This window comes from Psittacula echo, assembly GCF_963264785.1.
Source record: "Psittacula echo genome assembly, chromosome: 3".
Lineage (NCBI taxonomy): Eukaryota > Metazoa > Chordata > Aves > Psittaciformes > Psittacidae > Psittacula > Psittacula echo.
In genome coordinates, this window is record NC_137736.1 from 113,933,927 (window position 1) to 114,068,895 (window position 134,969).

A 134,969-nucleotide genomic window follows, 5' to 3' on the forward strand; every position below is an offset into this window, starting at 1 on the left:
ATAAGTCAAAACTTGGAAATGAAAATAGTGTGTCTTTATTGATAGTCTGCCACAAATTATTGTATAAACTTAAGAGTTAGCCCAAAAATGTATCTGCTACGTGGGAAGATCCTGAACATTGCAAGCATTATCTGCAAAAAGCGGATGCTTTCTTACAGTAGGTAATGGATGTTTTGTTCCCAGCTCTCACTTTAGTGCCATATGCAAGGATTGTTTCACACAAGCTGCACGAGGCTCAGCAGAGTCACTGTCTCTTCATTATTGCAAACACAGAGATGTATACTTTAGTGTTAAGCCTTCACTGACTTCAGCGGCTCCCTTGTCTCTTAGGTGAGCTTGGGCACAGTGTTTGCAGGTCTGGAGTGTGACTAAAAAGCAGCGACAAGGGGGACAAGAACAGACGTACTACAATAGGAATTCCAACAATTCAATGCATGCATCTCACTGAAGGAAGGAAGTATCTTTACATACTACTGAATGTTAAAAACAAACAAAGATGTTTAAGCACAAAGTATATATTTATACCAAATAAAACAACTGAAAAAGTATTACATAAAGAAAAATAATGTAACAGGAACATACTAAGTACCTAACTTACAGTCATGCTCATATCTAAAAGTAACATTGGTAACTAATATATATAATTTTTGACAAGGGTGCATTTAAGAGTTCTCTAACATATAACATTCTAAATGTGGCGAGTATTTTTTCCAAGATACAGAACACACATTATTTTACACAGGCACACCTGTTAATTTGTATAAAAAACATGCTTGTAAGTGAAAAGGTCACTTTAGTACTAATTTACCACCTGTGTGAAAGCTATGTAGTGTTAATCATGTTGAAACCATCTCTTCTCCGTTTGCATTGGTGAGCGCCAACACTGAATGGTACAATATTTGATCCGTGTAGTTTACTGTCATTGCAACCTGTTGCCAAGCAGTAGCCCTGCCCAGGTGTTGAACAGCACAGTATTGTACAGCCGCATCTGTCTGCATATAGTGTATTTATAACTAATAGCTATTACAATTATTACAATGATTTCTGTTTCAATATATACATCAGTATAAAATACTACCCCAAACACTTTTGCATTTCAAACGATTTTAACCACTTCATCAAACAATGCATTTGCAGAATTAAAAAAAAAAAAAAAATCCAAATTAGTGTTGATTGCCAACAGTACAGCATCTCTATGGTATGTTTTCTAATAAATGAGAGAACGGAAATGTATTAAAATCAATTAAAATAAGTATCACAAAACATAATTCATGTTAGAGCAGTTCAAGGATTCCCAGTTTGTCAGTATCTACCCTAAGCAGTGCTACCCAAATACAGTATAAGCTGTTTAGTGTTTCTACAATGAGAAGAAAACATTCAAATATTAAAGCTGTGACAAACACACAAAAGCAAGGAAAGAAAACTTGTTCTGTACTCCCTGCTATTGTAGCAAGGTACAGCATGTCAGGAGTTTGCACTCAGTGCATCGTATGTGCTATTGTACCTGGACACAACTGTGGAAGACAACTAAAATGGAATCAACTCTGAATTTCCTTGCTGTTGCGGTTTTATGTCAGACCATTCAAGTTACAACAACTTAGTGTCTTTTTTTTTCCTGAAGGGAAGAAGAAAGAAGAATTCGTAATGAAACTGTAAAAATACTACTAAAACCCCTATCTTGGACACAATATACTGCTTCAGGAGCTACTGTGTCATTGCACAACATAAGTGGCCTATTAATCACTGAATTATTGGTGTAGCAGAATATATTTGTCATTGTGGATGTGTTTGGAAAATTGGTATTTTAAAACCTGCCTGTATCCCATAACAAGCCGCAAACAATTTTGTGTATTTCAAACACTAAAATCCTTACATAAAGTAGTAAATGTACATTTATAGCGGCAAATTTAAAATCTCTCTGCCTCTGCTGCTTCAGTTTTTAAAATGAGACTTGATTCAGAGTTTTCGTTCTTTGCATTATCCTAAATCAGGACTATTCCTGAAGCATTAAAAATCCAAATGATAATAACAATATGGGGGTTTGTTTTGTTTTGCTGACTCATTCCTCAAAAAATAATCAATGTCTTTAAAAAAATGCAAAACAATGAACCCCCCAAAATCTCTCCCCAGAAGTCCCTGCTAGCTGAGATTTTTTTCAAAACCAAGTTTTGTAAGTACAGTATATCTATAGTCAAGTTAAACACCCTTGAAAATAAAGGCTCATATTGAGGATGGGGACAAGCCCTTAGTTATAGAGGTGTTAACTGGTGACATTGTTTTTCATCAGAAAAATACCCTAAAACCCCGCAATACTTCATAGCTTATACTGAAAGTTTGATTCATGCTCATTGTGTTCATTTAAAAATACTCTTTGGAAACTGTGTCAACTCCTGCAAACAACTTAGTGATACATCTTTTCCTGTTAAAATAAAGATAATTCATATTCACCTCTACCCCACACTAAACTCTACCACTAATATACACTTCATTACCTGCTCATGTCACCATCTAACACATATCTTTACATTCGTCTACATATAGTGTCCAGGGCTTATTTTTCACCAAACAGAATTTGATATCTATTACATTTACGATTTTTCTTGAGGATTTGTTTTTTGGTGTTCTAGCCTTTTCATTGCAACTTAAGAGTGGTATTAATAGTTCACACTTTTTCCATGCTAATTTATGAGAAACTTTTCATAGCTTTTTCCCATTAAGGATTTGAAAATCTAAACTCAGTTAGATATCAAAACTGAAAACCAGAAGGGAGATTAGATGCATCTGTCATTTTAAAATGGTTTCTGCTACTTTACAGTATGTACAAGAATTGTACATATGACAGTTAGGATTCTAACTTTTATATTGCTGCAATCAGATTCTAATTAAAAATCTTGCAAATAAACATGAAAAATAAGCCACTGGTCATGAATTCTACTGATTACATTCAAAGCTAGCCTTTAAAACAATAAAAAAGTTACAGGCAAAACATACTGGTTTATGTACTCACTAGCTTACCAGGCTACAATATGCATGTTTTAAGTATAAAAAAAGCAGACAATTCAGATTTAAATAAGACTATGTGAAATCAGAAAAAACCTTAGATTTCACTAATAAAAAAAAAAAAAGGAACACCTAGAATTACTTCCCATCCTACAGCTACAGTTAAACCAACTAACAAAAATAATCAAACTATTTCTGACAAACAAAAGTTAGGCTAGAATATGCGGCAACAATCAAAGTTCATATATGTTTCTATGTAAAATGAGTCATGATTTACTATAACATAAAATATGAACAAGAGCACTTTATGACTAATGAAAGAGCTACTAGTAGAAACACTTAATGCCAAACAGTCTTCAGCCCTCCTTTAAGTCATTTCTCCAAATCAGTATTGACTTCTTTTGACCAGATACATCATTTTTGGCTTGTCACCCCAGTATGTCATGTTTTACCAACTTGCCACAGGCAGCAGGAGACAACTAGCTGAGCAAACTACAAGCAGTGACATGCAGAAATTAACTCTCAATCTGAGTACTTAGATAAAATGATATGCAAGTGCACACTAGGACAAAAGGAATGGCACTCGTCATCCAAATAGGCTCATCGTCCCTCCCCACCCCCCTTGAACAGTAGTTGCAACAGCAATAGAAAAAGATCAAGAAGATGTCTGTTCTTCAGAGTCAACTGTGGAAAAAAGTCAGCAATATATAACAGCAGCGATGGACAAGGAAGAGCAAAACAAAAGAATCTTGTTGAGTATTTGTTCATTTACTTTTTCTGAACACAAGCCCAAGTGTGTCACACTGGCTTGTTTTGAGCTTCAGATACAGATGTCCTAATCTCCTTAGATCCTTCACAGATTCAGAATTCAGTCTCCCTGAGGCCTCTATAACCAAGTAAGAAAACTCTCTTTATCCAGCTTGGTGGCTGCCAAGACAGATTCCATGTCATTAAGGATGTCAGAGCTCAAAGCCTCTTGCAGACTTGGCATCAGTTCTTCACCTTCTATATTCATCCCATCTCCTTCCAGTGTCCCAAGGTCCACATTTGTCCCTGGAATGGCTTCAAGGTAGTCTGGGAAACGGTTCTGATGGGACGGTATGTTACTTTGGCTAATACTGTCACCTGGTTATAACACAAAGCAAGACAGGTATTAAATATACTGGAAGTGCCCAATCCACAATATTATCAGGACAACTGCATCTCTTGCATTATACAGCAATGTGATTCACAGAAATCCATCAGAAAAAACAAAGATGACTTGACTGCACACAGATGTACAAAGTACATGCCCTTTGTTTCAACCTTTTCACCTACTGACCAAAGTCTTTACATATCTTTGATGTCATTTATCTTGTTTTAATTTTTATGCTTAAAGGAAGAAGACAATACTGAGTCAAATATTGTTTTAGAGCAGTATTAGCAACACCGGATGAGATACTACTCTGAACAAGCAATATTACTTAGAAAAGCAAATGGACACTCAAACTCCTTATAACAGGAGTGATACTATTTACAAGCATTCACCCACTCTCCCAACAGAGCTAGTTACAAGTATATGTCTCGCAAATCTATCCATAATATTTCTATTACAGAACTAGAAGGTGGCAGTAAAACAATGCAGAAAGCATCACAGGTTCTGGGAGTTGCCTGATTTCATTGCAAATGGATGCAAGTGTATTCGTAAAACATGCATTAAGTATGTACACAAAACCAGACCTGTATCCATCTCATCCACACTGTTCAGGAAGTCATCAGGGGTTCTGGGTACACTGTAACTGCTCATGCTAAGTCCACTGTCTGTGCTTTCATCTCTGGAGTGATATGTTCCACTGTAACAGAAGAAAGGGAGCAACAAATTAGGGAAGTGTACCTAATAAATGCTTGGTTTTAGAACCAATCCAAGGGCTCTGAAAACACTGCTGTCATGAGAAACGCTCTATTCCAATCAAAAACTGAAGCCTTTGCCTGTGTGAGACATCTGAATTTTGTTTTATACAGGCCTTTTCCAACTAAACCATATTATTTAGATTCAATTCAACTCTATGAGAGCATACTTAAGTAGCTTTAAAAAACTGCCTGTGTTCTGCAGTTTTAAGGTTTTCACACCCACCCACAGATTAAAACCATTGGAAGTGTATCACAGACATTCCCAAATTATTTTAGAAGTAAAAATAACAATGGCACACCCTTTCACACTTCTATAAAGATAAAAATGATTTCTAACTACTAATGTCCCCATGTTTAATCAACCACTGCAGTGTATTTTTAGGTCGCTGCTGTTATAAATAGGAGATATAGTTGGAACTCCTTTAGTGATTCTTCAATTGCTTCCCACAGTTGCATTACTACCAGTTCAGTCATACATGTCATGGCAAGAGAGTGCCCTAACATAAACCAAAGACTGGTACGGAGCCATCCTGCAAACAGACCTTGTTCAGAACAATCTTGCTGACAGAACAGTTAACAAAACAGTGATGGCATGGCGCCTTACATGCATTCACTTTCTCATTGCCATCTTCTTGCCAAAGGAGACAGCAAGATCAAGAAAACTGCAATGGCAAATTTGAGATGGGGCAGGGAAGTATGCCAGTGTATTGAGTTTACATAGCAAGGTTTTTATAGCAGGTGGGCTGCAGCGGTGGCCTCTGTGAGAAGACATCAGGAGCTGAACCCACGTCAGACATAGCTGCTTCCAGCTGTCTCCAAAATGATCCTGTTGCTGGCCCAAAGCTGAGACCATCAGTGACAGTGATGGTACCTTTGTGATAATAATAATGTATTTAAAGGGTGAAAACATTGTGCAGCAGCATCTGGGAGAGAGGAGTGCGAAAATCTGAGAGAAACAGCCCTGCAGACACCAAGGGGAAGGAGGGGAGGAGGTGCTCCAGGCACTGGAGCAGAGATTCCCCTGCAGCCCATGGTGCAGCCCATAGTGACGCAGGCTGTGCCCCTGCAGCCCACAGAGAAGCCCACACCAGAGTAGGTGGATGTGCCCTGAAGGAAGCTGCGGCCCATTGAGAGCCTGTGCTGCAGCAGGTTCTTAGAAGGACCTGTGACCTGTGGGCAAGGAGCCCAGGCAGAAGCAGTGAAAACACTACTGTACGCTTACTCAAACTGCTCCAATGTAACAATTCTGTTCAGAATTTTTTTTGATGTCCTGATTATTTAGGCAGTATAAAATAATTCAACTATCTACGCTTTGGATATCTAACTTTGGTCCCTAAAGTTAGGAGGACTGTCTCACCAAGAACTTCATATATACCCTATAAAGACAGAAAGAAGCATTTCTCTGATTCTGAACTATATGAATGACAACAGATTCCACTGGCAAGACGGAAGGTATGTTCTTGCACCAACTCCACTAAACTTTACTAATTTTGAGAATTACAGTGAGGACAGAGAGTATGAAAAATGACAAAGAAATCTCCTGGAAAAGGCAGAAAATGAAATGAACTGAAACTAAACTGATGAATATCAATACCTGGAAAAGTTACATGCAATGACAGTACATCTTTACAGATGCAGAACCTGAGTGTGCAATATCAGCAACATTGAGTTATTCAAAAGAATATGAGAAAGTATTTAGAATTGCAGCAAAGGTTTATAAATATTTTAATAGTTTTCAGTATCTAAAATTATGGCAGATATTTAAGCTTGTCCTACTGTTAAAATCAGTCCAGTTCTAACATGATATGGATTTCTTACCTTCTGAGCAGGTTTTAAACTGTATTGATGTCAAAAACCATGGAAGTACATTGAAAGAACCAAGATTAATTTTATGGGGCTTTCCACAAGTATAGTAATGTACCATCAAAGAGAAGCACGCTGTTACACTTCATGAGCACATATAATAAGCATCCTAAAGTTCAGCTTACATTTCCAGGTAATGTAGAAAAGTAGGATGAATTCTCACATGATTTTCCTCTTTTATGACAGGGGATACTGAGTTGGTATCAGTTCAGAATGCTGACGAAATACAGTCCAATGAAGAACTACAAAAGTAACTACTCCAACTTAACAGCAACTACTTGATACTGCTGAAATGTTTGTAGATTCTTACTCTATTAATTACAAGTTTATGTGGCTTGGAGATTTAACTCTTTTACTATTTTCACCTTTTTTTTCCAGCATGCTAAGCAAAAAATACAGATACGACTTATCTCAAGCTGCAGCAGTTTCTTCAAAGTTGCAATGGCTAGTATGAAGCACTTGCAAGCTGTAATTAGAACCGTATTTCCAATAAAACAAACACTCCGCCTCAGAAGGAATAAGAAGAAAGTTAAATGAAAAAGATAAGTCTATATTGTAAAATTCTAAATCTTGAATTAAAAGACCCACGTCAAAATAATACAGCATTTAAACTGAAACATGCCACTATTTGCAGACCTAACATTAACAGAGTAAAAATACTGCTAAATTAAATAACTGAAGTGGAGGGGAGAATAGAGAAACCTTAAAATGAACCTCAAGGTGTAGTCCTAAATGTGCCTCACAGTTCATTTGATCTCATAGCAAGCTATTCACAAATTTTTTTGAGTCAGTAATTTGAAATGACTGTTAGTCAACAGATTATGCAGAGGCAAACATGTTATGACTTTGAATAAAAAACCTTCCTACAAGTCTGAACAGACTACTTCCTCCCACAGGAGACAGCTTTTAATCCTCAACTTTTACTAGACTTGCCATTTAAGGAAAGATTCATTTACAGCTGTGGCTTCTGGCACACACAGATGTTCAAAATAAACTATTACATGTACCAAACAGAATTTTAAATCATTTTTTCCCCCCCTTCTAGTAGCGACTCCTACAAACCTGTTAAGAAAGGGATCAGAACTATTTGTAGTCATTGTTCTCAGTTCCTGAGACATTCCAGGAGATGACACAGGATTTTGAGATCCACCGTCTTGTTCCATTGTTGGAAGCTGGCTACGGAGAGCCAATTCCTAGAACAGCAGGAGTGGGAGAAAGAAAGACCATGTTAGGCATTTGAAGGCATTTTTCAGATACAAAACCATGAAATTATAGGTAATTGATGCTTTTACTGTTTCCAGCTACAAGACTTGAATGAAATTATGTTTCTGAAGACAAGGCAAGAATTTTTACTGCCTTCAATGTTAATGGAAGTTCCACCAGTTAAGCCCAGTATTAGAGAGACTTCACTGTACCTGTATTTATAGATTTAGAGATCTTTTCTAGTTCACTTTAATAACTTTTGCTAACTCTATTCTTCAGATAAAAAAAAAAACCTGTTAAAATTTTCTGACCCCGAAGATATGTCTGTCAAGCTCTGCTGACTAGCACTTTTTCCCCTGTTTCTTTCCTCCTGTTCTGATTTACTCCCTGGTTTCCTTTTTACCTTGCTCGTTTTATTCAGCAATGTTTAGAGTCCGTCCCTGCAAGTTCCCATTCACTCCTGTTTGAGGCATGCATTTTGAAATTCCTGATTGATCAAACCAGTGATTTGTCCCATATGCACATATTAGAGCTCCCCAAATCCCTTGAAGTTTCTTAGTAAAACCAAGACACTGCACTTCAGAAATTACAAACCTAGACTACATATGCATTTTTACGCATCTGACCGTGCACCAACTTGAATCAATCCTTCCATAAAGCTTGCTTAATGAAAGTAAGTTTTAACATAAAATACACAAATTTAAAGGTGGGTGGTGATAAGCAGCATTTTATGTCATTTCCAGTGTTCCCCTCACCCACTTTTAAACAGGTAATCCATGAGTTACACATGTGAAAAATACAGTCATTTCCTTCAAGCAACTCTCCTATAGCATCATTAATGGCTCTCAAAGTCTGTGCTTTGTTAATTTAGAGACTGGCAAAGAAATCTATTCACTATGTTGTTACCATTATTAAGTGATTTCCAGGCTGTGCCTGGGAAGCTAATATCAAGCAAAATCCATCTTGTCAGTCTTGACAATACTCAATATTTCTCACTTGTAAAATGAGAAGTCTTCATCTATTCTTAGTTATGACCCTAAGGACTACCATAGACTTCTAATATATAAAAATAATCCTTCTCCAATTCTTGTTCAAAGTTGATTAAAAAAAAAAAAGTCTAAAGTTAATTTTATTTTTCACTAGATTGTGCCAAATATCGAATGCTTCCCTACCACCTGCTTTTGTTTTCCCTTTTCTAATCTGCATATGCTTCACTCCCATTCCTGTGTATTATTATTCTACAATTCCTTTAATTCCAAGTTTCATGTCCTGTATTAGAAAGTTTTCTAAACCCAGAAGTTTTAGACCTTTGTAGAAAGTGCACAAACATACTGCTGGCTTTTGTGTTTGTCACACCCAATTGGCTGCTCCAAGTAAATCCAGTACTCTGCTCATCCCCACTTACTTGGCCACTGTTCTAATAAACAATAACAATACTCCTCATTTCCAGATCATGGGATGGTAGGCACCTTTTAATCATTTCTATAGGCTTATCCATGTAATTTTGGTTTGCCATTTGCTTAATGTGATAAACCCATTGTTTTACTGGAGAAAAGAAATCCCCTTTCCAAGAGCTCCTGGCAGCAGGAAAGAAAAAACCCACGATTTTCTCTTCTGTACCTGAATCAAAAAAAAAAGTCAGTACAGAGGAAGAAGCAACTTGGAAAAATGGGAAAGTTACCTTTGTATTTTCTAAATCCTTATAGGCCTAAGAGAGAGACTCAAGTTCCATCAATGTATGAACTCAAGTAACATTGTAGAAGTAAATATAGGTCAGATACTAGCCAGCTTAAAAAAATAAATAAAAATCACACTTCACTGAAGCCCCAGTACAAAGAGCTTTACTAAACCAGGAGAGAGAACTGTATTTTGCCTCTTCGCTGGCACATACAATGAAGTAAAATATGCCTCTTTAATATTAGTACTACTTTTAGCCTTGTTTCAACAACAACATTGCTAAAAGTACAAAACTACAACTATTTTTAGCTATTAATAAGTAGCATTACTGCTACTTCTTCAGGAAGTTCAGGAGGCAGAACTACAGCACTCCCCAATAGAATGTTATTCCATTACTCATTCAAGTAATAAATTTATGTCAATCTGGGAGTCTGAAAGAGAAAGGAATTACCAAAAAAGACGAGCTATTCAGAAACAGAACAATTTTTAATCATACTCTAAGATAAGCAAAGTTTTCTACAAGACTAAAGAATGTATTAAGACTATTTTTCCTAAAAGGTGCATGTGATGGAAGCTAAACTTGTATTACTTTAAGAATGGTCTTTCAATTTCTTCATCCTTATAAAACTGATTGTTTCCTATACTTAAACAAAGTATGTATGGGAGTGTACAAGCCTCTCCCAGCTCCAAACAGAGTAATGTGAACTCTAGGCTTTTAGTTCATGCTTTAAAATACATCCTTTATTAGAAGTATTTAAAGTCTGGAGGCAAAAATAAAACCATGACAAAATCCTGGCTTAGATTTCTATTACTTGATCTCATCCTATTTCTGTAAGTATTTCAAAACTTTTTTTAAGTACCTCTGGGAAAATAAAAGCTTAGCATTCCTATTGTTAACACAAAAGCTGAATTTTAGTTATTACATAAAGATCAAAATGATCTGTCATCTCCTTTAGCAAAGTAATTTTAAAAATAAGGTCAGCATTGTGTAATTTATCTGGCTGACCTTACCTTTTTCTTCATAACTGCATACAGATTTAGTTTTACATGAAGTTCCAGGTCATTCATACCATGTCCAAATTAGCTTTATAAAGTTGCTCTCTTCAGAGCATTTTTATCTTCACTGTGCATTTGAGGAAAGGTAAAAGGCTTCCCTGAGCAACTCATATATCGTAGTCTCGCTGTATTGAACATATGATGTGCTACTCTAATTGATATACTTTTTTATGATCTTAAGGTCCTTTCCAACCCTAACTATTCTATGATTTATTTAGTTTAAAAGGGTGAATTGCAACATTTCTGCCCCTAAACATTGCTCAACTATTCAATGATCCACAGGATTCACTGGGATGGGAGAGAAGTGTTGGGTGAAAGACCATGGCACTTATGGACAAGACTTACAGTACCAGTTATTTCTTCAGACTAAGTATTTACGCTCTTGTTTGAGGCCCACAAAGTTTCAGCATGTGTACAAAAGGAACATTCCATGTTCACATGAACACATGGATAGATGAAGACGAATTCAGCAATGAAGAGTTGTGCCATTAGTGAAGAGTATGGGGAAAATATAAATCTTTCAGTATCGCAATCATGAAAACCAGCAAAATTAATTTAGGAGGCTGATAGAGTGATTATTAATTGCATTGTATATTGGCAAAGAACTCAATGCTACGCAGAGCATTGCAGGCACAAGTAAGGCAGCATAAAATGCAACAGGCATTTGTAAAGAAAGTCTGGTTTCTTGTCTGCCTTTGCAGTCCTTTGCTGCGTCACTGCTTCATGCTCCTCTTGCTATCCATCTGCCCATGGCTCCACAGTGCACCTGCCCAGCCAGAAGCAGCAGCAAGGCAGGTACGAGTCAGGAGGAGTCAGCACTCAATGGAGCCCACGTAGAGCTGGATGGCCTCCCTTTGCCCAGTTGTGTTTCCTTCTAGCAAAAGCTGTTATTTCACAGCTATCTCATACTCAAGGTCAACATGACTCATATCTTCTGCTAACCAACTGCTTTAGCAGTACTTCTGTGATTCAGTTTTGCAACTGCGATCAGCACCAGCAAACCCATGAAATCCACTGCAGTGAGCTACAGCTCTTATACAGACACAAAACGCGTCCTGAAGCAATTAGAGGCATAAAAACCAGACAAAGGGAATGAACATAGTTCTGATTTACTCTACTGACTTTTAGGCATGTTATTTATCCATAAAGACCCACATTCACAAGCAAGCAATAAGATGATTTTGCTAATCCATAAAGTTCAGGTGCAAGTGGAATCAGAGCTTCTGACTTTTTGAGTTACACATATAATACAAGCATTTTTCCTACTGTTCAACTTCTAGCTACTAAGACTCAGCATTTCCCACTCAGAACAACAGAGTGTGAAACTCAAATTTTACAACTCCTGCCACACAAACTAATGAAGTTTTGCTTAGATCTATGGTTCTCAATGATGAATGAAGCTATATTATTTCAGAAGCCAAAGAACATTCTAAGCACCTAGTTCCCAAGCTGGCTGAGTAACAGCAATGCTGCTTTTGCAGTAAAACTGAGTTCCACATTTTGTGTATTTTGATGGCAGCCAACATACCCCCCAAACACAGGACTCCCATTCATTAGCACTTTCTTATTAATGTCCAAACATACTTGCATTTTCTAGGCAGTATTTAAAAGAGTACCTTAGTGTACTGCTCATCAGAAATACCAAAGACTTATTATTTCATTAGGTCAAGGAGTATCTTCCTAATTTCTACAGGACATCCAACTCCAAGCTGAAATTCCAGACAGCTTGACAAAACTTTCTGTTATATTTAATAGTGTTCACAAGTTTAGTTTGTTACTTAGGTCAGAAGAAGATGTGTGCCTTGATCTCTTAATCATTGTGCTCACAATCCAGGGCCAATTCCAAAGTGGCTTTTACTGATAGTTACAGATGACCTTTGACTGCATATTCTTCCCCCAGCTTCAGCTGGAACTAGCATCTCTACGGCCATATGCTTGAGTCAGACAACCGACCTAGCTGAAAAATGGTCAGATCAGGTGTCTGATCTATCCTGCAGTGTAGCCACACCAACGCTTCAACTAAGAGATTATGAAAATACATTAGACACATCCTGTTATGCTGCCTTATTATTAAGGCAATCTCTGGCAGACAGCTGAATTGAATGACTTAAACTGCTGCAGTCCCTTTTGTCAGAGCATGTCTACCAGACCTCAGTCAGAAGGTTCTTTATTAAGAAGTAAATATTTTGCTTAAAAAACACCACACAAATCCCCAGCTGCGGTCTTCACCCTGGTTTAGGATGGCTCTAGACAGCTGGTTAAGTCTTCTTCTGAATTAATTTCTAAAGTCCTGGCACTGCATAGGCGTGCTGCCTTATGTGCAAGCCTCACGGTATTCTGACAAAGCTCTGTGCAACCATTGCAGAGTGACAGGTACTTGACATTACCTGTACTGATCTTCAGCTACCTAAAATACAAGTGCTTTCCTAGAAACAGATGTGTATATAGAGACAACATGCTAAGGTTTTTATTACATGATGAACTTAGTGCCACAGATTGAAGTCAGTTCATTAATTACAAAGATTTTTGGAAAGTAGTGCAGTGAATAACAATGTCTCATTACCTAATGAAGTTAAAATATACCTAACAGTAAAATATCAACAGTTAAATGAAAATTGAGATAAACACATACAAACTTGATTTTTGCCTACTTGGAACCTTCAAGTTACTTATGGTATCATACATGCTGCTCAGGTCCTTTACATGTGTGATGGTTCTCCATGATATCCTGTTACTGATTTTAGACAGTAAGAAATCTGTAACAATTCCTGTTCACTGTGCAAAAGAAAAATCTAATAGGAACTTCAACCACAAGGGACAAAGAAAAACTTAATACTAGTAAAAAGAGCTATCAAGTGAGTAAAATACAAGCGGGGAGACATTTACTTCCACTAAATTAAGAAGTTTCAGTTATTATTTTTGACTATTGGTTTAAAAAAGTTCAATTGGAAGCAAAAATTTTAAATGGGAAACAAACTTTGTTGGGAAGGCTCCTCACTGTGTCTTAGCTAACCCTCCTCAAAACTTCTCACATAACGGACCTCTTCAAAGTAAGACTTATTTTCCTCTATCAAATACCAAGCAATAAGGCAAATTAAAAACATGGGACATAAAAAACAGCTGTGAATTTCCTGCAACTGACTTGTTATTTTCTTCCTGCCTCTTGTAAATGTAATTTTTGAAAACGTTTCTGAATACCAGTGGCCATGTCTTCACTGGTCAAAAAAGCCATGTTCAAAGACCAAATGGCTGGCTTCAGTGCCTTATCTCCATAAAAGAAAAAACAAAATCCAAGCTCACAACAAAACTGCCCATTAAAAAAACCCTAACCAAACCCCAACCTCAAATGCCCCCAACAAGAATACATTGATGAAATCAAGACAAATCATTTACCTTGTTAATCTAGGTCAGCTTCAGATAACAGAGGGATAAGGGAGATTCAAGCGATAACACTGTTTGGGATTCACTAAGAATCCAAAATAACTGTTGCCCACCATTTCCACTAAGATTTGAACACAAGCTATCTTGTTATTGAAAGACATTACAAGGAAAAGATAAAAAAACCCCAAAACAAAACAAAAATTCCCCCAAACCAAGTCCTCAGTGTAACTTCCACCTTCTCTAACATCATGGAAGTTCAAGAGTACAGAATTCAAGACTATACTTGTTTTTAATGATGCCTTTCTTACTTTCTAGAAAATGGCCCACATCTGACAGCAACACTACTTTGTATTGGTATATACGCAAAGTGACTTAAAAAAAAATCTTTTACTGAAAAATAGCAATAGTGTCCTAAGAAATGAATACTTTCCTGGAATGGATTCTTTGCAGATTCTTCACTGAGTAGGGGAATTTCCAAAATGTCATTCAAAAGTTGATAAGCAATAAGTCTTGATGGTCGAATTCAAGATCCTCGGGACAGTGAGAAGAGCGTGCAGCAAGCTCACTGCCCTGGACTTCAAGAGAGCAGACTTGGGCCTCTTCAGGAGCCGGCTTAGTAAGGTTCCACGGGATACAGCCCTAGAGGGCAGGGGGGCCCAAGACTGTTGGTTGTTATTCAAGGATCACCTGCTCCAAGCTCAGGAGTGTTGCATCCCAACTAGAATGAAGTGCAGCAGGAGGGCCAGGAGACCTCCTTGGATGGATAAGGAGCTGCTCAGGAAAATTCAAAGGAAAAAAGAGGCTTACAGAAGGTGGAAGCAGGGACAGGCAGCCTGGGAAGAATACAGGGATGCTGTCCGGGAAGCTAGGGACCAGGTGAGGGAGGCTAAGGCCCAGTTAGAATTGAACTTGGCTAGGGATGTTAAGGATAATTGGAAGGGATTCTATAGGTACGTAGTGAGTAAAAGACAGACTAGGGACAACGTAGGCCCCCTTCGGAAGATATCGGGAGAACTGGCTACCCGGGATTTGAAGAAGGCTGAGGTTCTTAATGACTTCTTTGCCTCGGTCTTCACTGGCAAAGTCTCTGACCGCACCACCCAAGTCTTGGAAGGCGAATGCAAGGATTGTGAGAATGAAGACCCCAGGCCCACTGTAGGAGAGGATCTGGCTCGAGACCATCTTGAAATGAAGCTGGCGAATGAAGTTGCTAAGCCACTGGCCATCATATCTGAAAAATCATGGCAGTCAGGTGAAGTTCCCAACGACTGGAAAAAGGGAAATATAACCCCCATTTTCAAGAAGGGGAAAATGGATGACCCGGGGAATTACAGACCAGTCAGTCTCACCTCTGTGCCTGGCAAACTCTTGGAGTAGATTCTCCTGGAAGGCATGCTAAGGCACATGAAAAACAAGGAGGTGGTTGGTGACAGCCAGCATGGCTTCACTAAGGGGAAATCCTGCCTGACCAATTTGGTGGCCTTCTATGATGGGGCTACGAAACTGATGGACAGGGGCAGAGCAGTTGGCATCATCTACCTGGACTTGTGCAAAGCATTTGACACTGTCCCACATGACATCCTTGCCTCTGAATTGGAGAGACATCAATTTGATGGGTGGACCACTCAGTGGGTAAAGAACTGGCTGGATGGCCACACGCAAAGAGTTGTGGTCAATGGCTCGATGTCCAGCTGGAGACCAGTAACGGGTGGTGTCCCTCAGCGATCGGTGTTGGGACCGGTCTTGTTCAACATCTTTGTCAGTGACATGGACAGTGAGATTGAGTGCACCCTCAGCAAGTTTGCCGATGACACCAAGCTGTGTGGTTCGGTTGATACACCGGAGGGAAGGGATGCCATCCAGAGGGACCTCGACAGGCTTGTGAGATGGGCTGATGCCAACCTTATGAAGTTTAACCATGCCAAGTGCAAGGTCCTACACCTGGGTCGGAGCAATCCCAGGCATGGCTACAGGTTGGGCAGAGAAGAGATTCAGAGCAGCCCTGCGGAGAAGGATTTGGGGGTGTTGTTTGATGAGAAAATGAACATGAGCCAGCAGTGTGCGCTCACAGCCCAGAAAGCCAACCGTATCCTGGGGTGCATCAAAAGGAGCGTGACCAGCAGGTCGAAGGAGGTGATCCTGCCCCTCTACTCTGCTCTCGTGAGACCTCACTTGGAGTATTGTGTGCACTTCTGGTGTCCTCAACATAAAAAGGACATGGAACTGTTGGAACAAGTCCAGAGGAGGGCCATGAGGATGATCAGGGGACTGGAGCACCTCCCATATGGAGACAGGCTGAGGAAGTTGGGGCTGTGCAGCCTGGAGAAGAGAAGGCTGCATGGAGACCTCATAGCAGCCTTCCAGTATCTGAAGGGGGCCTACAAGGATGCTGGGGAGGGACTATTCATCAGGGACTGTAGTGACAGGACAAGGGGTAATGGGTTCAAACTTAAACAGGGGAAGTTTAGACTGGATATAAGGAAGAAATTCTTTCCTGAGAGGGTGGTGAGGCACTGGAATGGGTTGCCCAGGGAGGTTGTGAATGCTCCATCCCTGGCAGTGTTCAAGGCCAGGTTGGATGAGGCCTTGGGTGACATGGTTTAGTGTGGGGTGTCCCTGCCCATGGCAGGGGGGTTGGAACTAGATGATCTTAAGGTCCTTTCCAACCCTAACTATTCTATGATTGTATAATTCTATGATTCTAAGTCTGGGGCAACAGGACAGAGAATATGAGAGGCAGTTCATAAAATATAAAGGACAAAAGAATGAAGACAACAAACAGAGAGCACATTTCAGGTATGCAGAACTACAACAAAAGCAGCACAGCGACAACAGAAAAGTAGTTGGAAAGCACAACTGAGCTGAGAAGAAAGGAAGCTGGGCTGTATCTAGTTCTCAGACAGGTATCTTCATTTAATGCTAGAAACAAGCAGTACATATGGAATGACCAAGCATATACAGAGGAACTTATCACATAAACGGCTGTGTAGTATGCTGATCTTACTAGCAAGTACCCTAATAGTAGTGGCAGACAAGTGATCCTCCAATCTCAACACAAGAAAGTAGTCTGCACACAACATCCAAGAATAATACCATCAGTACCTCAACATTTTTTGCCTCTATCTCAGCCATTGTATACTGGAAGGGAAGAAATCTGTTACCTAACATCTAGCCGATTTTATGATTTATACAAAAGTTGACTGACATCTGCTTTAGGTGAGACACTGTTGACAACTGGATGCCAACTGCAGGAAAATGGAAGGAAAGCTTGTGGGGATGGAAAAATAGTCAAGTCACTCAATCCTTAACTAAGAGAGGTAGGCATCTTTAAGATGTTCATAGGTAACTGATGATGATGAGCATAAGTAACTGGACAGATGTCCCTGGATGTACCAATAGCTCCTGTTTATATACAATAAATATGTAAGTTATAATTTTTGCTTTAAATACCTTTGACTTGGCCATTTTTAGAAACATAGTAAAATACATCCTCATTTAAACAAGATAAATAATTGCAACAAAAGAAGAAGCTGAGCAATTGTTTAATCTTTCCAGGAGGTATTTAAGTGCTAAGGCCTCCACACATAACACCTGGAGTGTTATTGTCACTACAGGATACTACAGTATCATGGCAGACAGATAAAAACTGGCAAGGTACTTCAGTACCCAAGAAAAACTGGCCAAAGATATCAATACAACGATGGCACTGCATCCAGGTTACATAGGCAAAAATGTGAAGAATGAAGAGGAGGTTGGTCTGGATGTAGGATGTTGGACTGAAGGACCTTCACCAATCCCTTCCAGCCTATTTGATTCTAGAAGTAAGGAAAGCTCAGAGATTGGATTGAAAGTTAAGAAACATTTCTCAGGTTTTTTATTTCAAATAAAAGAGACATTTCATTAGAGCCAAGCTTCAAGGATGCTGGTATCGTAACATTTCTTTACAAACAGAACACCTCTAAAATAGACTTAGTCTTCCCAGAATTAAGAGCACTGAAGATATGTAAACTTTATGTTCAGTATTCCTTGAGAAAACATCTAAAATCTAGCAAGAGAAGTTATCATTCCTCCCCAGAGCACAACTTCATCATCACAAAAGCAGATAACTTCTCTATAAACTTTTTTTTTCCACAAAGGAAAGAAATGATCTGTCAAAACAGATGAAGTTGAGCAAAGAAAAGTTAGTTCTTTCCAGAGATTTTTCACAGATTTACAAGGTTGGATATGACCTTATAGGATGCACAGACTGGGACTTCAGTAATGGCATCACTGATGCAGACAGATGACATTTGCCTAGTACAAGGCCTCAAGAAGCATTTAGAGAACAATTTCCAGAATCAGTTCCACATGTGGCTGCTCACTACATGATTGAAGTGATGCGTGAAAACACAAAAAATACATGTAGATGATACAACACAAATAATCTAGCATTATAGAGATTTTAAATTGACATGATTGCCTACTTTTCTATCCACCGGATCACTCAAATGCAGCTTGACTCATAAAACTGATCCCAGGCAGGTGAGTATACAGGTAAGCCTGGTGTGCAGCCTGCTTATATGTAACTGGAATCCTGATTTTTGCAGTTCCCATCACAAGGAAAGTAGAGTGACTACTATACGTACATTTACTGAATTACCAATAAGGTCCCTTTGAGTTTTTGCAGCTTTTTAGTATTTTAAGCCAAAATTTCAAGAAGTTCTGCTTTTACTAAGTATGCAACTGATCGCAAAGTTCTCAATCAGCTGCATATTTCTGAGTCAGCAACGGGAATGAGTTACTGTGGAAAAGCAAACAGTTGTATGACAGGGCTTCAGGCATACAAGAAAACATAGAATACTCTTTTGATGCTCAGTAAAGTGTCCCGTCTGACCTAACTATGGTTAGAAGATTAGGTGTTTCCAACTGGCGTGGAGGAATGTGCTTTTCTGTTTATTCCCTTGTATACCAACAATTCCTAGGAAATTTTTTTCTCCTCCGTAATAGGATCTAATATTGATTGGTAAGATCATTATGTGGTCAATGCTCTGTAAGTGAATCAAATTATTACATCTCAATTAAAATGCTTCCGTTTTAGAGCTGCACTGATATTACTGAACAGAAAGTACTTCCATGGTGTCAGAACTGTTTCTAAGGTCTGAGGTTCCTATTCTGAAGATGGTCTTCTCAAGAGGACTATTAATGTACAAATTTTGCAGTACTCTTAAGAATGCAATAGTACACCAGTACTCATGACTTCCAAACACAGGATACTTTCTTTTATTCTGCTTTTCTTGCCTAGTGTGTAGAGTGTTTTTTCTTAGAAAAACAATCTGCAGTACGAGCCAATATAAATATTGTCCTAAGAACCAGCAGATTAGGAATGTTAGCAATAGCAAGCAAGAAGCTCTCTGAATATATCCATAAATCCACTTTCAGAGATTCATTCCATATTCAACTTCTTAAAAGCCTAAACAAAGTCTACATTAAACTTCATTATCCTTCACATTTTGACCAGTTTTCTTTTGCTCTGAGCTTGGGAGGCTTCTGAGAACTATCATTTCCTACACAGAAAATAGATCTATGCAGGAGCCTGTCAAACCGGAATAATTACATATTACATCCCCATAGCAATTATTTTCCTAATGTAATCTCTTAAATAATTTTGTTACACTATGCACGCTTAAAAATCATAAATATTTCAAGTGACTTTTTATCAACTGATTACAGCTATCCGTCTTAAGATCATACCTGTTTAAATGAACTGATAAGAACATTCATACGAACAGTACTTAAAAGTCACAAACTACTACCTTAGATATAATGGGAGGTTTGCTTTAAATACACATCTTGATGACATCAGGACTGGAACCAGCAGTATTCTCAAGAATGCTAAACAAGAAGGTTGTTTTCAAAGCAGAAAAATGTGCAATGAATTCCTCATTTGCCTTTAAGTATTGATATAAAGTTGTGGTAGTGCAGCACTCTTCAAAACTATGTTAGGGTCATGGCCAGAAATGGTCCAAAAATGTGTACAGCAGAGCTAGTAGGGTTTTTTGTTCATTTGCCTCTTTTAGAATGCCTTCATGTAGCAAAAGGTTACCCTGCTAGCCTAATTTAATGCTTCCATTTTTCTAATTATGCTGAAACATCAGTTAAGAGCCTACCTGATGTTTTGGAGAATTTGCTGTGCTGGGATTGATATTCCGCAATGCCTAAGAGTAAAAATAAGATGGATAAAAATTACTTTAGCTGCATGGTTTGCCTATGCAGGCCGTCTTTATAAACACCATCTTGTAGTATCAAGCCCCCAAACAGGCCAGATGAGACAGAATGAGGGAGTCAAGAAACTATGAAAATCACAACACATTGAAACAGAACTCAGAAATTTACTGACCAGGGAGAACAACATGAAGGGAACTGGCTGTCACTTGGTCCAAAGTTAGTCAGGCTCTCAATGACAACTGAGGCAAGAAGACAATTAGAAGGCCTACCTAGAGGCATGCTAGCACAGGGTAGAATGTCTGTTGGTGGATTAGTTGCAAAGCAGGAACAGCAGAAGCCCAGATGCTTAAGCAGAGAGAAAGTCCTGATGCCATCTTTGCAATGTATTCTTACCTACAGTACTATAAAAAGTTAATGGCTGTAAAGATGACCCATCTTACACCAAGAGATGCTGCAGATTCCTACAAAACAGAACTTGACTACAAAGGGGATAATGGGAGTCAGATTTCAGGACAGAATACTGCAGGTGATGAAGAATGAGAAAAGCTGTCTTTGAGGACATTAAGATATCATCCTCTCCTGAAAGAAGGCCCATCACCCAAAGTGAAAAGGGAAGAGGATAAGACTTAAGGTTTTCTTCAAAGAAAAATTAGTGCTTTCTCTACCAGCATCAAAACCCCCAAAGAATATCCTAAGTATCTAGCACAGACGATATTAACTCTTGAAACATTCAGATGGGAAAACTGAAGCAGAAGGCTTAAAGTCATGCCTGAATCCAAAATCCAGAGATTCCAGTGTCCAGTCCTACACTTTAACATTTGCTACAGCTATATTCATATAGTAGAAAAATATGGAAAGGAATAGCTGAAAGCTTCATTATCAAGTTTGAAATACTTCAGCATAAGAAAACCACAAGTTCAAAATGCAGCACAAGTAATTCACTTGTTTCATGCTCCACTCCACTGTTTAACAGGTAAGATTTTATCAACAAGGTGTCTTCTCAATGCATCTTGCATAAACTGTAAAAGCACTTTGAAAACTTACAGACTGACAGGTTCTAAAAGTGAAAGATTTTCTCCCACTTAGGGAGAACTAAAGGAGCTGTGGGAACCAACTTCTTGCTTTTTGCATGACTCAGAACTCAATGAAGATGAAATATAATCTCAGGAGGAATATCCAATCAGATCAACAGTCCATGATGTCATCCTAACAGTAAAAAAGCCTGTTCTTGGAGAGTTTTGTTAGGGCAATGAGGGAGGAAAGCAAAATCCTTCAGTCTGCTAAGTCAGATGCTTCCACTACCAAGCTGACACCAGTAACAGAATGAATTCAGACCTTTTTAGATCTCAAAGCTTTTTGTATAGTCATTGATATTTAGGACTTACTGAAACAACAACTTAGAGAAAACAAAACATAACATACAAAAGAAATAGTGGAAGTAGGTGTCTAACCTGTGGCCTCACCTGCCGAAGCAGTTCTTGATGCTTCAGTCTCAGCCTTTCCTTCTCCATCTGTAGCTGCTGAAGTCTCATCTGTTGTTGCTGGTTGGAGCTACTTCCACCCATCACACCACCCTGGGGACTCTGAGGGGCCAAAGGAGGTGGCTGTTTCACTGGAGCACTTTGGCTGATTCGCTGATTCATGGCTAAGGAATCAAAACAATAAACATTTAAAAATGAAATATAGACACGTAAGGAAAGTATTATCCTTAGAAGGCATAAATTAAAAACTTCATAAAATTACAAGCCAGTACAAAACATGCAGCTATTCTGATGTTCAGAATGTGAAATGTTTGCTCATATGTGTTATTCCTGTAAACTCAATGTAAGAGTCTCATGCTTAAGAATACACACGTGCTCCAAAAGCTTCTGAAAACAGTCAAATGTATAAGTTGGTGAAAAATTCAAAGTAGCAGTAAAATATTTCAAGTTTAATGAGAAGGATCTATCTTCTTCCTACTAAACTATTCTCAATTTAGACACAAATAATACAAAATTACTTTTCTTATTCATAAGAAATTTTAGAATCATTAACCTTCAGAACACACAGAATGACAAAACATCTCACTTATATTAAACTACACTTGATTAAAAGCTACCATTCTTCTCAATGTGGTGCAAGTCATAGAATCATAGAATAGTTAGGGTTGGAAAGGACCTCAAGATCATCTAGTTCCAACTCCCTTGCCACTGGCAAGGACAACTTCCACTAGACCATGATGCCCAAACACTAGACCATGTCACCCAAGGTCATGCAACAATCATTCACATCCTTGTCACATCAACTTTTGAGTGTTACAGGCTCCACTGAGGGCATCCTGTCATGCAAAATTAGAGCTGATACAGAAACAGCTATATCATCAGAAACAGCTGAATTACACAGCCAAAATACCACCATCAATACAGGAAACATTTTGCTGATGCTTCATTTTCTTTTACCCCACAGAAGTACACAATGCATCTTTTCTGGGGTGTGGAGAAGAAAAATTGTCATCTTGTATGCCTAATGCACAATAAGAACTCATCTTCCCTTCCCCCAGAAGGGAGTTATTTATAAATAATTATAAATAATTATTTATAAAATAATGTATGACTGGGATGCATCTACTTGACAGCCCTTGATTTTTCGCCACTCAAGACCTGTATGTTTAAAGTCAACAGAGGCACTGGAGTTCCCACAGTGAAACAGAGGGCTAGGAAAGGCTGAGGGCTAGGAAACAGAGGCCTAGGAAAGGCTGTATTACAAGGGTACTGTTTTCAGGGGCTTTCAGTTTTGGAATTAGTTCTCTACCTTGTTGTCCAGAACAGCCTGAATCTGTTAACATTCACAGTATGCTGCAGAACGCATTTGTTGAAGCAGTGATGGCAGAGTGGTATGGATTTTTTTTTTCCTTTCTTTGGGAATGAGGATTATGGTTTATGGGAACTCGGAAAAAAAAGGGAATGAGCTTCTTTTAGGGTGACAGGCTGATTCGGTACAAAGAAAGCCATCTGTTGTGTAGGTCTCAATCAATGTTTTCATCATATATAGAAGATTCCTGGAACATTAACACTTCTAACTATCAGAATAAAGGAGAGTTCTCATAAAGAATCTGTATCATTTTTTTCTCTGAAAAGCCCTTCAGTCTCCCCTGTCTTATGAGTGTTTAACTTAAGTTAGTTACAATAGTGTTTTTCTTCTGTTCAACAAAAGCCTAAATATATTTATCTCAAAATAACAGTAAAACCGGCTGCTGATTCACAGCCTTGCTCCTTTTTCCTTCTTCCACAGCTCATCCTTCCATTGGGAGGTAGCATACAAAGAAGAAATGCCATATGCTCACTGGGGTGAGGACGGAAAAGTAAAAAAACAGTTATTCATCTCTCTAGTCTACCTTTTCAACTATTCTATAGGTCCAGCACAGAATCAAAAGTCTAATGGAGAGATGGGTCACATTTTCATGAGTCAAGTCAAAATAAAATCAAGCGTCAGATAGCTTGAAGCAATTTGAAATAGTCTTGTGCACTTACTTGCAAGACAGCTTCATACATATGACCATGATAAAACTTCCAACAGGTAGAGTGAATAGGTAAAGTAGGAACAGAAACTGAATCTCAGTACCAAGTAGAAACAACAGAGTGTATACAAAGCGTTAGACGTTCACCTCCAAGCTGGAAGTCCTATCCTGTCCCGGGGGGGAAACGAAAATAGAGGGAAGATAACGCTACTGTGGATGAAAGCTTAAAATCGAGCAGTTGATCTTAAAAGACATCCAGTACCACTTCACCATCAAAACTGAACTTCAGGAAGAGGTGACCAGGATGAGCCAATCAACCAGATTTGTGACATGAGCTGTGGCACCTAGGCCAGCAGCAGGACAGGTTGTTGCTCTGCTGAACAGATACAGAAGGTTCACATTCCCCAAGACACCAGAAACTGCAGAAGTTTCAACAGTACTAATAGCTGTCCTGCAAGGATCTGAGCAGTGAACTATTAATTACTTGCCCTCCACTGGTCAATCTCTGCTGGAAGACTGACAGCAACAGGAATAGCTACATTTACCAAATTAGGCTGAAGTTAAAGCTAGAAAGCCCACCTAGCAGCTTTAGACAAGATGGATACCACTGGAGTGGGGAGTATCTCCTCCTTTCTCTCTTACCAAGAAACCTATCAAGTCTCGAACAAGGACCATGCCTTTTGGTTTTCATATCATAACCTGTTTCACCTTAAACGCAGACAAGGAAAGGGTTAGTATGGGACAATAGAAAACAGCCTTCTCTTGCTGTTAGCTAATTCTGCAACTCAAGCAGAAGTCTGTGCTACATTTCAGAAGTTCCAGGATTCAAACCCTGCTATTAAACAAGATGGAAGGTCAACTACAGTGGAAAGTAAAGAGGGACAAAAGTTAGAAAATTACAATCACCTGAAAGCACATCTAAGCTAAAAGCAAACTACCTAGCTTGTAAAAATTAAGTACCCAGAGCTGAAGAATGTAAATTTTCTTTTACTTAAAAAGGCCACCTTTATGGCCTTGTCTCCAACTTATATAATCATGGTTTCGGAGCCCCTGCCTCATGCAGTTCACAGCCAAGTCATGTTACAGATAACCTCATACAAATTTAACAGTTTCTAACCTTAATTAAACACTTAAATGCAGTATCACTAACATCCCTTCAACATGTTATGAATTTGCTTTTCCTGCATGTACCATACTAGTATTACTCTGGAACTAACCTCCTTCTCATGCCAAATTCTTAGTATTTTATGTACTGTTATCTTTCTGACAGCTGCTTGTATTATTCTGGTTCTCTCTGATCACAGTTGGCTTCATTCTTCTTAACTACTGACATTTCAATTAAAACTGTAAGAAGCAAATCACATTTGACTGATGTTTTTCAATGTATTCCCTCATCCTAGATCCCTGAAATGTCTCCTAATGTGCATTTTCAAAGTAATGTTTCTAAACTAAAAGTGTATCTAAACCACAAATACCATAATAAGATACTGAGACTTCAATGTATATTTAATATTCATCAATAAATATTTTGGGAAAATTATTATATGGTTTTGTAACTCTTCAGAAACTGAATCTAAAAATATAGTTTCTAGACCTCATTTAGGTACCCATTAAAAAGATTTTTCTGAGCATTTTATTATTTCAAAAATGCAACTGCAAAAGACTTCAAATTGACAAGATCTTAAACTGTCCTCAGAATAGACCAGGGAGATGTTGTTCATACAATGGAACTATTTTGACTGTGAAATTAAACTTAAAAGTTTGGACATTTAAAAAAGATACTGCTAACTGAATTTTACTGACTTAACAACACACCCAAGTGAAGAATCAGGGGGAAAAAAACCACCACTAATAACACTGAATGATATTCAGCCATCTTGGCTTATTACACAAGTATCTTCAAGGCAAACAGGAAAGAAGAATGTAATTCTCTATAGTTTCCAACACAATATTTAAAGAAAATAGGGAAAATACACTTCATTTACATTTCATTTTCCAGGAAAAAAAAGAGGGGTTAAAGTTTTTATTACTGTTGGGCTTAGGGTTTTGTTTGTTTTGGTTTTGGGTTGTTTTGTGGTTCAGGTTTTTTTTTTAATTCTCAACTCTTCATTACTTACTGAGGACACAACTGTACAAATCTGCACTCTAAAGAATATGTTTATCAACATCATAAGCACATTTTATGTGCTTTATTCACACCTTACGGGTTTGTGAGGATCCTGACATGCACAGCTCTTTTTAAGAAACTTGAATTCAAAGGCAAAGGGCTTCATTTATCTATTAGTTAGGACATAACCAGTTTTCTAATGCATCCTGTTCCTTACCTTCCATGGCTATGGAAAACATTTAAATAAGGGGCTTTGCACCCACACAGGTCTGCAAAGACCTCACAGGCAGAGAAGGAACAAACAAGTCTTTGTTTCTGGAAGAGGGGGATTTGAGGGAGGAGGAGGGGCAGACAAGCTAAAAACCATGGGCAACTTAAGACAATAAAGATCTTGCTGTCCTAGAATATGGCTTAGCTTCACTATCTGCAGAATACAGCCAATCGGAATACCTGCAATATTCTGTTGAGAACAGAGAATTAGCGGTCTTCAAATGTTACACAGTAAAAATTCTATTGGCCAAACTCAACAGCAAAATGCCCATTCTGTACTTCAGCAGATAATATTTGACAGTTACTGAAACAAGTTTAGACTCCTGTCTACATCCTGGGGGGGGGGGGGAGGGCACAGAGGGGAACCAAAACCAAATCAAAAGCAGGAAACAATTACCAGCCATCAGAGTTGGAGAGAAAAGGCCAGCAGATTGTTAACAACTCAAAACATAAAAGGCTAATTCTCTCCCAAGATCTTATGCCAATTAAAATCACACATCCCATGGCACAGTTAGTTTTCAGTAACACAGCACCTCAGCACCTTTCTCCTATGCAGAATTTCCGAAGACTGTTGTAGAGCACCCATAATGATTAACAGACACAGCTGAATGTTTGATGAGTTTTCTTTTGTATTTATCATTTCATCCTTCAAAACTAAACCTAATCTTAATCTGCAAATTTAAAGACATTAGTTATTCAAACAACAACAAAGCTCAGGGTTTGAGCATACTATAACTTACTGTTCTTAATAATAAGAATCAGTGTTTCCATTGAAGGAACTGAAAGAGAGCACTTGTCCCCTTCAACTTCATTTGGAAACCAGACAGCTTTTTTGTCCATCATTTTTTGGCTATGGTCAGGTTTATGAATGGTGCTAGTTTGCGGCACTGCAACAAAGGCAGAAAAATCCTCTTTGATTAAATTGAAAAGAGCCGTGAAGAAAAAAAAATTACCAGCAGGATTTGAAAGAATGAGTCTCGGAAGTAATAAAAACTTGTTCCAAGTGGCCTTTTTTAGAGAGACTTGGTACAACAATTTGTTGTTTAATCAGGATACAAGTCATGTTTCTGGACTGCACTCTTTATCATGCATTGCTATATTACTTTAAGGAAATTCCAGTTTCAGTTTCATAATGCTGCTGTTATAAAACCACCTAAAAATTATCACAATAAAATATTGTATTGTTTTCAGTCTACAGTTAATCTGAGAATTCTGGAGTTTACAGGAAGGGGGAATCCTGACTGATATTCTCCAGATCATTTTGCTGTCTTAAGTGTACAAACAAATCCTAGTGTATTAGGTAAAAATAAATATTCACACACTCCTGAGCTGGACTCCTAATTAAAGCAAGATATATCTAATGAAAATACCACCTATTACAGAAGCATGCCCGAACTACAGAAGTTATGAAATCCAGTGAAAAATACTCTAATTAAAAAAAAAAATAAAATCAACAGTTTGCTGTCAAAAACCCAAGCAAAAAGGTTTTCTGTATATAAGAAACAAATCATGTTTCAACATGACTGAATTCAAGGAAAAAAGCTGACGCTTCTTTGAATTTTAGATTATATATGATTAGATAGTATATAATTATTGTGTGTATATATATATTGAGATTACAGATAATGAATGATGTGTTCAAAACGATCCACCTTCCGTTTTTAATGTAATGGTATGCTCATTAACAGAGACGTGCAACTGCAGCAGTAGAAAGATATGGTGGAAAAAATGCCCCCCTATTAAGAGGGCAGTTTTCTTTCATGGTCACAGCTGTTCTAGCCCAGCACCGAAGGTATGCATTATCTTTACTAGCATAAAGACATCATTACCAACAAATCTCCTTTCTCAAACAGGATTAAATTATTCTGAAAACAAAACAAAACCCCAAACAAGTATAAACTTACATAAATGTACTGCCCTGACAAATCCCTAAAAAGTGAGGGTTTTTTTCCTTTTTTATTAGTATATAAATCTCCACAAAGTAGGTTAACTGCAACCTTACACAGTACTTGTGGACAGGTTTAACAATTTCTTCAGTGAACTATGTTCAGTGGAGATAGATACCTAAATATATCCTGCTTTTGAAGAAACAAGATTTCACTTTCTGCTGAACAACTAATAAACTTTTATTGTCACTACCACAACGGCAGCATCCCCTATTACAAAGAGATGCTTACCAGTGAAATTTCATCTGCCTCTGCAGATTCACAAGCAGCTCACTTTGACACAAGTCACTGGTTCACTGAAAACTGCTGCTGCTCCACCTGACCACATTCCCTGACACACACACCAATATAGAGAAACCTTTTCCCTATTCTAAGCAGTCTCCTGAAATTGCTCATCTGGAAGAGAGAGACAGGGAAGTGAAAAATCTAATACCACTATACCTTTCAGATGAGTCAAATCCACTATTTTTTTTAGAGAGCATGTAAACAAGAATATGCCATTGCATTTGCAGATCAAAACCATATTTGACTCATGCTCTGCTTTTGTGCAGAAATGGAAGGCAGATCTGGAACTTAAAAAACCTGGAATGCCACTGTGACCAGACATAGAAAAAAATGCTTCCAGTCTAGGGTTCTAGTTCTGTCTTGCCCACACATATGCCTCTGGCAAGGCTCCTACAAGCTAACTTTAAGATACACATATTAAAGTGCTAGACAGGTAAAGGATAAGAAAGCAACAGTATGGAATACTTCCATTTAATTTCTGATATTTGAAAATTAGCAGATGCTCTGGATCTTAAGCACATTTCAGATCTGGTGTGTGGTTTATTTTTTGGGTTTTATTAATGGAAATGATAAAAACATGTTTCGATGAAATCTACAGGCACATTTTACTTCAGTATTTCTGAACAAGCCCTTTTCATTGTTTCAAAGGTTCTTGCACTACAAAAAAGGAAGCAGAAAATTCTGATGTGCGTTCTCTATATTCCAATTCTTATCACTTTTATTCCTTTTCTTACTCATGTATATCAAGCAGCTACTGTACACAGAGCCTCTATGGCCCTTTGCATAATGATATTAAACACTGTCTTCCCTTGCCTTCCCCCTCATCCAGAATTCATACAGAACTTAAAAAAAACCCATTAAGATAATCTTTAAGTGGGAGTGATAAAAATAAAGTTGTGGCAATTATTTCAATCTGAGGTCACGTCTTTTGCTTTATTCCCCATATGGCAGCTCTGACACGTGAAAGAACAGAAGGAAAAGGACTGGGCATGTGTAGCACTGGTATGATCACTAGTAACAAGCCTATAAAACTGAAGTCTGGAATAAAATAACAAGAAAACTGAAACAGTATCTTGTTTTACTCCAATTGCTGCAGACAGACTTGTCTGACTTCTCTAATGGAGTACTACTGTTTAAACACAAGACTTACACCAACCGACTAGACATGCAGAAATAAACTGCCAGTTTCTGGTATTTTCCCACTTCATGACCCATCTTTGAATGTAAAAAGTTTCCTCAAAAGGCAAATTACTTTAGAGTTGCATTTCAAAAATAAGCCCTATCATCTGCAAACTTAAATAACAGTTTAAAATCACATTAATGGTATTTGATACAAAAACTAATTCTTGGAAACTTGTAGCAATAAAATTGAACGATTCCAAACTTCAACTGGTTCTAGGAAATTTAATTTTATAGAAAAAACAGATGTTCTACTTCACCAACTTCAGCCACTCAGAATGCACAGCTGACCTGCTTCCTACCCTCACGTTCTTTTACTATCAAGGTAACTTATTAACTTATTTGGAAGGCTTAAAAAGAAAAATCAGTAGGATCTGTGAAGTATGACCAATAAACAATAGTAGAAGGTAGTGAAAGCCAAACCAGTCCAAAACACAAACTCAACCTGACAGTCCAACTACCTTAAACAAATAACCTTCTAAATAAATAAATGTATAAATAAAAGTAATTTGAAGCCTCTTACTATGCAGCCTTTAAAGGCACTGAGAAGGTAGGACAGCATGTTTGTACCAGATGCTCCACTAAACAAGAATCCTGCTGACATAAGCCTAAGGACCCCCCTTCCATCCCCATTCCTTTGATCTCATTTCATCTTTTATGACTGACTGTGCTTGGCATGAGAAGACCCTTCTCTCATACTTAGCTCTTTTCTAGATTTTAAAGTTTGTGAATTCTCCTAATCTAAAACTGTTCTAAAGTCAAATACATGGCCTTGGACGATTAACATCTGAGCTACAAGACTTCACTGCTGCTTAAGTGGTATAACTGAAGACCTCAAGCCCACTTCAAAGATTTTAGTTGAGTCTTGGAACAAAGTCCTTATCTTCAACTTTGAGCACTAAGGTTTTAGATCCAGCCTACTCTACAGCAGGTATTCGGACTGGGACTCTTATCTGATAGGTCAGTCTTAAAAGCCTGCTCCAAGAAAGAATCCATATTAACTACATCCTTTTATTTCCTGTCTGAAAGCATGAATGCAATACCCAAATTCCCCTTACCAAGTCAGTAAGTAGGTGTGACCGCCTAAAACAATTTCTTCAAACTGATCCTTCTTCCTCTCTCTTTTCTAGCTATGTTAATGGAAAATTATCAGCACTAGTTCTTTGAAAAAAGAAAAAGGAGGGGAAAAAAAGAGGTATATGCACACCTACTGGAGAAAATAAAGATGAATGTAAAGCTTCCATCCAATGAGGAACATACAAAGACATAAGGGCTATCTCCCTGGAAGCCGGGAATTCAGAAGCATAAGGGCAAAGACTCTTCAAACCTTCTGAGTACTGGAGCAGAAGAGTATGTTTGCACATACCATTCAACAGCTTGATTGTTTTCAATGGTTCTTCAGATTCGTAAAAGTTGCATTATCAAGGAAGAAATGAATTTCTCCTACTGTTTCAATCAACATTAGTATCACTGTACTAATCAAAAGCTTCAACATGACAGAGATGAATTCACTTAGGATTGCTTCTGAAAGTGTTAGTAGTCAAAAAAATAGTGAAATCTAAGCTCATATATTCAAACACAGTGATAGAAAAGAGAATTATAATCCTCAGGAGGAAAAAACTCATCAACAGGGTTTTCAACCTATATTAAGCACAGAAAGGTAAACTTCTGAGTCATTCACATGCCATTTAGGGTCACAGCACATATTTGTTGAGGATCTCCACACGATAAATAAATGCAAGGCTCAGTAAACTCGCTCTGTCAAACAGATTTTTTTCTTCTTTACTGGAGTGACTTAAGGAGGTCACAAGTAAGAAAGGAAGATGAATAAAATTTTTTATTTTCTTGGCTCAAATGATAAAAATATAAACCACAATACAACACATACAACTTAAGATTTCAAGGAAAACTTCTTCAAGCTCAACAGCAGCTAGCAGCTTGTCTCTATTTGCCGTCACTCTAGATCAGAAGAGCCCACATGCTTTTTTTTCCCTTTCCTGCCCCTTTCAGTTAAACTTGAGCTCTTTGACTGAAAAGGTCTGGAACAGATTAAAAGTCCGACCACAAAATAAAGAGCTTTGGCGTGTACTCAAGCTTGTCTGGGATACACATACGCAGTGGGCCCAAAAAGGGAAGCTATGCAGCAAGAAACCCTCATGCAGTCTTTTGGACATTACTAACTTCTTTCAGTTTAAGTGCACAGCCCTAACATTTGATGGAGTTTCAGTAAGCACAAGACAAGTAGCTTTTGCCCTTAACAGTTAAACCATAGTATTTATGGGAGTACAAGATAGTTCTGAGAAACAAGATTCATCTCACTCACTACCTCTGTCAATTAAAGCCTTTTCCACATTCCTTTTTAATTCAAGCTCATCACTGGAAACTATAAAGTAATACAAAGAAGAGAAAAATACATACCCTGCAAGATTACTTAAGTAAATATAATTGACCTGCCTCTTTTAACTGCAAAAGGCAACACTGATTTTCAAGATGACTGCTTCCTTTTCAGCCTTATTCACATATTAAGTAATTGTGAAGTTGCAAATTATCCACACACTCCCCTTACAACACACAAACAGGTCTGCAACTCTGGCTGGTGTTAAAGCCAGCAGGGACATTTGCCAAAGCTGACAACCTTCAATACAAGCCCCACCTTTGGGCTCAAGTTGCACAGTGGTTCAACCTGTCTACAAGCTGGTGAGCAGTTTATAAACAAAGTGTGACAACCTGGTGTTCTCCAGAAGAGCAAACGGATGTTTAAAGTAAGCACAAGCCTACAGAACAAAAACGCTGAAATTTCTAACAGCCATTTCAGAAAAACAGAACAGTGACTGTGAGTTTTGCAGCTCTGTGTTTATATGGCATTCATGGAGTTAATGCCTCTCCCAAAAGGGGCCCACAGTTGTTGTTAGGTCAACCCCTGTAAAGCTTCAAAGGCTTTGTATCCCCTCAGCCTGACCTACTCAGTGATCTGCACACTGTTTTCATTTAGTTGCATCAAGTCCAAAACTAAAGCCTGGAAACCACAATGATCTCTTCATTTTTATTTTTATTTTTTTTTTATTTTTTACCCCTACTGTTTTTTCTATGGCTCTGGAAAAATAACTAAAATCCAAAGGAGCTGAAAATAGTAAGTTATTGGGAAAACAAATCAAGGGCAATTTAATACAACTAATAAAGCTTACATACACTAGTCATGGCTTTATATGAAAACTGAAGTTGTAATATCACCTTAAATGCATCAGAGCAACCACTTGGACAATCTAAGGAATTAGTTTAGAGTCTGTTAATATTATATGTATTGCTATTCATAATCATCAGTGCCAATGTTTTATTGAAACATCTGCAGCTCTGCACTTCATATAGATCAAAAAACATAAAAAAGAGATAATCAATTCTATTTCATTACATTTTACCTTGTGATCCCTAATTTATTATTTCTATTTCCAGTATTATATAGTCTTTACCCCATAAGAAGATTATTAAAGTAGTAGCAACAAACCCCACCATTTATCTCCATATTGTTTTAAAACAAAGTTTTGTCATCATCATCACTATGACAAGCTGGAATTATAAGCTGGTATGTGTTTCAAGCGTATTTAAACAGCTTAAATTATTATTTGATAATGCCGCCTTCTTGAAGACAGCACAAAGGAACGTAAGTATTTGTTTGGAAATTAAAAGATTCCTCCATGGTAAAGTTTTGCAATTTTATAAGAAAGAGTGAGCTTGGCTGAAACTGTCTCTAGATAGGTAATTTCTGAATGCCACCGATTTTGGGAACTGTATGGATCAGCAAAATACCAGCCCCTAGCATTAGAAACTTTGGTGACATATACTTCTAAAGGAATTATGCTAATCCATTTAGTATTTTTTAAATAATGATTTAAATAAGGTCTCTATAATTCAAATGAAAAATTGCACTATAAGAAGTTTTCAAAATATGCCTGAAATATTAAAGTTGAATGAACTGAAGCAAATCAGAAATTCTGAAGCGATATGAACTTTTACCAAAGCGTGGGTCAAGCCTTGGGTCTAGCCAAGATGTGGTCTTGTTCTTATGGTTTATGTAGTAAATTTCTCCATCCTGGGTCATAGCTTGTTCCCATCCATCGGGGAGTGGGCCTGCAATATAGAAGGAAGGAGTTGATGGCGAGCTCTTGTTTGCTCCAGCTGAAATTGATCTAAAAGAAATTCCAACATTTTACATATATAACAGTACATGAAACAGAAGAGTTCCAAGCTCATGTCTAACACCGCTGGGATAAGTGCAAAGACGTGGTGGGTGGGAAATCAAAGAACAGAAAACACTTCTATCACTTTGATTTAGGATTTGGAGTTTAATTTTATAACTTGTTTGCATCCTTTCATATGCTTTTGACACTCCCTGTTGCTACAGCATTACAGTGCAAAACCAGCAATAAGTCAAGCCTGCCAGAATGAAACCAGCGCAAGCACCAGAAAAAAAGAAAGCACAGAGAGATTCTGCCCCTCATGTGAAAGTTAATGTGATGATTAAGGCCCACCAACAGCAACAAGGTAACACTGATGAGGTCCTGAAATAATTCTCTGTATTTCACAAACAATTAAAGTGTCAAAACTAATTTTCCCTTTACCTCATACTCTTAACTTTCTGTGAAAGTGTCAGAGGCTTAAGCAAGCAGAACACAAACCTGAAGAACAGGAAGCAAACAAGCAAAGAGTACACCAGGAGCAAAGAGACACAGTGTTACGCCTCTACAAGCAGGAAGGCACAGGCAGGGAAGGCAACAATTAGGAAATGGTAAAAGGGAGGTAGGTGATGGTGTTCTGGAGTCCATTGAAAATGTCTGAATACAGAGTCTTGAGGCATGTTTCCCTTAAGTTCCAAAGAGCAGCTTTTAAGAAACCACCTTTCGTCGCTATACCATTCATAAGCCACTTATTCCTATCTCTATATGAATGTGCACCTCTATGTACATTGCTTAGACTGAAAACTCTTCTCAAAGTTACGTTCATCTCATTTCATCCTGTGCTATACAGATACATGTTTTTCAATTCTTATTCTCACATAGATAGGGACTTCTGAAAATATCTAAATTGGATCCAGGAAGATATTTAGATTTAAGTACAAACCTAAGATGATACAGCAAAAGATACACTACAAACGTTAAAAATGTAAAAGAAATTAGAACAAGACTTGCTGCAGAAAGCCATCATATTTCAACCTTAGATTCAGATATACACACAAAATGATGTGTATCTGATAAATGCCTGAATACCTACTGTATCCATGTTCAAATTACAATCTGTCATTTTGTCCTAAAGTCAAAGCTCCTGTTGAAGATCTCATTGTCTAAAGCTGGTAGGGGAAAGGGGAGGATAGACTTGTTTGCTTAATCTCAAAAGCTGTTCTTGGAGAAATGTCAAAAAGAGTAATCATTCACTGCATTCCAGTAATATCCCAAGGAGTAACCAGGCCAAGAACTTCGTTATGGTCTTTGAAGAACCCCTGAAAACTGCATTTCTAATTTAAACCCTATTTTGTCTCAGAAAACTATACCTTTCTCTAGCAGCCTCACTACTCCACCGCTAGATCTTTCATGTGAGGAAAACAAGTGATCTAACCATTGGACATTTCCTTCCCATACTTAACGCTCACAAGCTTTAAATGCCGTATAAAATTAACGAGAGTACTTCAGCTTTGATCAGTAGCTAGTGAAAAGAACAGGCAAGAAAGGGTGACAACACTGCAAAATATTCATAAATCCTGACATATTCATAGTATATCAGGACTCTGATGCAGAATTGAAAGCTCAAGTACAAAGAACCCTGTGTTTTGTTACCATACCCAAAGAGTTGCCACCTAAATCAGTAAGATGCTGTTGTACAAAACTGGGGCACAGGAGCACAGCACCGTGTCCCACATCATCCAAGTGTAGAAGCCAATGAAGAACCAAAAATGTTCCTTGACTGTTAAGCCAATATGCCAGCCATGAGGGCAGACCTTCTTGTTACCAGTCTTCTCAGAGGCCTTGTAAGCCACACATCCCTCGAAGATGAAACTCAGCAAGAAATTCTCTTTTGAACTGCAAAGCAAAAAAAACCCAGCTGGCTCTAGGAAAAACAAAACCAGCCTTGGGGTGTCAGTCCTGCTGAACACTGAGTAAAGTATATACTTGTCCAGCATGTTCCTTTGTAGTAAGAACAAAATGCCTTTGAAGCAGGATGCCAGGAACTGATCAGTCCACCTACCTGGTAGAACAATACCGCTTATGAGATTCAGTGAGCTGATGAGTACTAGCTTACTAGAGACAAACCTGGGCAAGGTTCTCTTCCTAAATAAAATGCACAGCTGTGGTCAGGACAGGAAAGGTCTGTCTGCTCACCTGGCTGTCCTAGTAGCAAATCTTCCTTGCTAAGTGCCATCAACAACTGCAGACAGAACTTTTCTCTCTAGAAACTTTTGGCATTAACTGCAATGTTGCTTTCTTCCTCAGCCAGTAAACTACCTCATACTTCTCTTGTCATCTTTACATGTTGAAATGGTAGTTCAAAAATGGATTAGTCCTGTTTTCTAGAATTTCTATTTGGTTTTGTGAGCAGTTGTGAAACCAGAATACTGTCAAGTCTGATTTTGTAACTGACCGACTGACTGACAAATGCTGTATTAGAGGCAAGTAATGGAGGAAAAATGGAAAACCATGGTGAAGAACAGCAGACACATTTACTCAGAGCATCAAGGAAAACGCCTGCGCAATTACATGCCCTTCCCCCCCCACAGGCTCAATAGGAACAAAATTCCCAGCATCATCTTACGTTTTTAAGTGTCTTAAGTTATATATGCTCTATGTTGCTGCTCTTCAGACCTTATCACCACTATTTCCATAGCTACAGTAGCTCATGTTCTACAAAAGCATCCATGCTGGGTTTAACCAAAAGTCTGCTTAGCCCAGGCATCCAGTCTGGGATAACAGACAGGTCTTGTTGCTGAATGCAGCTTGTTTAGTGACTGTCACACTGTATAAACTTTTACGTAGAGCACTGAATACACACAGACCCAAAAAGTGTAGTGGCTACTAACAGTTACTTGGACTCCAAGTATCTCAGGTGATATCTTGAGCCAGATTCTGTCTACTTACTAGGTGCCAAAGGATCTCTTTCAAGTATTTTCCAGTCTCCCCTTGAACCTTTGTAAATATTTAGAACCAACAATATCCTTGCAGCCTGATCTCCTACTAGTTCTGTTTGGTGCCTTGTAGGTCAGCTGCACACAATCACAACCATAAGCTTACAAATCTATGAAATTATTTGCACAGGGAGAGACAACGCTCCTAAGGAACTCTCAATTTACTATGGTACTTTTAAAGACAAGGTTATTAAAAAAAATTAGATTCCAATTTCCAAATATAAGCTATCCTTACAAAACTACTGATAAGGCACACCTCTGTAACAAAATATATAATGGCGTCACTTTTTCATATGCCATAAAACACAGAATCTTAAACATAAAGCAGAGCTCACTGCTGGCAGATAGAAAGCAACAGGAAGAGGAACAAAAGCAAAAATGTACTAGAGATTCCAGCTATGCTGGGATACAAAGTAAATCTTGCAAGCCCCAGAGTCTCTGATATTTATTTGTAAAATAAATGCAAATAAAGCTGTATTTTATCAAGAGGCTAATGCATATAAGGGCACCTGTATCTAGATATTAAATATTTATGGACAACCCAGAACTGGAACAGCTACATTCAACAGCAGGAATCACCTGCACCTAATGCAAACACTGATCTCTAAGAACCTTCCTAATCTTTGTGATTATAAAACTTTTTAAGATTATATCAAATTCTACAACATTTTCCTGAAGACCTTCATTCTGTCAAATCAGTTAAAACTTACAAAAAGACACTATCAAAAAGGGGCATTTTCTGCAGATGAAGAAAGAAATGAGCATTACTGTCACGCAGATACTTAGAAACTCCAGTTTCACAACAGATCATATGCAGTGTTGACTGTACACAAAGCAGAATTTGTAGTATGACTGGTTACATAGAGGAGAAACCAGCAACTGAAGCAAGCAAGAGTCTTAGAGAAGAGGTAGCATATATATTAAGTTACTGGCATGTTCCTCCCTACCAAGAAAAACCCTCAGGAGTTATGAATGAGTGTTCATTTTCCTACCAACCTTTAATATGGCACTACGGTCTTACCCTAAGAGGCAATGGAATTACACTAGGTCTACAAACCTTCACCAGGAAGCCAAATCCAGAGCTGCAGTATAAGCGTGAAGACAAAAGAGGACAAAGACAGGTCATTTGCTCCAAAGCTCATTACCTAATGTCTACACGCAAGCGGAAGAGGCTGAAGTAAGCCATGCTGTCAAGCATGATTCAAGAAGTAAAAGTACCTGAAGAATGGAAGTCTGTAAATACAATCACTATCCCATCTCTGTTATATCAACTCTAACTGTACAAGAAACATTATTTACTTACAAATTCATAATTTTACCTCAGTAAGAAATGTATAGGAGAGGCTCCTTAGAAGAACAACAAACTGTTATTATTATTTCACTATTTATTGTTTTTTCTTTTTTAAATCAAGATGGAACATAGTTTCGCCTGTAACACCTTTAAGGAAAAAATTGTTAGAAACACATACACAAAAAATCTTAACAGTCAAGACTAAATTTTACACATAAGTAGCACACTTAGAAGTAACAGGCTTCTTTTCCTTCCATTACTGATGTGAAGATGCAACCACATTTCACAGATTAGCCAACAAATGCCATCTGAAAGAGCACTGTTTCTCTGCGTACATAGTGCTTAAACCATTTTAGTTGATTTTATGAAGTTCAGCAAGACTGAGAGCAAAAAACAAAATTAAAACAAAATGAGGGGAAACCCTCCCCACCTCGTCACTTTTCACATATCAATGCCCTCCTGTAAAAGTTTTATGCTAACACTCATGAAACAGTTAATTCACAGAATCTTGATAGGATCAGATGAAGCTGGTTCAGATGCCTATTCATTTCCTTAAAGAAACATAACTTGCAGCAAGCTACTTGGATTCTCATATAGTCTTAAGCTGCCTCAAGAGGTGGGATTTCTTAAGAAAAACAACCTAAAAATCCCAACCTTATGCAAAATGACACCTTCCCTGTTTTTATTTTAAACACTCTTTTGACTTGCCTTCACCCATACCACACCTTCCAGTTTTCCTTTCTTACCATTTTCCCTCACCTCCACTTATACTAATTAACCAGAAAAGACAACAGGTTTACATTCAATATGCAGACAGCTGCTTTCCAGGTTCTGTTCTCTCTCGCTCTTCTGTTTGTTTTCCTGTTCTTAATTCTAGCGAATGCCTAGAATTGTAATTCTGGCTAAATGGCTAAAGCTTCTAATGGCCTTCAAGACAGCTCCTAAAAATCTTCTCTCAACATTTCACCAGAGCAACTTAACTCTCAAGCTCCTATGGCAGTCTGTATAAATATAAATAATAGTATAAATATACTAACGCTTGGGACAATAACTTCTGATTAAGGGCTACAATTAATGAGTTTTTCACAGTATCTTTCATGAAAGGCTCTCAAAGCACCAGGGCATGTTTCATTGCCAGCAATAATTCATAGCAGGAAACTTCTGTCTTAAAGGTCTCAGCTTTACTTCCCAGTTCTTGATGAATATCCAAGTTGGAACATTAAGTAATCTTGTATTTTTAACAGTAGAACTCAGATTTAAGTTCTAATGTGCTGAATTGGTCAACAGTTACTTGATTTTTCCGTTTCTCTCAAAGATTCTTTACCACCAAGGCCACCAAGGAAGCATAAGTTACCATGAACTCAACAGCAAAAAGTAACAGAGCCAGATATAATAGACTTTAGTAAAACAAATATACAGTCATAATTTAAAGTTAGTACACAAAGATTTGCCAAATCAGGTACTAGAAACAGGATCATATCCATTAAATGCAGGTTCAGTACTATTTAATTCAAACCAGACACTGCATTTTTGTTAAATGCAAGTAAGTGCAGGTGCATCCAAGGAGCCAGTTCCAAGTCATACTACCTCTGATTTAAGCCTTAAAAAACCAATGCCATGTAAACACATAACTCAATATAACCAGAAGTTCTGATTTCTTCATGCATTTTACAAATTCAGAGCACCAGGGGGGAAAAAACCCCAACTTTACAAGATTTTCAGTTCATAATCAATATGGTATAATTTGTGAAATTTAAAATAAATTCAATGAACTTGTATTCAGATAACTGCTTTCTCAAGTCACAAGACAACCTACTTGAACATCTTAACACTTTTTTATTGCATGAGCAACAATATCTATGCAGAATCACTTGTTCACGTACTTACATCAGTCAATTTTATGTAAGTTATTGATTTTCTCTTAAAAATTAATCCTTCTGTAACAATTGCTATATTCTCTTTTAGATTTTTACCCCTCACAACTAACCACTTTATTTTTTTGCTAAAGACCCTTTCATTTGATGTTAAATACATAAAAAGAATCCTACTTCACTATCAAGATTTTTTCCTGGTAATTCTTGGTAAAACAGAAGGTTCAAGGAGTTATCTTAAAACACAAAATTTATGTCAATATTCAAAGAGCAAACATCTAGTTTTAGCACAAAAAAGATAAGCCAAAGGCAAGACAGACTGAGAGAACTGTCCCTCTCTCCTATTTTCTGTTCTTCTGAACTGTTCCTGCAAAAACATGTCATCTCTATTGCTGCAGGTTTCCTGGGATATTTCCAGAAAACATAATCACATATATTACATTTTCACACCAGAGCCTGAGACCTTAATTGCTCTGAATCACGACTTCCTGCACTTGAACAGGACTCTCATTTGTTTCAGGATAATTCAACCTCCTGGCCTAGGCAGCACAAAGTTTGATTAGCTTCCCCTCTAACACTCAGTCATGAACAGTACAGTTTGGTCATGCCTGTTAATCTTTTGGCATTGTCTGCAGCATATGAATTGCAGCATGAAACAAAGCTGTCTGAATGGACAACAAAAAGCAGCACCAGAGAATAACCTTTGTGAAGCACAGGAACAGCAGACATACACAAAATACAATCAGACTGTGAGAAAGTAAATAAAACATGAACCTCAGCAACAGACAAAAGGTGACAAAGCATAGGGAAGACTGAAGCAGCCAAACTAGCACAGCACCAATTTTATCTGCTTGCTCAGGACAACAGAGCTCTGAAAACATACAGCAGATTCTGTAGCAAGAACAAGCACACTTCTTTACTGCTGTCTAGTAATAGCCTGCCCCGACTACCTGAAAACCAATTCTATATTCCAGGAAAAGATATCAGGCTTCCTCAGCTACAGGAATAACCATCATGATACAGGATTTTGGATATTATAGGAAAATAAGAGGAAAACCAAAAAATCAAGATTTTCCAGGTGTCTGCTTTATTCATTTAGGGAAGACAGGGGGTGGAGGGGAGAGATTTCCTAACAAATGTAGGAAATGTAAATGAATGGGAGTATACCAAGTCTTGGTAAGTGAGCAAGGGGAGGCAGAAGACACTGCAGAAGCACAGTAGCTTTAATATAAATTGGCACTAATTTCATGAAAATTTTGGACTTCATCAATTTAACAGTATTTCCAGTCAGAAGCAAGTAGACAAGACTTCTGCTTCTTTAAAATACCTGAATTATCCATTTGAAAAAAATAAAACCACAAACCAAAGAATTACAAGATTCTTTCTGCTGACATCATATATAACATACAAAATTCTCTTACCTCAAGTATCAGCCTCTTGCTTGATGCATCAAGCATTAATAAAGTTTAAAACCAGGATAATTAGAAGGACAGTTGAGAGATCTGGACTCCACCTCAATTAAAATAGCTAGCGGTATTATCATTTATATGATCTTTATCATAAACACAAATTTGGCTTACCTGATGCTGAGTTCATGATGTTCTGCTGCACAGAGGGACTGGTGGGAGCTGTAACATTCATCTGGGAAAGCATGGCCTTCCTAGGATCTTGCCATGTTGTTGTTTGATCAATGTGACTACGACAAAACAAAGCTAGAGTTAGGACAGTCACGCATTCACAGCAATGTCCTGCTAGCACAGATAGTTTAAGAACCAAAGACTAAGCATGCCAACAACAGCCACATTCAAAACCAAGTAAGAACTGTTTGGATTCTTTCTATCACCCTATATCAGATTCCTCAATCCCTACTCTGGCCATCACCACTTCCCCAACAAACAGGTGTAGCAATCAGAGCTAGAGTGATGGTGAGATAAGGCTCAACATGAATATCATAATCTAGATTGTTGTATCATAATTAGATGTTTTAACCTTGAACCAACTATTCTTTTCCTTTTCTCATTGATTAGGTACTTGTTGTTCCTAACTGTGACTACAGAGTCTTTCAAACCAAGCCAAGCACATCTGGCATCTCAAGCACAGTCCAGTAACTTGGCATGATGAGTTCATACTCAAGTGTCTAGGGAGTTGTAACGAACTGGCTAGTGAGTAATCATTACCCTCCCCAAACTTTCTGTGCATAGACCACATCCTCAGATTATCTGCTGGACTACTCCCCTCATCATTGCCAACTGAACAATCTCTGCAGTAATTTAAGTAACCAATCACTCTACAGCAGTAATATGAAAGTGATGCGCAGCTGCCTTTCAACCGCATGTGAAAAGACGAGGACAGCTGAACTGCCAAGTAACAACAGCAAACCCTCTGTACAACCCAATTACTCAACTTTCGGAGCTAAGATTTATGTGTTTTGGGAAAACTGGAAACTACATTCAGCACTGTCATTCACAGAAGTACTCAATACAATGAAAATACAAAAGTGTAGTGAGTGATTATGTCACCTTTTGAGTGTGTGATTAGCATGTTTTGCTAATGAATAAGTAATGCAGCCTATTCATAACAAGCATCAACACTATCTTGATGCCATTAAGCAACACTGCTCCCAAAAGTATACTGGAACAAAAATTAAAACTATTAATACACAATGAACACTGACAAAAAAGTTTGTTATTGATTCATTTAGAACTGGTATCAATTAAAACTATTCAAATAGTACTGTTATCAATCAGAATCCAACACATCATTAACTTGGTACTATTCTTTCTTTATATTAATAACCCCTACAGTTACTTTTTTTTTTCTGGATTACATGGAATGCCCATTTTCATTCACTTCAGCAAAAATGCAACATTTAAATCTGAAATAAATTCTATTGGTGATCTGAGTTCAAAACTAGGTACTCCAACTCATATCTCTGCTTTGTACCCATGTCTTGTGTTGTGATTTGTACGTATCTTGGTGGATCAACGTGTATTTGTACTGAACTATCAATCAGGCTGTAGATTTTCCATCATTTTGTTTGGATTAAATAATAATTGTGTAGCAACTGTTCCCAATTCACAGTTTCTCATATTTTAAAGCATATTCAAGTTTAGGAGCTGCTACTGTATTATTTTAGACATTCTAAAGGCATAAATAATTCAGATTTGTCACCTCACCACTAGCATCTCTGTGAATATGACATCTGACTTTTGTTACCTTGCTTTCCACCAAAGAGAAAGGAACCTACACAAGGTGAACGTACTGAAGGTGAATCAGGCTTGTTTCCTCCTTCAAGAAGAGAACCTGAATTAACTAGGTCAAATACAGTAACATCAGAAGAGATGAATCTCAAACTTTGTTTATGTATTTGCATGACCACAATATCCAAATGCTGCGGTCATAAATTAAGACCTCATCACGTCTGGATGAACAAAACTATATTATTTTCTTCCTGCCCTAAGCAACTAATTGCTATGCCTAGAAACTTGCTAACAAAAACCTTGACTCCAATTAATAAAAGTTCTCCACTGAATTAGTAAATGTTTTAACATGATCTTTGATATTCTAAAAGTTGGTACTTTCCACGAAAATACTAAATTTTGCAACTAATTCATCATTCCAAACAAGTGACACAAGCTCAGAAGATAATAAAATGGAGCAGTTGTCACCAAAATAACTACTTATGTAGAATTATCTATCACATTCTAATCACTGAAGGGACTTTCTGTTATAAGGTAGAAGGTATCACAAAGTAGCTTCTAAAAAAGTTTTAAAGATATGCATATTTTACCCTTCTGAAACACGCACACAAAAAATTCCAGGTCAGAATGTTATGGACACACTGTAGGCAGGGTCACAAAACAGGCAGAAATTATACTTGTACAAAAATATAATAGCAAACAAAGTTCTAATTTGTCTGCACGTGGCAACTACTGACAGTTTTCCCTCATGTACTGAAAAACCCCCATTACTACAGCGTTACTTAAAATGGTGTCACTGCCATGCTGGTTTCCACAATACAACTCATTTACTACAGGTACTATTAAATACACTGCATCTTTGGTTGCATATGTTTTCCAGCGTTCAGCTCCACTAAGAAACATGCCACATGCAGCAATTATTTCCTTTTTAGCTTAGTTATTTATAAAAATCCCTATTTATTTATAAATTTGCATTTATTTATTATATTGAACTGGACTACACATAAACCTTCATACTGGAGAATATTTTTTTCACTTTTCTGCAAGTTAATTTGACAAAGCAATGAAAGCTGGTAAAGATAATACAGATGTAAAAACACTGCCCAGTAATGCTTCACAGACTCTGTGTTTAAATTACAGTACCAGCATGTGCTACTCCTCCTCTCTATTTATGTTATACTTTTTCAACTCAGTTCTGGGAACAGTGGAAAATGGGAAAACACCACTGCAGCCATGATAACACATTCCTTTATTTCCATTTAAATAGGACAAAAATCCATGTAATGCTACGAGCTTATAAAATGTCTAAGGTGTATATTTTATAGCCTTGTTTTTATATGCTACTTGAGTGCAGAGTAAGAAACAAAAGGAAAGAGTTGTCTCACTGCATTACAGAACCATTTTTGCAGTTAACTGTAAGAACACACTGAAACAATATTCACCAGTTTTTCCAAAAGTAGCTGGATATAGGATAGATGGACTGTGGAAGAAGCAATTTTGAGAGCAAGGACAGTATTAATGATTCCTCAAGACTCTTTAAGCATACCACACAAAGTACAGTTAATGTTCCTATGGAGCTGTTAACATGGAGAGCCATTTTAGGCAGCAGCACCTTCCAACTTTTCGCTAGCTGAGTATCTCTCCGGAAAAGCTGGCAAGTCCTTACTTGACCAACTGAGCTCCAACCAGTAGTCTTAGAGCAAAGAGAGACAGATGAAAACTCTCAAAGTAAACAAATTGATTACATTAAAATCATACTAATGATTGTTCAATAAGGCAAACTCTTTGTTCTCTCCCATTCAGCTCTGCACCTTGACTACACATCTATTTCCCCTCTACCTTGCCTCAAAACCTTTCTCTTCAACCTCCATCTAACCACAGTCCTAACACGTATCTTATCTCCATATCCTGAGTTTTTAATGCTATATACTAAGAAACCACATAAAATACATTGAAACAGATGAGTCCTTTTCCACAACTTCCAAGTCGCACTCATCAAATTACGCGATATAAAGCAGGCAAACCTCCACTTACATGGATGAAATGTTCAAATAAATCCTAGTACTACAGGAAGGAATATAGGTCTTCATTTTGTTCATATCTGCAGCATGTGCAGCATGGCAAGTTACTATGAGCACTGTGTATTTCTCAAAGTTACATTAAGTATGGAAACAGGACATTCTCCACAGGGAAAGATCTTTCCCTCTGTTTTGAACAGCAGTGCAGAAAAAGTCTAAATGGACATAACAAGAACACTGACACAAACATATCTTTCCCTACATTAACGTCCTGTGTCAGCTGGGATAGAGTTAATTTTCTTCCCAGTAGCTGATGCAGTGCTGTGTTTTTGGATTTAGCCTGAGAACAATGCTGATAACACACTTATGTTTTAGTTGTTGCTAAGTAGCGCTTACCCTGATCAAGGACTTTCCAATTTCTCATGCTCTGCCAGTGAGAAGCAACACAAAAAGCCAGGAGGGAGCAGAGACAGGACACCTGACCCAAACTAGCCAAAAGGGTATTTCATACCACAGCACATCATGCCCAGTATATAAACTGGGGAGAGTTACCCAGAAGGGCACGATTGCTCTTTGGGTCGGGCTGGATTACCAGTCAGCAGGTGGTAAGCAATTGTATTGTGCATCACTTGTGGTTATTGGATTTTATTTCTCCCTCTCTTTTTATTTACCTTTTTTGTTAATAATATTATATTTTACTTTTTAATTATTAAAGTGTTTTCTTAATTACTAAACAGTTTTCAATTATTAAACTGTTTTTTATCTCAACCCATGGCTTTTACCTTTTTCCAATTCTCTGAATCCCAGTGGGGGAGGTGAGCGAGCGGCTGCCTGGTGCTTAGTTGCTGGCTGGGTTTAAACTACGGTGTTCAAACAGATTCCCCTCCCTATCCCCTCTCCCAGTAGCTGTGTTACATGACAATTGCCCCAGTCCTTACATTCAGTATCTTCTATTTTACATGACCCTGAGCTGTACCTGGATCAAGTGCTACTATCAACCTCAAAATTTTTAAGAATTATTAGCAAATTATATCAAATCAATGAAACCTATAATCCAGCCATTACACTTCGTACTGCATTATCAAATTAAATGCTACCTACTCATGAACTAGAGTCACAGCTCTGCATTGTGTGCACAGAACAAAATGGGTAAATATTCTCAGAATTAAAATCAACATTTCTGGGGCAACCAAGGAATGCAAGACATGTTACTTCATAAAATAAATGCACAAATCCAATATCTGACACTGTATTATCGCTCATTTATGTCTAGGAGAAACAAATCCTTGTTAAATGAGACAAATGTTGAATAAACTAAGGAAATCAACTTAGAATGTACCATAAATATAGATCTAGGGTAACAGGCCTCAGAAAAACAAAGTGAAAACACCCAAAACATGCTAAACGTTTGTCAGCAAAATCATGTCAATTCTGGTATCAAGAGTGACTGCCCCAAGGCACACCATCCCCCATGCACACGAAAAGCACTTTCAGAAGTGCTACGCATTATGAAGAGAAACAAATGGCCTCTCCCCACCCATCTCCAAGTTTTACAGTCCTATACGAAGTACTTACACATTGATAAGAACAACTTTAAAGAAAAATGTTCTCATTTTATGCACGCAAGGACCATTTCTGCAGTTACTAAGAATCAGAATTTCTAATTGAAAGAAATGTTTATTGGCATTAAACACTATCACATGCCTGAAGATTTGTCAGATTATTTCTAACCTAATTTTAAAGAGTTCTTCTGGTGTTTTTTAGTGGGGTTTTTGTTTGTTTTGTTTGCCTGCTTGTTTTAGGTTTTCTTGAGGAGAGAGTTGGGTTGTCTGGTTTTCTTGGGGAAAAGATGTTCATTTTATGTGTGTGTGTTTCAGGAGGGTGGTGGGTGGTCGGGTTGGTTGGTTTTGGAGGTTGTCATGTCAGAAATGAACTAACACACAAAGGACACTCAAAAAATTACTCAAATCCCTCAAGAAAGACTCGAGGACTAAAAGGCCTTCAGTTTTGATATTCCATACAATTTATTCCATCTACAGCATCCCTCTTGGTAGGTACACTTTCGAAGGTATGTTGAGGACTTAATTCATAACAGAATTCTCAGCCATCACAAGAACTTTACTTCCTCCCCTCCCTTTTTTCCATTTATTAGCATAAAGTCACCTTACATATGCTGCACGTCTGCTATGCTATTTTTAGTGAGAACTTAAGATCTTCTCAGAAAACGTATTATTAACATAAACTGGTCAGAAATTGCCAGATTATTTTACTGAATTGTGCCATTAGGAAGAAAAGCAAAACACAGCCAACAGGTATTTTAATGTTAGGTACCAAATTAACATCCTATATGAAATTTCTGGAACATCAAAAAAAAATTTGATAAAAGAATAGAAACAAGGCAGAATAAATCACTCATTGCTTCTTTTTGCATTAGTACGTGATGCTAAGATGCTAAAATCTACCAGAAATTCCCAAAAGCATGGCCCATAAATTCATGGATACTGATACACGAAATAGAGAGTTACACAAAATACAACAGCTAACATTAAGGTATTCAAATGAAGCCTTCATTAGTGCACAATACACACACCAACTACTTAATACTAAGCTTACTGATCGGGTTAGAAACACCTTGCCGTTCTGAAGTTGCAGAACAGCATTGCCCTTCTTAGGAAAGCACTCACAGAAAGGTCCTCACTTCAAGAGTGTATAATGCTCAAATGGATGCTGGGCAGCAGGAAGGCTAACCATCCACGTATGACTACTAGAAGAGATGAATATATGATATGATGTTCAAAGGTTTACCAAATAGGTCCACTTTTATTCAATGTACTCTTGAAACAACAGCCATTTGGCAAAGAGAAAACAGAAGCATTTGGTTTTATATTTATTATTCCTTTTCCTCCTGTTCATCATCCCACCCTGCACAGAGACCTCATCTATAAAAACAGGGATAGTATCACAATGCTGAGGCATATTTTAAATTGATTCTCAAAAATACAGGTGTGTCAGAGCATGTTTATTTGCACGGCTTTTCCCATTACTTTGAAAACTGTAAGAAGCAGCTGTATTACACAGGCTAAGAAGAAAAGTCCTTGCTCTTACAGTCCTTATTACAGTCCTTATATCAGTTCAATTCTTTCCCAAACTCCGTGAGGGATTAAATGCTGTGATCAAATTCTGCATCATCAGATTTATTTGATTTTAAAGTTGCCATCTCATTTCCACAGTCCAAAAAGAGGCTGCACTTAAAGAAAACCTCCCCTTCTCTTCAGCCTGCCCCAAAGAAATGTTTCCTGTGGCCAAGTCACTCAGCGTAATCAGAATTCATCTCTCTCTCCTTAATTTTAAACAAAAGAGATAAAGACATATCATCAAGGAGGGCAAATCTGAAGGAAGAACTGTCTTTGCTACAATTTCAAGTGAAATGACTGGATTTGTTTAACTTCATAGATACCCTCCTACAGCCCTGCTTAGCAAGCATAGAGACCTCAGGATACAACAATTTTGTCTTCTTTTACACTAAGACAAGATTAAACAAACATTGACTTTCACATTATTAAGGGAAGGGCAGATGATTTTCAGTAGTGATGGGCCATAGAATCCTTTATCACTTTCTTGTCCTTTCATCTCTAAGATTCTATCTTACTTCTCTCTCCCTAGTTAGCTCTTAAAAGGAAACAAAGCAAGCAAGAGGGAAATCAAATGCCTCTTTGAATGAACAGGAGCCAGGCAATTTTACGCCCCTTTCTATATACCCTATTTCTGTTGCCTGAAGGTTTTCAGGTCAGAGAGACTTGCCTAAGCATGCTGCAATAAAAGCTGCTATAGCCAGCTGCCTTAGGATCTAAAGGGGGTTCCTAGCAATCCTGTTGAATAACCTCGAGGCTAACCACCACCAAGGAAAACAAAATATTAAGATAAAAAGATTCTTTAGGTTGTTTCCTTATTGCTCTAAGTAGGAAGTCCCAGAGGGCAGTTCAAACTGGTTGCTTGAGTGTTCAGGCAATGATCACTCCTAGATGGCCTTGACAGGATGAGCTGACTCTAAGAAATCATTGGTTAGGACCTATTGGAAATGACTGCATAGCATTCTGCTACAATGAATAAGTGAATCTGGCTTTCTTGACACTAAAATAATTGATATTAACAACTATTTTTAATGTATGCTTCAGAACTGACACTTCACACCTTAAACTGATCAGCTGTTTAGATGTTCTCAGTTTCAGTCACACAAATAGCCTCATGGACTATTCTTCCCCTCGTTTCAGACTGCAGTTTAGCAAAAAAACAACTCTCCTATTTCCGTTGTCTACACTTACGTGATTTTTATGTTTGTTGGGTTTTTTTTGTGTTTTGTTGGGGTTTTTTTTGGGGGGGGTGTTTATTGTTTTTTTGTGGCTTTTTTTTTTTTAATAATTTTTTTTTCTTCTTTTTCACTTCCACTTCCTTGGAAGTGTTTCCGGGGGTTTATTTCATGTCTTAGGGAGAGCTTTTTATTTTTCTAATTCAGACAAACACTACCTGCTGTTGAGGCTGGGGGTAATTACTCTTGCCACTGAAGCCTTTGCGGATTGCCATATAAATCAAAGAAGAAAATCTTCCAACCGCAAGTTGCTGCCTGAGTCATGACTGGTGAGATACCTGCTCAGCCAACTCTAGGAAATCTTACATACTCTGGTTTTTGCCAGCAAATTATTCTTTTTTCATCCCCCACACTTCAACCCCTGGAGACAGATTTCCCAAGCTGCAACGCACCAGAAGCAACAGATTTCTCAGCACCCAGATACCACACACTGTCTAAAGGCTATGCTTTGCAAAGTTATTTTTATTTACCCATTTAACCTAAAGCAGCAAAGACAATACAGAGCAAAAGCATGAGAAAAAATTAAGCTATTTAGATTTTATCATTTAAAATGATAGCTGTAATAATATGCATAGTGTACTTAAATATAATAGCAAGTATATTTATTTTTAAAACAGACCTAAAAATGTTCTCAACCTGAGGATTTTTAGTTCCAGGTTCAACATTTTCCTTCACCAGACACGAAAGAGTTTAGAGAGCATCAGTTCAAAAAGTATTTCCGAAGTCCATCCTTTAATAAGTAATGCAAAGTAAAACTAATTTTAACTCAAATTTCATTGCATGTTTCTAAAGTTATCAAACAGGAATTTTCATTTCTGCTTTATGACTAAATATTTGGAGAAATAACAGAGAAAAAGTTTTAAATAATTATCAGCAAAACAAAATACCTTTTTTCTAGAAACAAAGACCCATGTATTCTTTAAAAGAGGTCTTACATTTTAATTTATTCCATTAAATCAACATAATAAATACCAATACCTCAGCTTTTATGTATTTGATTTGCAGTCATTTAATTTGCTTTCTGAGCTTCTTTTGGTAGAGAGGAAATTAAAAATAGTGATTATAAAAAGTAATAAGCAAGGGACTGTATTTAAAAGCACATCACTTAAATTACTAACAGTACTTAAATACAGATTTCATTTAGAGAGATGATATGTTTTGCCAAAGTTAGCAACTATTAAGTTTTATCAATGAACAGTTCAACCCAATCCCCGCTTAGACGCAAAACAGATCACAAAACAAAAGTCACAGATCTCCAACTTTCACTAAACTTCAGCAGGAGATTTGTAAGAGTTGAAGTTCCCAGTAATTCCGAAATAATTTAAAATTAACATTTTAACTTAGTACAAGTTAATTACAAATTTAGAGTCCCTGGCATTCAACCACTGGGGGTTTGAGGGAGGATGTGCTGTTGAGTGGGAGAAGGGGAAATAACTTATTTACTTATTTGCATACATTTTTAAAAGTCATACTCATAACATTTATGTCCAGCATTTCAAATCAAGCTTTCTAATAAGTTGTCTCTGTAATACAATAAAGATATGCAGACATCCTACCCACATAAAAGATCACAAAACAGGTCATACCAGAAGTTGTGTGTCTTTTTTAATGGCTAAGAGCATCATTATAATCAAGCTCTCCTGCCAGCACGGTCTCTCCCCACTTCCTAATAGTCCAGTTTAGAGACCTCCCCAACCCAAACTTTATGCTTGAATAGTACAGGCTTTATTTCCCTTTTAGGAAGTGAGGTCAGCTCTTAATACAAGAACTCCCTTATAGTGTTTGCTGACCATTAGTCAGTACTTCCCTATGACCTATCCCTTTCCTCCACTCCCTTTCAGTTCCAAATGCTGCCATTATCAACTTCCAGCTTTTCCTTTCTTGCCTGCAAAATTCACAACCTGTTTAAGAAATTCCTTTCATGGTGAAGAAGCTTTTTTTCAATCAGTATTAAGTCACTTTGAACTCCTGGACAAACTGAGTTCTTTTAATATCATCTTTCTGTAGGTCTTTTATGGCTAAAGGTCTTCTTATCACCTTTCTACAGGGCTACATTTGCCCACCAACCATATAGCCCGAATTCAAACAAAATTGTACATGCAAGCTCTGAAGGTTGTTTAGGTTTTGTCTATTTACTTGGGTTTGACTCATGCAGTAGCTAGCACATAAAATTCTGAAGACAAAATGTATTTGTTTCATAACCTGTCTTTGGAAGATTCACTGCTACTGATCTCAGACATGCCAGTATGCACTATCACATATCAGTAATTTCAACAGCTGAATAATTAAGACACAACTTTTCTGAATTTTAAGAAGCATATTAAAGAATGCAGTTAATGGAACACTATTCATTCCAATTGTGCCTACCTCTCACAAAACAAGCCTTTATATAGGCTACCTGATATAAACTTTCTGGGCCAAGCTGCGTGAACTGAAATGAACACACAGTTACAACATGGCTCATTGTTACTGCAAGCTTCAGAATACCCACTCTTGCCCTTTAAACTAAGTAATCTAGATGGTAATCTTCAAATCAGAAGATAAAAACCAGTACCTGCAGGCAAAAAAAGGATGTGTATATCTGGAGGTGAATGAAAACACCCAGGATATTTTTAAATTAATATTCCTTCATGTCATCCACAATTAGCTTGCTAAAACCTAACACTGAGTTAATATAATCCTTTTGGTCTACAACTCTGCTGTAGTAATTTTCAACATTCTCATAAAATGTCCAATCTGTATTTAGTGATCTGAATCAACTGCTTCTAGTCACCACATACTAAAGCCTTTTTAAAACAGATGTCATTTTTTCACATTCATTTTGTATCCAGAATTATGGAAGAAAAAACAAACCACTGCTCTTCATCTCCCAGTTTCTTTGTTTTGAACTAAGAGGCTTAAATAAACCAACAAAGTAAATATTCACTTGGCTAATGCTTTCTGAGCTGTGGTTTAACACTTTATAGTTCCAGGTACTTAACCAGCAACTTCCTTTCAGAATTTATCACTCAAAGTCCAGTAACAAACACGCACTGTTTAGTGTTATCTTTAGAATTTGTTCTGCAATCATTTTATATCACTACACAGATCATAATTCTAAACTTTACCTCAAAATCTTTGAAAAGTACACTCTACATTAAAAAGAAATAAATCTATTTCTAGATACCATAACTTTAGTTCTATTAACTGACATATTACACCTTTACTCACTCTTCTCTGATATCCTGTAAATAGATTTTCAGAAATCTGTTTCTTCAGGAAATTGTTACAAAGTATTTCTGTTCAAATGAGACTTGAAAACGACTGTTACAGATCAGACAGTATCATGTTCTTGCATTTTCATGCACATAAAGAAGGAAAAAATGCAACAGCATAAAAAGGGCAAAGATTATGCTGCAGAAGACAGACAAAATATTCAGAATGAAACCGAGAAAGTAGGTAAGGCCCTGGAGCTGAGTGGCTCCATTTCTTTTGCTCTGTTTCTCCTCATCTCTGACTTGACTACTGACATTCTGAGCTCCTCAGGATTACAATTCTACTTGACTAAATGGACCTTGACTGCAGTAGCCCTGTAATCTAGCAGCCTATCTGGTAACTCACCTACTCTACTACAGAGAACAGCTGCTTGGAGAGCAAGCATCATCCATGCAGCCAAATATCACCTTCTGTGCTGGAGCATGCACAGGGCTGGCTGAAAGCTGCTGCTGACAACACTGCTTCCACATGAGAGAGGAGGAAGAGGGCCTGGAGGCACACTCCTCTTGCTCACTGAACAGGCCAGGAACTGCTCTTTGCTGATTTTGTCAGTGCAGCCAAAGGGAAGGTAGTAGGGAGATGTTGGATTGGCCCCTTAAATACAGTAACGGCAGTGAGACCATATCACACTATGAGTACACACAAGACAAATGAATCCAAGTCACCCTGCTACAATTTACTTCAGACATTCACTGGTGATGAGGGACCTCAAGCTAATCAACTTCCTGGATATCTCCATCAGATACTAAGTATCTTATCTGAAAATCACTGACTATGCTGGAGTAACAGATGTCCTGCAGGGGAAAGCTGCTGACGAACAGTCTGCACAAAAATAAATCATGTCCATGGAAAACGAGTTTGCATCCTATCCAGAATGGTGCAAGAATCTAATAAACTGTTTAATTACTGAAAACCTGTAGCTATTGAGACAATGAAACTAATTTGAATTTCTGCACTTGCATAAAATTGAAGAGCACCACACTCCAAAACAATGCAGATGTGAAAACATGGCTTACCTGGCTCCCTGAATGTGGAGCTGATTATGTGTTTTCAGTCATGTAAGAGAGAAGAAAATTGCTGTGAACCACTTCAGCACAGTACTAGTGATGATTAATTGGGGAGTGGCAGAGGAAAAGATGAAACATCAAAAGAAAGTGAACACTGGAAGTCTAAAAGAAGAAACATGACTTGCAGAGGAATCTGGCAGTCTGGTAATATCAACATCTCCTAAGGAGCCAAGCTTCATGAAGAGAAGCTAAAGCAGCCAAGGAAGGACGTTGAAGCCTGCAAGTTTACAAACCACAGGAGGAATTCTTGTTGAGAATGAACAAACTGTTGAGTTCACTGGACAGAAATATATTGGTCTAGGAGATTAACCTGGAGGCAGACTCTCACTGGAATGGAAGGAAGTACTGAAAAAAAAACATAATGAATCCTCTTCTATCCTCAGGCTGAGGAAGAATTCCTCTTCAGCTTTTGAAACTTCAGCTCAGGTGGAAGAATTAACTCAATTTGTGAGCAGAAAACTATCACACAGGAGGAACACAAGTTATCAGAGAGACAAAGAGCTGTAACAGAGACCAGCAACTATAATAGAAGGATACAGATGTGTTTTAATTTCAGCAGCTGAAGAAGAGTAAAAAACATAACAAAGGAGAAGTTCAAAGATGGTATAAAATTCTCATTGTAAGAACATACTTTGGTTTTAAATCCGTACAAGTCAAAATAAAACTTTACATGCTTGCGAATTGAAGCATAAAGCGTCTGAAATGTATTGTAGGCATCACCTGAGAAACAGAAAAACATCACCAAAAGCTGCAAAGCAGTAAATTTTAGAGTGAAAAATATATGCCAGCTGCATAAAAGAAATGTCCACTTCCCAATGCTAGAATTATTTTTAAAAGTGTTGTGCAATTCCTTATATTTTGAAAATCTTTCCCATCCCCCCAAAAAAGAAAGGAAAAGTTCCCTGTCTCTCAGATCACAACTTATTAGATGAAACACTTTCACTTCACCATAGCTGGCAACAACCAGGACTTTTTTCCTTCCTTTTGAATGGAAAAATTTTCTAAAACTTTGCAACAAGTATCCCCAGACCCCATAGAAACGTGCATGTATTCTGTGTAAGGTGGTAAGGCTGTTCTCAGCACAGAGAAAGCCAGCACTGACTTAGCAGTTTTGTGCACAAAGCTGTCCATTTGCTCCTTGCTCTCCTTGGTTTTGCTTTGCTGATCAAAGGAGTTGCCAAGTTTTTTTCTTTACCATTACAAGGCAGGAAAAATGGCTCTCCTCAGAGAGGCCCCTTGCGAAGGTCACAAAGGTTAGCTCCACAAGCCCTGGAGTCTGCTCTGATGCTGGAGTGATTGGCTGGCTTCCCTGCAGTTACCCTGCATTTCCCCTCCTTCACAATAGTGCACTGGTTATGGAAACTAAATATGAAAGAACATGGTGGGGGAGGAAAGCATTTCTATGGAGACACAGTCAAAACCACTCAGAAGTTCTACTTGTTTGAGCAGCCTGAAAATCTAGCACTTTAAAACATTTCTGGCAAACTCAAAGTAAGAATTTCAGCATAACCCCCCTTAACAAAAAATAATGGAAAGTAAAAGTTTGTTTTTTCTTATAACACAAATGTATACTGCTCTGGAAAAAGTTACTGAAGATGTTTACTTGCCCCATCCCTGGACTTAATCCACTGGAACCCACAGGTCACACCCTCTTAACAAAGACTGAAACAAAGCCAACTAATCAGGATTTAGATTTGTAGCACCTTCCAGCCCCTAAGCAGCATCACACCAGAGTAATTTTTAAAATCTTATAGAAAATATGAAAGCTAATTTATAGGCATCATACTCCAATTACTTTTAGGTCCTAAAGTTAAGTAATGAAGATAATTTGGAATACCCAGCAAAGCAATCATTATGTTTCAGATGGCTGATTAAGTAACACTCCCAATTTTCCTTAACTTCAAACCTACCACAGCCAGCCACAACTATTTAGGTTTTCCTTAAATATAAAAAATTTAACCTGTAGTGTATACACTGAAAGCTCGTGCTGCTTCAAAGCATCTACTCCTAGGAAGCAGATTCAATGTTGGTCTAAGTAGGGGAAAGTAGCATACATTTTGTGTATTGAAGAAAGAGCATTTTGAGGCTTCATCTTTTGGGGGCACAATTTCATATCACTTTACATATAAAATCCTGATTCTCAGCATTGCTCAAAAAACCTTCTTACCACCCTGAAAGTCAAGCCAGGCTCCTTCCTCTCTGTGTAAGTGCAGGTATCAAGTTCTGTGTCCAGTGCCATCACCCAGATGTTTGGACAGGCAAAGCGAATTAAAACTCAGCCATCAGTGAGGTTGACGGTGAACCCACCTCTGCAGCTGTTTAGTGTTCATTATGTTACCAGGAGTCAAAAGTACTTCCAGAAGTAGTCAAGTTGTACAGCATCACTAACCAGGTATTTCAATCTGTTTTAAGTACTCCCGCGATTTAACAGTATCCAGTAACAGAGAGCTTCACAGTACAGCTTTTTCTTCTGAGAAGGAATCAACAGGCTTCCTCTTCCTACCCAGTCACCTCTGTTCACAAAACATCTAGGAAATCAAAACCTCTGTACTGGGAGACAGCGATAAATAACTGACAATGCTAGAATCCTAAGCAAACCAAGCTGAAAACAATAAAATACATCATTAAAGAAGGCATATCATACTTCATATAAAAGATAGAAGCATAAGAGAGATTTTGACACTGCTACTGTGATCTATTCACCCATAGAAATGCATTACAAAAAGCAGAGACCTCAAAGAGTCTCCAGAACTGCTTTTACCTGCAAGTCCAAATTCAAATGCAGAAGCATTAGGAGAGCAAGTAGAAATCAGCGCGATATGTACACCGTAACAGAAAGCAAAAGGTATCAGTAGGAAAGAGCTGCACCTGGTCATCGTGATTATTATTATTTATTGGAGAAACTTCTAAAAAAGCACAAACCCACCATACCAAATTCCTGTTCTCCAGGAGAGCTTGCCTGCCTTCTCAAGCCTCTTTTGGGGAGGCTTCAAAGACCAGCACACCTACATCTACCAAACCAATGCCCTCTTCAGCTCCCATACAAATGCCAGGTGCAGAAGCACTGGCCAGCAGAAGACACAGTCAACAGGTTACCTGAAACATTTAAAATGCCAATATATGACATACTTTTCAAACATGCGAGGACAATAAAACCCAAGAGGAGAAAGAACTGAGTCAATAACACACTATTTTGCCAGCAGGCATATCTTTGCCCACCTTAGTATGAGACAAAAATTCTTATCCCTCTCAGCTGATATTGCCATGCAGGGAAAACATCTCCCATGGCATATCCTGTGCCAAGATGAATGCACTTTTCCTGACCATGCCTTTGTTACAAGGCAAAAATCTTCCTTCTGCCATCACCTACCGAATCCAGGGGGTCTGCTGTTGTAACAACGTTTTCTGAGGTACTGACTTCATGACTACATTAATCCACTCCTACCTAAGGAATTAAATAGGTAACTGGAAAAGGTAGAACAATGTCACATTCCTGCAACTCCTGTGCCCTTACAGACACCACAGCTAAGAGGAAGGAAAAACCAAACCAAAACAAAATAATACTTAAAATATCCAAGACTACCAAAACCAACAGACAACACCAATAAATGAAACAAAAACCCCTCCACAGCAGCAAGACCAAGCTCCCACCCAAACCTGTAACACGGGAGAAGGCTAAAGTTTAGGGCTATGGTTTTGTAAGTTTTTATGTTAAAGGTTCAGATTGCTGTAATTCTTTAACGATGACACAACTGGGCCAAGGAACAGACACAGTGCAACCAGCTTCTTCTTTCAGCTGTATGTAATGCCGGAGTAACTTCCAAGACAGTCTTGGAAAGCACTCCCCTTCAAAAAGACATTTTAAGAAAATGCTGAGTAATTCCGTGACACAAGACTCAAGCAATAAAAGAATCCATCGAGTGGATATAGTACCAAATGCCCTACATCAATCCTGCAACTGTACAAAAGAAAGATGTGCAGAGCTACCACCTTTTCCTGAGCAAGTCAGAATTACAGGGAAATTACTAAAACCAGTAACACCCATCTTTCTCAAAATTTGAATAGAAGAGTCCCACGTATGGCAAAAAGCTTAAACATCTCAATAGGTACCTAAATTTCTTTTAGTTTTATGGCTTATGATGAAACCAACAGGTCACTAAGCTCATAATTTCTAAATTAACAAAAATTTCCATAAATTTATCACACAACACATGAAAAGAAAATAAGGACAAAAAAAAAAAAGGATGCAGATCAAGATCCACTCATTCCACACTTTCTATTCCAGTAATACAGATGCTCAACACACCAAATATCACATCTGACCTCTGAAGTTCAGTCATTAGCTTAAATTACGACAGACTTTATTTTTGGTATTCAGCCTACGAACACCAGTAAACCTAACAGGAGGTTGTTTAAAAGCGTGCAGGATTTCTTGGAAATTTTAATTCTGACATCATAGAGAAGTGCAACTCCTAAAACTTTTCCACCAGAACAACTGGTAGAAATCAAAGCAATGTTACCACAATTTAACTGTTCACACCAGATAACCTCTCATACACTCATGGAGATAAATCTGATCAACTAAGAACGAAACTGCAAAATGCTTTTTTTCCAATGTTTTAAATACAAAATTCCATGAGGATACACAGGTTTTCCAATAGGAAAGGGAAGCAGGACAAAGAACCTACACATTTTCATCTTTCCAAATGGAAATCCATTAAGGCACATTACAAATACTACCCAAAATTACGAGCCTAACACTGAGAGCTACTGGAATTTCTGTTGACTTTCTGCTTTCATAAATACAAAGAGAAATCTGACCTGGAGCTCATGCTGAAGCAGATCCAGTCCTAAAAATTCTCCACCAAATACAACAGGCTTGGAGAGGGGGTTAAAGCACGAAAAGAAAGTTGTCCTAGTACAAAGCCAAATTCAGGTCCAGAAGACCAAATCATAGCCAGCAATGAAGCCAGGCATGACCTAAAAAGCACAAGTTACTACGAAGACAAAAAAGGTTTTCCCCATTCACTGCTTGCTGCAAAGAAGGAATCCTTCCATTTGCCACAATTTTAACATCAACTCACATCTAAGGGGTGACCAGCAAGTCACTGATCAACTTATGAAAACCTCTACCTTAGAGAATCTGACTTTAGCTTGAAGAATACTCTATTAAGAAAACAGAGCTATGATAATCATACAGGTATTAAATTCTTCTAGATGTTACTACTTTTTGCTAGATAAAACAATTAGGTGTTAAGAATGTATTTGAGCTAATGAGAAATGGGACAGGTAGGAGATTCAGCACTACTCTTAAGGATTTCTGAGTCATTAGACCACAATATTCCACTTCTGCACATGGACAAACAGGAAAAAAAACCTACCTAGGAAAACAAGAAAAGAGATAATATTTTGAACAACTTGGCTTTATTTTGATCCAATACCCCCAAGACAGTCATCAGCAAGACTCAGATTCTTCATCAGTACAGTTGACTTAAAAAAAACCCTGGTAAAGTGGCAGGGGAAATTATGGCCCACTCACTAAGCCTACACTTGTTATGTGAGAGTGCTATTTATAATGTCACATGCTGGAACTTGTTCCCAAGCTAGCTAAACCTACATGCTTAGTTGACTCAATAGACAATGCTGCATTGTCAAGACTAATCTTTTCCTACAGGCTACAGTTTCTCAGCCATGAAAGCCTTCATACACTTCCATTTTCTTAGCAGTTCCGAAATCAGAAAACTTCAAAATATACATGCACATAAATATACACACACAGTATATATTTGTGTAGTTACTATATTGACTACTACTAAAATTCACATATCCACATGCAAAACTAAGTCATCAGAAAGTCCAAGCATTTTAAGGGCCTTGGGACCCAGAAGGTTCTTTAAGTTCCTATTTCAGACATCCAAGACAGAAGGGACTAACGAAGAAAAAGACCTGGAAATGGATTCATGTCACCAGTACACACCATATGATGCATGGAGCAGCAGCTCTCACATCACACTACATTTTGACTAAGCCACTTTATGAAGTGTTCATTTCAAGTTACTTCCCAAAAGTGAGATTTTGGGAAGGAAGAAAGAAAACTATTTCTAATTAGTTTGAATTCTAGAAGTTGTCAATTAAGAACTAATTTAAACAAAGATTACCTGGAATGCTGCAGACAGACTGGATTGCCAATGCCTGCAGACTACTTTTTATTCATATTGATGCAAAATGCTTTCAGGAAAAAAAAGAAAAGCACATTAAGGATTAAAAAAAAAAAAAAAAAAAAAGAAAGAGGAAGATATGAAGTTTACGAAGTTTTGCACCATAAACAAGTTTTATGAAGTAATTAAGCAGTGAAGCGGAACTTAAGTCTTCAACATTTGTCCACCAACTATCAAAGCAATTGCTGAATTTTAGGAATTAAAGTGATTCAATTATTATTTATTTAAAATAGCAAACTTGAATCTCTTCCATAACCAGTTTCAGAAAGCTGACATTCAGTATCTCAGGATTCACCAAGGAATTTTGGTGTTTTGTTTTTTGGTTGTTTGGGGTTTTTTGTGGTGTTGGTTTTTTTGTGGTTTTGGTTTTTTGGATTTTTTTAATATTACTCCTGCTTTCCCTGAAATTGATGAAAAGAAACACCTTAGACAACACCACTAATAAGTTTCAAAAGCTTTTCAGCAGCTTTAGGAAAAAGTAACAAATAAAAAAGAAAAAAATAATTAAACTATGCCTTCTCAAAATACTGCCAGATATAAATGACTAGCAGAACTGAAGTCTTTATATTATGGCCAAGCAACTCTGAAAAGAGTACTTCAGTTCTTTAAGAAGCTGAAAGTCAATTGTGACCAGGTGGTCTAAATACCTATAAACCATATAACTGAATACACCAGTTACCAAAAATACAGAGACCAGAAGTCAAGCTAAACATTAAAGACATCCATGTACAGATGTACATGCATGTTTCTGTACAGACTGGCTGTTTAGTAAGTACATTTCAAAATTTTGTACTGAAAATAACAAAAGATGGTATTTGAACTAACTCCTTCTGTTGCTAGTATCTTGACAAGGTAGCACTCAACAACAAAAACAGCCTTCCCCTTTTAAATGGCGATGCTATAAAGACAGCCTTCAAAAGGATGTATTCAAGTACGTGCAACCCTTCTTGAATACAGCAGTCATGAATGACATTGCTGAGCATGTTGCATCCAGCACACTGCTGATAAAGCCTGTTTCAGTTAAGTATGCCATATCTCATCCTTCATTAACTCAAGTTGAAAACAACCTTTCAAAATGAAGGAGGGTTAAATTAACAACCATCATGTCCTTCCTCTATAGTGCATCTCATTCTGATTTTCCCAAACCAAGCCGCTGTAAGGTTTATACTGTAGGAGGACAAAGTAACTTTAAAAAACAATGTATTTTTCCATCTAATAACATGCTGAAGGGCATCTGGTCCTATTTGTTTCACTTTTCTCTGATCTTCACAGGACACAATTATTCAACCTGACTGTAAAAATTAAAAAGTTGTAGATAAAAACTTCTAAACTACTTAAAGCATAAAAAAAGGACTCCAAAACGCCAAGCCATGTTGGAAAGACATTCTTTCAATTGCCACGGGGTCTAATGATATTTTGACAAGACTGCAATTATGCTTCTGTTACAAGAACAGATCTTGTTCTCCACGTCTTGCCAGGATAATACTGCTTTTAATTAATGCTTTTGTTGTGAAGTGTACCCTCAGGCCGTAATAAGTTTTATAATAATTTCAGTATGGAGCATGTATTTCCCCACACCATTTATTCAAAATTTCTCATCATTCGGCCTCATAGATAATGCCCAAGCCCCTACTTCCCAGAATTCTTCAAAACACAGCTAACCACTGCTGTGCTGACCAAGACACTGTTATAACACATCTCCAGATGATTGTTTTCCTCTGCTTCCCTTAAGAAGAAAGAAACGTTACATGCCTATCAGACTGGCACAACCACAAGAGAACCCAAATTTCTTTTCAAACATCAGTCCCAGCTTCACTTTCCAGAATCATCACACATATCTTTCTTCTTTTCAAATGGCTGATACATGCTTTCAGTGCATTATCTTGTAAACTATTAAAACCATTGCCCAAGTGCCATAAGGTGCCAATCTCCAGTTTTGTTCACTGATCACTAAACCTAGGTGAAAAAAACCACATAAATGCAGCCTTTATTCTTACAACCCTCTGCATAACCCACCTCTCAGATTTGAAAAGTCGCGCTAAAGGAAGTTACAAACCAGAGCTTCAGCAAACAAACAGGCCATTACTGAAGCCCCAGAAATCGAGACACTTACTTCTCCAAAGCTTGAGACAAGTAAAGTATTGTGTGGGAAACGTTATGAAATCCCTGTCAAGAAAACTAGGCCTCACATTTAATCCACTGCCTCTCTCTACCACAAACAGCTGTGAAGTAACTAACTTGTTCTCCATTTAAATGTTACTAATTCATAAAACATGACTAATTAACTCCACAAGAAGGTAGGAAGTTTCAAACCAATTCTTATGCGCTGATTAAAACTGGCTTTACAACATGTCTGGATAAACTGCATTGATTTTGAAAAGTCAATATGCAAGCTGCTGCCTTTATCTGCCACATGTTCCCTCACCATAGTCTAGAGAATAAATTAAAATTTTAGGTCCATTTGGAGTATTCACTTTTTTTATTTTTTTTTTTTTTAGAAGTGGTGTCTATATTTTGGTAGACTCAGTCCCCTAAAGCGTTCAAGAACTAAAAGCAATGATAAGTTTATATCTTCAACAGAGAGAGGAGTTAACATTAAACATTATTTCCATTTATTTTTCTTATTTTGCTGGTAAACCAAACCAAATACTCTTCCTGACCTCTCAAAAGAGAAATTCATTTCAGAATCCTATTCCCATTTCACACAGAAACAGCCTCCGTCTGTCCTGCATGTTCTCTGCATGACTCCACTAAGAGTAAACATTTAAATAGAGCAGTATCTGGTAAGAATAAATGTATGTATTGTCAACTGCAGAATTCATGGATTACATCTTCTGGACAAATAGGTCAAATAGGTGACAGCCATCTCTACTGTTTCCAAATTCTCTTGCAGTTGCTAGAAGGTGCATTTGTCTGAAAGGGCACCACTTGAATTCTTTAGCCAGGCTGGACTTGTTTGTATAGCCCAAAATCTGATGAACTAGTAAAAACAACAGCAGGTTGAACTCCAAGTTGTGTGATTTTGATTTGCAAAACAACCAGCAGAAGAGTTTCAAGGCTTGCAGCATGAAAGAAAAAGAAGTCATCTAGTATGAATTCTATTTAAACAGCTTAACAGGCATAAGACCACTCACAAACAATGGAATTGTGTATATGTAATTAATTTTTAGAACCAAATTACCACAACCTTGACCTTTTGCAACCTTAACTGCAAGTTTCATCTACACTACTGATACATTTGCCCAGCTCCTGATGAACTCCTGATTGACTTCATAGGAGAGATCAAAGCCAAGCAAAAGCCAAACAAAAAATAAAGATGCCAAGCACAAAGGCTTTCCTTACAAGATGTGGCTGAATTGCCAATCAACAGAAATCCACTGGTTGCCTCTGAACATGCATGTATAAGCATTGATTAAAGAAATTATCATTTTAACTCTTCCCCTTTTTTTTAATGCCTTACCGCATTACTCAGTTCCCAATATATTTCTTTGAATGAAGGAAAACAACTTTGGAATGAAAATGGATTTACCGAACAAGCAGACTGAATAAAGAGTTAAAATACCAGACTTCCGGTAATCAATCTTTAATAGTATTAACATCAAATAATTCACTAAAGAAGGCTGTTACTGGGTGTCACTACAGCCATAGAGTATTACACAACCTAGAGTATTAAAAAAGTGCGTAACTCACGACCAAAATTTCCTCCCTCTATTTATGAATTTTGCCACTCTGGCTAAGCTGCATAAAATTACTCTGTAAAGACTATTAAAAACCACATGAAATAATTTCAAATAAAAAAATTTCCAGAATCAGAACTACGATTTCTAGATCTCAGGCACACCTGATAATTTCTGCTCTGAAAGAACAGCAATTTCATGCTATACGAAGTCCTTGACTGGATTTTCACACAATATCAAATCTAGCACTACTATACCTTTCTATTCCAAGGATGTGTTCATCATTGAAATTCTATACTGAACACTGAGAATTTTAATGACATTTATTCCTTAAAATGTGTTTGTGTGATTCTGACTTCTGATTAGAATACAGCTGTATGCCTTTTGGTTTATGTAACTGATTGTATACACAGGGGTGAATAAAAGGTTTTCAGATGAGTTGACTACATCTTTCTGTAATGAGCACATATGCTGAAACTATTTGCTCTATCATCATATAGTAGGAAAGTTAATTAAAGCATTCAAAGTTTACTTTAGTTTTACACAGCACAGCAGTTAAACCAAGCTGGTCAACTGGAAGAACAAGTCATAAATCAGAAAGGAGCTGTGTGTAGCAAGGAACAGCTTCATTTCTTATACTGGTGTTTGAGATGAACAATAACTGCAATAACTACTTACATAAGGAACAGAGGAGATTTTTTTAAAAGTATCAAACTTTAGAAAATGTTTAAAATACTACAGTTTATTCACACTTTCAAATGTCTAGTAGAATATTTGAAGACAGACAATGGCACAGGCTTGAATTCTTCCTTAGTATCAGTTCTTCCAAGAACAAACCACGACAAATTCTTTTACTTAGCAGACCTGCACCTACATGTTTTTTGTTTTCTTGTTTCCCCACATCAACTCCTGTTGGTCAGACACTCAGTATTCTTCATCTTCCTCCTTTGCCTATGGCAAACACAGCAGCCACCTGTATTTCCTGAGCAAAAAAAACAGCATAAAACAAGTCTACCCCTCCTCTTATGCTTCTATATCAAGCCTAACTTGACTACAGGAAATAAAGGAGTAGCATGCTAGTTTTGTTATTGAAAAGTGTAATACACTGTATCGCATAGGCACACATTTATCCTTTCAAACTGTCATTGCTACTTAAAACTAATACTCGTTTTATTGCTCTTGTGGAACAACTTTGCCTCAACACAAGGGAGAAATAAAAATGCCAATTCTGCATTATTTTCTGCTTTTGTAAAAGCATTTTTTTTTCCTCCATTGGTCAAACTACTACTGAGAATTGTTTTAACAAGGCAGATATCATGGTGGGAATCTGTTATAGACCACTCAACCACAATGAAGAGACAGACGATATCTTCTATAAGCAGCTGGGAGAGGTCTCATGATCGCTAGCCCTTGTTCTCGTGAGGGACTTGAACCTACCAGATGTCTCCTGGAAATACAACACAGCAGAAAAAAAAAAGTCCAGGAGGTTCCTGGAGTATGTGGAAGAGAACTTCCTGACACTGCTGGTGAAGGAGCCAACCAGGGAAGCCGCTGGACCTGTTATTTGTGAATAGAGGACTTGTGCATGATGCGATGGGTTGAAGGCTGTCTTGGGCACAGAAATTATTAATGTATATGAATATGAAATTATAATCTTTGATTCCTGGACAAGGAGGGTGGTCAGCAGAAGTGCTACCTTGGACTTCTGGAGGGCAGACTTCATCCTGTTTAGCAGCCTTGTTGACAGAGTCCCTTGGGAGGCAGTCCTGAAGGGCAAAGATGTCCAGGAAGGCAGGACATTCTTCAAGAGAGAAAACCTAAAGGTGCAGGGGCAGGCCATCCCATGTGGTGAAAGACAAGCTGGCAGAGAATTCAACAGACCTGGCTGAATGGAGTTTTGGCTAGAAGTCAGGAAAGGGGAAAAAAAAAAAAAAAAAAAAAAGGAAAAGCCTGAGGTACTTAAAGCCTTTGTTGCCTCAGCCTTAGACAGTAAGATCAGCCGTTCTTGGGGTACTCAGCCCCTGAGCTGGAGCACAGGGAGCAGAATGAAGCCCCCGTAATCAAAGGAGACATAGTCAGTGACCTGCTACACCATTTAGACACACACAAGTCTATAGGGCCAGATGGGATCCACCCAAGGGTAAGGAGGGAGCTGGCACAAGTACTCAGTCAGCCACTTTCCACAATTTATCAGTAGCCCCGGCTAAGCAAAGAGGTCCCAGTTGACTGGAAGTCAGCAAATATGATGGCCATCTACATGAACGGTCAGGAAGAAGACCTGTCAGTCTGGTCTCTGTGCCAGGGAAGGTTATAGAGCAGATCATCTTGAGTGCCATCACACAGCATGTACAGAACAACCAGGTGATCAGGCCCAGTCAGCATGGGATAGGAAAGGCAAGCCCTACTTGATCAACCTGATCTCTTTCTGTGACAAAGTGACTTGCTTAGTGGATAAGTGAAAGGCTGTGGATGTTATCTACCCAGACTTTAGCACAGCCTTTGACACCGTTTCCCACAGCATTCTCCTGGAAAAACTGGCTGCTCATGGACCAGATGGGTAAAGAACTGTTCGTGGAGTAAAAAAATGGCTGGATTGTCAAGCCCAAAGAGTGGTGGTGAATAGAGTTTAATCCAGTTGGTGGCTAGTGACAAGCGGCATTTCCCAGGGCTCAATATTGAGGCTAGGTCTGTTTAATATCATTGTCAACAATCTGAACAAGGGGATTTAGTTCACCCACAGTAAGTTTGCAGGTGGGAGTGTTGATTCTCTTAAGGGTAGGAAGGCTCTACAAAGGGATCTGGACAGACTGGATCAATGGACCAAGGCAAATCATATGAAGTTCAACAAGTCTCAGTGCTGGGTCTAACACTTGCACCACAACAACCCCATGCAATGCTACAGGCTTAGGAAAGAGTGGCCAGAAAAGTGCCCACAGGAAAAGTACCTGTCAGAGGGGTACTGACTGATGGTCATGGAAAATGAGCCAGTTTGTGCCCAGACAGCCAAGAAAGCCAATGGCATCCTGACCTGCATCAGAAATAGTGCGGCCAGCAGACCAGAGAAGTGATCATCCCCTTGTACTCTGCACTGGCGAGGCCACAACTTGAATCCTGTGTTCAGTTCTGGGTCCCTCACTACAAGAGAGACATTGAGTTGGTGGAGCAGGACCAGAGAAGGGCAACAGGGCTGGTGAAGGATCTGAAGCACAAGTCCTATGAGGAACAGCTGAGGGAACTGGGGTTGTTTAATCTAGAGAAAGGGAGGTTAAGGGGAGACCTTATCACTCTCTACAGCTGCCTGAAAGGAGGATGGAGAGAGGAGGTGTCAGTTTCTTTTCCAAAGTAGCAAGTGACAGAAGAGGAAATGGCCTCAAGTTGCAGCAGGCGAGGTTTAGATTGGATTATTAGGAAAATTTCTTCACCAAAAGTGTTGCCAACCATTGGCACAGGCTGCCCAGGAAAGTGGTAAAGTCCCATCCCTGGAGGAATTTGAAAGATGTGTAGATGTGGCACTCAGGGACACGGTTAGTGGTAGACTTGGCAGCACTGAGTTAATGGTTGGACTCCATGACCTTCAATGTCCTTTCCAACCTGAATGATTGCATCATTAAGAGTTACTCGTAGATCAGTCAGTAGTTGAGCTCAGTATTTTCTTCTTGCACTAAGTTTTTAATACCAGGTGTGCAAAATTTACAGTTAATAGACTAAAATAATACTCTGATCTCATTAAAAAGTTATCTACACTACGATGTTAGTTTTGTGTAGATTTCAACAGCCTATTCAACAGGCAGAAACTCTGCTGAATGCTTGTAGGCTTAAAAATTAAACACACGCAGTGACAAAAATCCAACCCTCTTCCCAAAATCCACAGTATTTCAAATCTTTCAGTCAAGAGTTTTTTGCATAGGTAAACAACATGAAGAAAAAAGGAAAAAAAAAAAAAAAACAAAAAACAAAAAAAAAATTCTATGCAAAGGCAACAAAATTTTGTTTCAAACCAGCATTATTAGCATATTATCCGCAATAGCATAACACATCATAGTGGCCAACAGCTCAACTCAATGTCCAAGTCAGTTCTGGATTTTTATTTTTTTTATTATTAAAAAAAAAAAAAATCCAAACAAAAAAACCCAACCACAAAACCACCTCACACACACACACCGCTGACTTCAGCTGAATCTCATTCATACATCGAATTTCTAAGTGCAGCAAAGCCAACTTTACAGATGTTGTGTGGGTTTTGTTTTGTTTTTAATTACCAGTCCTAAGATGTGGATTGGTGGGACTGGAAGAACCATTGTGTCACTCTAGTTCAGTTTCTGTGCTACAGGAAGGTAGTAGCTCTACACAGATGTTAGCAATAAAACTTCTTCAGTTTCAGTTTACAAGCCAAACACGGACACTTTTAATTCCCCCTCCCCCCCATAAGGCTCATTAAGAACTGCTTTTCCCCATGATTTTATTTGCCAGGTTTGAAGTTCATATTAAGCTACATATTAATGCATGGGGTTTTTTTACGAAGAAAAAAAAAAAGCCCACAAACAAAAAACTCCAATAGACACTACCTCCCCTCACCCCCCTCAAAAAAAAACAAACCCACCATCCGGACCAATGATTTTACACTAACTTGTTGGTACAACTGCAACTGACACACCACATACTCCTTGAAAGAAGACTGACATCTTCTGTTAAAGGTAGTGAAATAGGCTATCATGCACCACACGTCAGATTACTCCATTCAATGAAATCTGTGTTTCTATAAACAGCATGGGAATGCAAATTCCACAACAGAAGATGCTGATCACATATCTACAGGAGCTCAATCACAAATTTTTGTGGCTTTTTTTTAAACTAAGTGTCTCAAAAAATGAAGAATAGAATTTTGTAGACTTTTTAGGCTGATTTTCTTGAGTATTGCTGTTAATCATCTCTTTGAATTTTAGATTGAGAATAGTTTTATTAGTTCCATAGCTGCTAGGATGTGGGTAGAAATTAACTGAGAAACCTCTTTTCTGGAGGTTCATAATAGAATCTGCATTAAAGGAAGACAAGAATAGATGTTATGCCTTATTACGGGCTTACTCTTGGAATAATAGTGTTTAATATTCACCATGACTTTGTTTGCAACTAGAAAAAAGAACAGTGCTTAGAAACTTGAGCCAAGAATTATGAAGTAACATTCAATAGTTTTTTAAAGTACATATATCTCCTGCAAATGTAGTCTTATCATTCAACTATTACTTGAGTAAGCTACATGATAGGAGAGTAAAAACAGGCTTCAGTTAAACCTATTTATTGCAGACAACAGACATGGTTCAAATGCTGTTTGATGCTGGCTGGGTTAGAGCAATACAGAATGCACCTATTTGTCCATAGGAAATGGTAACAGCATGATTTTTGCTTTGCAGAGAATAGTATTGACAGTAACTGTAAAAAATAGGCAAATTAAAAACTAAAAGCCAAAAAAAAGACCAAAAAAAAAAAAACCAAAAAAAAAAACACCACAAAAAAAAAAAAAACAAAAAAAAAAAAACAAAAAAAAACAAAAAAAACAAAAAACACAACAAAAAGCATCCCACAACCAATAAGCCCATTCTCTAAACCTCAAAACCCATTTAATACATCCCAAAGAGTAAATCAAAACTGGTTTACTGGCTCCAAAATTGTATTTGGTCTTCTAGGAAAATATCACTATAAATGTGGGGGGATACATAATTTTTTCCTAAATGGCTCATATCATTTAGTACAGTTTTCTGACAAAAGTCACCGACACTGTACAAATTATTTCAATGCTTAAGAACAAAGCATTTGGGGTTTGATTATATTGAATTTTAGATTAACAATAATAAAATGCATCTGCAATACTTTATAGATTAGTGGCTTGTTTTGAGTAAAAAGTAAAAATGGATTCCTGTATCAGATGGAAGGACTCCATGTGCATCTCTCTTTTTAGTGGTTAAATCACTGATTTAAGGCTTAATTTACTCTTGTGCAGTGTCCATCTCTACTTCCTCCTCTAAGCAGTCACACCATGAACTGGATCAAAGTATGGATCCATTTGAAAGGATGAAATAAAAGTTGCTGCAGAAAAAAATTGGCATACGGCTCATGACACAGCTACTCAAGCAGTTATGCCAGCACAGCAACAGCTATCAAACTGAGCCTGCCTCAAAGTCTACAAATGAAGCTAGCTTTCCCTTCTCAAAGCCAAGCTATCCGTAAGTAAAAACGTCTTTAACCTCATTATGCCCTGCTCTCTTCCCATGAGTTTCCTTATTCCCATCCCATGGCATCGGTAAGTTCTCCAACAACTGACTTGCAAGGAGAAGTCTGAAGAGTAACTGTAGCAATAAGAGGCAGCAAGTAGGACCTACAATAGACAAAGTATCACTGCTGATGAAACAACTGCCTCCATGTATAAACAGCTTCCTTAGATTATAAGTCCACTACTTTAATCAGCTGTGAAGTGATTTAAGACTTTCTTTCAAAATCAAACTACATTACAAACAAAAGAGTCACTTTCCCAATGGAAGTATGTTTCTCTGTTCCATCTAGTTCTCTCTTTTCTCTTCTCTGTTCTATCTTGTAGGGAAACCCATAATTACAGAACACCAACGGTACAAATATGGAGGACGATTTCAGAGACAAGCAGCAATTTCTTCTATTTTGAACAGGTTTCCCTGCTATTATGACTTAACACACAGCATATAGATCATTTAAACAGCTATGTCATGTCCTAGCTGACATACAGTTACTGTGTTACACATCCAGTAACCTGCCAGAGCTTCAAACAAGTTAAAATGAATGGCATAAATATGATCACAACAGTAAGCAATAACCTAGAGAACCAATATACATCAACTGAGCATTCCAGAAGGAAAGTCCTGTATGAATAACTGTGCACATACACGACTGCAAAGCACCGCAGAGTCATTTGGACAACTTATTCGATGCAAGACGTAATGTGCGATGTCACCACACACGACTACCTTATGTATATGAAACAGGTTAAGCAAGCATGGTGGGCTGACCCTAGCTGGACACCATGTACTCACCACAGCTGCTCTATCACTGCTCTCCCCAGACAGACAAGAGAATGAAAAAATACAATGAAAGGCTCATAGTTCGAGAAGAGGACAGGGAGAGATCACTCAGCAGTTACCATCACAAAAAACAAACTTGGCAAAACAGACTTGACTTGGGGAAATTAGTTTAATTTTTTACCAACAAAATCAGAATACGATAATGAAAAATAAAAACCAATTCTTCAAAAAACTTCCCCACCTGTCCCTTCTCCATGAACTAAACTTCACTCCCAAATTTCCCTACATCCACCCCCAAAACAGAGGGCATGCTGGAAGACAGGGAATGGGAGTTGTGCTCAGTTCATCATGCATTGTCTCCTTCCTCCTCAGGAGAACTCACTCTTCCCCTGCTTCACCGTGGGGTTCCTCCCCAGGAGACAGTCCTCCATGAACTTCGCCAATGTGAGTCCTTTCCATGGGCTGCAGTTCTTCATGAAGTGCTCCAGCCTGGGTTCCTTCCATGGCGTGCAGCCCTTCAGAAACAGGCTGCTCCAGCATGGGTCCCTTCCACAGGGTGCAGTCCTTCAGGAACAGACTGTACAAGGTCACAAGTCCTTCCAGCAAACCTTGACCACTGGGAGAAGAAAGTGCTCATTCGAACCACCTAAGCTTTTTTCTGACTCAGACAACTGTCCCTCATTATCTGATTATTCACTGATGCCACATTTGAAACAACATTCAATACCACAAAATCGACTACAGATGATTGACAACCTTAATCTCACAAATTTGGAGAGCCAAATACTTCTGGTTACTGAAGCGTTGTGATATACAGACACACTGCATGGAGTATTAAAATAAGGTGTAAGCACCTGATACTGAGATACTGGGAAGGGCAGCATGGTACAGACAGAAGCTATTTTGTAGCTAAACTTGAAAGTATGATATGAAACAGTTCCAAAACAAGGTTGAGATCAATGTTCTTTCAGCATTGCTAGAACCAAGTATATGAAGAAATAGAATCCATCTCCCAGATACCCTGACATTGCTTACTTCTCTAATGACATATCCATTCAATTCAAAACCTATACATGTGTGTTGTATCAGTCACAAGAAATTTTATTCTAGAAATGCATCTCACTTGGATTTTTTTCTTGAATGACATCCACCACATCATTTTATCACACCAGCAGACTCCTGCTTTCTTGGAGCTGCTCCCAGATGTAAGCTGGAAGCAAGTGCAGACGATCTTTCCCTTTCAAGGTGAATGCACCAACAGAAGTATTCGCACCCCAAAGTTCATACAGAAGACACAACTTCTGGAGACACAGTAAGCATAGCAGGCATTGTGTTCCAGAAACTGATGACTAGAAAATCTGAACAAAAAACCCCAACACTTGCTGTTCCTCACTAAAAAAAGACAGAACAACAGCTACCGGGTAAGGACAGGTCCTGATATGACAGGAACAAACAGTTACCAGTCAGAAATTAGGAAACCAAAACAGAAGGGGGAGAATTGGCAACTTCAGCACCAGATCTAGGCCTCTGGTCAACTTCCACAGGGGCCTATACACTGGGATCTATACAAGAAAGAGAAGCAGCATCACAGAGTTTCCCCATGACACAAATTTACTCCTGGTCAACGGCTAACTGCAAAGAACTGAGTGGGGAAAAAGCGTAGAGAATAAGAGGATAAGCAGCAGAAGGAATAAAGTGATTTATTTTTTACTTTTTAAATTAAAAGATCAAAATGGTGGATGTGTTAAGACATTAACCTCTCATCTGAAAAATAACAAACTGGAAAGGTTTACAGAAAAGGCTGCAGGGGTCACCGAGAAAACCTTCTATCCCAGGAAGACCCAGCACGTTAAGACTCGTTCAACTTTCAAAGGAGGTAATTTCCAGAGGAAAAGATAGCAATCTTGAGCAGAACAAATATGCATCAACTGAGTTAATTGTCACTTCCAAAATAAGAACTGGGCACCACTGAATGAAGCTGATGGGAGCCAAGCTTAAAACAGAATGAAGGCGTTCCTTCATGCGTTGGATCAACAACCAGTGAGATTCGTTGCCAAAGCATGCAGCAGATGCTGAAGGTTTCTGTGGCCTCAAGGGAAGAGAGCACAAGTCTTGGAGGACTACTGGAAGCTGGAACAGTTCTCAAGGTATCACATATGCTTGCACTGTTCATAGTCATTACAAGAAATTTGCTCATGACCACTTCTGGCAGCAAGTTACTGATGTGGACAGACTTGGTTTGAATCAATATGGACAGTTTAAAGACGCTGCTAACAAGCTCTCCTCCAAGAGCAAAGCCAGCAGGGCCCAGCAATCACTAGGTTTTGAAACTGAACGTCTTATCAAAAACAGCAGATAAAGACTTCGGGAGAACAGTATTGCTACTTCTGCCTCCCTACTGCCAGTATTCCTGGGTTTTGTCTCCAGTTCAATCACACATCATTTTCTGAATTTTTTCATTCATCTAGTCATTGTAAGTATACCTAAGATGCATTACACAGATACCTATATGAAACAACACAGCATTATCATCTGATACTGCAGTTCAGCCTTGCTATGTCTGCCAAAAGCCAGATACCGGTTCTGTAGGAGCCACTGGAAGGGTAACAGCTAGGAAATTCTCAGCTGATACAAATGCTGGACAGGCAAACGAGCTAAACAGCTTTGACAAATAAATGGGGTTTGAGGCAGAAACATTGCCTCAAACAGTACAGAAGTGATACACTGACCTAAATGAAAAGCTACTTGTCCTAATGGAAGTGTAAATTAAAAGATTAGTTTATAAAGCAAGAGCACCAGTTGATACTGCACAGCAGTCTCTATATATTCATGGAATCTTGGAATGGCTTGGGCTCGAACTAGATAATCTTTAAGGCCCCTTCTAACCCTCTGCCACGGGCAGGGACATCTTCCACTAGACTTTTCATTTTTGACAGAATAACTGCTTACAAGAATTTGCATGTTATTTTGCTGCTTAAAAAACAGACGAGCTAGAAGTCAAAAACTGAACAGCATCCTATACAATAAGAGAATGTGTGCATCTATTATTAGAGAAGGTGCATCTTCCAGTTTGACTAAATGAAAAGACACAAAGTATATGCGTATCTACCTACACATGGTTGGAATACTTTCACCAGCAGTGCGTATGTAACTGAATGGTTTGTATTCTAAGCTCTCATAACTTCCTACCACAACTGCAGATAAGGGCAATAATAAATTCCACCATATTTATCTGTAGAAATTGTTAAGAAGCTAGTTATTTCACTAGTTATGAAGTAAAAGTATCATGCATTAACAAAATTGTAAGTTCATTTATATCTTTGATTACAGGATTTTACAAAGTTACAGGTAAACATTACCACCTACAATTGACATTTAATCCATTAAAACAATGAACTGTCCGAGTTCCTCAACAAATACAAAGTTGATCATGTCAAGACCCATCTAACAGCATAATAAAAAATGGGCACAAATTTGAATTGTAAACCATTTTTTAAAAGAACGTAATTAAGACTTCCTTGATATTGTTAATAGGGATGCTAAAATGCTAATTTTTAACTAACTGTTTATGCTAAGGTCTGTTTTTTCTCTTCCTTATGCCTAGGCCAGTGACTAACTCACCAGGATATTGTGAAATAGCCAATAGATTTTTTCCAGCTATTAGTCATTACAGCTTAAAAAAAAAAAAAAAAAAGACAAACCCAAAACCTCACAAGCATACAGATTGTAATAGTTCACCTAATACCACAAATTTGGAAGCTCCTGTCCTCTGTTACCTAGTAATTATACGGTGCCAACATCTTAAGTTTGCTTTAGAATAATTTCAGAATAAGATTCACATAAGAAGTGAAAACCTGAAAGACCAGTTACAAAGGGTAACCCTTACTTCAGTCCAAATATCACACTCACTGGCTAGAAGAGTTTAAGTGACATACACAGATGGAAATTAGCGACTAAAAATCATCACCAAATCATGTGTGCATCAGATATTTAGTTATATATATATGGTCATATTAACTATACCATCAGCACTGTTAGTAAATATAGAAGAAATTTCACTTTTATTCTATTTCTCACCATTCTAAAGAGACTATACAAATGTTGGAATGAAAGTAATTGCAAAGGAGTTGCCAATCAAGCTTTTCAAATAGGAACAACAAATCAAAAAAAACACAATAAAAAAAAGAACATAGAAAAGTGAGGTCCTATGAGAAAATATACCTGAATTGCTCCTTTCCTTTACCCAAAGGACTCCATTTGCCTCTACAATCAAGGACTGTTTACTGTCAGATAATGTTTTATTACGTCATAAGTGTCTGATTTTACAACATGCCTGGAAAACGAAAAAAGTTTACTTCGCATTTCAGTTACAACAGGTAATCAGAAAGGGAAAGGCATCCTTTAAGTGGTAACACTACTTAAATAAACTTCTGTAGTGCAGACAGGCTTCCCACAAAGCTCTCCATAAATCAAAATTCATTGGAGGTAAAGCAAGAGTAAATAACTTTTGACTTTCCTATAGAACACTTCAGTGGAAAAAAAAAAAAATGACTTCACAATCACAATGTAATAATCAATAACAAACCTTAACCACTAACACTGATCTAAGTTACCAAACAGCATGTCAGAGGCTCAACAAAAGTGACCTGGTCTTTCACTATGACGCAGCAAAGTCTCATTAGTGAAATTAAACCAAAGTCCAAGATTGTTTTCAAGACAGCTTTGTCTCCTTAGCAACTGGCATGACTGGCAGGCACTATACTGGCAAAAGTCTTACTTTACAAGGCAGCTTTATATTATTAGCTTGAATTAACCAGCAATTTGGAAAACCTAGCTATACTTGCCTCAAACACAGCCTGAAGTAACTTAGTTAAAAGCCAAATAAAACACCAGCAGAGTGAATCCCAGAAAACAAATTCCAAGAAGCACTTCAGGAGGCAATGAGACAGCGACACAGGCTAGTCACACCTTTCAAAAGTCATCAACTTTAAAAAGTTGGTTGTGAGAGAATGTCCTACCGTTACACGGCATCTACCTGTTAACATTCCAATACGCAGCCTCCTCCCAAGAACTGTATTTCACATTATGCTATATGTGTCTGTCACATTTCCCCAACAGACAATTCCTTCTTTCTCTTGGGTCAACTACATGGTACCCTGACCACATCCTGGGGCACCTGTCAGAGGATTGCTAGTCCTGTAAATTTCCTGCATTCAGCCAAGTGAAATTTCCTTTAAAATTTAAAGATTTAAAATTGAAAACTAAATTTTTTTAAAATTATTTAAATCATTTCACAATTACGGTTTACAAAATTATTCACAGCTGGTGGGGGGAGAGGTGGGAGGTAAAAAGGAATAAATAACCCACACACACATTAAAAGAGGGAATAATATTTATACAAATAGTGAAAGACAGTGAGTTCCACCATTAATGAGCTTTACTGTGTATGTACCTTGAACTGTACAACCAATAAATGCAAATATGTTGGAATTTATCAAAATAAGAGGATGCAAAACAAATAGAAGCAGCAAGTAACTATCAGTTTCAAAAGGTTAAACTAAATCTAATTACATCATCTGAATTTGTTCCCAGCTATGAAGATAAACACATCCAGTGGTCTGGCCACATATAAAAAGAAGAGAAACATTTCTAGTTTTGGCTGTCAACTCTCTATAGCTGTTTACCTCATTTTGTGGGGGGAGGTGTCTAGTCTTAATCAAGAGCCTAAAGGAAACTGCTTGTAGTTAATATCAGACTAGTTTTAACAGTTAATCTTGTATTTCAACCCTCAGTAACACATCCTGCTCTCCTGGGTGTCATCCAGTAACTGCTTATGTCTGATACATGTCTGATATTTCTTTGGGAGCAAACCAGGAACTTTAACTTTACACATGACCCAATTTAGGTCCTGCAGTTCAGTATTTCAGTATCCCCAGTGCTAGCAAGCTGCTTTCTCTGAGAGTCTACTGTAAAAATGCATAAGCTGGGTGAAAAACCCACTTGGCTTGCTCTGTGACAGCTTTCAAAGCTTCGCAGCTGTTGCACCACAACTGCAGAGGAAACTGAGCACGCTATAAATGGAGGGTTTCTATTTGGAATTCATTTCCAGAACAGGAAAGATAAGTGAGAAATGGATCTTGTAAAAGAAGGTATGATTTTACCCACATATGCCATTGATCAGTTCAATTGCATTTACCCATTAAAAGTATTTTTTTGCAAAAGCTGGTGGTGTAGTGCCGGTCTTACTTTCATGGGAACTTTCAAATTAACATCCTCTTATTATTTTACTGCTTTCTATCAAGTTGGAATTTCCATGATGTGACTGATGGGTTACAGATTACCCTATGCTACAAACCAGACAACTACTAAAAAAACCGCAACTGTAATTCTTTGCCATCTTCAACATACAGAAGAAGAAAGGCTAAAGGATAAGAGTCCAGAAGACACTCATCTTGATTTATATCAAATTCTTGTTTGTCTTTAGAAGAGGTCAAAACCTGAGAAAACAGAAGTGGCTCCATAGTGGTGCAATTACTCCCACAGAACTCAATAATACTACTTTTAACCAAACATAACCTGACAAAGTCTTTAATAAGCAGAATTGCAGAAGCATCTTTTTTAAAGATAAAATTCTGATTAAACTTGCATCAAAAGCCTCTTATTACTCATTAGAGAGACTAAGATTTTTCTTACATAGAAGACATTAATTAGATCTCTATCACAATTATAGCTTTCAACAGAATACAAAGTTTACAGACTTACAAGTAAGATAAAACTGTTCTGAAATTTGATTCAGAAAGTAAGAAAGCATACAAACCAAAACTATACCAGGGTTCTCAACAGCTAAATGAGATGTAAGTTTGACCAATTCCATAAGGGAAGTCACCCTTAATGAACATTTAAATAATATAACCTGATTTTTCCAAGCATGCCAGTACCTTCTCTCTCCACTGCATGTATATTCAGACTCTATTTAGATTTGTTAAGACTTACATATTCTACAGCTGGCACATCCTCCCCTACAATATTAGAAGCTTTCAGCAGAGGTTTAATCCAGTGCTTTCAGAGTTTACTGGAAGCTTATGACAGGCATAAAATCAGACACTATAAAGCACACGGATTATTTTATGAGAGAGATACTGAAAGGCCAAACCTGTAGGATGAAGAAAGGTGCAGATCAACAGCTGATTAAAAAAAAAAATTGATAAAATAAAAATCCTCAGCGATAAGGAATGCCAATATGCTTATAAGCAAAAGTAAAATTCAATAGTGAGCACCATAGGGTATGCTTTTGGTCTACCTTAAACCACATCTATTAAATTGTTGCTGGAATAGTCTTAGAAAATCACCTTGTACGGTAGAGTACTGAAGGCATGGACATCATCCTCTGCAATTTTTCTTAAGCAAAACAAAACCAAACACAAGAAAAGCACCATGTGCCATTGCTTTCACTGATGCCCACCCACTAAGCTGGCTATGAGTTTTCTGGACTGAGAGGGCTGACTACGTACTTTCATCCTCCTCCCAGCTCAGGCTCAGCGCTAACACAAACAAGGCAGGCATGCCCTTATTCTTCCTCCGCCTGTTTAAAGATACTGTTCTTTTGCAGGACTCTTCAAAACAGGTAGAAGAAAAGATATACACTTAGTAGTACTGTTTTCCAAGACAAAAAAACCTGAAGTTGCCAAAAACTTCTCACAGTCTGTTTTACTGTAAAAGTTTTTTAACTAATATTTTTCCCCCAGCTACATTCTGAAACTGACAGCGCCCATTTTCCCCTGCACAGATTTTGCAGATTTTTTTTCTCCAGATTATGGATCTTACGAATGTTTTCACAAACACACAGAAATCATCAATATAAAAATGAAATGAAGTTGATATATTACAAATAAATTTTAACAAATGAAAAGTCTTCAACTGCTTTTTAGTATAAAAGGCATAAAAAAAGTGGACAAACTCATTTAAGAGCAGTGGTGGTAGTTTCGGTTTCCAACAATACAACTCTTAATGACAAACTAGACTGAACTGTAGAACCATAAATACAAAATGTTCAGAACTGATGGTTCTGAGCATGCATTTCCCCAGTATTCAATAAAATATGCAACTGTGAAAGCAGTTTTTCCTCTACATATCTTCTGCCCTGGAAGACTTAAGATTACTTTGGGGAGCTGGGGGGAAGGTGAGAAGGAATGGAGCAGATCGTATTGGCGTTGTTAGTGAGTGGTTCTAGTCCGGGGCAAAAATGGGATCCAAGAGAAATCTAATGATGTTGCTGGTTATTTTTCATGTGTGACATGAGGAAAAAAAAGGCACAGCAACAAACTTCCCTGTTATCTTAAAATTATTTGGTTGCATAACATCCAAAGCCATGGAGTACATAAGAAACGTGTAACAGCAATCTATTCTTAAGGTTTCTGCCAGATGGGTAACCACCTCAAACACACCCACAGATACTAACGAAAACCACCTTGGCCTCCTTCAGGAAGTCATTCAACACTTCAGAGAAAAAAATAGGAAGTTGTTGATAAACTGCTTGCAAGAACTACTTCCTGTAGGAAAAATAATTACAAGACTTGTTTGCTAGACAAGCAGTTAACTTTTCCTCACACTACAAAATGAGAACTATCACACAAGCTTTGTAAGAATTAAAAGCGTAACACGAAGTTAAAACAATACAAGAGTACTTCTAAAACAGAGCAAAACTTTTTTCTCTCTGCAAGTTGCTGTCTGCTACTCCCATGGCATATTATCTTTTGCCTAGAGAGCAATCCCCTATCTTTCTCCACAGTTCACTGAAATGTCAACCAGCAGCTGGCTAACAGGAAGTGGTTAAAAGCAATGTGGTTGACATCACCGCACAAACCAAGCACATCTTTTTTACTGCATGTTTAAGAATGGGGCTAAAGTGTTCCACACAGCAATGCTGAGATGACTCAGACATGACCACTTACTAACCAGGCAAGGCTTAGCTTACGAGTTCTGTTTAAGTAGCAGTTTCAGTAAAAAACAGTATTGTTCTTACCAACTGTCTAGCAAGCGTGTATTCACTCACTGGCCAAAATCACCTGTATTTCACTAATAGAAAACTATACTGCAGAATCCTACTTCTAACAGGGAGATGAACACTAATGACTGGAATTCTGGCAGATCATATGTGGGGCATTCCCACACAGAGGGGTCTATTTATCAAGACGACAGATCGATTTGCAAGAGTAGCTCTGGTTCAGACCCTACACTAATGCTCTCGCCCTCTTTTAATGCATCTCTATATGTGTCGTGTGTATACAAAATGCCTGGCCAAATAACTCTGTGCATGCATATAAATATACAGACAAGTATTTTCACTCCTATATGCATTATTTTAATTTCTTTGTGCAAACTACCATGCTTGAAGTCCTTGACCTACTGATTAGTGGAAGTGACTATATTCCAGTCCATATTAAGTGCAGTGCTCAATTTTATATTACTCTGTTTGCACTGCAGTATGTTATGATAACTATAACCATAAGGCTTACTGACATCTGGAAAAAATCTAATACTGTTACCTATTCTGCAAAGATCTTTCTAGAGCCTGATTACCAGACTGTTCATGGAGTGGCTACAGAACACAGTACATGGAAACAAAGAGCAATGTAGCCAATCCAATAAAAAAAGCTGAATACTTGGAAGACACACCAAAAATCTGCATATGGTAGAAGGAACCACATTAAATGTATTTAGCATCAGGAACCTCAGCACTCAAGCTCTGAGCAAATGTTTAAGGTATAACCACACATGATATGAGCTTTAACGGGCTTGTAGAGACGAGATAGAGCTTACCACTCAACACTGAAAAAAGCTCCTGAAATACAGACTTGCTACTTAAAAATAATTCTTACATTTCTTTGGATTTCCTAAACATGCAAGCAAATATTTTGCTAGTACTTGAAATGTTTTCAGCAAATCTTTTTAACTCTAGTGAAGTTGGTGGATCTCACCTGTAGATACTAGTAAGCAAACTTTTAGGAACAACCAATGTTCTTCAGGTGCTAACAGAGCCTTCAGAACTATCCTTGTTAGACTCTCCCATCCCACAGTATCGCTCAATGAAAGCAGAAAGAAAACAGCCCGTTTCACTGTTTAAAATCTCCCAAGGTCAGCATGTGACCCAGCAGGGAGAGGTTCAAAAAGTACAGCCTTTATTTTTCTTCCTAACAACCTGGTTTGTTTCCACTCCTTTCCCCATCAAGACACATCCTTCACAGCTAGCAGCTCTTTCAATCATTTACTTTGGATGTCTGCTTGAGAACAAACGATCTTGCTCATGCAGATGAGTTTGCCAGACTTGTGTGTACTTTCCAGTCTCAGGCTCTTTATTGTTCTTTCTGAAACCTGACCCTTTGAAATGGATACCAAGACACCAAGAAAGGACAAAAAAAGAAAAAATAAAAAAGGCAGGCTAAAAAGAGTTCTATGGTAATAGTGAAACTGCAGAAAAGCTTTCTGGAAAAAGAAAAAAAAATATCTTTCACTGATTTTACCTGAATGAGCATAACTTAGAGAAAAATCTGTTTTAAGAGTGTGAAGTCATTCTGCATCTCAAACTGTTCTACTTCCTGTAAAATTAGCAGTGTTATCAAAAACAAACATTTGTGACAGTAAACCTTTAAATCAAGTATCTATTTTTCACACTTCATAAGCTGCTCTTTGAGAGCTCTCACTTACACAGTCAAAAACAAAGTTTGCTTTTCATTTCTAAACTCAGTCTGTGCCTTCCTCAAGGTCCAGTGAGCTACAGTTCTCAAATGGCATAAACTAACAGGTTCCAGAATACCTGTGTTTTGTGCACACTGAAGAGCTCACATTCCAGAATACGCCAATTTGTTCAACATCACCAAAAAAGAAAAAAAAAAAAAAAGACCTACAGCTAACAGTCATTTTCACGCTCGTAATACAGAATGACTGTTAGCAAGAAGTAACCTTCACGCTCAGATAGTAACTCTTTTCAGTAAAAAAGTTATGCTAATCTCTCTGTATGGAAACACCATTGATACAGGAACAAGAAACAGTTTTAAGAAGTTGTGCAAGTTCCATTTTCATTGCAGACAAATTTGCTTTTGAAGCTACAAACTCAACCACTGAAATCAAAAGCACATATTAATGACAGTGTTTTAGCAAGAAAGGTAGGGATAAAGATGTTTTTCTTGGCTGAAAAGTTTTATATAAATAACACACTCTGCTACCCCTCCTCTCTCCCAGCCCTGAAAATGATATATAATGGGTTATTTAGAGACTTGCAGTTAATTTAACTGTTCAAAATACAGTCGAGATATTTGAGGGCAAATTCTATCTCTTGGTGGGCACACTTTCAGAAAGAAGGACAAGCTCATGCTGTTTTAGAAAACTACTCAGCATAAAACAAAATGCTTCCTGATGGATTAGGTGTCAGGTGGCTGGCATGTGTAACCTTTCTTCAGTTATAGAAAAGGTGATACTAATTTCACTGTGTGAAAAAGCTACAGCTGTAGGAACAAGAAATGATGTTAAAAGTTCTGCAATTTCCCTTTCACTGCAGGGAATGTGGACCAGTTCAGAGTTACAGACCTAACTATTGCAATCAAACACACATTCGTTTCCTCACGAGTAGACAGCAGGCAAAAACGTTTCCATTGCTTACTTACACTACTGTCCTTATTCAAAAAATAAGGTAGTCAATATAGCCTCACTTAGTTTCTAAAGTCACTCTGTATTTTTACATCTGGATCACAAAAATGAGGTAAAAATGTACTTTGACCTGCATAACAACTCTGGCAAGATTCAACAAATCCAAAACTCACACAGTTTAAAAAACACTGTGTGCATTTCACTGATTTTTAGCACACAACATCATAGATAACATTCTTCAGCTAAGATTAAGATAGGGTAAATATTCACAGAGTACCTACAGTTTTCAGAAACAGCAGAGAGCTGATGTTGGAGAAATACTGGAGCTGTAGGATCTCCTACTTAAAGTCAGGAGCATGTTTTTCAAAATATGTATTTTAAACACAATGAAATCTACTAAAATTTAAATATTATAAAATAAAACAAACAACAAAAAAGTAACAACAAAAATCACCACCACCAACAAAAAAGCATCAGAGATACAGCCAAGCGAAGACAAGTTTTACTTACTTAAGGAAGTATCTCTGTCCAGATGGCGTCTTAGCCATCTCCCAACCTGGTGGCAAAGGCACATCATCAGGGATCTCAAACGAAGACTGGCGGAGATGTTGAGAGGCTGGAGCTCCAGGTCCAGTCACTACTCCGGAGGGTGTAAGTGTCCCTGGAGAAACAGCTCCCAGCTGCAGTGATGCTGGAGAGGAATGAGCTCGGACATGCTGCGGGGTCAGGGCTCCTGCTGTCCCTGCATCAGTGCTGGCCTGCCAGGAGTGAAATTATTCCCATTAAGACTCTCATATTTCATCAGAAATGCAGCTGTCAGACGACATTTCATTTTAAATGAGCCTTTCAGAAGAAATTGACAAGTACATCATTCTAAAGTTCTACTTCTTTTCCAGTTACTGCTGGTGAAGAGAACCTCCAAGTAGGCTGGTAAATTAGCATCACAAAAGCTCTCGTGTAAGTCAAGAAATATTAACTATAAGTACATGCTAAGTGCCTTCAGTTTTATTTTGAAAACTGGAGTTCTTTACTCCCTGGTGCAGGGTTAAGAGAAAAGCTTGCCGGCAGTCAGCAGACCTCATACAGCACGTTACATGGTACATTACCTCCCATTCCCATCGCACCCACTGTCTGATGGGGAAGTTGATCACAACTCTCCTTTTGAAATGGGGGTCAAGGGCACCCACACATACACCCTCTGCAAGCATTTAAAAGGTTCCACAAGGAGAAAAGTACCAAGAAATGCTGACAGCAGTGAGATCCATCAGCAAAGACTCCTGAACTCAACCATACAAATCACCTACACCACAAAACTGAAGACAAAATTTCCTAACCCGCACACAAACTGTGCTTTTAAGGGTACAGGGAGCTTATAAAGTCTGTCCATACTTCAACCAAAGCAGAGCTTCAGCAAACTCTTTAACCAGTCAATCACAAGTGACTCACAAAACCATTCATCACTTACCAGCCATAAGTACACAGAACTTCCCTGCCAGTAGTGTACCGTGAAACAGAAAAAGCAGCTCTGAAAACTGGATTAAATCAATATTGAGTTTTCTTTATATATTTACTAATTAATTTTGTAGATACACCAGAACAACATGGACACCTATAATAACATGCATGTATCACAGCCTTTGCCACACCTCTCTACTCAAGGTATTGCACCATGTAAGGCCCCACTTGCATTCCTATACAGACTGACAATTCTGTTTCACTATGTATCAATGCAAGCACATGTGAAGTTTCATGTATTAAATTGGAAACGAATTAGTGTATTTAGACAAAATACACAAGTTGTAAATCAACTGAATCTGAGGCATATTAATCCTTGAAAAACAGGGCGAACTACAGAAACTTAAATATTTTTTCTGTTAAACAGAATACTTCTGTGGCACAACTAAACCAAAAAAGAAAATAAAACCAGTTGTATTTTAAAAGACGGTCCACAATGAAGAAAATTATTCTCTGGCTTTAGCCAAATTTCCAGTTTATGCTATAGGAACCACCAACTGTTACAAGGCAGAGTGATCCAACTAAACATGCATTACAGATGAAGAAAAACATACACAAGCAAGAGAACGCTAAGCTGAAAAGTACAATGTGTATTAATGTCACACACATTAAGCGCATTTCAAACACAATAGCTATTTCACTGCAGTTACCGTATTTGACACAGCACCAAGTGTTAGCTGAACATATACCAGAGTTCACATTTGCACACAACAAAACTGTGGTAAGAGCTGCACAACTTAGGAAAAAAGCCCTACACAAAATAACCTTATTCCTTGCTGGATTTCAGTATGCTATTAAAGGTCTGCAACTCAGAAGCAAACAAAACTACAGGAGCAACTCAGCCCCACCCCTATTTTCTTTTCAGTCTTGCAATATGAAGGCCAGACTGATTTTTTTCTAGTATTTGGAAAATGAATTAACTCCTAGGCCGAGAGTATGTGCCAAAGGTTCAGCCTGAAGTGAACTCCTGAAGCCAAGTCATAAATCCTTCAAAACAGAAGTTTAATAATGGAAATGTTGACAGACCCTTAACAACAAGGGTACCAGTACACAGAGCAAGTTTCACTCCTACTGGCTACACAGACAAAGCGACAATAGCCAATAATAAAACGTATTTTATAGCTTAGCAACAAAGTTCATTACTTAATAAAACACTCTAGTAGGCACAGTCTCCTTCCAAAAAGTTGGTAACTGCAGCCTAAACATTAACTTTCAGTCGCACTCGCACCAACACTTCGGTCTGGGCGCAAAAGTCACTCAGTCGAAGACGAAACGCTCCCGGAGGCCGAGCTCCGGCCCGGCCCTGCATCCCCCCTCCCCCGCCTTCCCCTGGGCCCGGGCCCGCACCCCCCGTCCCAGCCCCGCTGCTCCCGGCAACGGACTTCAGGGCCGCAGCTGCCCAGGGTGCGGACCCCCTAGGCCGTCGGACTTGACGGGCCGCTCGGGAGTTAACTCCTGAACTTAATGTGTGTATTCGGGGGGTTAATCCCACTCAGCCCAGCACAGCGATGAATGGTGGTGCAACTCCATCCATATTGTTTGACGGGGCGCTGTGGAGGGGTGGTGTAGAAGTTTGGCACAACCGCGTTACCCTCCTCAACAGACGGGCCGCCCCGCGAAGCGGGAGGCTCAGACCTCACAGCGAAACCCTCCCTCTCTTCCGAGCTGAGAGTTTTCACTTCAGTTTTAGGGGCTCCCCTACCGCCGCCTGCCCGGAGCGGCCGGGAGAGCAGCCGGGTCTCGCCACGGAGCGGATGTGGAGTCCGAGGCCCCGCCGGAGACCGGGCTGCGGCCCACGGCCGCCACCTCCCCCTCAGCGTCCAGAGGCGCGGGCGGCGAGGGGCCACATGGAGGGGAGGGAGGAGGAGGAGGACGGGCTACCCCGCAAGGCGAGGGAGGAAGCACGGCAGCGAGCGCCCCGTCGGGCGCCCCCCACCCCGGGGAGGGCGGATTCCCGCCCCGGCCCCCTCCCCCACACACCTCCCCCGGGAGGAGCTCGGCGGCGGCGGGGAGAGCGATCTCACGGCCGGGCCGCCCCCCCCCTCACCTGGCGGGAGTGGGCCTTGGGCTCGGGCGGCTTGAAGAAGGAGTCCGGCAGCTTCCGAAGCCGCATGGGCAGCGTGTGCGGCACGTTGGCGCCCTTGGGGTTCATCACGGCGTTGAACAGCGCCTCTAAGTCGGTCTCCGAGTCGCCCCGCACATGGACAATCTGGTGCCCCGCCGGGGGGGGCCCCGCGCCTGGGGGCTGCGCCGCGCCAGACGGGGCCCCCGACACAGCGCCCGGTGGCTGCGGCGGTGCCTGCTGTGAGGCCGGGGGCTGCGATGCCTGCGGCGGCTGCTGCTGTTGAGGCTGCCCGGGATCCATTGCTCCGTCGGGATCCCCCGGCGCTTTCCTGGCGGGGCTCAGCGGCTCAGAGCCCGGATTCCCGGCCCTGCATGCCCCGCTCCCTGGGCCGCGTTTCGTCCTTGCTGTGGTCGGTGCTTCTCGCCCCTCGGCAAGGAAACCGACCCGGCCACAGCAACTGGCAAAACAACTCTGAGCGTGCGGCTCTTTCCCGAGTGCGGCCCAGCCCGGCCGGCGCCTCTGTCCCGGCGGCGGAAACTAACTCGCACAACACACCAAACAAAAGTTCGGAGTTACGCCCGCCCGGATCACTCTCCGCCGCCGGCTCCGCCCCTCCTGAGCCCGCCCGCACCGTATCCGACCGAGGCAGCCCGACACGGGCTCAGCCCTTCTGTTCGCGCCCGCCTGCACCGCCTCCCGCCCGAGGGCCGTCCGGCTCTGCCTGCCCCTCCAACCCCCAAACCGCGGGCACACCAAAGCCGCCTTACGCACGCGCTCGTCCGTCACCCCAGCACCCCTCTTTGAGGCCCACCCGCCCTCTCCCGGCCGCGGCCGGCCCGCCCGCCCTCCGCCGCCACGGAGTGATGCCGCCAACCAAAACTTTTATTTTCCTTTCCCCAACTTCTATCCCAACTTCCAGGAGCCCGTCGCTCGCCAGCCCGCGACCCGCCGCTGCGCACGGGATGCACCCGCCCGCGCGTCCCGACCGCAGCGGGGGCGTGGGCGTGGGCGTCGAGCCGAGATCCCCCCTCTGGGGCTCCTTCCGCAGCGAGGGCGGCCGCTGGACCCGGCCTTTGGCGGACCGAAGGGAGGCCAGACCCGGCCTGGCAGCCCTCAGTCTCCGCCTCACCTGGCGACGGCCGGGGGCGTCACCGGGCTCCCGCCGCTGCCACCGCGCGGGTTGGAGTGTGGGCTGGAGGTGAGGGCGGGCAGGCAGGGAAAGAGGGATGGACGGATGGATGGATGCCCGCCTGACAGACCTTTATCGGGGATTTTACTGGCTCTGGAGCCTCTCCTTGCATTTGTGCGTCTGAAAACCTGGGTTGCAAAGGGGCGAGACATCTAGAGAAGAAGCTTTTATTAGATCAGAGGGGTGAAGGGAGATGTGACAAAACTGCCGAGGAAACAGCTTCAAGAACTATGCTGCTTAAATACAGAGAACCTTTTATCACTAACCACAGTCACATCTACATGAACGTGTAACCCTTCAGAGCATGTAACTGAGGAGCAGCCCCTCCTTGCAAGACAACTGGGCAGTTCCTACCTGCACCTGTGCAGAGAGAAGGCCACCTCCAGTGTAACACCAGAGGAGGATCGAGTTTGTAACTAGTCTGTAAACAAGCCTCCACCGAAGCTGTGATACAGAGTGTTCACGTGCCGCTTGCAGGAGTCCACAACCAGGTAGGCAAAAGTCTGATTGTGGCTTTTGCTTGAAGGGTAACACAGGCCATTAATGTCCTGAGAGGGAGCAGAAAAAAACCACAGTATTAGTGACAATGTGGATACCCATGAGAAGTTCATAAAAGCTGGCTGAAATTATCATTTTATTCCAATTGTAATGGTTTATTTCATGGCAGAATAGAATAAATACACCATGGTTTATTTCAGCAGTATTATGTCTCCATGAGGAACTTGGCAGTACAAAGTGCACAGTTGCTCTGTCTGAATAGTTACAGTTACCTTGAGGTAAATGTAAAATTAATATAAAATGTAAAATTAAACATATAAGCATGTGTTTACACAATTAGAGCCTGAAATACAGATGATATAATGATCCAATCGTGTTTCCTTTTAAAAAGATTTAGGAACTCAATACGTAAAGCTGTTCTATAAGCTGGAAAATAAAATAAATTCTGTAGAGCTGGCTTTAAACTGACAGAGGGGAGATTTAGATTAGACATCAGGAAGAAATTCTTCACTGTGAGGGTGGTGAGACACTGGCACAGGTTTGCCCAGAGAAGCTGTGGCTGCCTCATCCCCGGCAATGTTCAAGGCCTGGTTGGACGGGGCATGGAGCAACCTAGTCTAGTGGAAGGTGTTCCTGCCTGTGGCAGGGGGTTGAAACTGCATGAGCTGTAAGGTCACTTCCAACCCAAACCATTCTATGAGTCTATAAGTAATTCTTTTTCACTGAACATTTGTACTGCATCTGTTCAGTTTCTAATGTTTGTGTTTAAGGAAAGCCCCCATTACAGCTCTTACTAACAACTCTGAACCATTACTGAAAACATTCTGTATGCCAGTCCTTGGAAGGGGGCTGGAGGGAGCCTAGGCACAGCACCTCACTCCCAAATCCTCATTCTGAAAGACCATGTTGAGCTGACAACCAAAGCAAGAACTGGGCTCTTTAGTTTCATATCCTACATCTGCACATGTCAATAAAAGCTTCAGCGTTGATAGGGCAGCACAGCTTGACACATGCTTCTAATCCAGTCAGGATCCAGTAACTACATGGGGGGAATTTTGGAGGGTTTACATTTAGTCTGGTAATTGAACATCTGAAAGATCAACAAGTGCATGGCTGACACCTCCTTTCATTTATAACATGAATATCTCCTCCTGCTCCCCATCACCTTCATACAGCAATTGAAGAAATACAGGTTCTGCTCCACCTTTCCACTGCAGGGAAATTGCTATATTGCATGTATTGTCCATTTTCTCCAGGAACATTTTGAACTCCCAGATCAATGACTATTCCAGATTAGAGGCACGTCTCACATGTTCTTTTGTTGAAGCAGTCTTCCTTTGCATAAAACAATTCATCTTTTATTGGACCAAGGAAACATGCAAACTGTAACATCTCTCCATGGTTAAGGCTCAGCTTAGAAGGAAAAGGTCTGGGTTCCTATTTATAGCCCAAGAACTACTTTTTATGGTGAATTTTATCCCGTAGCTGTTAGTGGCACCCCATTTTATCTCCTGGTGTTTCAAAGAGGATGACCCCCCCTTCTGTATGTTCTGGTATCTCCCTTTGGGGGACTATTCAAGATCCTAAATCTTAAATTAAGGTAAGCACCACCATACAAGCATTGTTTAAGACAAGTAGAGATTTGACAATGCTTATTCACAGCATTTTCTGATGGTAGTTAAATGCTGCAAGCTGGAAATAGCATGCTGGTTTTAAGCAACACAGCATACTAGCTCTGTAGCTCCAATTTTAAGATGCCTGGCTCTCTTCAGGTGTTTTCTAGAGATACATGTAAACCAAACAGTGGATTCTCAAGTGCAGTAAGGGGAGCAAGCTGCAAGGTTTTACAGTAGTCAGCATCACAATGCCTTTGGGCCTTGATCCATAACTAACCTAAGCTTGTGCACAAGACTGGAAAAGGAGCAAGAGAAGACCAATGTCAAGATGTGGTTGCTAGTTAAACATTTTTGCATTGCTACTGAAGATCCACTTCCTGCAGTCCTTATGGAATTGACCAATGTCAGTTGAGGTTTTGGCTATTTAAAGTCAGTGTTAGTACATTAAAAATTTGTTCAACACCTCAAGAACAAGTTAGGTTCTGGTGATCAGGCATTTCAAGAAACTCTTTAATTATATGCAAGCCCCAAAGCTGTCAAGGGTATTTGGAGTTCCACAGAGTACTTGGACACAAGATTTAAAACTCTTTCTCTTGTGATGCTCAGGTCTATTGGGTTGTGATGCTAAATGGATCTGCAGACATGTATAATTACACCTTAATACCTGGAAATATTTACATCTCTAATAGTGGCCTTTTTTAGATATTGTTTCCAAAACAAAGGCTTCTTAGCCACAGCTTAAGAATAAAATAAAAAGGAAGGGATGGTATCAGGATTGTGTTACATACAGTTCTTAATCTCCAATTCCATTTGTACTTGTGCAAATATGCAAGTATATATATTTGTCCACTAATCAATCCAGCTTGCAAAAATGTGTGTTCTGGTTTCTCAGCAGCTCAAGTCACTTTGACCAGAAGAGCTTTTTATTATTTCTATCAGACTAGGAGGGCATGACCATTTCTTTCAGATACAAACCAAGACAATAAGCAATTTTAAAAATTGTCATATCAACGTTCACATTATAATAACACACTCTACAGTTATTTACCAGAAGAAGCCGAAAACTAAACCTACTTTTCATCACAAGCATGACATTTGTGCTCCAGTAGGTGCCCTTCTTGTAATTTCCAAGTAGGGTTTAAAGAACTTTGATCCACATAGCTATCACATAATCTAGACATACGCTTTTAAGCCTTTCTCTATTCTGAGAGAAAATTCTTCAGGTTGTTCCTTAATGGAAACCAGAATTTCACAACTCTCCTTTATCTCACAAATTTTCAGAATGTGCAGAAAAGCCCAGTTTTCCCCAAGGACAAGGAGGAGAGCCTGCTCTGGATTTACACTGGATTTTCTGTTGTCCATCCATGGTTTTGTTTCAAAAAGTTGTCTTTTCTCCTCTCCTCTCCTCTCCTCTCCTCTCCTCTCCTCTCCTCTCCTCTCCTCTCCTCTCCTCTCCTCTCTTCTCCTCTCTTCTCCTTTCCTCTCCTGCTTTTCTCACTTCTCTTTTTCTCCTCTTCTTCTTTTTTTCTTTCTTTTTTTCTCTTCTTTTTCTCCTCTTCTCCTTTCCCTTCTTTTTTTTTTCTTTTATTTTCTCTTCATACTGATGATATTTAATGTATGGCAAAGACAGTTAGGGAAACTATTGGAAAATACCATTCATCTACCTAGGCATAAAAATCTGCGAAGTTCACATCAATACATTTGATTCAGAGATGGGGAGGAAACAGTAGTAATAGAAGACCACCCATGGCAGGGGGGTTCGAACTAGATCATCTTGGGGTCCTTTCCAACCCTGACTATTCTATGATTCTATGATTCTAAGTTACCAGTGTTTTGCTTTCTTATTTTGTTTTTATTACAGTCTGCAACCTAGAAGAAAGGTAAATTTTGCTACTTCCATAAAGGGCTTATTTTCAAAAACCTTTCAAAAGCCTTTTATGAATCACACATAAAACTTAACAGACCATGACCCACAGGTGAACAACTGGGCTGTTGACAGCTCACAGGGAAGTCTGTGCAGTCTGAAATGACATCAGCTAGTTCTTTTGAAAGCAGGTACATTATCTGACATTTAATTATTACATACTCTGGTTACTCAAGAAGAATTTGGAGTTCATCCTACTGTAACACTTAAATGACAGATATGCTGAATCTAGTAAACATGCAGCCAGTTCTCAGACTTATCTTGATGGTAAATGTACGATTTTGCAAGAGAAACAGATAGGAATGAGACTTGACAAGGGAGGGAACAAGAGGTGAGCAGTCATCTCACAACCCTAGCCTTTCTGCATGCTAAACTTCCCTGAAGTCTTTACAGAAACAGACGGGACACAAGCTATTTGGAAAGCTCTAGCAAGATTCCTAAAAACAGAACTATACAAAGTCAAGAGCGGATTCTTAATCCTTACTGCTATCTCAAGTAGGTCTAAACTCAGAATTACTCAGACCTTTTGGGTTTGTTTTTTTTTTTCACAAACTAGTTTATGGGTGACTACTACAACTTGTAGTGTAATCCAGTAAACTTATTTTTAGTGACCTACCAAATAAAACCTTAGTTAGTGCCTACTGATGAAAAGTTAGTAAAGAGGATGAGAAAACAGGATGGGATCAGGGAAAGAGTTCATGAATAAAAAATAACAACTATGGAAAAATATCCCTTAAATATGGAATATTATGATTGCTTTGTGTATTTTCATGTTATGCACGTTACTTCCAGTAAAGTCTTGTATCAAAAATTATTAATACTTACATATGCAGACACTCTGAAGACTGTAGAAATAATGCTTATTTCTTTTGTTTCAGGATTCTTTTGAACACTGAAACACAGGGGAATAATACATACTTAAGACATACACTGGGAAATAATATACTTAACACACACTAAGCACTGATTATTAAATTCTACATTTAATAAATACTTTTTTTATTGCATGCATTGTGTTCTTGCTCAAATTTGATCCAGATCAATAGTTAAAATTCATCTCATGTCACGTTGACCAGGAAAGCAGAGTTGGCCACTGTTAGACAACATAAATATCATGACATCTTACTGAAAACCGTTGAATGTGTCTTGTCAGCTGAATTGGCTCTATTGTTTTCAGCTACTAAATCACAGCAGTATTAGCTAGGCCCAGATGACTCCAATATAAAGTTTGCATTTTGGTAGCTATGAGAAGTTATTCAGCTAAACATTTTGTGAAAATCTTTTCACATATTCTTTAAGGGAAAAAAAAAAACCAACCCAGTGAACTGCATCTTAATACAGAGCACAAGAAGCAGCAGCAGTACTGGTGAAGAAATCCAGACTTTGTGACATGGACAGTGGGATTGAGTTCGCCCTCAGCAAGTTTGCCGATGACACCAAGCTGTGTGGTTCAGTTGATACGCTGGAGGGAAGGGATGCCATCCAGAGGGACCTTGACACACTTGTGAGGTGGGCTGATGCCAACCTTATGAAGTTTAACCATGCCAAGTGCAAGGTCCTACACCTGGGTCAGAGCAATCCCAGGCACGGCTACAGGTTGGGCAGAGAAGAGATTCAGAGCAGCCCTGCGGAGAAGGACTTGGGGGTGTTGGTCGATGAAGAAATGAACATGAGCCGGCAGTGTGCGCTCGCAGCCCAGAAAGCCAACCGTATCCTGGGCTGCATCAAAAGGAGTGTGACCAGCAGGTCAAAGGAGGTGATCTGCCCCTCTACTCTGCTCTCGTGAGACCTCACTTGGAATATTGTGTGCAGTTCTGGTGTCCTCAACATAAAAAGGACATAGAACTGTTGGAACAAGTCCAGAGGAGGGCCACGAGGATGATCAGGGGACTGGAGCACCTCCCGTATGAAGACAGGCTGAGAAAGTTGGGGCTGTTCAGCCTGGAGAAGAGAAGGCTGCGTGGAGACCTCATAGCAGCCTTCCAGTATCTGAAGGGGACCTACAAGGATGCTGGGGAGGGACTCTTCTTTAGGGACTGTAATGATAGGACAAGGGGTAACGGGTTCAAACTTAAACAGGGGAAGTTTAGATTGGATCTAAGGAAGAAATTCTTTCCTGAGAGGGTGGCGAGGCACTGGAATGGGTTGCCCAGGGAGGTTGTGAATGCTCCATCCTTGGTGGTGTTCAAGGCCAGGTTGGATGAGGCCTTGGGTGACATGGTCTAGTTTGAGGTGTCCCTGCCCATGGCAGGGGGGTTGGAACTAGATGATCTTAAGGTCCTTTCCAACCCTAACTATTCTATGATTGTATGATTCTATGAATATAGTATTATGGTTTGGGTTCATTTTTCCTTCTTTGGAATGTTATATATATAGATAGTTGTGCAACTAAGAATGGTATTAGTTCTGACTTTTTACATTTCTCGACTGTTTGTTGTGAAGACTGCCATTTCTTGCATCACCATCACTAATAACATTAAGATGTTATTGCAGACATCCAGGCATCTCAACATATCTTACACTTAAGTATTTTTAAATGTGTAATTTTTCCTTGGGTCTGCTTTAAGTGATGTTTACATTTCTTCATAATTTACATCATGTAACTTCTATTATTTTATCTCATTTCACAGATCCCTATTTACATTAATGCCTTGTGGAGCAGTTGAGCCTTATAAATGCCAAACTTACACAGTTCCAAGAATTGCATAGCTCAAAACCTGCCTTGTCACAAACAGGTTCAGTTCCCAGGAAAGGTCCCAATATAGCCCAGTTGCTGCAGTATGTGTGTTAAACACAGCCCAGTTTACACCACACCAGCTCAAAGCCATCTGCGACGACAGTCCCTTACTACCACTGCTTTCGCAAAGCTTCTTTTTATAGGAGCAAACCCCAAATTAACCAACATCACCTTTGCTGATTCAATCTCTCCAACTAATAAAAGAAATTGACTCTCTGATTAACTGATTTCATCTGTAGAGTAATGACACAGTCACGTATGAATTAAGCCTCTACTGTGGAGTTGATCTTTCCTGTGGTGAGTCAGTAAGGAGGCTTTCTCAGAACTTTTTGTTGCAGCTGGCATGTTGATGTACTCAACAGTGGATTGAGACAGCATTGCTGGAGCTTATACTGACCCCCGTCGTCTGCTTTACTACCCCTCAGAAAGCACTGCCTTCCCAGCAGGAACAGCTTAACAGGCTCATGACTCAGCTGCAGTTTACAGACCAGCATATTAAGATAAACTAACAGGGATGTCAGTTTACGCTAACGTATCAGGCTGTAAACCACAGCAGTTCAGAAGGTCTTTAACCACCTCTGCTGAAAGGGTGACAACTTTCAGGACAAGGTATAGAGGGGGTATATAAGTGGGGTCAGCACTTTCTACTATATATCACCACCCCAAAAGATACAGATGCATTCAAGTTACTCTGGCTTCACATTCCTGTTTTCATTTTCTGGCTTTTTAATTTTTATGTTCTATGTATCTAGGATACCAAAGTAAGGGGTGACAAAGAGTAAGCCTTCCTAGTTAGTCTACTGCCTTGAGAAATTTTCCCTTTATGGTTAGCTTCCTGTAAGTAATTTTTCAGACTGTTTATTTTTAGTACTTCTTAAGGCAAAAGAGCATATCTGCCAAAATCAGATGAGAGTCTTCCCTTGCTGACTTGAGAGAAACCAGGAGGTTGCCTCCGACAAACTTACTCACTTTATTGCTTCTTTACTTCTTTTCTAAAAGGTTTTAGAAAACACTACCTTGTCCTCTTGAAGAGGATAGTGTTGCCTTAAAAATAGCCTTCATACCCCACTTTGTTCTTTCAAATTGTTAACTTCTAAACTATTCACCAAATATGGTGGTTCCTTCACCATTTTAACGTGCATCTATTCTCCTTTTATGAAGGGCAAACTTCCTCATGGTCTCTCAATTCATTTTGGGTTCTATTTATATCTTAACCTTACAGGCAATATTTTATTAGGCTTTCAATCATTAAAATAACAATTCTTTAAATAAATTCATTTATTATCAGGAAAAGGGCATGGAGATGGCACAGAAGGAAGGAGAAGAGGACAATGACTACAAGATACTGCAGCAGCTGTCACCGTGGAGAGGCATTGCCAGAAAAATCAGTGGTTAAGTTCAGAAAATAAGATTAAGCAACAAAGATTGGCAGATTATATTTTAATTAACAACTTTTTGTCATGTAAATGTATTTTAACTACACCAAAATACTAAGACAAGGATGTTGAAATTATTTAGGTTATGCAAGTTATGACAAGACATGGTGTCCTCAACATAAGGAGGACATGGAGCTGTTGGAGCAAGTACAGAGAAGGGCCATGAGAATGATAAGGGCTGGAGCACCTCCCATATGAAGATAGGCTGAGAAAGTTCGGGGCTGTTCAGAAGAAGAACAGAAGGCTGCGTGGAGACCTTATAGCAGCCTTCCAGTATCTGAAGGGGGCCTACAGGGATGCTGGAGAGGGACTCTTCATCAGGGACTGTAGTGATAGGACAAGGGGTAATGGATTTAAACTTAAACAGGGAAAGTTCAGGTTAGATATAAAGAAGTTCTTTACTGAAAGGATGGTGAGGCACTGGAACAGGTTGCCTAAAGAAGTAGTAAATGCTCCATCCCTGGCGGTGTTCAAGGTCAGGTTGGACAGTGCCTTGAGTGACATGGTTTAGTTTGAGGTGTCCCTGCCCCCCTGCAGGGGGGCTGCAACTAGATGATCCTAAGGTCATTTTCCAACCCAAACCATTCTATGATGCTATGACACTTAAAGTTAAATTTTGTATGAATTCAACTGGTCACAGGCTAATCACTGCTGGATTTGTAAGAGACAACAAGTTGTATATTAATTCATTAGGAAGGAATTGTTACCCTTTTTATAAAGGAGAAAATGTCTGCCATTTGATAGTTGATTTGGAAGTCCCCAGCTGGGCTTGTAAAATATCTAGAAGGGTTAATTTCAAAAGATTGTTGCATTCTTTCATAATAAAGCACTGCACATGGACATGCTTTAATAAAATGAAATCTCAAATCTTTTGTCACTATTTTGAACACTTGCACCTTGGAGTTAGAACTCAGGAAAGGCCAGAGAAAAGGCTGTAAGAAAGAGAAGTGGGGGGGAAACCCATACCAGGTCTGCCACTCCCAAGCACTAAAGACACTTATGCCAAGGCTCTTTTCCATAAGAAAACTGTTACAGGAACAAACGGGTGTTTCATACCGCTACAACCATATCACCATTAGATATATTTCATCTGTGGGGGCTAATTTTTCAATGCAGCTAGCAGCTAGTAATTATTGCACCATCCATTTGGTTTTCATGAAGGCTTTGGAGCCCTCAAGACATAAAAATTAAAGTTTAAGAAGAGTACATTTTACAGAATTTTTAATACCATGAGAAATATTTAATACCACTTTACAATAGGTAGAAAGTATCCAATGGAGCTGCAATCCAAGATAAAAAGAAAACAGATGGAGGACAGCAGTCTAAGAAAGAATTATTTAAAGAATAGTTGGTATTCAACAGAAATTTGAAGGTGATCTGTTTGGTAACCAGAATTTAAGAGATCACTAATCTCCTTAGCAATTGTTCACTGAAAATAAGAGGCCATAATAAAATAATTTTCATTGCTTTGTTTTCTGGTGTAATTTGTGCAAAAAGGAAGTAACACAGTGCACAGCATGGACTAGAAATTAGAAATTAAGACTGTTGCATGAGTGTCTCTCTTCAGGGCTGCATTGCTTATCCTTTTACTGGCCTTTTCTCTCAAGATGGTGGTAATAAAACAGCAACATCATTTTGGATAAATTGGGGGAAGGTAGAAATGAGACAAAGCAGGAGACAACAGTGATTGTAAAGGGGAGGGAAAGTCTAGAATGTCAAGATCAAAAGCTTTTCTTATGGGTCCAACAATAACAAAGGAGCAAGAGAAAAGATTTCGTTAAATTGTGAGTTTCTTTTTCAACTGGTAGTCAGTGTTAATGCCACCTCCACTGACAGTGAGAAATCAGCAGGCATTATAGGCACAGAAATGGAGAGACACATGGCACGTTGATACTGAAGGTCAGTTATGTCACATGAACTGAGTAGATGTACTTCAGAACTCAGGAGAATAAGCAAGCTGCCAATTGGGAAAACAACCAACCGAACACCCAAACACTTACCAAAACAACAGAGGAATGTTTCTGGAAAGAAGCAGCAGCAAATGAGAAAAATCACAGAAATACATAAAGGGCCAATAGGGAGCAAGTTGAGGGTATAGAAAAAGCAAATCTTGAAAGCAGCATGAAATCATGGGGAAGCGTTTGGCAGATTTCTTATTTTTTTTTAAGTGATGAGAACTACTTGACATCGTCACCAAATTCTACATTAGGAAAAGGAAAAAGAAGGGAAATAGAGGGGTAAAGAAAAGGAGTGTTAGAACAAAACTTGAAAGAACAACTCAACAGCAAAGTGAAGCAATGAAGTGAAGGAACTGATTGGATTTGTGCTTTGTCCTAGGTCAATTCAACAACACAAGAGCAGAAACAGCTGTAGTCAAAGCAGTCAACTAAATCCACAGATTAGAGTAACAGTCTGTTCCTAGTGTGGTGCACTGTTTAAAAGGAAAGGGAGGGTAGAGTTGAAGCACTGATGGATCCTTTTATGTCATATTCTGTATTTCTGAGGAACCCCCTTGATTTCTATCTACATGTGATATGGAAATATCAAAACTAATCAGACTGATAAGAAAGCTCTGGTGAATAATCACAGTATTCAAACTCATACATGCAGCAATCTAAGTTCATTATTTCTAAACCATCTTCTTGGGATATCACTAACACTCTATTTCGGTTTCAGTGGTTTCTCTAAAAGTATCAACTGTTCTACTGCTACTTTGATCACTTATTTTTGATGACCCTGGGGAACAGCATGTGACTAAATCAACTTGCACCCTGAAAAGTACTGACCATTAAAAAAATCTGAAAGCTGCTTAGAAGTTATTAAAGATCTGTAAGCTGCTTTGGTTAAGTATTACAAAAAATCCCCAAACCAGCCAAATATTTTGTTTTAAATATTTAGTTTGGATACAGCAATCTATACATAAGTGCTACAGAAGTAAAGAAATATTCAGGTGATGAAGAGTCACTGGGTCTAATCCTTTCACTGTATCTTTGTTCAGACATAAATTTTACGTTTATCCAAAGACATTTTAAGAACAGACTTAATGATGAATACATCTTACATAATTTTTTCCCTAATATGCATGTGTATATTCTTAAAATAGGAGATGAAATAGCAATTGGCCATCACACCATTCCAAACACAGCTGAGAAGGGAGAAAAATAGCCATTCCTATTTGAACTAATTTGAAGCCTTTGTAGCATACATTGCTGTGCGTCACCTAGTATTAGCAGAGTTCTTGTACTATCTCTCATTTCAGAGGTTTGCAATTGTTTTCCATTGTTCAGGTTAATATTGTTGTTTTTACTATCCCACAAATACTTACTATGAGTGGCAAATAATAATATAATATCAAATTTGGTAGTATCATTCATGATCCTCATATTCCCATTAGCTCAGCTGGGAATGAGTCTTTGTATAACTGATAACTACATTCCATTTCCCACTAATAGGGAAAGAAGACATTTTGTCAATTGGAGAAGTCAGGATATGAATCTATCAAAACAGGGAAAAAAAAGCCCTTTTTCCCCCAAATTTGAACCTGTGATCAATCATCTCTAATCTGAAGTAAAAAAAATACATAAAATTCCAAATAATTCTATATACCAGACCTGCCAAAAAGATGTGTGTAAGTCAAGTCCATTGTGTCATGTTAACAGCCAGGGAGAGTAATGAGACACTGGCACAGGTTGCCCAGAGAAGCTCTGGCTGCCCCATCCTTGGCAGTGTTAAAGGCCAAGTTGGATGGGGCTTTGAGCGTTCTGGTCTAGTGGAACGTGTCCCTGCCCATAGCAGTGCAGGGAACTAAATGATCTTTAAGGTGCCTTCCAACCCAAACTATTCTATGATTCTATCACCCTTAGCTTTATGCTGCAAGAAGTGTATTTGTGGAATAAAGAATACCAAAAGCAAAATGCATTAAAAAAAAAATAAAAAATCAGTTGGAATAAAATATATAGAAAACTTAAAATTTTGACTGAAGTATCTCAAATTTAAATCCTAAGACAAAAGCAGCTTGAATGTAGCCCAAGACTATACATCCAAGACTTAATTGCTGATATTTATCAGTGACAGTAGGAACACAATCTGGTTTCCGGTGCCATGCTGTGTTTTCAGTAGACAATTGCAGAAACAAAAATCCTTGAAATGGGATTGAATTATAAAACATCAATGTCAATATATATAATATAAGAAAAGGTTTTATGTGGGACAGATGCCATTAAAATTGCATAGATTTTGCCACTGAACTACAACCACTGTTACACATTGTTTTGATAGTTGAAGATGAATAAGGTTGCAGATTGATTGAATAACAGCCCCATTCCTGAAGCAGTAATGCAAATGAATTTACACAAATTGACACAAATTATCTACGTGTATGCATATGTATGCAGTGCATACATATGCAATTGTATAACACAGAGACACTTACCTAACTAAGTCTTTATAAAATCTTTTTGTAGTTTCTAAGTATGGGCCAACTGCATCTTCAAACTGGCAAAGGGTTCCTCCAATGCAAAAGTGCTTAAAAAGACAGAACAGAAATTCCTGGCGATCCAATGGACTGAATATGTCATAATGGTCTGAATCTTCCAGAAGCAAGACCTTGTGGAACAAGAAAATAACAAGGAGGTCAAGTAGATGAAAATTTCTTATTTGAGATTAAGTTTATAAACAATGCAACTAATTTGCTGTGTGTCGCAGAGTTTATGTCCATATAAAATAAATGCAATAGAGGTGGAAATAAATAAGTACTCCTGTCTAAATTCTTCTTCCAATGATGCAGTTATGTCCAAAATTTACAGATAATATAAAGCAGAATCACTGCTAGATGTGTGCCCACAAGACCTAAGGGAAGTTTTTTCAAGAGTTGTTTTTCACTGGTTTGTTGCTCATCATGGTAACAAAACAGTCAGCAATCTGAAAATGAACTACCTATATTTCATAGAATGGTGTGGGTTGGAAAGGACCTTAAGATCATCTAGTTCCAACCCCACTGACATGGGCAGGGACACCTCACACTAAACCAGGTCATCCAAGGCTCTCTCCAATCTAGCCTTGAACACTGCCAGGGATGGGAGCATTTACCACTTCTTTGGGCAAAGAAGAAGATTTGGCATGTCAGTTACTGCCATTTAGTTTTCTTTGATAACTTTGCCTATTTTTGCTTTTTTACTCTAAGTTTACACAGTTATCTCACATTTGTAAAGGAATCACAAGGATCTCTTGGGGGGATTACTCAAACTCACACCATTCCTTAGTGCAGACTCTAGTGAGCCTTTATCTGCAGCCTGGATTAACCAGACATGCTATCCAGCTGCCTCTATGTGTCTCACCTGCCTTTTGCTGCAATATTATGTGAACACAGAAGACATGCTAGATTAGCCTCAACTGCACACCCTGGTAAGGGTGGACAGGAATTGTAACTGAGTGTGGCTACAAGGCCTTTTAGTCACATCAGCTAAACTGCAGATGCCAGCCCAGGCAAAGAGGTGAAAGCCAGACATGAGCTCACTGCTCTCCGGCCCTCTTTATAACTTCACTACACAACCTGAGTTAAAAGGGGTCAGGTCAGAACCTGTTGCTGATGGCCACTTCATAGGTATCCCAACCCCCCTTCTTGGTTTGAAGCAAGAGAAGACATGGCAGGTAGGAAAGAAAAGTGGAGTTCTGCAGCAGAGGGCCACCCTGACAACAGCAGACAGTTTCTGCCCCCTACAGTCCGCCCTCCCAAGGCACTGGCTGAGTCAATCTCAGGTTTTGACTGAAGTTTCGTTCCTAGAAGAGTTTGCCTCTTAATTTTTTCTGCCATCTTAGGTCTTACAAATAGGAATCACATTTATTTCAAATAAATGTGAATCCTTCCACTTGCAAATGCAGAAACACACATTGTTTCCAAGGTAAGGCAAATGGAAAGAGACTGAAACTCCAATTATTTCTTATTTTAAATGTTGCCTCTAACTTTCCTACATCTGATACACTTAATTTTCAAGAGACATTTCACATGTACCCATTACAAATAAATACTTAGTATTTTGAACTGCTAGGATACAAACCACATCTGAAATTCAAACACGAGCTTGAGTTCTCTCCTTTTCCCAGAACTTTACAAGACAGACCAGTATTTCAGGCCACATCCTGTAACCAGTGTCACTGGTTCAAATACATTGCCTTCAAAGGATTTGCCGAGTGCAAATGAGTGCAACTCTATAATTATTAGGTGCTTATGTTGATTATATATACAGGGAAGAGCAAAATCCAGTTCTCCCACACTATGCTTTGCTAATGCTAAACAAACATACGTAAAAAAAAAAAAAATTGTTTTACTTATGAAGTAGAAAGAAACACAGGGAAGACACAGGTTGATTAAGAAGGTGCCACTGAGAGAGAGATTCTTTGTCAGGATAATCTGCTCTCTGACACCTCCACTGGAGTATAACAAACAGGATTTACCTTGCAGGCCTGTTCAGGGGTTATATTTAGTCATTTTCAAGTGTGCACTGAAAAATAATTTCCCTTCTCATGATTTTCTCTCCTTTGTTTCAGGGAAAAGACATGAAGATGACTTTCCTTAAATGCCTTCACTTACATTATGATCAGCATTCCTGACCAGGGATGCTTCTGGATGTAGCTATCAATCAAGTACATTCAATTTCATCTACTACCTGGAAGGTTGGATGAACCCACAATTCTGGGTATCAAAGAATCTTTCCATTGGCACCACTTGTTTTCCCCTCCTAGGCAAATGAGTAGCTGCATTCCCCCCACAGGCCCCACTAAGCACTGACTACTTGAGACAAGGGCAGGTAGATGAAGGTTTTACCTTTTTCTCCCACCTAAAAAGGAAAAAGGATCCACCTGGAAACCAGCATTGCTTTCACACATTCAGGCACTGCAGTGTCTTACTCATTTCAATACCCATTTTTACCATGGAAAATACAGATAGTCAGAAAAAGAAAAACCACTGAAAAAAATGGGTCCTTATAGTACCTAATAGAATATGAAAAATGGTAAGAAATTATTCATTGCTATACTGACCTTTCTTAATTCATCAGAGATGAGAATATCATCGTAATAGTCATCATAACATTTTACAATATCTCCAGTTTCTCTAAGAATTCCTTCAGAGTAAAGCCGATCAAAAAATGACATGGAAATCTCTGTACAAGGCACCAGTGTAGCTTCAGTTTTTGTTACTTTGGAACCTGCAATATATAGGAAGGCTTCACTCCAAGTCTCTTGCAATAATTACAATGGGAGAATTTCCATGTACTAATGGTTTTACAGTAATTTGATACAGTGTGGAAATAATCAACTTCTCTAAACAGTTGTGCGTGGGATATTCTGTAAATAAAGTACAGATCATATAAGTACGACTCAATCACAGAGTCTCTCAGAAAACAAAGCAAGCTAAGAAAGAAACAAGCATAAAGAAAACATTAAATTCATCTGAATGATACTTTCCATTAAGGCTCATGTGTCTGCTCCCCCTGTTGGTAATACTATCAGCCGGAACAATAGAGAGATGAAACACCGTGTGAACTCAACAGCACGTTAGATCACACCCTTAGAAAATCACAATCCACAGCTTAAGCCTTGAAGAATCTGAGGACAAATACCAAATTCAGCCTGATGCAGTACAAAAGTCAATAGCTGCTAACAGCACCCCACAAAGTAAACCCCAAAGTGAACACAGCCTTGATGAATTTTTGGTTTGTTAAATATTATATCTGAACTTCTTAAAAAGTTATGCTGTAGCTACTGTAAGCTTTACTAACCAGCTATTTCAGAAGATGAAAAAGGTATTATCAGCACCTTTTGTATGAATCTGAAGTATTCTCTCTATACTCATTAAGTGTTGAGTACATTTTTCTATCTTTTTTCTGTTTTCTGTGCTTGCAAGTGATCCAAAGCTTCATCCTGTTGCTCACAGACATCTAGTGGGATTTGAGATACCTTGCAGTATTTTCCTTAGTGAGGTATTAGCCCATAAGGGCACGTATCTTCTTTATATACAGTGTTACATCTACAAATCTGTATGTGTGGTGTTGGATAACTTATGGCATCTCAAATAGCGTTTGATTCCATATTTAGGAAACTTTGGACTCAGTCCATTCCATCTGATCTCAACTGGTCCAAGTGTTCAGACCAAATATTAGAACATATTCTCTGCTCATCTCCAAGTCCCTCTGAACACCCTTCAAAGTGCAGCAGAGGGGAGCACAGGAGAGCGTGGACACAGGTGAGCATGCAACACAAGGGCAATGTGCCTCAGCAGAGATAATATTCACAGCATTACATCTTTCCATGACTTTTCTCCGCTGTAGGTTCCCTTAATGGGAGACTGGTCACCAACATCACAATATCAAAAGGCTTTTGACCATACAGTTAAAGATAAAATTAGGTGTCCTGACAAACTGACCTAAAGGATCACTAAAGATTAGTGTTTAGGAAATGTTCAAATTTCACCCTTGATGACAGTATTTCAGGAACAGAAACATGCCAAAAAAGGGATAATGCCTCCCAGAATGTCATTTCATTCTCATCCTAGTCTTTGCAAGTGTAGCATAACAAATTTCTCTTCCCCTAAAAAAACTCCTCTGGGATTTCTCCCATGATTTACTACATCGAGGCTGCTTATTCATAGGTTAAGTAGGGCTAGCATTTTGGTATCTGTAACCTGTACCACCTGCCACAGCAACACTAAGAAAATAATTAAAAAGAAGTTACAAACTGATGGCTTGAAAACGTCTGCTTAAGCTAAAAATACTGTCAAGAAACTTCATAATTATTTTATTGGGCCAATGTGATGTAAAGAAAATTCGCTACAGAGATTCGCTACAGATTCGCTTGGCATCTAATGGCCTGGCTTCGCATCTGCAGGTATGACTATGAAAAAGGGTACCATTTATTAAAGAAAAAAGGTTTAGAACATTGTCCTACCTGTCCACATAGTGACTATCAAAAAATAATCAAACTATGTAACCAAAATCACAAGTCAGAAAAAACCCATGGCATGCAACCTCACAGCCTAAGAAAAAAACACAAACTGCTATTGATTGACTGATTTGTCCTTCCTCCCACCCCCTCACTTTCAGACTCTTCTAACTTCCAGTTCTCCAGCTTTCTTTCACAGGGATAGGATTTTTATTTCATAAGAGATTTAATAAGAGCCAAATCAGCCTCTAACATAGAAATTATTTGGTAAAGACCTATGGATCAAAAACTCCATGAGTCAAGACTAATAAAAATCAGATGTTAAATAACCTAAGAAAAACAGAGACATCTTACATTTTCCCAGTTATTGAGCTCAAAGTATAAGAAACTGAGCTATTTAGAGGCCTTCAAATTGTTAGGATTTTACTGGGGGAGGGGGAGGAAAGGAGACACACTTGTGCTTTGAAACAAGATTTTATAAAAACTTTCATCAGGAAAAAAAAAATCGAGAACCTTGTAATCTATTCAGTAGTTCAGAAAACCAAACTATAAATGGAAAGGTTTAAATACACTGCAATACACAATGGAGAATAGTATCCATTTGAGAGGTGAGATTTGAAATTGCAGATTCAGAATTTCTTGGAAGAGAGTAACCTGTTTTAATAATACTGTAAAGCGAGCAATAAAATAGGAAGAAGAAATGCCTTGAGAACTCTGCAAGTGGAAAACAAAGCTGAAAAGTACCGATGCAGTTTAAGCTTCTTATAACAGCTAGCTCTGGAGTATCTATGCCTCCAGTATACTTTTAAATGAACACGTTGCATATCTAGTATGTGGCTGATAAAACCCAAATTAAGTATGTTTAGAATTCCTCTAAAGTTTAAGAAAGATTTTTACCTCAGGGAAACATCTTGCAATTTATTATTTATGAAACAGTTTATATAAAACATACATAATGCACATTCACTGCTCTCCACTAAAGAGATGGTATTTCAAAATTAAAAGGTGCAGGTTGCCGATTTATAGGTTCAAATGACATCTAAAATTTTTGCAAATTATAACCTATAACAGTAGTCTAAAAACCTGCTGATTTAAGATTATCTTCCAGATTTTAAAACCCCATTCCAAAGACAGCAATCGTTAGAGCTTCAAGTACATATGGAGCTCAAGAATCCTTCTTAGGCAAACACTAAGTTTTATTTGCACAGAAAGACAGTAACCCTATCCCTTTGAAGATATCTTTTCAAGTGTTAACTGAGCTTAAGCAGATACAGTCCTGCCCCCCCAAGACTGCTGACAGGTGCAAGGCCAGTAATGTGTCCAAGGAAAAACTACAAGTTTTCATTGCAGCTATTTAAAAATACAAATCTCAAGACATAAGTTGGTATGCATCAAATTTGTTCCTTTTGCTGCTTCTGTTTTTTAAATAGGAGAGTAACAGATGAAGGGAGAGTAACAGATGAAGGGAGTGTGGTGGGGGCTTAAAGCCCCCGGCAGAACTATCAAGTACTTTGCCAAACAGTCAGGAAGAGAGGAAAAAATATCACTACTACAAGAGGCAAAAAAGTGTGGTATGAGAATAGGTCATTAAGAATCTGTCTGATCAGATGAAGTACACTAGAGAATATCTTTGTGTATTGTTTACCTAAAATGTTGTATTTCAAGTAGTGTTAAAGCTGGAGTCTTTGAGACAATGTACTATTGTGGGATTCCACCAGGAATCCCAACATTTGGGGCAGCTGAGAAGGGAGGTACAAGTTGCATTCCTTAAGGGGGGACACCACATTCTATGCCACCTTTTAATCTAACAGAGGGAGATTGAGGATATTATGGTCTGCTAATACTAAGGTGAGGATGAAAAGCAGACAGAAGAAATAAAAAATGAGATTAGACATAGGGGAAAAAAGCAATAAAGAACTTTTAGGAACAGGTTTTAGGAAAAGGAGATAGACAAGTAACAGAGAAGAGGTAGAAATAAAAATTAAAGTGAAACCATGCCACTGAATTAAAAAGAAAAATAAAAACAAATTCTTAGTGAGAAGGTAAAAGGAGGCCACAGCCTGGAAAAGACAAAAGGATTATGAAAACAAACACTCTCATAAAATAATATTATTTTGATGTTTTATATAACGTTGACGTCTTTCTGTGGGTCCATAAATACTTTCAGCCCAAACTCATAGTGAGGAGAAGGGAGTTTTCTAAGAACCTATCTAAATCCTGTTTACATTATGCATCCAAAATGTGTTCCCCCTGCAAAAAAAAACCCAGCATTTTTGTTTGCAAATATTTGAATCAATCTAGATTATGTAATTTTCTTCATATTTTCTGAAAAGTAAAATAATCCCATTTCTAGTATTTTCTTTAAAGAACAGGATAAAAGAGTTACTCTACAGTTGTAAGTAAATAGTGTATTTGGATTAATATACAAGCATGTCTGAAGAAGAAAATACTAGAAGATGATCTTTTATCTCCTCCCACTCAAAGCTAATTTTTACTATATTTTCAAAAAATGCACATGAAGACTAAGTATAGAAAAATGTGCCAACATTCCTCACCAAAAATAGGCAAAGAATGGGAAGATGAAATTTTAAGAGCAAATGGGGTATACCAGCTGTTCAGGATTTAGAAAGGGAACCCTTCCAGTCCTCAGAACAAAATGTATTACTTCTGTGCTGCGGAAGATTGAACGGAATCAGGAGCTGAGCTGAGATACTTGGCAAGTGACCCTCTGCTCTCCACGCAAGGTATGTAACCTACTGACCTGCACTACAGGAACTGGCAAGTCCTAGGCTAGACAGATAGCCTAAAGAAATTCCTGCCTAAAGCAGGAAAAGGTTTACCCATAGTTTGAAATACATTTATTTTATTTCTGCTTGCCAGAATGAAAAAGAGATACCTGACATGGGACTTGAGATATATTTTGCATCTTACATATTTCAATTGTTTTAACAGCCGGATACCATGTTTGGAAAATGGATTTTTGCTGTATATAGTGGGGAAAACTTATGCCAATTCCAGAGAACTGAAATGGAAAAGGTAGAAAACTCCCAAAGTTCATTAAATATTTACACACAGTAAAGTATTCGCAGACAAATGAAAAGAACTGAGGACTTCCCACTGTGCTCTTTCAATATATGCCTATTAAACAAAATCAGCAGAGTTCACATTATGCATAAATCCCATTACAATATAACATGCAATTTCCATGAAATTGTGTTTCATTTACATAATCAAAAATACAATTTCAAAGTAGCGCCATAAAATCATGTGCTGTTTGCTTTCAGTCATTTTCCTTTAGTGTCTCATCTCCATCTACAGACATAGTATGTGTGGTAAGCAGTTAATGATATGGCAACGAACTAGAAGTCAACTTTACACCGTGATTACAACTAAAGTAACCTATGACAGGGCTCTTCCTGCACCTGGAACACTCTTGTGCAGATAGCATAGTTACACAAGCTCAGCAGTGTGCTTTATCTAATCTTCTGCTCTCTCCACTTCAGTTTGAAACAGAGCAATAATCTCAGATCTGTCTTCTATAGAAGAGGGTCTTTCTCCAAATATTATCTGAATAAGATAGCACTATAATTCCACAATTAATGCAGTTGATTGTGTCTGGATATATGTTTGGATCAGGAGGATGACACAGACTAATTAAAATCAATTCTAGTAGCTTGGTTTATGGATTGATGCAGGGGTCAAGAAAAAAGGTGTAACATCTGATAATTTAGTAACAAACTAGGTAAGAATATTTTCTTATTTTTTAATAGAAGTAATTCTTTAAAATATTTCAACTAGGTAAAGATACACATATAAGAACTGTCATTATTACAAATGGTAAATTAGAGGAGAATAGTTACAACACAGACTTTTTTATTTAAGATTAATTTATTCTAAATTTACCCAATGTAGTCCATTGTCCTGAAGGTGGGAGCAACTTCAAGCTAGAGTTCACATTTTGATCATTAAAAAATGCCTATAATATTCAAATAAGAGAGTACAAGTTAATGAAATGAAACATAAATTCATCATTTATAATGCCTTGGATACTTTCAAAGCAAATTATAAGGATCCAATTAGTAAGTAGATTCTGTATGATCTTTCAGTTTGGATACTAAATATCACACTACCAAATACATGGGTTTGTAACTTTGTCTAGCCAGTGTCTTTTACATACCCAAGATATCTTCATGTATTTTTATATGCAGTATTTACAGTAAAGCACTTTCAGTCCAATAGCACAGAAAAAGGTTGCATGAAGTCCTTAGAGGTACAGAAAATGGAAGAAAATATGACAAAATTCTATCTCTGCATTCAATGTTGTTGAAGTAAAAAAAAAAAAAAAACCAAACTAAATATGATTGTTAAATTTACATTTTGTGAATAAATTTGAAGCTTGGAGAACTGTAGAGACACACAAAAATTATTAAACAGATGCAGAAAAAATCCATAAGTTATTGAATGGAGAATATGTTCCACAGTAAGATTTGAAGTATTCAACCTTAATGATTTATCAATTAAAAAAAAATGAGACATACATAGTAATATTGGTGGCTGACAAGTTTAAATGACAGATAAGAAGATTAAGAAAACCCACACATATATATGCATACAAGCAGAGTAAATAATTATTGAAGAAGCTGCTAAGAAAATGCTGAGTTGTTCAGTCTCTGCAACACCAAGTCTCTTTACCACCTCTCTGTTATACAGAGGTCAGACTATATAATGTAATGGTCCCTCTGTTCTCAATTAATTCACAGCTACTCAGAGTTCATCATTTCGTAGTGATATTTTTACATTTTTACATTCAAAAAGAGACAAGCATTGAGAAGGCAAATGCATATTTTGTAAACTTCAATCATTTGAAATGTTTAGCAGTGGGAAATGAAATATTGGTGTACTTCTGTGTGAATTTCTTTAAAATAGAAAAAGGCTGGATTCTTTATCCAGGATAATATAAAGTAGATGTACAACAAATTAAAGAGCTGTTTTTAAAACAACATATGTTAAAAACATGCTTTTTTAAAAAACACAGATTACTATTTTTTTCTGTCTGCAAACACATGAACACATTTGACTTTTCAGACAACAAAAGTGGAGGATACAAAATCAGCAAAAGACTTGAATCCCTGAAAGCCCAAAATTCCAGTGTAAAGCAATAATATCCAATAAACTTTAAACTCTTGCATTTTCATATACGTGCTGCATACGCACATCTATTTGCACAGTGTATTTACTGTGACAAAGCAGTAATAGCTGTGAGCAAGGTACCAACTGCATGTACACTGTTTAAAGTCTCTCCCTGGGTGGACTTCCCGACATTAAATGCAGTGGCCAAGATCAGCATCCAGTTCAGATTCCCATTCTTGGGAATCTTGAATTACTAAATTCTTTCCTCTTAAAACAGAGTAATATTAGTACAGACTAAAATATTTTTACTGGACAATACATTTAAACCACAAAGTAAGTCTTGAGCACCACACCTAAATCACCTACTTTTAAGGAGACAGTGAGAAGGCGAATAGCGTGCTAACACTGCTATAATATTTGCTGTTATTCAGCTTTCCAATTGCTATAATTTCATGGGAAAAAAAGGTCAACCTAAAATACAAAAACTTAGAACTACCGTAACAAATTCATCCTTTTGATAGGGTTTAAACTGCTGGTCAAAACTGAATGCTTGTGCTGTGATCCTGCCTTGCATAGACCTGAAATGATAAAATTAGATTAAAAATTCTGCAGACGTAATAGGTGCTAACCCACTCTGCAAATTTCCGTAGGTACACTACATAAAATACTATTCTGACCAACAATTATACTTTTTTACTTTTCATTTTTGCTCTTCTCACTTATCACCGGCTCCCGCCCCTCCTTGGAGAGGCGGGGAAAGGCCAACTGCTGCGCTGCGAAGCTGAGGTACATCTTGGCTAGCTCTGGACAGGCGGTTTACGTGCCTGAAAAATACTGAGGAAAATTCCAATTTAAGGCGGGGAAGAGGGAAGCAGGAGAGACCCTGCCCCGCCACTACCAGAGCGGGCGCCCTGAGGGCGCGGTGACGGCCCCAGCCCTCAGCGCCACCCGCCTCCCTCGGCTCCCCAACGAGGCGCCTCTTGCAGAGGGCTTTCCCCCTCCCACCATTTGAGGAGCCGGTCCCGGATGTCCTTGTCCTCCAGGCAGGGGAAAGCTTTCTGGGGCAGGGGGCGGAACGTGAAGCCCGCCGCGCAGCGCAGATCGCCGGCAGACATCTTCCAGTGCCGGCGGCCCTGCGGTTGCCATGGACACGGAGCCTCTCAGAGGGTGCGCGCCGGCCCGCTCCCGCCACGCGCTCCGGCCCCTCACAAGCGTTCCGCTGCCCGCCGCGTCCGCGCTCGGCCGCTCCCCGTTCTGAGAGGATTAATTCAATTACTGCTATAAACCCCCTAATTAAACATCAGTCCCCTTCCCTCTGCTCCTGCCTATGCACAGAGAAAACTCAGGTTTGCCAAAGGAGAGCCTAGCAGAGCGGCATGCAAAAAAGAGGGACTGCCAATGCCGGCTTAATCAACACCACCCCTGACAGCACAATGCCAAACCGAATTATGAAAAGCACAGTTATGAATTATGAAGCTCCAATGAGTCAGGGCTGCTGCTTGCTTCCCAGAGTTTTGGGCTATTTGGGAATAGCAACGCCATGCTTTCAAACTCTTCCCAGTGGAAAATTTAAGGAAAGTACCTCGTTACTTAAGGAAGTTATTTTTAAAAGTCCAGTAAAGCAAGAGACACCTTGCAAAATTTGGGGAATTTCCTGCCCTTTACAGGGAAAGCAGTGAGAGCTGAAGGCTGCTGCACATCTCATGTTATACCCTTTAGCAATCCACCACCCTCCAAAAACAGCTGTCTTTGCTGCACATCTCCAAAAATGTCATTTTCCTGCTAGTCCGCTGCCCAGTTTCTAAGAAGTTTAGCAGTGGCTTTGTATGTTTCCAATTAAAAAAAATAAAAAAAATAAAAAAAAAAATTAAGCTGAATCACATTCTATTTGATTAGAAAGCAGAGGGAAAGGTGCAGTGTGCCTAACAGCGGGGAGCAAAGCTGAAACTGCCAATGTGCGCTTCCTTGTCTCATCAGCCTCTAAAAGATGTCCTACAGATTTAACTTGTAAGACATGTTAGGCAAACAAGCTTGTACCAAAGGAATCCAGAAGAAATAGGTATAAGCCTGTTGAGAAACCCTGTTTTAGCATAATTTCAGTAGAACTCATTGCTCACTACATAGTCACTAAATTTTCTAAGACTGCTTACACCAGTGGGCTGCAGTTCAGCAGACAAAGTAATTGTGGAGCAGCTAGGTGACTAAGGAGATACAGGATAGTCCTGTATATTCTCCATTCTGTTTTCTCCAAGTGTTTCCCAGATGCTTCCATAATTTTTGTTTCACTAAAATTTTATTTGCAACTAAAATTAAAGAAAATAAAGACATGCTATACTTCAAGATGTTTACATGGTAGAGAAAGTTCAAAAGGGGATAAAGAAAAAGTGTGCCTTTTCTCTTAGCACTTAAATATGATCTGAAACACATTATTAGAACCTTATTCTCAACATGTCTCCACCTACTCCAGCACTACCCCATCTGTTAAATTCCTCTTGCCACTAACATTACTAGCCAGAGATTAAATATCCACAGTGAAAGAACTGGTTTGGGCAGGTAGAGATGCGTAGCAACAACTACCAAACATATAAATTCTCCATTTCAAGTTATACAGACTCAACTACAGGATTACAAAAAAAAAAAAAAAAAAAAAAAAAAGAGTGAAACTTTAGGTCTTTTAGGACAAAGCTTCCTACTGAATTTTCTCTGATTAAAGTGTTGAATCAACAAGCATATGCTTAAATCCCTTTTAAAGCTAGAGCGTTTAACTGTTTTGATGAATCAGGAGTAACAAAATGAGTAAGGACATCAGGACTGGCTCAGGAGACTCAAGACAGGAAGCTCTAAACTATGGAATTACTTTCTTTAATGTTGTGCCATCTACCTGTTGTAGTTTTATAATTCAACATTTCCAGTTTTAAGCAATTTACAATAACAAAATTTAATCTGGGACTTTCAGGTTAAACACTGACCACATTATCTGATATCATTCACAACAGCCTGAAGCAGAAAGTCAGGCACAGTACTCTTTTAGACGCAGACATTTAACTTGGTTTTTTTTTACAAAATAAGGATTTTATAGTCTCATAGAAGATATTTGGAGGGTAGAAAATACATTTTTCTGCTGTCCCTTGGACAAAAGCAGTCCCTCACTTTTGACCAGAGTAATTTTCAGCATTGTTTGTTTTCCACATATTTACTTATATGTGCTTTTGAAGAGTTTTACAGTCCAGAATAAACCGCAGGCCTTAAGTGCAAAGCAAACAAACCAGCCTTTCCATGGAAAACAAAAATCAAATTACGGAGGACCAGCCCTGTTGCACCTTTGCAAAGTGCACCAATATTTAAGGCAAAGGTCAGCTGGTGACGGAGCAGCAGCCTGTTCCAGTCAGGGAGGTAGCGAAGAACCTGAACAGCCGCTCCTCCCTGCCTCCTGCAGAAGTTTTCAGCATCGCTGAGGGATGGTCAAGCCACATGAATTAGCTGAATGGAGAAGGAAAAGGATAATTACTGGAATACATCTGTGGAATAAATTATTCTTTCCACTGTTATAATACTTAGGAAAAACCTGATGGGGAGTAAATTAAAATCCAGATTTTGGCCGTAGTAAGGCCTATAGTAAGGAACCCCCTCAGAACAGAAAGCACTGTACACTATGGTGAAGCTCAGATCCCACAAAAGATTTATAGGGTATCAATATCCAATTCTAGGCACTTGCACAAATAAGAGACTCCAGGTTCTACTCTGTGGGAGAGACAGAAAGCAATTAAAAATATCTCTAAACTAGCAAATAAGAAAGACTGTGGTATTTCTGAATTCCCCCTTTTCTCCACCTCCACCATGAGTGTTACCATTCAGTAATCTAAGAATGCAAGGCAGGAATCATTGTCTGCTCCAGAGCCAGGTTCTGGATCCTCAGGGTTAAGACAGGTACCAACACCTCTGCTTGGAGAGAACTGCCAGAAGTTTTTTTTTAAAACACAACCAAAGGGCTCAGGGTGGCCATGTGAGCCCTTTGGTTCATACTACGCAACGAAAGCAACAAAAGGAGATCTGGGTTTTACCCTCTTTTGACATCAGGAAGTCCAATCTCACAGCTTTAACATCTAAAGTGCCTCATCTGCTAAGGCTGGTGTCATGTCCCCTGAGTTAACTTTACACTTGCACTAGCAAGCTTATTTCTGCATCACAGTGTCAGGATGCTGCAGAGATACTGCAACCACTTTTTCCCAGTAATGTGGCTGCCTGCATTTAAGGCCAGTTCTGCTGTGACCTTGAATGAGACAGCTGAGAGAAGAGCTGGGTGGGATAGAGCTGCAAGGCTCCTCAGTGGCAGCCTCGTCCTCTGGGCTTGGGAGCTGTGTTTGAGTCCCAGGTGTTGCCCCTACTTCTTGCTGCAGCTGCGTGGACAGCATGCCTGCGCCTGGCCATGAGCCCACCTATCCTGAGCATGACCTCAGGCTCAACCTGTCTCATCACTATGGACGGGTCTGGTGATCTGGACTCGTGGTTGAATGTGGTCACTGTCACCAGACCTGTTTTGCTGTTCTGGTTAGGGTGCTGTGAGATGGGGCTGTGTCAGGGAGGGCACTGTCTTACTATCCTCACTGTCCCCATTAGCTCCCAGCCCAGCCCAATTTACAGAGCAGCCCCTTCTTGCTGCTGCCTGACACTGTATGTGGTAAAATTATGGTTATGTTTATGCTAGATTTGTCCATGTTGCCTGTTTTCATTTAATAACTTGGCATATCTGAGTGACTGTTCCATCACTAACCTCTGCTTTCAAAGGAAATGTTACATGCTGCTATACACGTGTGGTACAGACTATTATGAAGCTTATTCAAAAAGCGATGCCTAAACAGATAATTTACAATTTGTGTCACAAAAAGTATTTAGAGATAAGTAGGCTAAATACCAAAAGTGAGCTTAGGCATCAAAACAAGCAATGCAATGCCTACGTTTTTTTTGGTCCTCAAAAAAGAAACATGAGATGCTGAAGCTGCATGATAAAAATTAGAGTGAGGCCCAGGAAACTCAGCACATCATCCAGGCCAGTCTAAGAGGGAAACAAAGAGGATTTGTATTAATACAATTATTATTGTATTTTTACAATTCACATACTCCCCTGGAGATTCACTGCCTTACAGCTCTCCTTTGAAGGCTGGTGTCTGAACACCCTTTCTGTAAATCAGGTACTGGTTGTTACTTCTTTTAAACCCAGCAGAAGAGAAAAGGGTTACTGAGCTGCTATTCCTCTTTTCAAGAAATACATGAGTAATTCATATACACAAGTGCAATTGAGATGCCCAGTTTCAGGCTCACTTGTGCTTTGAGAGCTCAGCACTATACCTTCTTTCTTCCAGGACCTCAAGCCAAAACCATGCAGCTTACATATGTAGTTTCCATACACAATTTACATACAAAAACTTAAAAGGCATCTGGGTAATTGTATCTCAGAAACTGGTTCCCTGTATAGAAACTAATATTTCACTATTGTAGCTGGAGAATATAAACATGAATTTGTCTCTACAACTTCTTGGTTAGGGCTTTAGGAGGAAGGAAGCAACTCTGAGGCCTGTCCAAATGCCAAAGGCTGTTTATTACTTTTATCCACTGACTGCCTGGCTAATATGAAATGTTGAAATAATCTTAGATTTAGGCATGCAGTTTATTCAGCAATCCTGTCTGAAATGCTTTTTACAGATTCTAATTGTGAGGTTTTTCGTTGTTATTTGTAGACAACTGCGTAGCCACACTTCAAGGTGTTCTGTCAGCTACCCAGCACAGTTTTTACATATATATTAAGAACTAAATTTTGCCTATATACATGATTTTGTCTTCATTGATTTTTGATGCTCACATCTCCTGTATCAAAACCAAATTCCTTTAAGCTGGAACAGTTCCTCTCCCTTCTACATGCATGAGTACAGCAGTACCAGGCTACTAGATGTGGTGTTTTTCTCTGGACAGTGATCAGGGTATTTGCAGAAGTAAGTGCAGGTCTAGATGCTGGAGGCTTCGTTCAGTTGCTTGAACTTGGTGTCTGCTACCGCTTAAGATCCCTTAAGGGACTGGAACATCTTTGTGGGGCTGTCAGATATAATGGAAGACCTAGAGAAGACCTGGTGGCTGGAGGTCAGGTAGACATTTCAGATGGCATTAGACCTAGACGTGAGAGCTGAGACCTGGGGGTGTGTTTCAGCTTCAGAGATTTCATGCTAAATGTCTACGTGTAGATGTTTACAGGTCAGCTAAGCTTCCATTATCATCAGGGGAGATCAAGATCTCAATTTAATTGCGTAGAATCATAGAATATTTAGGGTTGGAAAGGACCTTAAGATCATCTAGTTCCAACCCCCCCTGCCATGGGCAGGGACACCTCACACTAAACCGTCACCCAAGGCCCTGTCCAACCTGTCCTTGAACACCACCAGGGATGGAGCATTCACAGCTTCCTTGGGCAACCCATTCCAGTGCCTCACCACCCTCACAGTAAAGAACTTCTTCCTTATATCCAATCTAAACTTCCCCTGTTTAAATTTTAATCAGTTACCTCTTGTCCTATCACTACAGTCACTAACAAAGAGTCCCTCTCCAGCATCCTTATAGGCTTCCTTCAGATACTGGAAGTCTGCTATGAGGTCTCCACGCAGCCTTCTCTTCTCCAGGCTGAACAGCCCCAACTTCCTCAGCCTGTCTCCATACGGGAGGTGCTCCAGTCCCCTGATCATCCTCGTGGCCCTCCTCTGGACTTGTTCCAACAGTTCCATGTCCTTTTTATGTTGAGGACACCAGAGGTGCCTTTCAGATTGTCTCGAATATCTCTTTTCCGATTTTCTGGAATGGCAGCTAGAGCTGAGTCTACTCTAAGTAATGCTATATCTGCCAGCTCCATAAAAGTGATACTCTGCTTTGTCTCAGATGGAACTAAAGTTAGGATACACGGATGAACTCCAGCTGTGGAGATGCTGGGTGAGTGACTGAAAAAGCACACTTGTCCCTTTTATTGTAAATTTACTCACTATCCCTCTTAGTTCTGTATACCTTTTTCTCTAACTGTACTCTTGATAAAGCATCTAAGACTATTACCTTCCCCACCAGTATGTTGTACATCCCAGTTATGCCCCACTCCCCCGTGCTTATGAGCACATTACAGCTATCTTCATTATCCCAGCTCCTGGGCACCTTCCCTCACCCCCTCCCACCTTTGGCATGTTGTACCCAACCTTGGGTTACTTTGTCCCTTCTCCTCTCACTGACCCTCAGAGATCTTTGCATACTATGCTTCTCTCTGTGCCGTAGTGTTTGTGTCTCACTTACAGCTCCTTCACCTTACATACCAAAGCCAGACAGTTGTTGACTTTCATTAAAAATAGACGACAGAAGTAACATCACTGTTTTTTTCACCATTTTTAATTCTCTTTTAGAAGGGCTATATATGATAATGTTACTATATTTAAAAGTATTGTTTCTGCATATTTCATATTGGACTTGTGAATCAGTGATGAGCTATAAGCTTATTACTAATGTATATTCCCTGGGTGCTTATTCTGTTACTTATTCACCTTGATGTTACTTGGCTCTCCTTATTGGTTGGGATTATATGGGCTTTCCATCTTGGGGTTATACAGGGAGTGATACTGCGTTTGAGAAGTTTCTAAAAGGTTTTGATGAGGAAAAAGGAAAGTTTCATTTCAGAAGGAAACCGAATGTGGTTATCCAGCAGGGTATATTTACCAAAAATATTTTTAGAGTGACTTTGGAGAAATGTGTATGTGTTGAAATTAGCAAGCAACAACAAAGGCTTGCCTGCAGTGTTGATTTTACACTGAGAAGGATGCATCAGTGATAAATCTCAATGTAGCTTGGCATGAATGCTTTTAAATTAGGATATTTAGGACCCATAGAGACCTTGATTTCTTTCCTGCAGTGGATATGAGCTGAGTGTTTACAAATATGCCCCACGTGTGCAAGCTAACCATCAATATACTCTGCTTTGAAAAATTTACCTAGTGAAAAAGAGTGGTCTCAGCTGCTGTAAAGTCAAAGGCTTTGAAGGGTTAAACCCAATTGATTTTTTTTTTTCTCATAAAGAGGGTGGGGTTAAGGCAAGGAGGGAAGCTATAAACATGTAAGATTTGGAATGTAGCATTGTTGCCTAACAAGACCTCTGTCTTTGACATTAAATTCAGTCTTTTTTTCAGGGCTGGCAGGCAAAGCAAGTTCTATTGCTCTCTTAAAAGCTGGGAAAGAGGTCATGTGACTTTTGCTTTCATAAGAATAGTTTTAATTGCAAAATCCAGTTTCCTTTGTCTGCTGTTTATACTGTTTAAACAAAGTTCATGAAGCATTATAAAATACGGTACCCAAATGTTGTCTTCCGTTCAGTCTGACAAGCATTCTTCATTGCATAATGACCTAGGCTATCTGAGAGACTGGCAATCTAAACCCTGAACCAGTCTGTGAGGGTGGAAAAGCTGCTCTGGTTTCAGATTTGTTTACTGAAATTCTGAGGTCTTCACTGAACTGCAATATTTGTTCCTTGACCTTTATAAAATGCTTTATGTTTGGGGGGGTTATTTTAAGCCATTTAGTCTAAATTCCTATGCAGATTTTTTTCTTACTATTGTTTTCAGTCATGTAAGAAAATGTAGCCTATTCTTCCTAGAAAGGGGAGGAAAAGATAGGCTGCACTGTGAATTGCTTCTTTTGGGCTTTGAAGAACTGAAGTCAGTTCCCAATATGACCACAAAGCTTCTATTGCAATTTAAGCAAGTAATTTCGCACGAGACCTACAAAGGACATAGAAGGTAGTGTTGGGCTGAGATGCCCATCAAGATCCAGATTCTTGGTTATATGTCTGGGCTAACACTTCCAAATGTGAACAGTTTCCCCCCCCAAAAAAAGCCCCCTCTAAGCAAAAAGGTGCCTAAACCAGCCAACAGGAAACAGTATCTGACAAAAGAACTATGAATTATGAGAACTGAAGTATGCCTTTGCACTGAAGTCTCCCTGCTTTCAGTTGAATACTCAGGCCACTAGTTGTAGGGCCATTTTTATGCTCTTCAGCCAACAAGTGTTATGTTTCTACACAAAGATAGATAGTTTCAATAGAGGCTGATGGACATCTGTCCTACACTGCCCTGTGATCTGGAAGTTCTAAAAAGGTGATACATGAATACACATTTCCCCTATGGGTAAAATCCAGCTTTACCCACACAGATGAAAGGATAAGGGTAACACAGTCACTGCCTCTCTTGGTTTGTGCAGGATTCTGTCTAGCAGGACAGTTCAGGGAATGCTTACTCAATTGGGCTTGGAAAGCCACGTAAAAGAGGAAAGTCAACAATTTGAATCCTGATGCTATTTAGGTGTAAGACAGATGTTTCACAAAGTCAAGATTAACGTCATTGTAAGCTTGCCCATGAAAATAAATACCAAGAAAAGTGTCTTTTTGAGGAAAAATATTTTTTCCCTTTCTTTGAAATTTTCCAGCTCACTGTTTTGCTGCTTTCCTCCACAATTATGACTTCCACAGCAGCCAGTAGACTATTGGCCAAGACATTCATTTCTCCAGGTTATGCCAGTACCTCCTGTCATGGAAAAGGCAGAATATGAGAGATGTTTCGTGCAATTTGATCTGCTCACAGTGAGGTTCGTATTCTGACAGAGAGCTAGTGATGATGGGTTCCTTACTAAGCATCAGGCATAATGACTGTCCTTGTTCACCCCTGCAAACTGAACTCTAGGACAGACAAACGTGTCTAGGGAACTACAGATAATAAGTACCTGGAAACAGATTGGCACCCATGTAAATGTCTGAAGCAAAAGGTTCTTGTTATTCTACTCAACCTAAGAGACAGTCTATAGCAGTCAGGACTAATTGAAGAGTGAGGGCAGCCTTCCAAGGTTATCTATTTTGAGTGCATTAAGGCAGAACAGCCGGAAGTCAACAAATATAGGGTCAATTTAGGAAACACTGATGTTGTCAAAACGAAACTGTCAGCCAGTTTGATGAAAAACCTGACATTTTCTACATTACCTATAGAAGAGACAGCAAGTAGGTTTGGAAATAGGTAACCATTTTGGTTTGAGTTCCAGCAAGTCTGTAGTTAATTCTCACCTCTTGGTGACTATGGGGCTTTTCGTCAGTATTTTAAAAAATTATAGGGCTTCTAGTAGTCAGGAAAACACTGTGGAGTCTCCCAGGACAGAGCTGAAAGTCTAAAACTTGGATTCCACAACTTATGATGGAGGTCACCAAGTATCCACACTTCTTCCTCACCACCAGGGTGAAGCCCTCATTAGAGTTAGAAATTTTAGGCTCTGGGAACAACAAACAATATAGAGTCTAGAAATCCAGACCTGTCTGCACAATAGACCTGTCTTGGATTCACAGACCAGGGAAGACCATCCTTGATTATCCTACCAAGCAGTGGGGTTTTGGTGGCAGGAAACCAGGAGAGGTTTTATTTAGAATTCTGCACAAGTTTTGGTGGAGTTTGTTTTGGTTCATACAGATGGAGATAATCTAATGAAAACCTGCTTATCCAAAACCTCCACTTACACAACAGTATAAAATATCAGGGAATGTGATTGCTACGTTATCTTCGCAAACTCCTCCTCATGGACCAGTTGGTGGTTTTCTTCTCTATTTGATATTCTAAGCTGCTGTGTGATTTGCTGTGCAGTGTTAAATATTGATCTCCTGACAATAGAATGCCTCAGAATCCATGTTGAAGAAAGCAATTTCTCTCTCCTGATGCAGGTCCAAGACTGTGAGGAGTGTGGAGCTCTTGTTTATGGGTATGAAATATGTGGCTTAAATCCTGTGCATGTCCTCTGGTAAGTAACCAAATCAGAGAGCTCACCATTTTGCCTACAGATGCCCCTAGATAAGAAGATAAGTACACTAGTTTGCTTCTATAATTTATCTGGTGAGAATAAATTTTCACCTGCAAAACAATTGAACAAAAACACTGCTGCACATCCACACTAAGTATAGCAGGATAGTATACTTTGCAAGTGCAAAAAATTCTTCTAGAATCTGCCCTAATGTTGTCTTCCCCACCAGGTATTTCCATCTCCTTTCAGTCCTCAGGTCTTACAAATCATGCTGTGTAGTTAGAATGTCAGAGTCAATCCTGCCTTCTCTTCAACTCCATTCTGAAAGAATCAGTATGAAAGAGATGAGCTTCCTCTTAGCCTTCCAAATGAGTGCATATGGCTAAGTTACTAAAGCAACACTGTCCTGATGAGGAAATGACAAGCTCATTCTAAGATAAGAGGTAAGAGTCTCACTCATTTGTTATTCTGACAGTATCATTTGAATAAAATGACATGCAAATGCTTTCTTGAAGTGTTTCCGAGAATATATGCCTTTTACTTGGAATAAAAAGGAGCCAAATTGAGCCACAAACTAGGCAAAATGATGAAAACCAATTAGTTTCATTCCCCACAAAAGCGACTGCACTGTCCTTCCTGTTCAGCTGGGACATGACTAGATTATCTGCTTTTATTCCTTAGCAATGAGTCTGAAAGAGGAGTGGCAACATTTTATTTTTCATTTTAATATTTTCTGTATTTCAATGTGTAAATTTTTTTTTTTTTTTTTGCCAGAGTTTGAACTATGAAGTGATTGCTAAAGGTTTCAACTTACAAACTTCAAAATCAGAAGTCCTGACAGAAGGTCTATTTCTTCTGAAGAACACACAATTTACAGTGCCTAGTCTGGCTCACAGAGGGAACAATAGTATCATTGCTATTTTCTCTAAAGCAGCAGTTGTCGTCCTAATCATTTTGCAGTTCAGTAGAGGAATATTTAGACTAGAGTGGTAAATGTTTGGATATTAAGACTCTCTTAGGTAAATAAAAATGTATTAGGGAAGCAACATTTAGATAAAATATTTATATAACAATGGACCAAGATATCCTTGCCAAAATATAGACTAGTCGTGCCAGACATGTGCATACAATAGAGTTTGCAATCTGAAGGAGAGGTGTTGAGGGGTTTCAAGCCTGCACTCAAGACACAAGTAGGGAAAGGATAAGAGCTGAGGTATTCATCATTTTTTTTCCTCAGTCTCCACAGGCAATCTCTCTTCCCACACCTCTCAAGTGGATGGACCACAAGACTTGGGACTTGGAGAGCAAAGTCCCTCCCACTGTAAGAGAAGATCAGGTTCATGACCACCTGAGGAACTTGAATATGCATAAGTCTATGGCACCTGACAAGATGCATCCCAGAGTCCTGAGAGAACTGGCTAAAACAGTTGCCAAACCATTCTCCATTATATTTGAGAAGTCATGGCAGTCAGGTGAAGTCCCTGGTGACTGGAAATGGGGAACACGGGACTCATTTTTAAAAAGAGTAGAAAGCAGGACCCTGGGAACTATGGACCTGTCAGCCTCACATCTGTTAGGCACATGAGGGACAGGGAGATAATTCAAGACAGCTAGCATGGCTTCACCAAGAGCAAGTCCTGCCTGACCAGCCTAGTGGCCTTCTCTGATGCAGTGGCTACAAAAATTGACAAGGGAAATATTGCAGATACCATCTAACAAAACTTTGCACAGCTGCTTTTGGAAGATAAAAAGTACTCAAAATGCTGTGACAGACTTGTGAGTGGAAGTGCAAGGAAGACGTTCTTTACTGTGAGGGTGGTGAGGCACTGGAATGGGTTGCCCAGGGAAGCTGTGAATGCTCCATCCCTGGCAGTGTTCAAGGCCAGGTTGGACAGAGCCTTGTGTGACATGGTTTAGTGTGAGGTGTCCCTGCCCATGACAGGGGTGGTGGAACTAGGTAATCTTAAAGCCCTTTCCAATCCAAACTGTTCTATGATTCTATGATTCTATCTGGACTTCTGTGAGCCCTTTGACAACATCACCCACAACATCTTTGCTTCTAAATTGAAGAGATATGAATGTGATAGGTGGACTGTTTGGTGGATAAAGAGACGGTTAGTTGGTTGCATCCAGAGGATAGCGGTCAACAGCTCAGTGTCCAGATGGAGATCAGTGAAAAGTGATGTCCCTCAGGGGTCTGTATTGGGATCAGGACTGTTTAATATCTTCACCAGTGACATACACAGTGGGATTGAGTGCACCCTCAGCAAGTTTACAGATGACACAAAACCGAGTGATGCAGTTGACACTCCCGATGGATGGGAAGCTATTCAGAGGAACTTGAACGGGCTTGAGAAGTGGGCCTATGTGAATTTCATGAGGTTCAACAGGCTCAGGTGCAGAGTTCTGCACCTACATCAGGGCAGCCCCCTGTATCAGTACAAGGCTGGGGGATGAAGGGATTGAGAGTACCCCTGAGGAGAAGGACTTGGAGATACTGGTGGATGAAAAGCTGGACATGACCCAGCAATGTGCTCTGGGTCAGAATTGGCCAGAAGGCAAATCCTGGGCTATATCCAAAGAATTCATAGAATCATAGAATAGTTATGGTTGGAAAGGACCTTAAGATAATCTAGTTCCAACCCCCATGCCATCGGCAGGGACGCCTCAAACTAGACCATGTCACCCAAGGCCTCATCCAACCTGGCCTTGAACACTGCCAGGGATGGAGCATTCACAGCTTCCCTGGGCAACCCACTCCAGTGCCTCACCACCCTTACAGGAAAGAACTTCTTCCTTATATCCAATCTAAACTTCTCCTGTTTAAGTTTGAACCCGTTACCCCTTGTCCTATCACTACAGTCCCTAATGAAGAGTCCCTCCCCAGCATCCTTATAGGCCTCCTTCAGATACTGGAAGGCTGCTATGAGGTCTCCACGCAGCCTTCTCTTCTCCGGGCTGAACAGCCCCAACTTTCTCAGCCTCTCTTCATACAGGAAGTGCTCCAGTCCCCTGATCATCCTCGTGGCCCTCCTCTGGACTTGCTCCAACAGTTCCATGTCCTTTTTATGTTGAGGACACCAGAACTGCACACAATACTCCAAGTGAGGTCTCACGAGAGCAGAGTAGAGGGGCAGGATCACCTCCTTCAACCTGCTGGTCACGCTTCTCTTGATGCAGCCCAGGATACGGTTGGCTTTCTGGGCTGCGAGCGCACACTGAAGCCGGCTCGTGTTCATTTTCTCATTAACCAACACCCCCAAGTCTTTCTCTGCAGGGCTGCTCTGAATCTCTTCTTTGCCCAACCTGTAGCTGTGCCTGGGATTGCTCCGACCCAGGTGTAGGACCTTGCACTTGGCATGGTTAAACTTCATCAGGTTGGCATCGGCCCACCTCACAAGCATGTCAAGGTCCCTCTGGATGGCATCCCTTCCCTCCGGCGTATCAACCGAACCGCACAGCTTGGTGTCATCAGCAAACTTGCTGAGGGCGCACTCAATCCCACTGTCCATGTCACCGACAAAGATGTTGAACAAGACCAGTCCCAACACCGATCCCTGAGGGACACCACTCGTTACTGGTCTCCACCTGGACATCGAGCCATTGACCACAACTCTTTGTGTGCGGCCATCCAGCCAGTTCTTTATCCACCAAGTGATCCATCTATCAAATTGATGTCTCTCCAATTTAGAGACAAGGAATTGGCCAGAAGGCCAATCCTGCGCTATATCCAAAGGAGCAGGTCAAGGGAGGTAATTCTCCCCCTGTACTTTTGTCTGATGAGACCTCACCTGGAGTACTGCATCCAGCTCTGGAGTCCTCAGCACAAGAAAGACATGGTCCTCTTGAAGAGGGTCCAGACAAGGCCACAAAAATTATCAGAGGACTGAGCACCTCTCCTGTGAAGACAAGCTGAGAGAGTTGGGGCTCTCACCGCTTCCCATCAGCAGGCAGGTGTTTAGCCATCTCCAGGAAAGCAGGGCTACATCGTGTGTAACAGTTACTTAGGAAGACAAAATGCTGTAACTCCGAACTTTCCACTCTTCCGCCTTCTTTCCCCAGCTTTATATGCTGAGTGTGACACCATATAGTATGGGACTATATCCCTTTGGTCAGCTGGCGTCAGCTGTCCTGGCTGTGTTCTCTTTCCAACAACTTGTGCACCCTCAGCCTACTCACTGATGGGATGATGAGCAGAAAAGACCTCGACTCTGTGTAAGCACTCCTCAGCAATAGCTAAAACATCCCTGTGTTATCAACACTGTTTTTAGCACAAATCCAAAACACAGCCCCAAACTAGGTACTATGGAGAAAATTAACTTTATCCCAACAAAACCCAGCACAATGGCCTTTAAAGGTCCCTCCAACCCAAACTGTTCTAGGATGCTAGGATTCTATAAGATAAATTTGATTATATTGGAAGCACTGAAGGTCATGGTAGATGTGTAAAGTGGCCCCTGAATGGAAGTATTCAGATGTTAACAGAAAAACTTCAAGCTCATTGGCATCTAGGTCCCTAAGGAAATTGAAAAAATAGCCAGAGCTAACTCATACCCATTCATTATGCAGTTAGCAAGCAACTTAAAAGGTTGGCAAGTTCTACCTCTTGCCCTCTGGGGAAAAATAAACGTAAAATTAAAGTGAATGCCCTTCCTAGGTTCTTGTTTATTTTGAATGTCTTCCTTATTCCAGACTTTTACCAAAATGTTGATTACATCCTAGTGAAGCATTGATAGCAAACCTGAACACTCCCTGCAGCATTATCAGGACAAATTTCTCAAGCTGTCATCCTATCACTGGACAAAAGCCCTCAGCTAGACAATACTTGATTTGTGGGAAAGGCGATGTTAAAAGCCCTAAATTGGCGTTAAATGGAATTAGAATTGTTTGCTCCTTTTCATCTCAGTGAACATACAGACTGTTTGGCTGTGTTTATACTGCTGAGTTGATTCAAGCCTTGAGGCTGAATAGCACTGACTGGCTTGTGTCCACACTCCACAGGGTCAACTCCCTCTACAACTGACTTCTCTTAGGGACAACTGAAGTGGTCCAAAGCAGAGTCGAGGAGAGGAGGAATTAAGCAGTGTGACATTAAGTGTGAATGTCTGAGTTCATTACCTGGTCCTTTTTTGCTGAGCAGTATAGATACACCCTGAAATAAAAAATACCAAATTGCTGTGAAAACTTAAAAACAAGCAGCCAGAGCAACAGTGAGGATGAATCCATTAGACATGTGGGTTGATATAGGTACAGGTCACAGCCTAGGAAGAGGGATCCTCTCTAGGATTTTCAGTAATATACATGTCTGAAGAAGCAAAGCAGAGACTTATTTCTCAAGATCATGGTCACAACAATCATGGATCACGAAGAACTCTGCTGCAGCCTTGCATACAAGGCTCACATATACATTGGCATAGCCTGTGAGCCATGTCTGCCTGTACCCAAGGGCTGGCTACCCCTCCTGCAGGTATGTACACACACATATACATACGTGAGACAAAATTCATATGCACACACATAGGTATACAGACAGATATATGAAATAGAACCATCACTGCTCTCCAGTTTGTATAAAAGCAGCTTGTGCTATGGCACCCAGTATAATTTTAAATTGCTGCTAAGAAATCTTACCTACAATGGAGCCATTGATTTAAGTACAGCCCTTTTAAGATGTTGCCCTGGACTGCTGTTGGGAAGCTGCTTCATAGGGTGCCAGATACATCTTTTTGTTGTGTAACACCAAGGGTGGCTTAAGATATGAGGCCGACTGAAATCCTGGTTAGTCTGGGAGAAGCCAAATCCAACATGAATCACACTCATACTGTATCTTCATGCAGTTTGGGGTGGGACACTGGCATACACACTATCTCTCAGCCTCTGCCTAGTTCTTCCCAGGCCAGAAACAACTGAGCTTGCTTCAGAATGGAGCTGGAGGGTGAGCTAACACTTACGCAGCAGGGACATTCAGGACTTGGGCACAAAACTCTGGCAGACACCAACAGGACAGTATAGATGTACTTTTTGTTTACTAAATTTGAGATAGCATTTTTTCTATGTGTTGTATCTTCTATCTAGAGTAACCCAAACCTTTACAGCAGTGTTGGTCAAGTTGGATTGGGGAAATTATTTAGATATCATTGAAAATTCTGCCTTGAAAAACTGAGTCAAGCGACTAGGAAGGTGTAATATCAGAACTCCAGTCCAGTTTAATATTGAACATGCTATTGCAATATATTGTTTTCACTCAATAGGCTCACAGTGTGATATAATACTGAAATACAGACAATTGTCTAATATTGATGGCCAGATTGTCTTTGTTGGAGTTAAACCATGTCCTAGCACAGAGATGATCTGCCTGCCTGTTGGAAACCGTAACCCACATTCACATAGCAGCACGTCTAAGCCAATATATTTCATTAGACTTTTAAACCACCTCTACGGCTACACTGGAAACATGCAGTAATGCAGGGAATGGGCTAAGGCACTGAGCTGTGAATGGTCTATACAGTTTAACTGGAGGCACAATCCCTGATGTGGTATGGGCTGTGCCAGCTAGCGCTTTCCCAGACAATGTCCAAGCCCAGCCAAGGCCCTGGCACAGTGCTGGTACTCTTCCCAAATGCAACATGAACAAAGCCACCTGCTCTACATGGAAAGAGAGTTTAGCTGTATGGTTGCAAGCTGTAGAATGCCACTTGCTTTTGGAGCTAGATAATTGGCTCTGGTCTATTTTATTTACTGATAAAGATGTAGCCAAACTGATCTATGCAGAGTCAGCTTAGCTTCTGTACACCCAGTGGACATGTTAAAAATTAAAATGCAGAGATTTCGAACTTCCTTGGTTTAGGTTTGGAAACATATTTTTTACATTTACTTATGGAATCCCAATGCTTCAGTTACTAGAATAAAGGAGAATTGACTGCAAGTGAACAAAGTTTTATCTACAGGGACACAGCCAGTTTGGCCAGGATATGCCATAACTGCATATGCTTTGGTGAACATCAAGTTCTTATGTTATACATGCTTGTGTAGGTAACTTGGGTAATCTCATCTTAAGATCTATCTTAAAAACCCTCAAACAACACAACAGTATGCCGAGAGAAAAAGTGAAGAAGTCAGTAGACCTCTTCTGAGTCTGCCCACAGGTCATCTACCTTTTACACAGTGCCTGTGTCTGAGCTAGTCTCTAAGTTCTCTTTCAAGTCATTAGAGACACATAGGTAGTTTTAGAGACTGATTCATCTGACCTGTTTTAGATATATGCGGGCAGATGCATCATACCTTAAAATTGTTTACTTCTCTCCAGTTGTTATAAAGGAAGGACGTGGCAGTTATCTCACACATAATTTCTACACATCTGCAGGAGACATAAAAAACTTCTAATTCTTCAGTCTACAATGGTACCAAACAATGATGTTTAACAATTTCTTCAAACTTTCTGAATCAATCCACACACAGCAGCAGTAGACCACCAAGGTAGAGCTTTCGTGGTGGCCGAGCAGTGAAGGAGCTGACCTCAATGGGTTGTGGGTAACGCATAGTGGCCTGGAGGCAGCTCAGGGCCCTCCTCGGCACCCAGAAAACACAGTGGCCAGGACCTGGTGGGACTTGGGCTCTGCTACAGCTGCAGATTTACTGCATGTTAAACCGCCAGCTACCCAGCTGCCAAAGGAAACATGAGCAGCCACAGTAGTTACGTTCTTTATAGGAAGTGAATAAGCACAAAAGGGTCATCTGATACCCCACACGCTAATGTGTGAGTACTGTCTTATTAAGGACGAAAGAGATCTGAGGAACAGGCAGAGATGTCACATCTAGTACTTCTGCTTTTTAAAATATGCTAATAATTTCATCTTCCTTAACACTTCAGTTTTTCTCTTCCCTAGCAAAAAAAAAAAACAACCAAAAGCCAACAAACCCAAGTGTAACTTCTAGACTCATTTGGTTTAATATATTTTGCATGTAATAATACCAGAAGGACCTTAAAATGCTGTCTTAATTATAGGCCAGATGTTTTATGCAGTGCCAAGCTAAATTGATAGAACTGTTCAGGGCTGTAAGTGCTGTGCCAAAAAGTTATGTGTTTGTAGTCAGCTCTCAGGAGAAGGGTAACATGGCTCCATACCAATGAGAGAGAATTTTAACCAAGGCAGACAGGGAAAATCTGTATGATTTTAAGAATTATGTTATTTTTTAAAGTCTCCTTTGCATGACTTCTGGAAGGATTTACACTTTGCTATTCAGGAACTGAAACAGGTATTTCCATTGGATTCACCTTGATCTGCTGCAATGTGCTCTGTACAGTTACTGCTCTTTTTGGGTGCTGTTCAAATACCGGGTTTGTACTTGGTTTATAAACCGTACCTGAGATATTATGTCCACCTGGAATGTGGACACCCAATTTCTGTTAAAATGACTGGGAACTTTGAACCTGTCCCTTCAGGGGAGGCCTAAACTGAAAATAAAACAAGCTTATTTTAACTGCAATCAGAAATTTTTTGAGATATTCACCTATATAGCCACCATCTATGTATCTGTGTAGCCACTGTTTCCTTGTTGGAAATGGTCTCAGTGTGGTGTTTATTGTAGTGCCATCTCCTCTCCTTTCCTGTCACGTCCTCATAGCCAGGAAGAATGTAAACCATCTACCAGGTCTGTGGAAAGTGTGTGTGTGGGGGGTGGGTGGGTATTGTAAGCATACCAGGGCTCTCCCTTTTTGCAAGTATGCATTTTCTATCCAATTACTTCTTTGAATATGCGCTAACAGCACATGAGGATAGCCTGGCAAACAGCACTGCTATGTTTTTACTACCAGTGTTACCCAGGAAGAGGCTTGTGAGTCAGAGCCCTGAGGTGCGCCAGGTCCCAGCCCAGGGTGTTAACTAACACTATCTGGGCTATGAAGTAAAGCTGAGCCATGAGGATGTAAATCTTCAGAGATAGGGAGGATGGACAGATGAGGCCTGTGACTTCCTAAGTGGTCTAGGGTATTTAGAGCCCAAATCTACATGTCCCTGCATATATATGCTCTGAAAAATGAGGTACCTCTAAAGAACACCTAAAGATGAGGTAACACGGAGCACACATCACAGCAAGGTGGCACGGATGAGGTGGCCCTGGTTGCCTTTTGTGTAGGGGTCTAATGGTCAGAGCAGTCCCTCAGACACTGAGTTTGCCGTAACAATTTGCTTTTACTCATAGGATCCTTTCTGCAAGTTTATATGTTTCAGAATCAAAGTGTGTGGATCTGATAACATGGTTCTTATCATTTTGGTTGAGTGTGTGAATACAAAATATGATTTATGAAAACACGTTGTGGAGCTTGATTCCAAAGCTAAGGTCAGAAGTTTCTTCATAGCATCCTCCTGCATAAACTCAGCCTTGCTTTTCCTACTCTGGGGATAGGTCCTCAGAAACATGGAAAGTGCACTTTTCAGCAGAGTGGCTTGGTGATCAGCTTGTAAGTGCTGCAGTAGGAAGGTGTGAGTGGAGAGCTTTCCAAGAAGGGAAACATAGAAGACAAAAGGTATTTTTATTCTAAAGATTTAACATAGGATTCATTGCTTTAAGCATTGCTTCCTCAGATCATTGCACTTTGACAGAGCTTGAGTAGCTGGAATAGACGAACTCTCTTGATTGTGTCTTCCAGCTCCTTGTACCAAAGGAAGCACAAAATGATAGAAATCAATAGCACTTGGATAGGAAACTTGTAAAGGAGAACTTCCTTGATGGAAAAGATTTATGGAAAGTGTGGCTATTGTGGGGGGATAAAGAATAGTTAATAAATTTGGGGGGTGGGGGTGGGGAAGAAAGGTTCACATTTTTCTGTCACTTAACGCTGAACATTCAGCCAAAGGGAAAAAGGTATGGATTAAGAAGAAGACTGCCAAAGTTAGTTAAAGCTTATCATTCACATACTGCCTTAGAAAATGTCATACATTTCTATCCTAATTATGCCATATTTGGGCTGTCTGGCATTCAGCAGCAAGTCATTAGCAAGATAGAAAAGCTGCTAGTGCAGTGCAGTCTGAACCCTGCCGGAAAAAGCTTACAAAACAATGAATAGCACAGAAAAAGTGAGCAAGATGTTCCTCGTTTCCCAGACTCACCAGAGAGCAGAGGTACATGATATGCAGCTGAATCCATTTCAAAATCTGTTTAAAAAATGAAGGTTAAAAAAAAATGCTCTGCAGCTCTTCTGTAACAGAGAGGCCAGGAGCTGACTGGAAGGATGTTGCATTGTTTCTTTTAATCTCTACAAGGGGTTCAGGCAGAGGAGACCAATCTAGCTACAGTCTCACAACAAGACAGAGGGATGATCTCTTTTGCTAATTCAACATGAAAAGACTCAGCTGTTGTACCTTTACTGGAGAGAAACCGTCTTATTTTCACAGTATAAATCAAACATACCAAAGATATTTCTGTCAATCTTCACAACTCCCACTTTCCCCCATCCTACTGCTCTGCACGGCATTACTCTCTTTGTTTCTATGTATGATGTAGCTGATCAGGTTCCCTGCAACAGTAGATGCAGCATTTGCCATGATGGCTGCCATTGGAAGATTTTCCTGACCTGTTTCTGCTGCCCTGTCTCCTCACCTACTCTCAGCTGTTTAATATATACAAACTGGCCATCAAATCTGGGGTTGAGCAGCCTCTCATCCGACGTGTTCATCTGCTGTCTGGGAGAACAGAGCTCATGGGAGCATAACTACAGCACTCAATATTTGACAGGACTGTGAATAACAGGCTAATTGTACTGTGTGCTTATTTATACCAGCAACAGCACAAAAGTCACTACAGGTGGAACTGGGAAGTTAAATGCCTTGATAATGATAAACTGTCCATGTTTCACAGGAGAATGAAAAAGTGGTGATGACAGCTGGGTGGCATTTAGTGACTTTGAAGCCAGAAGACTCCTGTATTCCAGATATGCTGTCCTTTAATCTCCTAAGAGCTGTGCTGGATTTTGCTGTGCTCTGTGTGACTTCATCTTTTGCTGACACTCCGAGACAGCCTCCTGCTGAGGCAGCAGAACTGGACTGCAGGCTTCAGAGCCTGTTTTCTACTGGTCAGACTGGAAAAGGACCTCTATTTCCTTCTTACTGGTGGTCAGGCCAAATTGTCCAGCAGCATTATTGAAATATTAATTAATATTCTGCATGCATGGTGACTACTCGACTGTCAGTGAAGAGCAGGTTCTGGGCCATGTCTTTACATCCTTTTATTTTAGCAGAGAGGCTCTGGGGTAGCAGGAGGAAAAGCAGCTCTCAGGATTTTATTGCTATTCCACCCACTAATGGTTCTTCTGCACTGGAAGATCATTCTTTCAGGGGTTATGCATTATTTGCAAATAATAAGCTTAGAGTGACTCAACTGTCAGGAAATGTAAATATGTGAAAAGGCATTTTAAGCCGTGCCTCCACAAATCTTTACATGTAATAAGCTTGAGTGTGAGTTTTGATCCCATAATCATTTTGAGACTTATTAAGGCCAGAAACATAAGCCACCGTAAGTGCAGATTGAGACCACTCTATGTTTGACTAGCTATTTTCCTGAGAACTTTCTGACCTAAGTGTGTGACAGAAGCTTTCTTTTTTAAATAACTTTATGAATGTTTGCTGGCATGGCAAACCAAAAGAGCAAGATACAATAGCCTCTTGGTATAAATCTCTGTTAATGAGATCAGGACTAGAAACCTCATTGTTCAACTCACATTCTGTCTGAACGCAATCTGCTTCTCAAATTATAAATCAGGGGCAAGACACTGTACCATTGTGTAACCCTACACCCTGGCTCTGGAATGTTTCCTAGTCACAAGAGGATTGTCATCATTTCATTTATGAGAGAACTATCAAACAGGCTTGGGCCATATTTGGCCTACAACCCCCTCTCAAATGAAGACAAATCCCCCCTTCGTAGCAGGGTCTTTTTGCAGCAGCAGCAGCGCAGAAGCTTGCATTATAGTGTGCCACATCCTGAAATCGAAAAACAAAAGCTATTGTGTCTTTCACTCTCAGAAGCAGCGCTAATTACTAAGAATTTGTTTATATATGCCCTATATATCTTCATCCATTTAGAAGACAAGCACACATATGTGTAACAAGATCATTGAATTGGAAGGTTTAGCTGTGTCTGCAGAAGCATACTGTGCATGCAATCCTCTGCTATCCCACAAGGCCTTACAGCACATTCTGCTTCGGAAAGCAGATCCCTTCTTATGGTCACAGGCAGCCAGAAAGAGAGACTTAGTCACAGGGTGCAGATGGTGCAGTAATTTCGAGAAGTCTGAAGGACATAATTGCTTTCACATTTTCATCCAGTTCTCTAGCAATCCAAGAAAAAGGGGGAAGACTTACTCTATTAATTCTGGCTTAGGAGCTGTCGAAGAATTCCCAGGCTCACTCTTCAGCTCCACCAGATGTAGGCCATGATACACTTAACCCAAATGTACAAGCTCTCTGTTCAGCCAAGTCACCTTTCATTTCAGGTAGGACTCAGTCTGCAGGAAGCAAATGAGGGTCACCCTCAGCAACCTGTGGTCTGCCTCCCTAGCTCTGACTGCTGTTAAGAGTAGTATCGTGAAAGGTACATGTAAATACTCGTCCTTTCCCCCATACTCCCAGCTGGAACCTCCCTGAGCTGTTAGCTACTGAGACTATCTATCTGTATTGGTACTGCCATAGCAGCTGTGCAAAGCAGCACCACGCAGCTCTGTTCTCCAAAGGAGTCCATGGGCATGGGCTGGCTACGAAACAGAAGTCAGTATTGCAACATGGATAGCTAAGAGAAAATAACTCCGGCAAACCGACCATATGATCTCTGAGGATCATGTTTTCCAGTGCCAAACCCTTTGCCTACAGCTAGAACAGTGTTCAGACCACTTAAATAGATCATGCAAATGTTTTTTGCTTTTTATTATATGGCCAAACTGAGAAATCAGAAGGGGAAATAATTTCTACTGGCAAGAAATTACCAAAATATTTAAATGGATCTGAAAAAAAACATTTCACATAGCTAATCTGATCAAGCTGATTTTAGTCTCAAAACCTTATACTAAAGAAAAATGTCAGACTTTTAAATACAAACGGAAATATTTCAACTTCAATGATTTTTTTTTTTTTCTTTAACCAAAACACTTTGCTGAGTAGTATTTTCAGAGCATTTTCTTCTTTAGGAATAAATGTTTTCATTTATTTCAGCTTAATGTCACAGTTCTTCAATGACCATCAAATAACAGACAATGGTATATTCTACTGGCATTTTTACCTGATTGCATCATGGCAGGGACACCTCACACTAAACCACGTCACCCAAGGCTCTGTCCAACCTGGCCTTGAACACCGCCAGGGATGGAGCATTTACCACTTCTTTGGGCAACCTGTGCCATTGCCTCACCACCCTCACAGTAAAGAATTTCTTCCTTATATCTAACCTGAACTTCCCCTGTTTAAGTTTAAATCCATTACCCCTTGTGCCCAGTCCCTGATGAAGAGTCCCTCTCTGGCATCCTTGAAGGCCCCCTTTAGATACTGGAAGGCCTCCATGAGGTCTCCACGCAGCCTTCTCTTCTCTAGGCTGAACAGCCCCAACTTTCTCAGCCTGTCTTCATACGGGAGGTGCTCCAGTCCCCTGATCATCCTCGTGGCCCTCCTCTGGACTTCTTTTTTTGGTTTTTTTTCTCTTTTTCTTTCTCTCTTTTTCTTTTTTTCCTGCACACTCTGAAAGAACATGAACTATTGGATACAGATTAAAGAAAAATGTTGAACAATTCCTTCCTTCTCAAAATAAACACAAAGTTAATATATACAATAATAGAGACTTTATATGTAGATTTCTGTCACCCACAGCCACTTCTGTCACCTGGATCATTGCCACCATTGTTGCTGGCTTGGGATTTATATTCAGTATTGAAGGAATCCTGTGGTTATGATTTGAAATACAATTCCAAAAACACTGTGGAGTCATTGCTAGTTATATGGGGTCAAATTCGCTCTGGGTGAATTCTCTCCTACAAAAGCAGTGGTATTGGAGCAAGAGTCGTTATGAGCCAGACCATTCTGGATATTCTGATGAGAGTGATTGAAGGATACAGAACCTCCCATATACTTGATTGAGCAGATTTAAGTGTTTCAGTGTGTTTGATGACAAGTGAGGCTGATTATTTCCACCCAGTGATAGCCATGTTTTAGGTGGCAGTCCTCCTACTCACTCTGCCCATATTTTGCTGATTACTAATGTGCATTGTCATTCCCCTTTGGTCTGCAGAATCTGACAGCAGCAATCATGTTCTCCCTCCCCAGCAGGAGGTTTACTACAGCTTCTGCCACACAACTCAAGACTTGTGTACTAAATACTGGCTTTGTGCAGGTAAATGCATATTTCAAGGAAGCCCTTTAGTCTCAAATGCTTTGAGGTACCCTCAGTCCTAACAGCCTGTGGTTGTACAGAACAGCAGTGTTCATCGCTACAATTTCACATAAAAGTTTGCTGTCATAAAATAAAGGTTCACTTGTGCCCCTTTTGACTGCAAAACAGTGTTTAAAATGTTTGAAACATGGAGCACAGCTGTCAATCATGGCTCTCCAAAGGCCTTCATCCCTTCACAGGGCTGATGTTCTGTTAACCAGTGAATCTGGTAGCTACAGAACATACTTTTTCCCAATGAATGCAACTTGGCCAAGAGCAGTGGCTGAAGGAGGAAGG

General features: G+C 39.3%; 2 protein-coding genes across 5 annotated transcripts; both read right to left on the reverse strand.

Annotated features, from left to right (window-relative positions):
• Positions 1-3,790: 3,790 nt before the first annotated feature.
• Positions 3,791-86,254, reverse strand: YAP1 (Yes1 associated transcriptional regulator; the record flags this gene model as incomplete). 4 transcript variants are annotated; one of them, XM_080613868.1, is made up of 9 exons in its annotated part: positions 3,791-4,125; positions 4,720-4,832; positions 7,816-7,946; positions 20,217-20,264; positions 21,738-21,919; positions 33,569-33,682; positions 41,468-41,583; positions 82,885-83,132; positions 85,937-86,254. In XM_080613868.1, 9 exons carry the CDS (start codon positions 86,252-86,254, stop codon positions 3,887-3,889), a joined length of 1,509 nt encoding a protein of 502 aa, XP_080469994.1. In that variant the 3' UTR covers positions 3,791-3,886. The 4 variants fall into 4 exon arrangements, with proteins under 4 accessions (XP_080469994.1, XP_080469993.1, XP_080469995.1 ...); XM_080613867.1 differs by having other exon boundaries at positions 21,726-21,919; XM_080613869.1 differs by lacking the exon at positions 20,217-20,264.
• A 1,305-nt stretch (positions 86,255-87,559) lies between these two features.
• Positions 87,560-110,536, reverse strand: CFAP300 (cilia and flagella associated protein 300; the record flags this gene model as incomplete). The annotated part of the gene is made up of 7 exons (XM_080613567.1): positions 87,560-87,691; positions 92,007-92,073; positions 99,787-99,959; positions 102,393-102,559; positions 108,195-108,267; positions 109,918-109,999; positions 110,427-110,536. The coding sequence occupies 7 exons, from the start codon at positions 110,534-110,536 to the stop codon at positions 87,560-87,562; spliced, it is 804 nt and encodes a 267-aa protein (XP_080469693.1).
• Positions 110,537-134,969: the final 24,433 nt, after the last annotated feature.